The sequence below is a fragment of the Diplotaxodon limnothrissa genome, linkage group LG16 (genome assembly GCF_057381915.1).
Source record: "Diplotaxodon limnothrissa isolate DT_005_m linkage group LG16, D_limnothrissa_male_GT1.1, whole genome shotgun sequence".
NCBI lineage: Eukaryota > Metazoa > Chordata > Actinopteri > Cichliformes > Cichlidae > Diplotaxodon > Diplotaxodon limnothrissa.
Window position 1 is genome coordinate 37,934,531 of NC_140611.1, and position 113,905 is coordinate 38,048,435.

General features: G+C 44.2%; 3 protein-coding genes across 3 annotated transcripts; 2 read left to right on the top strand and 1 right to left on the bottom strand.

Annotated features, from left to right (window-relative positions):
- Nucleotides 1–364: 364 nt before the first annotated feature.
- On the bottom strand, nt 365–18,825 carry LOC146616655 (ras-related protein M-Ras). Its single transcript, XM_085375046.1, has 6 exons — nt 18,699–18,825; nt 6,442–6,709; nt 5,517–5,670; nt 3,991–4,090; nt 3,560–3,639; nt 365–1,976 (listed from the first exon to the last, which is right to left on the bottom strand). Exons 2-6 carry the CDS (start codon nt 6,632–6,634, stop codon nt 1,877–1,879), a joined length of 627 nt encoding a protein of 208 aa, XP_085231172.1. The 5' UTR covers nt 6,635–6,709; nt 18,699–18,825; the 3' UTR covers nt 365–1,876.
- A 16,560-nt stretch (nt 18,826–35,385) lies between these two features.
- Nucleotides 35,386–38,318, top strand: tmem177 (transmembrane protein 177). Its single transcript, XM_085374709.1, has 3 exons — nt 35,386–35,456; nt 36,878–37,145; nt 37,408–38,318. Exons 2-3 carry the CDS (start codon nt 36,945–36,947, stop codon nt 38,137–38,139), a joined length of 933 nt encoding a protein of 310 aa, XP_085230835.1. The 5' UTR covers nt 35,386–35,456; nt 36,878–36,944; the 3' UTR covers nt 38,140–38,318.
- Nucleotides 38,319–45,501: 7,183 nt separating this feature from the next.
- On the top strand, nt 45,502–112,924 carry ptpn4a (protein tyrosine phosphatase non-receptor type 4a). Its single transcript, XM_085374418.1, has 27 exons — nt 45,502–46,009; nt 72,536–72,690; nt 81,319–81,426; nt 82,485–82,527; nt 83,137–83,215; nt 84,682–84,726; nt 85,737–85,789; nt 89,091–89,211; nt 90,232–90,319; nt 91,254–91,342; nt 95,335–95,398; nt 97,189–97,361; nt 98,341–98,409; nt 98,491–98,625; nt 99,679–99,840; nt 102,920–103,079; nt 103,790–103,873; nt 104,116–104,172; nt 104,362–104,518; nt 106,241–106,407; nt 106,611–106,701; nt 106,925–106,986; nt 107,896–108,042; nt 108,469–108,597; nt 111,381–111,529; nt 111,956–112,091; nt 112,173–112,924. The coding sequence occupies exons 2-27, from the start codon at nt 72,553–72,555 to the stop codon at nt 112,554–112,556; spliced, it is 3,090 nt and encodes a 1,029-aa protein (XP_085230544.1). The 5' UTR covers nt 45,502–46,009; nt 72,536–72,552; the 3' UTR covers nt 112,557–112,924.
- Nucleotides 112,925–113,905: the final 981 nt, after the last annotated feature.

Consider the following 113,905-nt stretch of genomic DNA (forward strand, 5'->3'; position numbering starts at 1 on the left):
TCCTCCTTTAGCAGAGGGCGATTCCCACTTCCACGCTCAGGTGAATTTGTCATTTAATAAATGATTTTTCACGGGCAGCCTTCTTAAATTCAAAACTGAATACCGAACAACGTTTTTTTAAATACCTTTTGAATATTTTTAGTCCCATCCTAGTTTTACTCTGTTACAATCACCACAGAGGCAACAGGCACACAGCGTTACGACACCTATCAGCTCGCTTCGTTTTCCCTATTTTTACATTCAGACGTTGTTACCGTGCTCCTCGCTTCTATTACTGATTCAGAAAGAAAACAACATGCCGATAGGAAAGTGAGAAATCGTATTAAAAGTGCAAAAAGAAAAAAAAAAAAAAAAAGATGCACTCCTTCCTTCAAGAGTCCGTATTTATCCAGAGAGCAAAGTGTCAGCTGAAACTTTAGTGCGTTAACAGTACGAGCCATTTCGTATATTATTAAACTGTACATTCCTATCCACCGCACGACCACGAGCACCGAGTCACTGAGCGTGTTGTTGCTTCTAGTGTGCAGTTTCCCTACACCTAACCGTGGTCTGTGGCTAAGCTAACATGGCTTTCAGCCCTGGGAGCGCCGCGCCGCCGACACATTCCCAGGTTACCGTTTTTACCCCCCCACACAGATTTATCTTATGACGTAGTCCTGAATTCAGTGGTGCAGTCTGAACAGCCTGTAGACTGAAATAAAGTGACATCACATGGTTTTGGTTAGTGGCCAGCGCAAATCACGAAGCTCTCGTTATCCCTTATTCTATTTCATTAAGACTTTCCTGGAGAGCTTCTGTAAAACAGCACTGAATCTGTTTACATTGCCACAGTTTGTTTTTTTAATATCAAATATAATCATATTTTTCTGTAATATTTCAGCTATAAAAACATGGGAGGAAAAGAAAAGTATCAGGACAGCTGATCGTACAGTACTTAACAGATTGCACTCGTTACCGACGACGACTGAAGAGGCAACCGAACCAACCGTCAAACACTTCGAGACAAAGTGGCTCCTGGTGCCGTCTGTTTGCACGTGAGAAACTAGTCCCGCGTAAGAGTGTAAACAAGGCCTTTAACAGATCGCCACGCCAACCGGTCTCAGTATTCTCTTTAACAATAATCAAACACTTGCTGATCTGCTCGTAGCATTCACTGACACATGTGACACGTTTCTTTCACTTGCCCTCTCGCCGCCCTCCAAACTGACATTTCCAAACCACATCACCACAATGTTCACGCTCACTATACTCACTGGGCTCACCGTCCACGTATCGACGACACTGCACAACATCTATTGTCACCACTCTCGGCTTCGTCCGCTCTGCAGAAAGAGAACAGGGATCCAAAGCCGGCCTCGTCGGGCATCACGTCGGAGCTTTTCCCACCGGAATTGAAGGTGCGTGGGGACAGACTGCTGGGAGTCAAAACCACAAACACCGCTGCTTTTCCTTCCCTTGCTCAAGAGGACAAAAGGTTCCAAGTCCAAGGTGATTCTGACCCCTGTCTTTCCCGGACAGTTTGTTGTCTTGTGCCACGTTTCATAGTAAGTTCATAAATTAGATAACTATGCATTTCAGGGACGAGTACAGATGGGGAGAGGTTCTCAAAGAAAGAAGAAAAACCTTTGAAAAGGACCATATAGTGAGGGGGGCAGGCGTAGCGCTCAGTCCGAGGCATCGTGAGGGGCCGAGTCCAACATTTCAGATCAATTTCATCCTTCCTGGATCCATCGAGTCATTCCTCAACCAACCCCCAGTCCCTTTTGTGCTCCCGTAGTTTGACCACTGCTGGGGAGTTCCCTGACATCCAAAGGTTTGTTGGTGTGTGTGCGTGTGTGTGTGCGCGTGTGATAGATGATGGAGATGATGAGCTTGGTCACAATATGGCGCAGTGGAACCTGTGGGAGGCCGTGGAACGCTCCGCCCTCCACTTCATCTTCTTTTTCTTCTTCTGGTTTCTCTCTGGGACCTGTTGTCTGCAGGCAGCAAAAAAGAAGAAGAAAAGGCATAAACCTCTTTTTTAATCATTTGAAAGCAAAACTTTAACTTTGTACTTTAGAATTATCTCATATAAATGATCATTTTTCTCCAGCTCAGGAAATCGTCATTTTAATCTCCAAATTTTACCCACAAGGTCAATTTCCCAAGTTTTACTTTTGATTTCCATTTCTGACGCCGAGTAGTGGGAATCAAATTTAAAAACAGCAGATAATTGCAATGATCCCCCTGAACTAGTACATTACGCCCCTTTAATAAAACTCTTTTTATAACCTTTGCACTGTTTTTACTGAGCTCCAGGCTTGTGTGTCTAATGTTTTCCTGTGCTCATGTCTCCAGAATCGAGACAGAGCCGAGTCCACTGCTATAAAAGAACCCATAAATCCATAAATCAATGCACTGGCTGTTGCTGATTAAGTATAGCATTTCATGAGTGCTCAGGGCAGATCATTCAATATTCTGTGAACCTCCCTGGTGACTGGATGTCTAAAGTATGACCACAGGAGGGCAGTGTTGATTCATCGAGCTCCAAATGTGTTGCAAAGGAAGAGTTTTCTCATGAGTCAGCTACAAGCTGGCAAACGCACAATAAGAGCTTTCCACAAGTCTAGTAATCGTCTTTTTTTAATAACGTGTGAGAGAACGCACTGATCTGCTGCTGTGTAACGAGCACGAAGCCCCGACACCACGAGAGGGATTACTTGTCGCCCTTCGGAGTGTTCGGCCAGACTTATAAACAGGATGTGACCACATACAAAAACCAAATTCTTCTGAAATTACACGGGTCAAGACAGGAAGTGGCTTTGGTCTTGTTTCCCCCCCCCCCTTTTTTTTCCCCCCCATCCTTCCTAAAAACACTTTCACAGTCCAGCGTTGCGCTGCGTTGCATCACTTTAGCTTTATGGCCAGCTGATGCATTTTTACTGTTGCTTGATATGAGATTTCAGCTGCTCCAGAGTTTGAAGTTTTCTTTGCCATGCTGTTTGTTATAGGTGACTGCAGATCAGACTCCTTTAATTAGAGCTGCATAGTCATGTTTTGTGTTTTGGTATCATCTATGCCTCTTTGATCCAAAACCCTTTTACCAAGTTTATAATTAACAGCACCGTCACAGATGTGCATATTAGCCAATGGCATTTTTTTTTTTAATCCTTTATTTATCCAGGTAAAAAATCTCATTGAGATTAAAAATCTCATTTCCAAGAGAGACCTGGCATCATGGCAACAAAAGTCACATACCACATAGGTATATAGCATTCAAACTAATACCCCCTCCACACCATCTCACACGCCTTTAGGACAGAGCGCTGTTGTCGGGAGGATTTTGTAAAAGAATCCGAAATTCGTGTCTTGTAAAACAAACCTCACTTCATCTTTAATGAGACGGGAACACGTCGGCGTTCCTTTGCAGTTTTAACCTGCACTCACAGGCGGTACCACGATTTTTGTTCCATCTGTTTTAATGAAGTGCTGCCTTTCACGCAGTGGTGACCCATCTTTACATAAAGTGCATCCCTATCCCAGCGTATTTATTTCAAAGATCTGAAGGTCCTCAGGTTACCTTATAACACGAACCAGTTCATGAAAGGCTTTGTCCACGTTCATTGGGGGGTCCTTGGCACTGGTTTCAATATAAGTTATCTGAGGAAACAAATATGAAACATGAGCAGCTCAGTCAGGTGTTTAAGTTTACAGTAATGTGCAGTTCAAGTCTGTGATGGTTCTGAAAGACCAATAATGATTAAGCATTAATCGCATTCAGAACTGTTGCCTGTCTAAACAAGCTGAGAAGTAGCAGCTTGCAGGCCTATAAATGCCATTTGCTCATTTCCTTGAACGCTGGTCTTTTCTGCCCCCGTACACAGCCTGTGTTTATTACAGACTAACATGAAAACACTGAAACTTAAAGCTTTGCATAATTCAAAAACCCTGATGCTGTTTGTAGGCGGTAATAAGTCATCAGGGACACGTGCTTAAGGAAAGACTACTTACATTATGCTTTGCAGCCATCTCCTGCCCCTGGTCAGTTGTGACTTTTCTTAGGTGGACCAAGTCCACTTTGTTTGCGACCAGCACCATGGGGAAGGCCTCCCTGAGACGATAAGGACACAGAGTCGAGATGCAATGCATCGCTGTATTACTGAATATTTTATCGATGCGTACAGATGTTTCAAACAGCCTTGAATGCTTAGTCATAGGAGGATATGACTAATTCTCGCTTGCATTTGAAACGCTAACACACTAAAAAACAGGCCATGTTTAATTTGGGATAGATCAGCTGCTGATGAGCGCAAATTTTGACAGACTCCAACTCGTTCAGTTCCGTTTTTTTGTTTTTCCATTTCCTGCGTGTGACTCAGTTTTATTTGTCAGTCACGGTCGAGAACTGACGACGACAGATTTCAGCTTTGGAAATAACTGATGTTCCATCGGTGTGAGCAAGAGCGAGGAAAGGAGGAGACCTTCATCTTCAACCGCCCTTAAATCACATGATAACCATACCCCTCAGCGCGGCCCGAGTCAGCGAGGGCAAAGTTTGGTCTTTAATGAATATGATGAACTACTTCCTCTTTTGCTATATTTAACAGAGTGGTTCACACAGACTTTCAGTTGAAATGTTGGTGCTTTCCAGACTGCTCGTATAGCTTTTGCAAACAAACCTTTTGAACTGCGTACCCTTTGTGTTCATAAGGGCACACTAGGACAGAGACCAAGACTCTCTGGAAGATAACATGTGCCTTAAATGGAAAGGGGAACCTAATCGGATGCTATATATGACATCTAAGGCAAAATTTACTTCACAACATTTCAGTTCTTTGTCTCCCTTTGGACCAAACATGACACAGACAGCCCTGACTGCACATTTATGACACAGTCTGACACAGATCTGTCTGACGGTGTAATGAGACATTTATACTGAATGAGATTAACAGTATAAAGAAAAGGTTCAATAAAATAAACTACATACAACTTGCCTCCAACTTTCACACAGTGCAATCAACGTTCGTGGAACCAGTGATTTCAAGCGTTTCTCATGATTAAATACCGTCTCAGGTTGCTTGGCACCATGTTAGCAGTAACCATCCTCTGACTGAGGACTTCTGAAACCCCCCAGTGCAGCCAAAGCCAAGAAACAGGTTCAGTCACCAACACACTAAAAAGTGATTCTCTCCACCCAAAAAATACTATCCTCTGTGCTCTCATGTAACACACTGTAAAAAAAATGCCCACTTGGAAAAGTGTGGGAGTTTAAACTTGAAAAAGTTTAAACTGCCTATATATGGATAAACAAATGCTTATAATGCACTGATACAGTAAGCGCACCGTGCATTCATTTCTTTGTATAATCTTCAGCTGATAAGGCTCACTGCTATGACGTAGTCAGCTAGTTATTAAAGCCATGTTTTAATAACTAGCTGCAAAACTTGCTCCAAGAGAAACAAAGAAAAGAGGGGCTGCAAAAGACTTTGCAAGAATATTTTATTTTGTTGTCCAAGTGTTTATTTTTCTGCTCCTACCTGTCTTTGACCCGTAGTATGAGTTGATGGAATCGGTCAACGTGTTCAAAGCTGGCCTTGTCCGTCACCGAGAAGACGATCAGGAAGCCGTCTCCCGTCCTCATGTACTGCTCCCTCATTGCACTGAACTCCTCCTGACCGGCCGTGTCCAGTACTGTGTCCATGTCGGGACAAATGCATTAATACACTGAGAAGGGTCTCAGGGCTCTTCACTTAAATCACACAAGTACACGAAATACTCCCCGAGCATCATCTGATGCAAGGATCGCACTTTGAACATGCATACGTTCATTAAAAATACATCAGACTAAAACAAAACTGATCCACACACAAACATCAGTAGTATTTAAAATGTGATTTTTATCAGAGCCACTGTGGACGTCCTGTCACTACAACATGTGAGTTTTAGTTTCATGCCCCCCCCACGAGCACAATCGCTGCACACTGGGAGAAACACATTTGTACATCTACGTGGGTCTGTGGGCCACTGTCCTTATCTTGAGTGCATTCATGGCTTAGCTACACGCTTGCGTAACAGTTGCATCACAAAGTGACATTTTCTCTTTGCAAAGGTCAGAAGTTCACTTATAAAAGACTGAACATATTCAATGATAGAACAATTTAGAAATGATCTGTTTTTCAGGTGTTTTTGCATCCTTTAAATATAAATTGAGTAATTATAAAGGGAAAGGATAAAATTATGGAATTGTACACAGTTTCTCTCACATGGAAAAACCACAGCTGATGTTTTATATAAAGCTCAGTGTAGACAGCTGCCGCAGGATTGTAATTACGGGCAAAAGAAGAACAATAACAAATGTTAACTTGTGGCACGATGATGGATGTGTTGTGCTGACTGAAACAAAAGGAGGGAAAAATAAGAAGCATAGAAGATTTACAAGCTGTCTGGTTCTTTGGAACTCACCGTCCAGTATGGCCCACTGTCCGTCTATTTCTGTGTGTTTAAGATACGAGTCCTCAATCGTGGGATCGTAGTCTGGCACGAAGATCTTCTGGAAAAACTGGATGGTGAGGGCACTCTTCCCGACACCCCCATCCCCCACCACCACCAGCTTGTACGTTGGCAGGTTGTCACTTGGCACGGCGCTGGTTGCCATGGCTACCCTCTACAGTGGCGGTAAAGGTGGGAAGTAGGTAGGATAGCAGGTGGCTGACGAGACGCACCTGGCTGGCTGAAATGCAGAACCAAGTGAGGGAGACGAGGGATTGACAACAAAGGGAGGGAGGGAGAGAACAAGCCAGAGATGTGTTAAGATTTTTATTTCCCCCCCCCCCCCCAGGCTGGTTTTACATCACCATGGAGACAGAGCACAGCCAGGAGATGTAGATCAAAGCAGAAAGAGGAAAAACAAAGATGGGAAAACTAGAGCAAGAGAGGCCAAAAGGCAGAGTTCAGCTCGGCTCACGCTGGATTATTTTCATAGCTGAGTAACAGTAAGTTCGTCCCAGAGCTGCACCCACCAGAGGAACAAGCTCAGCGGCATGTGCTCACGGGCTGAAAGCCCAAAGCGGCGACAACACAAGGTGGATTTACACATCGGTGGGTTACAGCTAGGGCTGGGTATCGTCGCCGATTTTTATAATTGATTCAATTCTGATTCACAAGCTCCCGATTCAATTTTGACTCAAATGATCAGAATTAGAATATTTCTGTCTCAGTACATGTCTATATTTTTATATCCATGTATAGAAACAAAGCTGACACGTGTGAGCATCACAGCAGATGACTGTGTCAAAGTAACCAAGGATAAAAACATGAAGGCGATTTTCCTGGCCTGGCTTTTTATAGCAGATAACCCTATTAAAATATTCTGCAGTAGTTAAGAAAACCATGAATCAACATACGAACATTGAGTCACTTAAGCAGCATCAGGTAGAGCTCTCTCTCTCTCTCTCGACACATACACACAATCATAGGCGAGCGCTTCCTTTGCAAGCAGCTAAAACCACCACACAGGAAAATCCCTGCCAAGCAAAATACTTCGGTTTCAAATTAAGAGCTTTCCTCTAAAATACAAAAAAGAAAATGCTGTCATTCTGCTGCTGCGTGAAACAGACGACCATTAGAGCGTGCATATGGCATCTTTGTAAGCTGGCACATTTTAAATCTAAGTGGGAAGCTTTCCTGCATGTGCTTCACAAGTCAAAACTAAATGAATGACGACAACAAAGCCACAGAAATATGACGGCTCAAACACAGATGTACAGCTGGAGCTTCTAATTACTTTTTAAGAACAAAAATGAACTTCAACATTAAGGGGTTAAACTGAAGCTTTCTGTGGGAGAGGCGTCAGTGCTCAGTATATCAAATCATTCAGAGGCATTCTGCACTTAAACCACAGGAGAACAGCCTGTTTGCTACTCAGTCGTAAGATTATGTGCTTCGAATCAGGCATCGCCTTGTTGCTGAAGCTTTAATATCCACCGTGCTATCTCAGTCTGTCGTGGCAGAAAGTTCAGACCACAGCTGTCCTCGAAGCTCCCAAATCTACAAAGAATGAGTCACGAGAGGAGAGCGGGAAAGCGGGTGAGAGAAATCGGAAGCAGGAGTGAGGCGGAGGAAGTCGGGCCGTACGAGGACAAAGTTGACAGAAATGTTGTAGCGTGGTGTTGAGTCGCTGCACAGAGAGCCTGTCGCGGGGTCCTCTCCTAAACTTCTCCCGAACAAATACAGGCGTAGTCGGAAAGCATTCAGTGTGGATAATTTATTTATTTTGCCGGCCTCCCAGGTGCACAAAAAGTTATTTACAAAGAAAATAGAACTGACTTAAGTCAGCACAAACAAACATCTATATACAAAACACAGTCTGCATGTTACCCTCTCTGTAACAGCTCACTGGACAAAAGACTACAGGTGGGCCCTGACCGCCTTCTCTTATACCCCATAGCCCCTCCCACTAGGCGTAATAGTCATCTCTTTATTATTTCTTTTATCAAACCGTCTTTCCCCCTCAGCTTATTTCCTGCTGTAGTCCTACAATACATATATGTATATACAGACATTTATGGCCACTTCCCGGCAGCCTACAGTGTTTCACAATAACACCAAACAAACCAAAAGAATAATGCAGTTCACGTGACTCTTCAAGCGCGCGCGAACCCACTATTTAAACCCCGGAACCCCATACCATCGGCTTGCATAACCCCCGTATAATTCGGCGATCATAGCGAGTCTCCGCGACCGGCTTTATGGAAGGTAAGTGGGAAAATACGTTGGCCACCTTCTGCGCTGCTCAAACTATACCTCTCACCCCTTTTTGTTTATCTGCCCGGTCGCCGAAAAGCCGCGCAGCCCCGGTAATTGTAAAAACTAATGGTGGTGGTGCGGGTATGCGCCCAGATCAGCTGTCGGCGGCTCGGGACGGGGTGACTCCGTCACAGAGCCGCTTTAGTTCGCTTCCTGTTTTTGATGCGTGACACTGACTGCTCTTAACTCCAGGCATACAATTAAAACAGTTTTTTAAAAATAATCTGAGCAGACAAATAATCGCACAACACTTCCTTCATGGAATTAGATCTGCACAGGTTGGAACCAACTTTTCCTCATCATTCACAACACCCAAATTACAGCCACAGTCAGCCCAGACGCTGCCAACCTTCAGTCCAACCCAGAGCCATCGGAAGCTTGGAGATGTGTGTGATAAATCTGGGGTGACCAGAAACAAGTCGATCAGAGGGACCGCTTGGCTCGAGCAGTTTGAGGACAAAGTTAGAGGTTAGAGGAGGAAAAGATGAAGAGCACCGAGAAGCTTCATGGATGTAATGAAGGAGGACATGCACAGGGTTGGTGTGACAGAGGCAGATGCTCAGGACGGGTGAGCTTTAATAAATTTGCATTTTCCTCTGCGTGCCCTTCCTAATGCAACCCTCCCATTTACCTGTGCTTGGAACCATTACTAGGAGTGACCAACGCCCATGAGACCGGGTTTGTGTGTCATCCCCTCCCAAACCTAGAATCTTTCACATGTCAGACAAATAACCACCATGGAGCCCCAGAATTTCATCACAGGCTCTACAGGTCGCTCTTCCAACTGCTGCTTATAAAGAAAAAGCATCTGCAATCTTTTAAGAGTGTGCATGAAGATAACCTGCCAAAGAGGCCTTTCTGTCCAGAAAGAGCGTTGGAGTAAATCTGCAGTTTGATCTTGAGGGTACAAAGAGCAGGCCTTTTGAAACAGAACAATCTGAGAGAGTCGTTTTGCCAGTAACTGAAGCATGACGATAGGAAATCTTATTGTTCTGGATTGTTTTGCTGCCTCTGGACAGCTCTCAGTCGTTGACTCAACTATTCATTTTTTTTGTATTGGGAAGCATCTGAGGAAAATTTGAGGCCATGAGTATCAAAGCTGAAGTTGAACTCCAAGTAGACCTTGTAACAGGCTAATGATCCTAAGCACGCTGGCAAATCCACACTGGAATGGCTCAAAAGCAAAAAAAAGACCCAGATATGAATCTCATTAGAATGTTGAAACATGAGGCACGTGCAGGAAAATCCCCACACAGCTCCAAACTTAAAGGATTTTTCCACAGAAGAAAAAAAAAAAAGAAAAAAAAGTGTGTCTGCTGATGTTATAAAAGCTGATTTGATGATACCAGCACTGCTAATCTGTAGATACCAAATATTTTTAAAAATTAACAAATTTAAATAAGATGTACCCTTTTTAAAAACAAACAAACAAAAAACAAACATTAGTTTGGGGAGCTTTCCTCAACATAAATAAAATAAATTATCCAAATGGTTCTTATTATTTTGATATCATTCCAGACTCTTTGGCTAGAAATGAAACACCTCCAATGTTCATAAAGAGAAATTTGCTCCAAGGTCATTTTATTGGTAACATTAAGTATATGAAATTTTATTGCAAAGATATTAAAACATGCACCCAAAGCCATCCAAATACATATAACACATAAAATTAAAACCAGACTTTCACATTACAACGAAACCTGCAGATTTACAGTTTTAATTAAACTGCAGCAAGAGATAAAAGCATAAAAAAAAGAGAAACATTCACCCACTAGCATCAACACTCCTACCACCCACACACCCATTCCTCCTCCATCGTGCAGGAAACAGCTGTCAGCTGGCTAAAGTCCATCCTTTCCTGCAGCACAATGGAGGGAAGGAAGATGTTTCCTTCCTTTGCAATGCCAAGCCAGGTTAAGCAAAAAGATTGAGTCAAATTCCTGATGTTAAAACAAAAAAATAAAAATAAACTCTTCAGTCGTTTAGATGTCTGGATGGCTGTCAAAGCCACAAAATAGGTGTCTATTCCACTTTAAAAGCCATCTATGACTGAAGAAAAACAAATAACCTCATGAAGCACTCTGAAACCACAGCACACATTACAGCTGTGGTTTTTACACCAGTCATACATTTGGTGTTCTCGATGAAACCAACTCACATCTAAACCTTATCAGGTTCATCTTGATTTCACTCTTAGACTATTTGGTGGCATCTCCCTACAACTGCATCTGTGCCTTAGAAAAACAGAACGACAGGTGACATCAGAAACCACACAGAAGACTCTGTGGAGAATCTGTTTATTACAAACTAGCCAAACCACTTAACCCCAGCACAAAAGAGACAAATAACCCTTAACCTTCGCCTGACTTTTGGACAATAACATGCATCGAGAAAAAGAGAGCGATAACATGAGGACTAAAATGTTTGATGTGTTCAAGAGAAGTGTGTTAAATTTGTAAAATAAGGACAACGTGTTACAAACCACCCAAAACAGTATCTGCTGACACTTCTGAGGTATCACTTCACTTCACTTTAAACAGACTGTACTTGTGTTTTACTCAAACCTGGCATCAGCTGCAGGACAGAGATGCTAACTAGCCAACTGTAGCAAAATATAATATAATATATGGCCGGGAAGCATTAGCATCAAAGGGTTTGTTTGTTTTTTAAATATAGATTTGTCTGTCTGTGAGAACGTCATCTTCGACTGCTAAGTTAAGTGTTGACGTGTTTTCCAATCAGCTGTGCGAGGCCCTTCTACTCTCCATTCTTGTGTATTTGTGAGCAGCTCGCTCACTGGTCAGGTTGTTGTTGCGACAGTCCTTCATCATCTACCCTCAAAACCAGTTTTGTCCTTAAAGCTGCAGAGCAGGAGTTCAGGATGAGAGACTGTCTCAGTAAGGCAGCTGGTTTACTGCCTACTCGTATTAAGTGACAAAGAAGAAACATGAAAGTTGTGCTCAGATCACACATGCATTCCTCTGTGGAAAACCATCCCTGTTGTATTTATAACATTATGATTTTAGGGGAGGAATTATGCTAAGAAAGCAGTCATGGTTTATAATCCTAAAGAAATCCTAGAAGGCAGGTTTAAGGTTCAACAATCCAACTCTAACCCAAACTCATGTCAGTTTCCCACTGGGCTACACGAGAAAGTCGTTCACTCCTTTAATAGATTCTTTCAAAATAAGACACACCTTTGATTTCTCACTTGTTCTAAAAGCATTTCCTCCCACATTCATTCCAAGTTGTTAAAAGTACACCCAACTGCACGTTACAACTACAGTTTTCTACAGTGTGTCCCATTACACGAGTCCAAAAACCACAAAATTAAATCACAACAACTATGATTTCAGTAAATACCCTGTGGGACACAAACAGGAGCACTCGCTCATGTCTTCACCGAACTCGGCAGCCCCAGCTGACCATAAAATGCCGTTTCCCCCCCTCATCCCTCACACAGCCAGTAAATCTGCAGCACATCTGCTTACACTCTGCTGGTGTGTGCATTTACACAGAAAATGGATGAAGCTGGTGTGTTTTGAGCCTCATATTCTGCCCTCGCAGAAAGTCTCCCTGGGCTCGAGACGTGGCTAGTTGCTGTTGGGAAAGGATCAAGGGATTTCCCTCTTCACGTGGGAACAAAGCAGCTCCATAACTCACAGAAGGAACACAGCAGTGCACGCCCCGGTCTGCACTGTACTGCTGATATCAACACTCATCAATCAGATGAAGTGTTAAACCATAATTCACCAAGTTAAACATGCGATAAAGTCCACACAGATTCCACTTTAACGTTTTAACTTATCCATTTCGAAAATTTACATTTTGCTGAAGTTGATCAAGAATAATAATCGTTTATGTTGAAACTAACTTTTTGTTGAGAAACAGGGTTCAAAAAGCAGGAAAAGCAGTAATTCACCATAGAACTGCCCGCCACTGAATCCATCCACAGATAACTCCCCAACGGGGTGAAATCAGTGCCCGACCCATCAAAATCAAGACACAAGAAGTGGAATCCTTCACTGCGCACATTAACGCTGTGGATAAGAACATCAAGTTCACCAGGGAAGACACAAAGGACAACTGTTTGCCTTTCCTGGACTGCGCTGTGCACATTGAAGAGAACGGCAAACTCAACATCGAAGTTTACCGGAAGCCCACACACACAGACCAGTACCTCCTCTTTGACTCCCATCACCCTTTGGAACACAAACTTGGAGTAATCAGGACCCTACACCACCGGGCAGAACATGTTCCCTCTAAGCCTGAAGGAAAAAAGAAGGAACACACACATGTAAAGGAAGCACTCAAAACGTGCGGCTATCCTAAATGGGCGTTCTTAAAGTCAGCAAAGAGGCACAGAAAAGAAGACCAGACACCAGCGAGGGAGGACAGACGCAACAACATTGTCATCCCGTATGTAGCCGGTGTATCAGAGAAACTCAGGAGAGTTTTCTCCAAGCATGACATCCCAGTGTATTTCAGACCCAGCAACACGCTCAGACAGAAACTGGTTCACCCGAAAGACAAAACGCCAAAACACAAACTTAACAATGTGGTGTATGCTGTACAGTGCAGCGAGGAATGCTCAGACCTCTACATTGGAGAGACCAAACAGCCACTTCACAAGCGCATGGCACAACACAGAAGAGCCACCTCCACAGGACAAGACTCAGCAGTCCATCTGCATCTTAAGGATAAAGGACACTCTTTCGAGGATGCCAATGTTCACATTTTGGACAGAGAGGACAGATGGTTGTAAAGAGGAGTGAAAGAAGCCATCTATGTCCACTGTGAGTGACCATCTTTGAACAGAGGCGGGGGTTTACGACACCAACTCTCTGCCATCTATAATCCAGTTTTGAGATCCCTTCCCAGACGCCTTAACGCCCACTCACATCCTGGGCCATCTGACCTCAGGAATTCGCATGATAAGGTGGGGCCAGGTTTCACAATGAACACACCCGAAACTCTGGCTGATTGGGACCCACGCCCAGTTTCCCACCTTGGCTCAGGCGATTAGAGGATCATCAGGGGGTCCTTTGTCCCTCTGTGGGGGGAAACTCCCACTAGGTTTATATCTGGGACTCTCCACCATTTGACCTTAGAACTGAAGAAGCTTCTCGGATGAGAGGTGAAACGTCTTCAAGCAACTTAAAGAAGTCCAGACGCTTTTCTTTGCAAGCTCCTTTGACTACGATGACCTGGATGACTGAGAACCTTCACAGACAGACCCATATTAACCATGTAATGATCTAATCGCATCACAGTTTATAACAGCCAGTTATATAAAAACAAATAATTTATTTTTTTACTATAAGCTGGGAAAAACTTCCTTCAATCGTGCATGTTTAGAAAGCCATAAAGACGCCAACCAGCTGATCAGAGCAGCAGAGAATAAAGGAGTGCATAAATAACTGTGCGTTAAAGAAAGAAAACTGCTTATATATTTAAAAAAAAAAATTTTTTAAACCCTTAAAACTAACAGCTAATAGCTGAGAATGCCACTACCTCTAATTAGAAATTACAGTCTAATCAGTCGGCTTAAAATAACAGCAGTGTGGATCTCACCTGTTCAATCTGGGAGAGAAGGCACTGCACAGCTCCCACCATTTATAATGTGTGACAGTCCTGCCATCTAGCCAAAAATCTAAATACACAAACCTGCTCAGGGACAAAATAATAAACATCAGGCTGCAAAAAAAAAAAACAAGTGCAAACAGCCAGTGAGTCTCATGTTAACAGTGTTAATCCTCAAACAGGAAACGCTAACATTATTAAGGTAACGCCACAGTCCAAGGACAAGCATCACGCCAACTGGTTCAGGACATATCTGTGGCTCGAGCCTTTAATGGCCGAGCGAGCTGCTTGGTTGGTAAAATACACGGCGGTGTGTTACCTCACCACCGTGTATTTTACCAACCAAGCAGCTCGAAGCCAGAACGAACAGAGCAGAAATGAAGATGAGAGAAAAGTGAAGTTAAAGCCATATTATAGCTGGAGGAGAACAGCGATCTGAGGTCAGCTCACAGGTTACGTTCCCACCATCCTCGCCTCCCCCTGGGTGGGGGGCCAGGGGGAGGCGAGGAGCATTTAAGGGGGTGACTGTGGAATAATCACACAGCCAGTCATGTACACTGGGCACTTTAAAATGTTTGTGTGAGACAGACTGGGTGGGAGTAGTTGCAGTACAGGACTTTTCTGGAAAGGGTCATGTAAGGGGTGTGGGGATGCTGGGAAGGATATGTAGTGACTGACACCATCCAGCCAGGAAGCACATGAGTAATGGTTTTCAAAAGACTGTCTCTGCCCATCAACACTAAAAACAAGCTCTGTTTTCAAGCTAGAACTGGCTCAGCACCATTTCCAGAACCTTTTCCAAAACGCGGGACTCGTGCAGACGCAGCAAAAGCTGCACAGAAACCGAATGTGCAGCCTCCGTGTGGAGTAAGATGCTATCCCCAAGCCAGCGTCTTATTGCACAGCTGAGACTGCTTCAAAGTAATGATTATTTAAGCAGCAGCAGGCTTTGATAATTACACTTCACAGTCAGATGCTTTAAACTCATTCTGGCAGTCGGTGTTTTACTGTACGACTGCCTCCAACAGGAACACATCAATCAAAGTCTCCCGCCTTCGACGCATTTCCTCCAGTAACACGTTTCACGCTCAGATCTCAAACACCCCACAGCTGAGAGGACAAAGTGCGAACAGCTCGCTAAATGACTAATCACATGATTGCAGGTCACAACCACTTAGCAGCCTCTGGTCTCAGAGCATTGTTGGTGACCCTATTTAAACATAAACTGCACAAACAGATGATGTGCAGCCTGAAAAAACAAAATAATCCATAAATTTTCAACAATGTGTGTCAGTTTGATCCAGAGTCACTCCCAGTACAGAGACACGCTCCTGTCATAAATCAAAGCAGCTCCGGGGCGCGGCGGCTTGGTGTTACCATAACAGAGCATGCAAACTGCTGTCAGGGAGCAGCTTTAAATGTGATGTTTGCAGTGCGTCTTTGTACTAGAAGAAAGATGAAATGCTTTTAAAGTTTGTTTGGTTTTTTTTAATATTTGATTACGCAACAGTTTTAGTGGTCACTACACTGCATACAGCTCATGAAATAGAAGGGCGATCTCAGAAACACAAATATAACGTTGTCTGTGCTTTGTGATGAAATTTGTCAATTTGCTTGCTAGTCAATATAAAATGAGAGTATCTGTGACTAATGTCACCGCCCATCAGTTAGGAAAGTCCTGTTGTGCAGCCTCACGAGTGTTTTCAACATCACCTTCTTGAGGTTTTGAAATCATATGACAGAGCAGGGAAGTGTTTCAAACCGGGCAACCGTGGCCAAGGAGGTTGGGAAGCGCATCTGTAACTGGAAGGTCGCCGGTTCGATCCCCGGGATCGCTCTCTGTCCTGGTCGTTGTGTCCGTGGGCAAGACACTTTACCCTACCTGTTGGCCAGAGGGCTGCGATATGGCAGCCTCGCTTCTGTCAGTCTGCCCCTGGTGTGGCTACAACTGTAGCTGCCTCCACCAGTGTGTGAATGTGAGAGTGAATGAATAGTGGCATTGTAAAGCGCTTTAGGTGCCTTGAAAAGCGCTATATAAATCCAATCCATTATTAATTAAGACTGGGTAAGTGTGGCCCAGGTAGGAACTAAACTGGTTTGGGAAGAGTCATTACATCCCCCATTTACCAGTAATACCTTATTTGCATAACTCACATAGTAAAAATGATGGATAATCTGCAAATAATGCAGATTACAGCCTCAATAACCTGCATAAAATAGTGATTTTTATTTTAATTGTGCAATTCTTCCGTTAAATCATGAGCATAAAGAGAAACTCGGGCTTGTTTTTACACTCGTGTAGCTCCCGTTTCTTCTATCTCAATACGACTTAAAGTGTGTAGTTTATTGCTGGGCTTCAGTACAGTTGCATCCATAAATCAGCACATCTCCAGAGGCGTGCTTTTCCTGCAAGACTCGATATTGTGAAATAATAAAACATCCACGAGCAAAAATACAGGCAAAACAAGTTACTTTCCAAAGGTTTTGTTCACTTCCAAGTACTTTTTCATTCTTTGTCACTCAGTTTTATTAATTTTTTTAAATCCACTGACATGGAGTGCCCACCAGTATTTGGACTTGTCTTTAACACACACACACACACACACACACACGATTGTCTTTCATTTCAGGAATAAATCCTAGTTTGCTTTTTTTGTGGAAGCTACCGTTCTGCCTGTGATGGTGATACTGTACATGCACACCGCCTCCTCACTTTTACAGTCTCTCTCTCTGTGTTCTTTACAACTTGGTGGCCACACACAGAAAACAGCACTGTGTATTTTTATCCTTAGAGAAACTTGTAGCTTCTGTCTCAGATCTCCTTTAAACGGCTGCTTGGTTTGTGATAGACCAACGCATCCTAAACTTTGAATATGTTGCAGAAGCACCTGAACGCGCTTATTTCAAACACTGAATTTAAAGACAAAGGATCAGGCAGGAGGTAGCTGTTTGTCAGCTGATGTTATATTTATTGCATTTTCAGCATTTTCTTTTCATTTGAATTTAGGTAAAAGTAATTAAAATACAACCAACTGTTGAGCATAGTTCAACCTTCTGAATTCTGACCTAAGTGACTTTCAAACTTTATGCTGAAGAGACACCAAAAACAACTACAACGACATCCAAGACAATTTCGTCTCGTCGGCCGAGGGCACTTTTGTTGGGTCACAGGACACAAAGTTGCTCTCAGAGAGCTCTGGCTCTTTAGCTTGCATCAGTTCACTCAGCCCAGTAAATGAAACCCTCAAGCAGAAGTCTGACCTGACAGTTGTGTGTGTGTGTGTGGGTGATTTTGGTCTGAGTTTTCTCTACGGAGTCAAGTGACCAGCTTCATCCTCATTATGGCCTTTCATGTACTTTTTGTGCAGTTGCAATCATTTGGGAATCACTGCTGGACCTGCTGGACCTAATCAAGCATGAAGGATACCATCTCAGTACATGACGGGGACAGAGGATAAAGGCTGTGAAGTCCCACATAAAGCTGGACACCTGGTCAATCTAGTCTGCAGCCATCTGAATGTAATTTACCTGCATGAAACGTCACAAAACTGTTCAGAAAAAGTCAGAAAAGCATCCAGCACTGTGCCCACCACCATCATCCTCATGAGGAGCAGAGGGAGGTGGAGAAGGAGAGAGGAGAAGGGTTTGGCCTTTCTCTGAAGTTCTGATGAAAAGATAAAGAGGGATCTGTCTCCAGACAGCCTAATGAACTGATGATTTCACTTTGCTATTAATAGTGGTGTGTGTGTGTGTGTGTGTGTGTGTGTCTGCAGGCTGACTGGTGCTTCTGAATGATCTCATCCTATGATTTGATGTATGAAGAATCTCTCTGTTCTCTCTGTCCAGCGGTTAAATCTGCACACGATTTCTGCCTCACAGCCGGACACCAGTGTGTGTGTGTGTGTGTGTGTGTGTGTGTGTGTGTGTGTGTGTGTACACAGCTGCTGGAAATAAAGAAATAGAGTAAGAGAAAAGGCAAACACTGTGTTTATGACTCTTCCCTGCTGGAAACGTCTGACACACGGAGCCAGGGCCTGCCTGAGTGTGAGGACGCCGACAGTAACCGCCCCTGAATAACGGATTTCGGCTGCTTCATCCTTTTCTTCAAGTTTGCACTGAAAAAGGAAATTCCGCAAATGTGATGCGGTAGGTCGTACGCTCATTTACAGCGAGCTAATCCCCGCCGACCGCCTGCCGTGCTGTCATTACTCGAAGTAATCCTGTGGCTGTTAGCTAGGCTACAGTAAGTTGTTGGCTTTCGCGTTAACGGCAGATTTCACCCGCGGGAACACCGACGCCTGCATTCACGACCTCTAGAGTCTCACACTCACCTACAACGAGCTTCCCTCTGGCGCAACGGCGACGTGTCCTCACACCGACATGTTTCTCCTCATCCTCCAGCTCGACTTCAAACCACCGCCGCCCTTTCGCCTCAGACGAGAGTGAACTGCCCACATCTACGAAACAATACGCCGAGTAGCTAATCTTTGTATTGCAACAGCTGATGCTAAAAATAGATGCGCCCCCGAAGGGGTGGACAATGGTTTTACTGTTGAGACGCGAAAGGACTAAATGTTGTTTTTCAGTGTGATATTAAATGTGTGTTCATGATTATTACAAAAATATAAGCCCTCTGTCTTTTCCCAGGATGTGTTTCTGGTGTTAAAATGTATAAAAACCACGAGGCAGTGACGGAGTACCCCCTTTTTTACTGAAATGGACTGTTCCCTTCTTCAGCGGAATCGTTTAAAGGGCTAGTCCTGTCAAACTGACCGTTCCTAATTTAGGGGAAGTCAAACGGATTAATTAGAAGACTGAGTGTTGATGTTGAAGCTTGTTCGGGATTGTTGGGGGTCTAATTCGCTTATACGTCCACGTATGTGGGCCTATATAATATAGTTATATAGAGTATAATATAATTTCATGTATATATAAAGTATTAATAAGCATTAATCATGAAGCACAATTCTTTGGACAATGTGAATCACGATATAATTTTTGGACATCTAATTGTATTTTCGTAAGGTTTGCAGCTTTTCCTACTCATGAAGACCTCCCCCGTTCCCATTCATACTACATTAAAATAGAAATACACGACCAATGAAATGACAGAAAGTTCCCGTTTGTCACTATCTGCTGTAGAAAATTCTGATTTTCACAGCAGATTCACAATAACACTAACAAGGTTTCTTTACATTTTACAATTTGCATTTATTTCTTACAATTTAAGCCCAAAGAGTCATCCTCACAGACTTCTTTTATTTACTACAGCAGTATTTCTCTATTAAGCAAAAAGAACCGAGATGCACTATTGAAATTACACTTTTTTCTTATATTAAAATATATCAGGGTTTAAATGTGAAATTAAACTTCTTTACACTGACAGAAAGCTGAGTTTTAATTAGTTAAACACCGTGTAAAATGAGTTTGTCATCCCTGCCCTGTCGCTTTGAGCAAAGACACAACTCATCCCTTCTTGTTTACCCACTTTGTGTCGAAAATTATTTCATAATGTACAGAAAATATAACACACGATTATATTAAATACTTAAAAAACTTATAATATAATATAATATGCATACATATTATATGATGTCTTATACAATGCTGAAGGTAGTGTTCCATATGTGATACCATAGCAACGAGCCAAAACACCAAAACCCTAAAACTGAAGGTGTTACTGTTGCAGCGATGTGCAGGGCTTTGACTGCACGCTTTTTTCTTTTAGTTTCCGTATCCATGCCCACATACAGCCTTTTCAGATGTTAGTAATTGGCACTTGCAGTATGTTGTTGTTTCATTATATAATTCTCTCACATGTGAGAATCTCGTAGATTAACTCCTTTATTTTTTATTACCAAGTCTTAACCTCCAAACTAGGAGACAAACTGAAAACTGTGATAGAAAATATCAACATCATCCCTTTTTTTCATTTATTTTTATTTTTGTATCTATTGATTCATTTACTGAATATTTACTTTGGTAATAATAATTATTATTTTAATAATGACTTGAGGTTAACCATGAATTTCACCTGTGTCATTTACGTGTATCTGTAACAGTGTATCTGTTAACAGTTTTGTGTAAACATGCCCATGCAGGAAAACAGTGCACTGTTAGCTCGTTTTTGCAAGAGGTCAATAAAAGCAATCAAGAGAACGGGAGCAGGACTGTGCGTAAATGCACTGATAATGATTGAAGGTAAAGAATGTGTATCACTGAGAACAGATAACTGCACATGCTCTAAGGTTCATTTCTGGCACTTAGACGTAGTAACCACTGTTTGTTTTATAGATTTAAAAAAATGACTAGAAGTTACATTTGAGCCATCAGGTTCATTCACAACACTTTTTGAAAAGACACCGCATGTCGTCATAAAGTGTAACTCTGAAAGGCAAGGTCTACAGGGTTGTCTAATTTAAACAGAGGCTTCTCATTAGTCACACTAAGCAGTAGAGCTTAAAAGAGGAAACTTTATACCGTAAGCTTGTTTGGAGGAGGTGAGTGTATGCTCTCAATATCAACCTGGAGCCAACAAAGAGTAAAGCTAGTACTGTATCTCATGAGAGAGATCGAGGCTAACATTGTTCATGAGTGGGCACATAGACTGCATATTCAAATACAAGTGTGATTACTGATGGGTCTATATTTAGAATAAAGTAATAACTGACTTCCAGTAACCCTCAGAAATATGTGTGTGTGTGAGAGAGAAAGATGTAAATAATTCAATTGAAACGAGGAAGAAGGAGCCGATATGCATTTTACCTCTGAAAATAATCAGATGTTAGACATTTTACAACTCACATTACAGTGAGTAAGTGATGGGAAATGAAGTCGTCGCTCTCTGGCAGCATTTCCAGGAAAGCCCATTTTAAAAGCATGTACTCAGACACACACACACACAGCCAACATGCACACACAGTCATTCTTTCCATATGATTGATGTGGTGGTAAATGTGATATTGAATCGTTGTTGGTCTTGATAATATCTCATCAACACTTGTGGAAGGAAGAAAGTGAGGAAATGAATTTAATCTCATGTTTTCCTTGTTTTGATAAATGGGCTGGTAGTTAGTAGTTACTCAAGATACCTTTTTCTATACTTGTAAGCACTCTCTGTCACGGATGCATTAAAGTGTCACGAGCTAACAGAATGATCACCTAGGTGTGAAGCACTGTAAGAGTTCAACAGATTTATTGACAAGTTTTTTTTTGCACAGTGAAAAGGTAGTAACAAAGCTGATGGTGGGGCATTTGAGTTCCAGCAGTGGCAGTCAGGCAACACAGGCTTCCCAGGGCATGCGCACACACACAAAACAGGGCTCATGGGAGTGGGGCTTCATAGCAAGAAAGGTTACACAGAGAGGTTATCCAAGACATAAAACACACAAACCAAACAGAATCAAGGGCGTCTCTTGGCTGGTGCAACGTTGTGACAAGCTTGAAGTAGTTAGCCTAGTCATAGACGAGCAGAAAGTGAGTCAGTAGAGCTGATTGCAGGCAGGTGTGTGCCTGAAGGAAGGCGGAGAGGCAGGAGGAGCTGCACTGAGGCAAGGTGACCACAACACGCCAAAGAGACAAAATAAGAGAGGCAGGCCAGCGCGAGAGACTCGAGGAAGTTGGCACAAAGTTCAGTATTGTACCCAAGGATGCTTCATCATGCAGGCTTCTTCTTCTGCCTGCTTCCTCTAGGGGTCACCACAGTGGATCATCTGCCTCCATCTCACCCTGTCCCTAGCTTCCTCTTCTGGCACACAAACCCTCTGAACATCCTCCATCCTGTTCCTTTGTATTTGGCCGACAGCAGCGGAGGCAGTCACTGTTAACCTGCATGGAAATCTCATCTTTTATATTCATATATGATGCAGTTGCAGACACTCATTTTAAACATGGTCTGTGTTTGAAAACACGAGATAACTGTATGTGCATTTTAGTCCTATAACCTGTGTGCGCACTGTTTTTTTGTTCTACTCCAGCCTTTATGATGTCAGGCTGAGTACATATCATTAAGAGCAATCTTAAAGCTGTTACACAAAAGCTCCACCAAAGCTTTTATCTGTAAGAGAAACCCAGTTAGAACAAACTTGTCTTAAAAGGAGGATGGCCTTAAACAGACACCATGTAAAACAGCTTGTTTCAGACACAGGATGAATTGAGGAGCTGCATAAAGGCAGAGTAAAATTTAAATAAGGATTATTCTGAACTGTGAATCATGCAAAGCTACTCTGGAGCACAGGAATAAAATATCTGGAAATAAGCTAAACTTTAATTTAGCCTCTCAGATGCAAGGCTTACATATGTTTAGAAAGTAATGGTTGCCCTGCTCATTCTCGATGTGAAATATCTGAGCTCTCCAGGTTTTCTGTGACATATCAGGCATCGATTTGACAGTTTCGATATATCCTCACATGTTCACAAAGGTAAACACGGTGCTGTTCAGATCTACACAAGAGCAAGATCTCCGCTTTGGTCTTACCAGTGTGTTTATGAAGATGTGAGAGTCATGCCCTGTTGAAACCTAAAGATTTATTGATTAAGGCTATGGTCGACTTGTAGGACGCAATCAAGAGGTAGTAAATCGGTTGGCTGGAATACTGATTTAGTCATTAATTGAGAGGTCTCACTGCGAGCACAGGCAGCAGGCTGATGGGATGTTAATTTGATAAGCGATTGCTTTGCATCTACTAATTTGTCCTCGGATTCTGCAGGTTGAGCCTTTCTTGTGGCCACCCTACACCTCCAGTAACAGATTGCACTTAAACTGCAATGCCGATTTCCTCTGAAGGGGTATCAAAGGGTGTTCTTCATGTTCATCTTGCACAGTGCCATAAATACACCACTGACATCTGTGTGCATGTGTGAGCAGAGCAAGACCTTCACCACCACTTGATGGATAAACACGGATTTATTTCGGGGTCAGAAGGAATGCAGCTTGAAATTAGCTCTTGTTTATTTAATAAAGTGAAAGGAGTTGACAGTATAGGCTCCAAGCCGTCTTTAGCCTGTGTTTAGTCCTCTCATGCAGATCTTAAATGCCAATATCTGCCTGCCTAAATCTTTCCACAGTCATAGGGACGTAGCTTCTTCCAGCATGTAGTGTGCAGAAGACCTGAGGAACCACCACAGAAGGGCCGGGCATCAGTCAGAGGACTGACACGGTCCTGTGTGACGTGCATCACCATCAAGTAAAGCCTTATTTAGGGTTATAGCTCAGTAGAGGAGAATGTGTATCCCCCTTTAAACCCACATCAAACACACACACACACAAAGACACATACTTCTATTGCCTCCTGCCTGTTGCCATGGAGACACTAGTGAGCCCTTTCCTTATACCAGGAACAGACTGATTACATCACAATATGCAGACGCGAACAGTGCACACACGTGTACTGTAAAGTGATTTCATTTTACCATTCCAGTCTGTGAAACAGTTGCTGTGCCCTCAATGTGCACACAAGCTTATGTTGTCATCGCTCGACAACATCTATTTATCTCTGTGTGCGTGCGTATGTCATTTATAAATGTTTACCATGAATGGAGTCTTGTTTCCAGATCCTACAGATCCCTGCAGACAGTATGTTTATGTTTGATGACGTGCACTGGTTTCATATTTGTGTTTTCATAAGGAAACCATTACAATAGAGAAGGGGGTGAAATTAGCTCAAAGAACTGAGAGTGATGAGGGGAAATATGAGCTTACTGTTGGGTGATTAAACTAGATAGAATAGTAAACCTTATTAAGAATGAGAAAAGTAGACTGTGATTCTCTTTCAAGCTCCATGCAGATGCAGTGAAAGAGCCTGAAAATGTGCTCAAAGGATATTCTCTACCAAACTCATCGGAAGACTTCCAATAATGTTTTAACTTCTTCTCCAAACAGTTGTCACATTGGTGCTAGAGCCTCCAACAGGGTGGGCTACACTTTGAGCATCTGAATTAACAGGTGTCGCTTACAGCGCTGGTTTATGCTGAAGTCTGTTCATTCTGAAGTGGGAATAAGAGTAAGTAAGAATAGACTGTTGTCAAGAATAAACGTTGATGTTGTTGTGTTATTATGATGCACTCCTCAGATTCGGCATCAGTGTTTAATGTAATATTTGGCACTGAAGTTGTTTTAGCTCAAAGAAAAAACTTGGAGTGCCTTCTTTCCTCACAACAAGTATAGACACATTTACATAACGCTGCTTTGTATTTATTTAGTTGTTTAGTTTTGGGTTGGTTGCTTAGTGTCTCACCCTCCAAATGGCTCAGGTGTGGGGGGGTGATGGGTAGGGATGGGTATCGTTTAGGTTTTATCCGATACCGGTGCCAAACTGGTACTTTTGAAATGGTCCCGGTGCTTAAACGGTGCTCGAACCGCTGCTTAAAGAATGGAGATGTCACGGTCCGGGGCAGCGGCCGTGTGGAGAGTGGAAGGAGGACTCAAAGCGCAGCACTTATTCAGGTGTGAGGGTGATTTATTGATAATAACAAACATAAAGAGGAGATGGCAAAACAGAACTACGGATGAACTAAACTGGGTGAAACTACACAAAGGAGTGGCAAACCTGAACACGAAGGGAGAACAGCAGGGAGAGCACGCAGAGGATTTCACAGGGTAGATGCAGAGTACGCAGGGTAACACAGAGGATGAACACAGGTAGGAACACAGACGACGCGACGAGGAGCAGAGGAAATCACACGCTATAAATACACAAAGAGACACTGGGAAATCACACACAGATGGGGGAAACAGCTGGACCTGATTAACCTGACGAGACAGGGGAACACTAACACCAGGGACCAACAGAGGGAGCACAAACCCAGAACCCAGTGTCTAAAATCCCAAACACAAACCATCCCAAAACAGCCATGAATAATAATGAAAGTAATAACAATAAGTACATAAACATAAAGTCACTGAGTCATGGTCGCAGGACCATGACAGTACCCCCCCCCCCCTCAAGGGCTGGCCCCCGACAGCCACAGAAACACACCACCAGATCCGGGCGGGCGGCAGGGGGCCCAGGACGGAGGGACCGGACCACGACCACGGACGGAGGCCCCAGAGTCCCAAAACAAAGATGAACACAAAACCCACAGGGGAGCAGAGTCCAAAGCACAGTTCAGGAGGCCGTCCACGAAGAAGGCAGCGGCGGCGCGTAAAGAGTTCAGGAGGCCGGCCGTGCGGAAGGCAACGGCGGCGCGTAAAGAGTTCAGGAGGCCGGCCGTGCGGAAGGCAACGGCGGCGCGTAAAGAGTTCAGGAGGCCGGCCGTGCGGAAGGCAGCGGCGGCCACACAGGCGATGGCGGTCCGGGGGCCGGCCGTGCGGAAGGCAACGGCGGCCACTCAGGCGATGGCGGTCCGGGGGCCGGCCGTGCGGAAGGCAACGGCGGCCAGTCAGGTGACGGCGCTCGGCCAGTAGCCTAGCCAGCGGTCCAGAAAACGGCCGTTTAGCTCCAGACCCAAACGAGGCTGGGCCAGGCGAGGCTGAGGGCACGGAAGCCGGGACCGCAGCAGGCGGAGATGATGATGCAGACACAAAGGCTGGACCAGACGAGGATGCAGACACGGAGGCTGGACCAGGCGAGGGTGCAGACACGGAGGCTGGACCAGACGATGCTGATGATGGACCAGGCGAAGATGAAGCCGGGCCAGGCGAAGATGAAACCGGGCCAGGCGAAGATGAAACCGGGCCAGGCGATGAAGAAGCTGCAGCTGAAGCTGGGCCAGGCGAAGCTGACGCTGTAGCTGAAGCTGGGCCAGGTGAGGATGAAGCTGGACCAGAATCAGGCGAGGATGAAGCCGGGCCAGGCGAGGATGAAGCCGGGCCAGGCGTGGATGAAGCCGGGCCAGGCATGGATGAAGCTGTAGCTGAAGCTGGGCTAGGCGAAGCAGACGCTGAAGCTGGGCCAGGTGAGGATGAAGCTGGACCAGAACCAGGCGAGGCTGAAGCTTCAGGCTGAGGCGTGGCAGTAGCAGGTGGTAGCGCTGCAGGTGATGATACTGCAGGAGGCGGCGCTGCAGCCACAGGTGGAGAAGCAGCCACAGGTGGAGAAGCAGCCACAGGTGGAGAAGCAGCCACAGGTGGCCGGACGGGATCCTCGGGCCCCCCAGCAGGCGAAGCAGGAGGCTGGACGGGCTCCTCGGGCCCCCCAGCAGGCGAAGCGGGAGACTGGACGGGCTCCTCGGGCCCCCCAGCGAAAACAGCCGCAGAACCAGTGGGCACCGGGGCCCCCGGCACACATGAAACAAAGCCAGTAGGCACGTGGGCCTCTGGCACACATGAAACAAAACCAGCAGGCACGTGGGCCTCTGGCACACATGAAACAAAATCAGTAGGCACGTGGGCCTCTGGCACATGTGAAACAAAACCAGTAGGCACGTGGGCCTCTGGCACATGTGAAACAAAACCAGTAGGCACGTGGGCCTCTGGCACACATACGGAGGGCTGCAGCTGCGCAGAGCACTGACCCTGCTCAGGCAGTGACAGCCCGGTGCAGTTCACAGCTGGCATCTTGGCCACCAGGGGTCCAGAGTAAGCTGAGGGCAGCAACCCCGCCTCTGGGGAAGCCCCGGAGTGAGTAACAGTCACTAATGTTGCCAGCTGTTGAGGAACAGGTCCGTAATGTAACAGTTTGTCTCCCTGCTCAGAAACGGCGGTGGAAAAACAGTGTGAAAATTGTGGCTTAAGGGAGGCTAATGGTTGAGCTACAGACTGGGAAGCTTGTGGCTGGACACAGAACTGAGCCGGAGAATGGTGATAGAGTCCTGGCTCAGAAGGAGCGGCAGAGAAACAGTCTCTCGGTTTCACAGAGGGTCTGTACACGCCCACTTGCGAAGGGTCCGTTACCACGAAGGTGGGTAAGCGATCCGAACAGTCTCCCAACCCGCTCTGGATAGCCCCAGAAAACAGAGTCTCGGAATCTGGGGAAGCCAGAACATGTCGCTCGCTCACCGCCTCGGACTGCTCGGAAGTAAAAGCAGACGGGGGGTGAAGACCGAGGTCCAGAAGGAGGAACTCCCGCTCCCACGAACAAAGCGAGCCCAGAAGCCATGGGAGACCGGTCACCAGACGCTGTAGCCGCCTCTCTACAGCGCGCTGGGACGTGCCACCCGGGCTTTCCAGCCACAGGTCGATCAGCTCCTGTGTGGCATCGATGAGATTTTCCCGTAGTTCCCTGGATGGATTAAGCGCTGCTGGGTCCATGTTGTGGTCGCGTCGTACTGTCACGGTCCGGGGCAGCGGCCGTGTGGAGAGTGGAAGGAGGACTCAAAGCGCAGCACTTATTCAGGTGTGAGGGTGATTTATTGATAATAACAAACATAAAGAGGAGATGGCAAAACAGAACTACGGATGAACTAAACTGGGTGAAACTACACAAAGGAGTGGCAAACCTGAACACGAAGGGAGAACAGCAGGGAGAGCACGCAGAGGATTTCACAGGGTAGATGCAGAGTACGCAGGGTAACACAGAGGATGAACACAGGTAGGAACACAGACGACGCGACGAGGAGCAGAGGAAATCACACGCTATAAATACACAAAGAGACACTGGGAAATCACACACAGATGGGGGAAACAGCTGGACCTGATTAACCTGACGAGACAGGGGAACACTAACACCAGGGACCAACAGAGGGAGCACAAACCCAGAACCCAGTGTCTAAAATCCCAAACACAAACCATCCCAAAACAGCCATGAATAATAATGAAAGTAATAACAATAAGTACATAAACATAAAGTCACTGAGTCATGGTCGCAGGACCATGACAGGAGAACACAAACTTTGTCCAAAAACCTCTCATGTTTAACTGTTTTCCTCTTTTTCTTTGGTCATTTTAGCCTTTTTGGCCAGGGTGAAGGGAGTATCTGCCATCAAACAAGAAGACAGCCGCATGTAGCTATGATGATGTTTGCTAGTTCACCTTACATGCATTAATGTAGTAACGTGGTTAGTGTACTCAACGTAAATTACACACGAACAACATTAAGCTACTCACGCAGAGAAGAACGGCTGCTGCTGCATCATCATCCTCATCATTTCTTCTACACTGGCAGGGCTAGGGGCCAGGACTCTCCTCTTCGGGTTCTTGGGGGATGTTGCTAACTCCGGGTCCGATAACAGGCACCACACCCGCAGTAGATGTGCTCGGTGTGAGGTCTCGCAGCAAGCTATCAAGTACGGCGCATTTCTCTGCAATTTTAAAAAAAGCTATGCGTCGCCAGGTGTTTCATCAGATTCGTGGTGTTACCTCCTTTGCACTGTATCACAATATCACCTTAAAGCACGTGTTGCAGGCTGCTGAGTTTGCATCTTTTGCTGTGAAGTACAGCCAGACTTTGACCGCTTCGCCTTGGGCCTTTTTAATCTGTAGCTCTGCTCTAAAAGAACGTACGTACCTGGGCCCGCCTACTATCCTTGCAAAGGTAAAATGATTGGCTAGAATCCAAATGTGCGCTGCTTTTCGGTCTGGTTACTACCGTTTATGTCAGAACCGGTGCCATGATGGAACCAGATACTGGTACCCATCCCTAGTGATGGGTGGAGGAAGGTGACGGGGCGGAGGGCCCAGCTTTGGTCCCACAGGACCGAGGTGAAGGTTCGGCTTTCAGAGTTCATGTCTCGATGTGTTCCCTGTAACTTCTCAACAAGCAAAGTTAGGACGTGTTCGAGCTGACTGACACTTTGATGGGACACGACTGCTGAGTCTGCAGAGTCCAACCGGTGGCCAGAACATTCAGTCACATTAAACAAAGGATTGGACTCAATAAGCAGGACCCGGGTGCCAGCAGCACTTTTACAGATCTTATTACAAAGATTGAAGAGCTGGTAAGTGCAGGTAGGCCGGGGGTTCTCCCAGAGAGAAGAGAAAAACAACCAAGGTGAGTTTAAGATGATTTTGTTAAGTCTTGTAATTGGATTTAGTTTGGATTGGTTTCCAGAGAGGTGGAGAGGGATTCGATGGAGAGTGGAGCAGGGAGGTAAAAGGATTAACTCAGGCTCTTTAAAGCAGCAGGGATCCATGGAAGCTGAGGAGTAACTCTCTCTGGAAAACAGACGAGAGAAAAGGGTTAAAGGGCACAAAACATGAGGATGAACTAAAGACATGCGAGTCTTAAATACCACCGTGGGGGTGACAACGGCCTGGGCGAGAGCAGATTTTTCCTCTCCAGACTTTTGTGGATTACATTTCATCACCGCCCACTGTCACTTTAATTTGTTTTAAGGAGTTCAGCTCCAATCAAATGTCACATAATTCTCAGAAACCTAGATAATAATTTCCTCCCATCTGCTGAGTCCCCCCTACACTCCGACACCTCCCAGCCATAACCTTGACATGCCTATCCCCATCTCATCTCCTGCTTCACTTCACCTCCTACATGTAAACTTGTACCTTTTGGTTCATCATTCCAGTGCTCTTGCTATTGCTTCATTACTTCACGATAAACAAACCAGTTAAAGTCTATGTTTCCTTTACTGACGGATTTGTTTGCGAGTTTATCTGCTTTCTCATTTCCTGGAATTCCTACATGAATATTGTGTTTTTCCCTTGACTAATTAGCCATGAAGCGACTTACAGTACTCCATAAAAAACATGTGGTTATTGGTTACTCCTGTAAAAGCTGAATGTTGAAGCTGAATCACCACATGAGTATTTTGTTCTCTGTCACTTCCTCTGTCTGCTCCAGAGCTAAAACTACTGCACATCTTTACCTCACAGTCAGAGCACAAACCGCTCCTTAAGAACCAAAAGCTGATGACTGAATGTGCTGAATGTAGCACAGGTGTGAAGAACCGTGGCCATTTTATTAGGTTCAACTTTTTAACATAAATATATATTCAGCCAATCACTTGGTGCATTTAAGCATGCAAACGAGGTCAAAACAACCTACTGAAGTCCAAACCAATCATAAGAATGGAAAAGGAAGGTGATTTAAGTATTTTGAACAAGGCTGCTCAGAGTATTTCAGAAAATGCTGATCTTCTCAGATGTTCCTACAAAAACCATCTCTGGGGTTGAACCTTGAATCAGATGGGTTACAGCAGCAGAAGAGCACACTGCGTACCACCCAGTCAGCTGAGAACAGGAAGGCTACAATTCACACAGACTCACTAAAAGTGAACAGCAGAAAACTGAGAAAACATTGGCTGACCTGATGAGTCCTACTTCAGATGCTAGGGTCATAAACATCTTGAGAGTACGGATCCATCCCGCCTCGTATCAGCAGTTCAGGCTGCTGGCAATGACGTGGCACACATCTCAAACTGGTTTCCTGACCATTTCACTGTACTCACACGACCTCCACCGTCACAGATCTCCAACAGAGCATCTTTGGCAAATCTCCAGCATCTGTATGACACAGTCATGTCCATATGGACCAGAATCTCAGAGGAATGTTGAAAGCAGAATGAAGTGGACACTGAGTGTATGGGTGCAGTTATTTTTAAGCATTAAATAACTTTAATTTTGATGGTCACTGAGACAAACAGAACAGGATGTATAGATTCAGCAGTGAAATCTGAGGCACAGAGAGGATTTTCCACTTCAGCACAGAAAGGCCCGAACCAACAAACCTACAACCTTCCCTCTCTGTGGAAGAGTAAAAAGCTATTTTAAGGTAAATAAAGCTGTGCAAAATACTGGGTGCTGAACTTGAAACTAATTTTCTGGGTGAACTGAAAATTAGTGACCAATCGGCACACAATGTTCTCCCAGCTTTGATGAAATCTCCCTCAACACAGCATGTTTTCACTGTTTAACCAACAGCCCTTTGCTAGTAGTAATAGTAGTAGTTCTTTTTTAAACAATTATCATTAAAGTTCATCACTCTATCAATTCATCACATGAAACCGACTATTTTCGCACTTTTGGTTGCACAACTTTCACTTCCTCCTATACAGGGCAGCCCCTGGATGGGGAACAAGTAACAGTCTATGATTCAGCCTGTGCTGCTGTATATTACTGTAGAAGTACCTATCTAGACTACATTACTAACATCTGCCTGTTTGATGTTTTACGGGAATTTTCCACAGAGGGGGAACCAAATTTTTTTAATTTATAATATTTCATAAAATTATTGCCAAGCCTCATCAATCCCAGCTCTTCTCCTGTGCTCATCTCTGCATGTAAGCCTGTTAATATTAATCAGGTCAATATTATACCAGCAGCGTAACCGTGTTGGACTCTTCTGCTAAATATTTCATTACTTTGAATTATTAGATTCTACGGAGGGAAATGTGACCGCATACTGCAAGAGACATCTTTGAGGCTGCTTTCAGGCTGACACCAAATTCACACATGCAAAGTGTCAGCGACACATTTTTAGACGCATGGCTGAGCAAAGCCTTGAATAGCTGCTGCAACATCTCCTTCCTGCCCTTGATGTAAAGTGAGATTATCATTTAAAGCCGTCCTCCACTCCTTAACCTGTGATCCAGTTTGCAGCAGGCTATTTTATTTCTAGGAAGAGAACGGCTAAATAAAATCACGGCTGGACACAGTGAAGCAACGAGAAATCTGCTGACCCTGTGTGCGGTAGAGCCGCATCAGCTGGCTTAACACAGATATGGTAGCTGAAAAGTTTGTCGTGCACAGTGAGGTTTGGTGATAAAGCTGCAGAAACGTTGTGAGAGGCTTTTAGGCTCAAATGTGTACCATTAGCAAAGGACAGAAAATGCCTGTGAGGTGACCGGAGCTGTTTTCTGCTCTTTCAGCACAGTAACAAATTTGGAGCTTCAGGAAAACAACAGAGCTGGGTTTGGTGTTTAATGTGTGCACAGTGAAGGCTAATTAAGTAGAACTCGTGCACACTTAGGTGTAGAGCAACACTTGATTAATATGGAGTTTTAAAGCCAGAGATATTATTATTTAAATCACAGAGTCAGAGTTACTCGTGCTGAAATTAGTCTGCGTAGCAAGCAGTAGCGGTTTTTTGATGCGGGCGACACGGGCGGTTGCCCGGGGCGGCATCACGGGCATCGTGAAAAAAAAATGCTCGTACTCATGCTGCCCCGACATCACGCCAGCGCATATTGGGAATGGCAGAGGCACCGATCGGTTTTTTTATCGCCCATTTGCTGGGAGTAAGGGCGCCCTCCGTTTGCTAGGTGCGCCTGCTGCTTGCTGCACAGGGAGGAGAGGACGGAGCGGCATCTAATAACCAACTCGCAAAATAAAACAAAATAAAAACAAACCAACAAACACGAAAACACTGTCACAGGCTGGGTCTCCGACCCAGCACTCTGAGTTTTCTTTGTATTTTTTGATATGTTATTAGTTTGTGTTATTTCCTATTTGCCTTTAGTTTAGGCAGTTATTGTTCCTGGGTTTTCTATGTTTTGGGGTTTTCTATTTATTTCATCACGTATTAGGTCTGTTAAGTTGTGTTGTCATTTCCTGTTTTATTCTGACAATGTCATGTGTTCTTTGTTCATTGTATTTAGCTTTCCTCTCCTGGTCCTGTCATTAGGTTTATGTCTGTCAGCTGTTTTCCCCCATGTGTCGCCACTTCCCCTGATCACCTCATGTCTGTATTTAAGCCTTTTGTTTTCTTCATGCCATTGTCAGTTCGTCTGTTTATTCTCACCAGAGTCATAGTCATAGCCTGTTTATTTTTCCACCTCGGTCATAGTTATAGTTTTTGGTCTTAGTACCTTTAGTGTTTTGTTTCTTAGTGTTTTGTCAGTTCAGTGTTTTGTTTCTTAGTGTTTTGCCTGTTTGCTTTGGTCTCTTGGTTCATTTCCTGCCGTCATCGCAATAAAGGTTCACTTTTCTGTTAATCATTACTATTCCTCGTCATCATCTGCTTTTGGGTCCTGTTTCCGCACACATCGCACACACCGTGACAAACACCAGACATCATGATACAGACTTATAATTTGCAGACTTATAATATTTTTTTTCGACATTCTGTACGCGAAAAGTGAGCGCGAGAGCCCTCGGTGCGCCTGCTCGCTGCTGAAGTCAAAGTAAACTTTATTGTCATCTCCGCTACATACAGTGCAGTATATAGAGAGACGAGACGACGAGGCTCCAGTTACAGCAGTAAACAAACAATAAATATAAGAAGAGTAAGAAAATAAATATACACTTTAGGACTCGGGGTAAAGGATCAATAACAATTTAAATTTATAATTTACAGTTTGATGATTTAAAGTCTCACACACAACCCGTCGAAAGGGGGCCGGCTGCTTCCAAATAGAGCACATTTCATTCATAATGTTGTAAATCTAAGCCCATCATGTATTCATGATTTGAATCCTGGGTTGTGTGAAATCCCAGAAATAAACCTTAGACAAAGTGAATCTGTGAACTAAGGTGTAGGTCTGTTAGGTTATGTTGTGGTGATCCTCGGGTTGGGGGATGGGTGTTCATACTGGAGTGCAAAATGAAAACCAGTGGAAGATGGACAAGAAAAGTTCAAAGCCATCTGGTGCTCAGTTTAGAAAAAGAGAAAAGAAGAGGAGGAGAAACGAGCAAAAGATGCAGGTAAGCAGATGTGTGATTGGATAATGGCAGCTCATCCTGAAACAATCAGAATCAGAATACTTTATTAATCCCTGAGGAAATTATGTGGGTTACAGTTGCTCCAAGAAGAAATGGTAAAAATAGTAACAGTAACAGACTAAACTCCAAACAGTACATTATGTTACAGATTGGAATATTAATTAGACATTGTCAGTTGTTGATTTGTCCTGTTCTCATTGCATGACGAATTATGATGGCTGTTTGGTAGCTGTTTGCATACTATGCATACTCTCTCTCTTCGTGTGTGTGTGTGTGTGTGTGTGTGTGTGTGTGTGTGTGTGTGTGTGTGTGTGTGTGTGTGTGTGTGCGTGTGTGCATGTTTCTCTGGTGAAATTCAGTATGGTTCTGACAACAGTTTTATGTGGGGGGGCGCCAGAGACAGTGTTCGCCCACGGCGCCAAACAGGCTAGGACCGCCACTGGTAGCAAGGCTATAAATTGGTCAAGGGTTAGAGAGACAGTCTTCTGAAGTCTGTTCTATTAAACATGCAAAAGATTTCGACCTTTGTCTTAAACGTTTTCCCTGATGTCATGAAGAGCACCTTAAACTGGAACAGCAGAGAGGTCATATTTTTGGTTGTGTTGCTTTTTACCTCGCCGCTGTGCAACAGGAAGCAGCATTTCGGATGTAACCTAGTTGTCCAAGCGCAACTTAAAACCAAAAGAAGGGCACTGCCAGCCAACAATACCTCAGCTTTATTCATAGCAGTCAGTATTAACAGAAAACAAAGTGCAAACCCATACAAACCACATACGGTCAGTTTGTACAGCACTGTTTTACCATTTAGAGGAGTTGTTTTTTTATGAAACAAAACAAAACCGGATGATAAAATATATGTTGTTGAATTTTTCTTTTTTTTGTCCTTTGTATCATGTTTTTAATTTAATTTTAATTTCAGCTGAACTAGAAATTCAATAAAGGCTTTTTTAAAACAATTATTATTATTACTATTATTTATGCATTTATTTATTTGTTAGCCAGAAATGTTACTTATACCGTAATATGAGGTGTATAAGCTTGACCTGTTGGTGCTGTACACTCTTTTCTGTCACTGATATCTTTAGTTAGACTAAATGTATAATATATATGCAAACAGAGCTTTAGAAATGCATACTGATTAAATATGTTCTGCTCTTCTAATGCTTAAAAATCAATTCAGCTACATGAGCACAATGCATTAGATTTAATAATTAATGTTAAGGTTGAATAATAAATAGGAAATGATTTAAATTTAAGTTCATGCAGCTTATTTATTTATTTACTACCTTTGGTAAATGTATTCACAAAGGAACGTTTAGATGTTGTTAAATATATAATTTTTTAATTGTTTAACAAACGGAAATTTAAAAAAAATAATTAATTAGCAAGACCACTTCAGAAAAACAAGTAACTGAAGATAATAATAACAAAAATTCACGTCAAATCAATGAGCCTTCTAACTTTACCGTCGTGAAACTGTCGTGAAACGCCATGACGACAGCTAAATCGCTTTCCGGTCACTGTTATGTCTCCATGCCGTGCAGCTGTCCTTGGAAAGTGTCTCGTGTGCGGCTCGTGGGAAAGATGCGGAGAACAGGTGAGTGTCCACCGGAGCGGAAACTGAAGCAAGTGTTTCAGACGCGCTCGTGCTAAATGGAGAGAAGCGGACTCGTTTACGGCTCTGTGTGTAAGGGTTAAGGCTGCTGACGTCATGCGCAGTAAAAGCATCATTAACAGGCTCGTCGTTGTTGCCGTTTGCAGTGAAGTACTTCACGTTTCATCAGTGACAGCCTGCCTGTGTGTGCTTCAGAAGCTGTTGGTGTGTCTCCGACGACACGACCGCGGGCAGGTGTGAGGCAGGTTGTAGGGTTAGCTCGGTTTAATTCATCTGTTTGTTCACAGCGAGTCCTGAGTGAAGACAAGACTGACTATGATTAAGTTTGACCCCAAACTACAAAACAAGTTAGTCTGACTCGTCAGCGAGTTAAAAAAAAAAGTGCAGAACTGCTTCTTTAAAGTCCATGAATGATGACGTCATTATCACGGTTGCGGATTTGACTCGATCCTGAACACTAAGGTTGTTATTTGGGACTGTCACCACATCAGGTTGTCTCTGTGTGACTGTAAGTATTCATTTTAATGAGGTACTACAATACTGCATGTACTACTATACTACTACAGACCATAGAAGAAGAATTGTGCTGTCTCTCATCTTTCATTCAGGTAAACAACACTTATGATAGATACTTTATCGATCTCTCAAGGGAAACTACTACATTACAGCAGCATGTTACTCAATAAACATACTTTTAAAATGTAGAGATTTAAAACAATAAACTTATAAATAAAAATGATATTCAGTTAAAGAAGTGTAAATAATAAGACTAATAATAAGAGAGCAGGTGTGATGGGTTGTCCATGATGGAGAGCAGTTTGTTCGATGACCTCCAACCCTCGCTGACTCAGACGCCTCCAGATTCTGGCCAATGATGTTCCAGCCTGTGGATCAGTTTGTTGATCCTGCTGGCATCTCTTGCTCTGATGCGGCCCCCCTCCCAGCAGACAACAGCAAAGTAAATGTCCCGCGCCACCGCAGACTGGTAGATGGTCTCCAACATCCTGCTGCACACTTTAAAGGATCTGAGCTTCCTACAGTAACTCCACTAAGGTTTAAATGTTTCCATGTTACAAAATACAGAAGAGATGGAAGTGACCAGCCAATCACAGCCTGAGGCTTCAAGTTTAGTTGATTTTCAGCTTGTTGTGTGATTCTAAGGCAGCTCAAGTTCATTTAACTAACATGTTTTAGGTTGTAGTACACTGTGATAACCACGTCGTGTGCACTGATGTTGCGTTAGCCCGCATGATGAGCCCTAACCTCGAATGAGATCGTGCTATGTGACATGTTAATGACATGTTAAGTTCCTGGGGGAGGATGAGTCAGCACAGTGTCACAGTTTTTATATATCTGTGACATGCAGCTTGTTTTCATGGATGTATCGTCTGTCCTCTTCACAGATGTCACCAACTGAAGCTTGCTGCTGAAAACAACACGGGAGCCAAAAAAAGGAAGAAAATAAAAGCCATGGCGTCTCGTTTCCTGAAGTACTCCGTGCTTCTCCAGAAGTACCGCACTCCGCTGCTCATTGCGAGCTGCGGTGGAGTCTTCGCCGCCAACATGTTCTACCACGTTTTCCCTGACGTCTCCTACCGTCAGCTCTATCAGGCCTGGCACCGGGGGGAGCCGGTCGTGCTGTCGGAAAAGCTGGAAAATCTTTTTCAGCAGGTTTTAATTTATCTTATTTTTTCAAGATCACACTTCAGATATGTTTAAAAGACTTCAGCTGTAATATGCATGTGATTGTCGCTGGAATGATGCATAAATATTTTTAGTTGCTGATGAGAGGAAAATAGCAGTAAAGATAGACGCAGGCGTCTTAGATTAATAACCATCATTATACACAAATCGAAACAAATTGTTCACAAAACATGAAATTTGTTCTTTCATGAATTTCATAAAATTCACATTTCTGCTTTGTCATTTGTAGGTGCTGAAGGACTATGGCGTCAGCTCACCCAAGAATGTCTCGGCCTTTGCGTCCTTTGGCTTCCATCCGGTTGGCGCTGGCGTCCCGTGGCTTCCTGCGGGGGCCCAAATCGGCATCCCGGCTAACTTCAACAGCACCGCCGACGACCCGAGTGGAATTACCAATCGCAACATTTTCATCAACGGCAAAACGGTGGACTGGAGCAGTGAGTCCGGTTCGACTCTAAAGGAGGCGCTTGTGTTTTCCCTCGATGCGCAGAAGTTCGCCATAGCGCGCGAGGTGGCCCGCTTGCAGTCCGGGGGACCCGTCATGAGCGCTGCTGTCGCTCCGTTCTGCCTGGGAGGGGTTTGGGTGTACAGCGTGGTGCTGAAGCAGGTTTTCGGGCTGTACGGCGGGCCTGCGCTGCTACGCGGGGCTGTGAACATCGTTGCGCTTGGCATTGGTGCTGTTTCCTACTTCCTCACCTCGGACGCCGTCAGCCAGTGGCTTGACTATAGCTCGGACCGACGTGCGGCCAGAGTGTCCCGCGATTACGCCAAAGGAGGGGTGGAGTTTTACGATAAAATTCTGTCCAGAAACAAAACGCTGCGCTCGCTGATGGGGCAGAAGGGAGAGGATATGTACGCTCCCAGTGGGAACTTGTTTCCTGCTCACGTCTTTCAGCTGAAACACACGCCGTACACCTCCAGGAGGGAGCAGATCCTCGCTCTGCTGAAAGAGGAGAAAGTATGAGAGGAGGGCTAGCGATGGGAACTAAACTAGCAAGACTTTGCATGTTTTTTCTTAAAATTATGTCATCACGGATGTGCTGAATGTAATTTGTAATCAGCAAAGTCCTGAGGGGTCGTGTATTTGCTGACTTTATGCAACAACGATGGCGTGTAGGGCACAGTGTACCAATAAACTGTTTCCCTGCCTGTGTTTGTGGTCATATGTGTGATCAGTCGTATTAGTCAGATGCTGATAAGTGCTATTCCTGTTTCTCTCACCCAGGTGAGAGAAACAGGAATGTACATGCATGCATTTGTATTTTTGTTTCTATAATATGCTCTGGATAGATTTAGACTGTGGGCTGCTGACAGGTTATGCCTCTCTCTGTAAAACAGAACATTTTAAGCACATAATCAGTGCATGTGCAGATTAGTTTCTCCCATGTGCAATAAATGCCTCGACATAGCAACAGGTATTACAGGAAAAGCCATAAAGCCTTTGAATGAAAACAAACGCTGCTGTGACAGTGATGTACTGTCTTGTTGGTATATGTATGATTTCTATACATTTTACATCAGATAAAAACTTTGGTTGTAAGATTCAGATAATTATTTTTTAAAAGCGAGACATTTTAAATGAGAATAAGAAAGAAAAGTGCTTCTTTGTGCCCCCCTCTCCCTGTTAATGCCCTACCTGCCCCCCTGGCAAAACTTTGCAAGACCCGCACAGTTTATAGCTGATGTTTGCTGGAGCTGTGGCTCCAGCAAACATCAGCTGATACTAGAAATTAATAGCAAATAAATTCTAACAACAGCTGATCAAGCTTAAACGTGCTGCTGTTGTTTAGCAGCTGTAAAGCTGCTGGTCATGATGTCGGTTTGGATATGTGGTGAGAGGGAAACATGAAGATGAAACCAGGAGATGTCCTTACTGAATCATCAGAGCTGAACAGGTGATGGAGAAACAGGTTTACCTTTTAGGTGACATGAATGAGTTGAAGTTATGAAGTGTTTCTGAGAGACAAATAACACCAGGATCCTTTTCTAAGTAGATGACAGCTGGTAACTGTGCAGGGGCGGGTCTAGCAAAGTGTTGCCAGGGGGGCATGTAGGGCATTAACAGGGAAAAGGGGGGCACAAAGAAATACTTTTCTTTCTTATTCTCATTTAAAATGTCTAGCTTTTAAAAAATAATTATCTGAGTCTTACAACAAACGATTGATAGATTGATGCATATATACCATCAGAACAGTGTACATCACTGTCACAACAGTGTTTGTTTTCATTCAAAGGCTTTATGATTTTTCCTATAATGGTGGGCCGGTCTCTAGTCAAAATGCCCGGGACGATTTTCTGTCCCAGTCCAGCCCTGTATGCAGCTCATCTGCAGTCTGGTGTTACCTACATCTTCCTATTCAGAAGGCAGAATTTCCGAGTTCTGAGTACAATCAAAAGCACCACAACTGCAGTTTTTGTGTTGGATGTAAAAAGCGCACATGACGCTGTGACGTAGGCTAGAATCATGGCAGCAGTCAATGATGGTCCAGGCGTGGGATTTCTCTCGTGGAAATATGCACATTATCTTTTCCTTTCTATTGGTAGGTGGCACAGTGCACTGTGGCACGTAAGCAAGCTAGAAGACTGGCAAAGTTATGGAAACAACACATTAACAAGAGAAGTCCTGAGTAAAACCAAAGTTACTTTCCCTAGTAACTAGTTACTTTGAAAGTAACGAGTAACTTGAAGTAACTGAGTTACTTTTGATAGAAGTAACTAGTAATGTAACTAAGTAACTTACCCAACACTGCGTGCACAAATGGAACAAGGCAGTCCTACACATTTGTGTAATGTGTGCATTGAAGGACAAATCCTGGTCGAGAACGACTCCATGATTCCTCACAGTGTTACTGGAGGCCAGGGTAATGCCATCCATGTTCTGAGATGTTTAGCTAAGTACAATAACCTCAGTTTTATCTGAATTTAGAAGCAGAAAATTCAATCGTCCAGGTATTTGTCTTTATGATATGCCCACAGTTTAACCGCTCGATTCAGCATGGATAAACCAACATGGGTATCGTCTGCATAGCAGTGAAAATGTATGCAGGTTTTCTAATAATGTTACCAAAGGGAAGCGTGTACAATGTAAACATTATTGGTACAGCAGTTCCCTCTGTTGGCCAAATATGAACAAAGGACAACCCCACAATAAAGAAGTCCATGTGCAAGGCAAGGTCCACATTTCAGCAGCTTTGGGAAAGATTGTTATGCGGAGTTTCCAGCAGGGGTTAGGGGTGTTTTCCATGGGAGGACATCATGGCTGATAAAACCTCTGAGCAATCACTGCCGATTCTCTTGCTGTCTGCTCTCCTCTGGCCAGTGATTCCAATTTTAGGCAAAGCAGTTTTTTTCCTTAGAAATGCATGGAGTCTGTTTCAGATTAGAAGCTCACAGCATCTCACTGGAAAAGGGGATGTCATTAAAGTGTTGGCTCGCCACCTGCTTCTGTAGCGAGAGTACAGAGCAGGTGAAAGAGAGCCTGGAGAGGTGGAGGTTTGCCCTGGAGAGAAGGCGAGTGAGAGTCAGGAGAAGGAAGACAGAATACATGCGAGTGTGAATGAGAGGAAAACTGGTAACAATGTGAAAAAGTTGAAAATTGAAATTCTTGAAAATGTCTTAAAAGTAAAAAATATGTCAAGTGGGTGGAGACGAGCGTCAGAGGTGAACTGTGACAGGTGGAGAGCAGTGGGAGTGAAAGGGAAGGTTTACGAGGTGTTACTGAGACCTGCTGTGATGTGTGGCAGGGACAAAAAGACAGGAGGCCAAGCTGAAGATGCTGGACAAGATTAGAAAGACATCAATCAGATCAAGTTCAGTGTTTTGGAGACACAATTAGAGATGCAAGGTTGAGATGGTGCAGAGGAGGGAGAGTGGATACACCGGGCAAAGGATGCTGAAGATGGAGGCAGGAGAAAAAGAGCGAGACGATGCCAGAGGTTCATGCATAGGTATGATGGAGGAGGTTGCTGAGATAGGGTGATGGAGCAGCTGAAAGGAGAAGAAGAAGGGTCACCATCTGCTGCTGCCTTTGTGCCTTCAAATGGAATCTGAAAGTCTCAAACTCTATTTTAGGGATTCTTCCAAAAAGAAAACACCTGATTTAATGTCACGATGATAAAGATGGAGAGTCCAAAATCTGCCAAAGCTGACTGCAAAAGCCACATAATGCATAAAACCTGACATGAGTCATTCTCATCAAACCATTCAGTGACCTCTTAATCAACAGGAATGCTTCACCGCCACATAAAAGCATTGATTGTACACAGAGATCCTTAAACCTGTAAGGGGACAATTACACCTCCCAGTTCAGAATAAATAACTCCTAATGGCTTTAAAGAGAGGGCTACTGTAAGGATCCACAATTTGCGCAACTAAACTGTTTGGTGATAATAATCTTAACACAGCTTACGGTGACTCAGGACTCATCACATGCTCACTCAGATTCCCTCAGGTCATCTGTCTGCATATTAACAAGGTTCACATATAACGTTTTAATTACACTTCCAATCTTATGCCCCATGGACTGAGCTAAATATAGAAGCATGCAATTAATCGTGTTGTAGATAGATGTGCAGACAGATTTGTTGTTGTTTTTTAACATCGCTGTCCTTCAGTGACACAGAAGTCTGTTTCACCGTTGAGTGAATGGGATCGTGAGCAGGTGCATGCTCTGATAAAATCCAGACATAAGATGCGTGAAGATGGGAGAAGTGGTGAGGCAGAACGAAAGCGTGGCTGCATTCTTCTCAAAAACATCCACCATCCTCGGTGCATTAGTGCCCTTGAGCAACATGCTGAATTTGCTCCAGCTCTGTGGTTATGCAGCACATTGTGGGCGTTGACATGCCGCAGTATTTATTGGGAAATGTTCTAGCAAATACACATGATATAAATGTGTTTTTGTTTGTTCTCCATCAGTTCATACGATGCTGGAAAAATGATGAAGTTCAAAAGAAGGCAGGAGAGTACTGAAAACGAGACAAGAAGCTTTGACAATTCTGCTCCACTCCATCAACGACAAAGCAGCTTTTGAATTATGCAGATCAACAACACTGGGGTCATTGTCTTCTTCTTACTACTGCGCTTCATCAGCTTACCTCATTGTGTTCCCCACAGAATTATCCCAACAATGGTCCATTGTTTGCCACAGCGTGGCTTGTTTCTTTTGCTAACCACTTGAGGGCGGTATAACCCAGATTACCAACCTACTGTCTTTTAGAAACAAAGGATGGGAAACAGATTGATGAATTGATGAATGGGCAGCCTTGGATTTGAAATGAAAGAGAACATTTACTTTTATTCTGAAAAGCACAGCTTTTTGTCTCCAGCAGAGAGATACAGAGCTCCCTGCAGAGCAAACATGGAAGGTGGAAAAGCTTTGTTTGTGTTTGTTTGTGTGCAAGTTAAGGGGTCGGGCACTTACTCCTGGTGCAATTTATCAGTATGTATACAGAAAAATAGAGACATCAAATGCATTTCAGGTATGCAGAACCACCTATATATCCATCCATCCATCTTCATCCGCTTTATCCGAGGCCGGGTCACGGGGGCAGCAGCCTAAGCAAAGAGGCCCAGACCTCCCTCTCCCCAGCCACCTCCTCCAGCTTATCCGGGGGAATACCAAGGCGTTCCCAGGCCAGCCGAGATATATAATCTCTCCAGCGTGTCCTGGGTCTGCCCCGGGGCCTCCTCCCGGTGGGACATGCCTGGAACACCTCACCCAGGAGGCGCCCAGGGGGCATCCTTGTCAGATGCCCGAACCACCTCAGCTGGCTCATATATATATATACATATATATATATATATATATATATATAAAAACAAAACACCCAGCACGCCCCTGCGGGCGGTTTATCCTTCAAGCTCGGGTCCTCTACCAGAGGCCTGGGAGCTTGAGGGTCCTGCGCAGTATCTTAGCTGTTCCCAGGACTGCGCTCTTCTGGACAGAGATCTCCGATGTTATTCCCGGGATCTGCTGGAGCCACTCGCCTAGCTTGGGAGTCACCGCACCTAGTGCTCCGATTACCACGGGGACCACCATTACCTTCACCCTCCACATCCTCTCGAGCTCTTCTCTGAGCCCTTGGTATTTCTCCAGCTTCTCGTGTTCCTTCTTCCTGATATTGCTGTCATTCGGAACCGCTACATCGATCACTACGGCCATCTTCTTCTGTTTGTCTACCACCACTATGGTATATATATATATATATATATATATATATATATATATATATATATATATATATATATATATATCACCCTATCTCTCTCCCTTAGATATATATAATTTTTTTTTTTTATTTATTTATTTTAATGCAATATAAAACTCTGCATTTAAACATTGGTTATTATTAATTTCTGGCTCTCTTCCACAATGTGTCTTTTGTCCTGTCCCCCTCTCTGAGCCTGGTTCTGCCAGACATTTCTTCCTGATAAAGGTGAGCTTTTCCTTCCCACTGTCGCCAGCTGCCCAGTCATCTGACTGTTGGGCTTTTCTTTGTATTATTGTAGGGTCTTTACCTTACAATGTAAAGGGCCTTGAGGTGACTTTTAGTGTGATTTGCCGCTACGTAAAATGCTGATTGTTCTGTTATAGGGCCAAGCGTTCAGGAGTCGTCATTATAACAACTTATGCTGCAGTTACAATTAAGAAAAACTTAAACTTCAGAAACATATTTGACACATGTTACTTTATTCCCAACATTCTATGATAAACATTATTACGTGTCATCTCCTTATGTCAATGACAGTGGAGGTTTTTGCCCGACATTAGTTGGGCTGTATCACATTTGATATGTGAGTTTTTGTATGTTTTAAGATTTCTACATCATCTGTGTGATTTTTCCCCTCGGATAAACATAAATTAATTGCACTTTATGGTTTCAAGTAATAAACTGGAAAATAAAAGCTGGTAGCAGATATGATACATAATAAAACTCATTTATGGAAATTAATATTGATTTTTTTTTTTATTTGTCAGAAGGTTCAATAAACACTAAAAAAACCAGAGCTTTGTCCATTTTTACTGTGTCCATGGAAACCTCACAGCTGAAACTAATTGTAGAGAGTACACTTCTGTCAGTATTGTGTTTGGTAAAACGCGGTCAAACTTATTGTACTTTGAAACACATTAATATGAAGTAGATGAAAGAAAAATGGTTAAAGATAATATACAGGAAACATGTTTGAGATGCATAAAAGTTGACGTGTCTCACACCAATTTCCATCAATCTATTAACAGACATGGTAGACAGCTTCAGTTCTTCGCTGAAGCTGTCTACCATGAGGCCAACTTCTGGTTAACTGGCAAACAAGCTGACCCTTTAATGTTACACTAGCTGAAAAGAAACTGAGGACCATTCAAAGTCATTTTACTCTGTGAGCCACATAAAGCCTACTTTGATCTAAATGGGCTGGAACAGTGGAACTCCCCTTTCTGTAGCTATTTTAATATAGGAAAAAGAATTGTAATTTCAGCAGTATGTCTGAGTTTTTGTTCATGATAAAGAAATGATGCTGTAGTAAATGAAAGAAATCTGTCAGCATGGCTCTTTGGGCTTAACTTGTAAGAAATAAATGTGCAAAATTGCAGAAAAAGCTCTGGTATTTCATTGTCCAGACTGTCCTGTCATCATAATATAGAAAGTTTTTCTTAAATGACAGAAAACTTTTTTTTTTTAAAAATTTGAAATCACCAAAATAAAAAATAAACAACAAATCTTTATTAGTTTGCGAAAAACAAGACCTTTTCTGTAATTTAACTATCACTTTATTTACACTGGGTTAGTGTGAATAGGAATGGGGGAGATCTTTATCATTAGGAAAAGCTGCAAAACCTTTCAAAATACAGTTAGAAGTTCAAAATGTATCTCCTTCACGTTTTCCAAAGCAGTCCAACGGGCTGGAGTCCGATACTGGCCCCGGGCCTTATGTTTGACACCCCCGCTCTATGGCATGGTATTGCCTTCAACAAACGTTTTGGTTATTACGCCCTCCCTTAACCCCTTAGTGTATCATATCTGATAAGTCAGTTTTTGAGACTCTTTGATCACCAGCACGTTTTAAGCAACACGTTTAAAAAAATGCCGGATGTAGAAAATGCGATTCAAATTAAAAGTTGTTTACGCAAATTTATATTTCATTCATCAAAAAAAGTCGGAGGGTTCGAAGAACACTGAATTTTCTGGTAACTTTGTCACGGTTCAGACTTTAACGGGGTGAAAAGCGTCAGATTTTGCGGCACTGCTACCTGTGTGCGACGCGTGGCCCCGCCCCTGTGCGTTCGCTTTGCGCAATTACGTCGCCGCTGTGCTGCAGGGCAGACAGGCAAAGCAGCTGCGGAGACAGCGGGGAGTGCTGACAACAGCGCACAGGCTCGTGCTGGGAAACTCAGAAACGCAACATTTTCCTAATTTGCGGCTTTAATGTGCGGCTTTCTTCGCGCCTGAAACGTTCACTCTTTGTTTCGGTGCATGCGTGGGATTATTTTCTCATTCCGTCGGCCTGAAATGACTGCTGGTCCCCGCGTCTAGCCAATGGTTACCGCTGGGGGTCCTGTCCTGTGGATTATCCGTCGTCGCCGAGCCAGTCGCATGGTCGAGCCCGGAGGAGGCCCCTCTCTGCTGGATGGATGTGCGTGAATCAGCGCGGAACTCTGAGCCACTGATGAGCGCTGTGATAAAGATGTCGCCTGGATTTTATCGGCAGCGGCTGGACTGATCTTGGATGTTCGGGCTCTGTTGCCCCCCCACCCCCCCTGTATACACAGACCATTTCCTCACATAACAAAAATTGTATTCCTTAAAAACTGGACGCCCCTGGAGCAGTTTATGACGGTAAGAAAGACGCTCAGTCACAGCTTTTCCCCCCCTCTTGGAGCCAGCTGACGCGGGTTAGCTAGCTAGCTTAGCGCTGTCACTTTTATCCAAGTTGTTCCCGCACACACTAAATAGCCAGAATTGCGAAATAACAGCGGGAGAGCGCTGTTTCAAAAGGCACGTTTTGCAACTGCGCTTGTGTTTGTTCAGTGGAATCTCATAAAAAGCCCCAGCACATACACATTTTCTCCCACAGCCTTAATAGCCAGCGGTTGTGTAGCTTGCTAGCTGTTTCTTAGCTCATTCGATATCTCGCAGCTTACAAGCTGATCCAATGTGCGCAACATTAGTGCGCATTTAAAGGCTTATTTAATCAATGAAACTTTGTTAGCAGCCTCCCCGGATCCGTTTCATGTGTTAAGATAAACGGCTCGTTTATCTGCCAGTCACCGGACAGCGCACAATAAGCCCTTTAATGAGCAGTTAGAGCTCTCTGGAACCAGCGCGGCGTCATTTAATGTTGTGGCTTTAAATATGGCACACACCTCTTATCGAGCGATAGGCACCAGTGAGCGCTTATTACACGGTTCCTGCGTCCCGTGTGTTGTTTGACGGGCTCCGTGGATTTATTTTAACGTGTAGCTTGGTGCATTCAGCGACCACAGAGCTGGTTGTGTGTTTTTGGTCAATCGTTGCTAAATAATTGTTGGTGAAGCAGCGTTTGTGTACATGTCACATTCCTGAAATGTCACGGGAGGGGGGCCTGCGTGGACGAGCTGCTGAGACGCAGCCCGTGCATTCGTATTTATTCTTTTTTTTTATTTTTTAATGTGAATAAAATGATGGAGATGATGTGCTGATCGGTAAGGTTTTAATGTAATGGATGTAAGGGGGTTCGCTGGGATGAGGCGTCCTCATTTTTTCGATGACGTAATCCCCCACCATCCGTGCCACATCTTTGGGTCGCAGTCGGTTCCTCTGCTGCCTGCTGCTCCCCAGTCTGCTGCCGCTGCTGAGATCATATGTACCCTGCTCTGTGCTGTTTATCTGACCGTGTCTCCGTCTCCCTTCGCTCCCTGACTAAACTGTGACATGACTTTAGAGTGATGTCCTCTGAATGGGAACCAGGAGCTGGGCTCAGTGTTCTCCAAAACAAACCCAGGCATCCAACCTGCACGGCATACTGTGCATAAACAGCAGAGTCATATAGCAGTTCGTGAAACTGTCATTGCATTCAGTCTGTTTTGTGTTCCTGCACATGAAATTTTGTATGATGGTCGTATATGTACTGATTTGTGTCCATGTACGCAATGTGAATGTTTTCACTCTTTTAAAGAGTAACAAAGTGCATATTTGGGGGGTTTGGTGAGAGAGCCTCCTCTGCTCACACCAGACAGCACAACTACAATCCCATAATTCAATTAAGTTATATTTGCACAGCGCCAAATCACAACAACAGTCACCTCAAGGTGCTTTATATTGTAAGTTAAAGACCCTACAATAATACATACAGAGAAAAACCCCACAATCAGACAACTCCCTATGAGTTAACACTTGGTGACTGTGGGAAGGAAAAAATCCCTTTTAACAAGAAGAAACCTCCAGCAGAGCCAGGCTCAGGGACGGGCGGCCATCTGCCACGACTGCTTGGTGGGGATGGGAGAGAGATGGGACAAAAGACATGCTGTGGAAGAGAGCCAGAGATTAATAATAACTTGAGAGGTGTATAAGCACATAGTGAGTGAAGAAGAAAGACTCAGCGCATCATGGGAGTCCCCCAGCAGCCTACGCCTATTGCAGCATACCTAAGGGAGGATTCAGGGTCACCTGGTCCAGCCCTAACTATATGCTTTAGCAAAAAGGAAAGTTTGAAGCCTAATCTTGAAAGTAGAGATAGTGTCTGTCTCCTGAATCCAAACTGGAAGCTGGTTCCACAGAAGAGGGGCCTGAAAACTGAAGGCTCTGCCTCCCATTCTACTTTTAAATACTCGAGGAACAACAAGTAGGCCTGCAGAGCGAGAGCGAAGTGCTCTAATAGGGTGATATGGTACTACAAGGTCATTAAGATAAGACAGGGCCTGATTATTTAAGACCTTGTATGTGAGGAGCAGGATTTTGAATTCTGGATTTAACAGGAAGCCAAAACAGGAGAAATCTGCTCTCTTTCTAGTCCCTGTCAGGACTCTTGCTGCAGCATTTTTGGATTAGCTGAAGGCTTTTCAGGGAGTTTTTAGGACATCCTGATAATAATGAATTACAGTCGTCCAGCCTGGAAGTAATAAATGCATGAACTAGTTTTTCAGCGTCACTCTGAGACAGGATATTTCTAATTTTAGAGATATTGCACAAATGGAAGAAAGCAGTCTTACATATTTGTTTAATCTGCACAAATATGGACAGATTTTCAATTGTTATTTGAAGTACTTTATTAATCATCTTTAGGAAGTCCATTGTTGGGTTTTGGAATTAAAGGAATGGAGTTATACTTAGACAAGAAAAACTACTCCTGAGGTTTAGGCTTTAGAAGTACTAAAATTACTGGATTAGGATTAGCTAATGGGTTAGGTTTTAGGTTTCTTTCTTAGTTGCCAGGGAAACAGGACCCTCTAAATAAGCCGGCTGATACTAGACAACAGCTGTAGTTACAAAACATGCTTCCTATTGAAATACATGTCAAAGTCATGCTGACTGGCTTTGGGGGGGAAAAAGGAGAAGTCATGTCCATGAGCTCTTTTTTATGTATTTATTTTTTGGGACTATTTCATGTTTAGATTTAAGGGCAGGCTGGCATACAACACATGACTTACATGTATTAGACACAGAGCTGTTTCGACAGGAGCGTTTCTGTGTGTTTTTGTCCCCTCCAAAAAAAGGTAACAGATTGCTGTCCAGAAATGTATGCGAGCTGCTGTTTGGTGTTGGTCTTGACCTGAATCCATGTGGGAATCCCTGCTCAGGCTGCTAGTTTCTGGAGCTGAACTACTTATCCTGGGAATTAGGCCTGTCATGCATCACATTTTTATTTGGGACAGTATTCCAGGCTGTTGATTGCGACCATATCGTGTTAAGCCGTGGAAGCAAGGATTATTTGGCATTAGAGACTTGCTGGCTTGTGCAGTCATTAGTACTGCAACTGATGCTGGTTTTGTTATGAATTGCAGGTAGCAAGATTTAGTTTTAAATATGAAACGTAAATATGTGATACTGCTTTGAAAACAAGCCAAACCACGATGGGGTTTGAGCTGAAGATGCGAGTGTCCATCCGTTTACCGGACAATCCATAATCACGAAGCAGAATCCCACCCCGAACGCTGGTGCACACAGTGGGAGTGGGTGCTGTGCCGTGGCTGTGTTAGCATCTAAATACGACTAAGTACAGCAGAGCAAAGTTTGCTTCCATAAAATAAAAATGCACTCATCGTTTTTATTTTTATACACATTATAAATTCATGAGCGGTGTTCTGAGGAGAATCCTGCTTTGACCCCGTCTGCTCTGCCCGAATCTGAAGAGGTTTAAGCAGCGGATAGACACAGTTGGTGGAGCTTAGATCGCCTGCGGCAACAGCCCTGCTTTACTTGAGCGCCACACCTGAACCTGCCATCCCTGCGGTGTACATTAGGAGGGTGTGTGTGTGCGAGGAGGAGAAAGACATAAGGGGTACAGGTGTGGCAAGGGTAATTGGGATAAACTGCACCTGCTAGCAGAGGGCAGGGGGCTCCCGCGGGAGCACCTTTGGTGTCAGGAATGATCAGATCCCCAGGTAACCTGCTCAGATTTGTGAATGATTCAGTGAATGTGATGAGGAGGCAAACTATAATTTATGCATTTATGGGCGCCACAGACTGGAAGGCTTTGAAAAGACTTGGAGAAAACTTAAGCCTGAAGACGGTGTGTCAAAACTCAGAGGTTTAATCATAGATTGGAAGACTGGAGATGCTGCAGGGTCAATATTTGCAAGAGTACAACAAAAATTCCTCTCGGATTATTTCCCATCATCCTCCTGGTGGAAATTTACAAGATGTCGAACAATAGAGCAGAAACAGAACAAGCGCTTGGCCACAGCTGTGCGTGTGTGTGTGTGTGTGTGTGTGCGTGCATGCATGTGTGTGCACGCTCTATGGTTTGTTCTGCAAAAAAAGAAAGAAAAAGAGAAGACGCAGCAGAATGCGTGCACGACTCTGGCTGAGCGAACAGAGAGCGTGCCACCCTTCTGGCCGATGACAATATTTACATGGCTAAACTTCATGATTTACATGAGCCAAGATGAAAAAAACAGATATTAAACATATGTTATGATTATCATTAGAGTTTGCAACGCATTTATTTTGCTCATAATTTTCTATTGTTCAATAAGACTTTAAATATCTGATGGGCTTTTTACTGCAGTGAGTGCATAAGCGTATCCATGTGAGCATAAGGCTGTTTAATTTCACTCGGGAGCTTTATTGTCAACAAAATGACAACTACGTCAACCTCTCATGCTGTGTGACAATCAAAACAAGCCAGTGATATGGATGAGGATCACAAAATGCTTGTGCTGGTGATTGCCAGAGTAACCACCAGCACAAGTGTTGCACATAAGTCAGAAAAAAGTGACGCGCGGAGGTCGAAAGTGCAGCAGATTTGCATCTATTTCAGCTTGATTAGTCCTCTCATTGTCAATTTATCATCACACCATTTCTGTAACTACAGGGAAGGTGCATAAAGATGTCAGCCCCTCGGTTAAACATAGGTCATAAACCAGCCCACCTAGCAGTTTGGCCAAAGGTCAGCTGTTCTTGTTATGTGTACAGTCAGGGTTGGGCTGGGAGCAGCAGAGTGTTGGGGAAATGTGATTTTAAAGAGCCTAGAAAACTGAACAATTCTTGAGGACTTGATGCTGAGTTTCTGTACTGTCATAAAGTCATGTCTGTTCAGGGGAACGTCCGTCTGACTTTATCTTTCCAGCATTTCTTCCATCCTCGCCGTCTCCTTTTGTCCTTTCCTTATTTTCTTCTGCTTCCTTCCCTCCTCCTCTCCTCGTCCGGCTGCCTGCTCTTGTTAGTCTCAACGTTGGAAAGCACACCCTTTCTCTCAGCGTGGTGCTTCTCCACGCTGACAGCTTAGTGTTGCTGCTAACTGAGAGTATTGGTAAGAAGATTGCTGGCTGGGTGCTGCAGGCAAGATACGTTATCATGCTTTAAAGATGCTAGCATTTGCAAGCCTCAGATAAGTAGGCTTGGAAATGTTGCCAGAAACGCTGTGAAAAAGCCCGTCAGAAACTTTGTGTAAAACTCGAAACATTTTGAGGCCATATATGTAGTTATTGTCATTTTTGCCTTCTTTATTTGATTGACACCAGCTTCCTGTGACCTTTTGCTCACAGCCCTGTTCATGTTTAGCCAAGAGGACCAGCAACCTTTCGTTATGACCCTTTGGACAGCTCGCAGTCCTGTTTGCACACATGAAATGGAAGTTTAACCATTGATCCACAGAGTTTGGCCGTTTCACTTTGGAGTATCATGCCAGCTTTCTGCAGTTACCCGTACGCCGTCAGCATTATCGCGCTGGACTGAACTTCCTTTAGTCTGTCAGACTGGCTGTGCACAAGTGAACCAGCAGCCATTCATTCACACAAATATCCAGCCAGATATCTCTCAGAAAGGCAGCTAGTTAGTGGTCTGTTGCTTGGGCGGATATGGCACGACTTTTTAGCGAAAACCGTCTCCCGAGCTCCAAACACAGCTGTGTTTATTTGGCGCGAGATACCACAGCTACAGGACGCCAGGATGAAGGTGCCTCGGCAGATCCAAACTTCCAAAATGGAAAGCGGATAGCGGCACATTTACAATGACACAGATTTTTGTTTTTGATATGCTGCGACGAACGAGTTATCAAATGGTGGATGAGTGTGACTGGCTTTTAGACATCTTGTCTGAATATCAATGGAAAGTAAAGCGGGAGGTTGACATGCACGAGTTTTTCAAAATCGAAATCCCAGACTAAAAATAATAATTGTCTGCTTGTGAACAGCGGGACAAAAATAAAAGCTGCCTTGTGGATTGGGTGTAGCTGTTCTTGCACTGAATATTATTTGCAAATGAATGCTGTATGTTATGACTGGATGCAGGTGTTGTAGCGGTTCTTCATGATATATTTTGTTGGCCATGTTTGATTTACTTCTGAGAAATCTTATTCTTTGTCCAGCTTCGGTGTGCTTGAGTCACGCATAACTAATCAGGTGAAACTGCATATTATGATAATGGTGCTCTCACTTAGCGGGGGGGTCATAATGGTTTGATTAGCTGGAGCAGCATGCTGTCCAGGCGAAGGGGAGGTGGATGCAGACTCCCTACTGCTTAGGCAAACGCAATTAATGCCTCATAGAGCTGCATCGATTACTCCATTGCTTAGTTGAGGAGAATGAATTGAAAATTATGATGATTTTAATCTTTAATTAATCCATTTGAGTTATTTAAAAGACATCCAGATATATTCTAAATGTAACACTTACTTATCCTGCAGGCTAATGGACAAATAAAACAGGACATCACCGATGGACACATTTCGAAAGTATCTATTAGGTGATAAAATTATTGTTTGCAGAAATGCAGACAGGTTCATTTTTAGGGTTCAATCAGAGCAATCGCTGATATTTGAGTAAGTAGTAACTGTCTTTGAACTGAGGTTGGCATGCAAAAAATAACCATCACAAATCAAACGTTTACTTTTACAAAGGTGGTCAAAATGTTCCGTTATTCACAGCATGTAAGTTGAAGCAAAGTCTAAGCTTTGTCTTTGTTGGATGATCTGGAAGCTTTAAGTGGCTGTCGTGCTGTATCATCACATCAAGCCGGCCTGGATCATCCACAGTCCTTTTTTTCCCAGCGGAGGCCCTAGGATGAGACTTCAAGGGATAAAGATCTCATGAAAAGCCTCCCTTCACTGCATCCCTAAACTGTTCTTGGCATTAGTTGACGGAGAAGAACGCAAATGCCCGATACAGCCTTTAATCTGCCAGCGCCCTAATTAAAAGTCTGTGTGATGACTGGTCTTGTCTAATATAAGAATAGTGCAGGTAATACTCTGCAAGTATGTGGTCTTCTCGCTGCATCCTGCGTGCTCTACCCAGGCAGCATGTTCACTTATACCAAACTGAGCTTTTCCCAGAAGTGAAAACGCATCTAAACCAAACGTATGAGGATGATTTGTAACGGTTCTTCAGACTTGTTCCAAATTTTGTGTGTTTTAATGGCTTTAGGAGAGGATCCTGTTTTAAAAAAAGAAAAAGGTACTTGAGGATTTTGGACAGTAATGTGTTTGCGTACAGGTAGGACTGAGTTTTGGAATCATACCCGTTGTTATGGAGGACCACAGAATGAAAATATGGAAAAAAATAATGCGCTGGAAACACAAACTTTTCTGTCTTCTTACCGTCTTCAACGTGATTCACTGTGTTCTGACACCCACACTGCTGTAGACTTTGGAAACATTGTGACTCGAGGAGTCTATTGTAATTCAGCATCCTTTATTGGCCCTATTATGAGTCATCTGTGTGTTCTAATAGGGCTGTACAATTTATCAAAAATCCTATTCAATTAAAATTATGATTTCTAACAATTATGAAAACAAAGATGATGGAAATAAAGCAATGATGGGGCTGCCTTGCTTTGACAGTACAGCTGCTCTCATTTAGTCTTGTGTTAGAAACCCAGCTCACCTCTTTCCTTCGCAACGTTTGAACCTCTCCGAAAGGCCAGACTGACTCCCTGAAAGGCTGAGGCCAATTTAAACCAGCCTGAGACACGACGACTTTGGGCAACAAGACAGATAAACCAGTCGAACGGCCTGGAAACTGTTTCACAGGGAGCCCAATTAGAGGGTGAGATTATAGCTGTGAGACAGAATTACTTGGATACATGTAAATCTTCGTACAGCCACTGATCACTTGAGATGGATAAACAGGCATAAACAGAGAAATGACCGTTTGATAGGTGTGGAGACAGAAAGGAAAGAGGGTGACTTCCTGGCATGAGTGGGCGTGTCTAATGTGTGAATTGATGTTTGTTCTTATTGGTTACATTCATGAGTTTACCAATACCGGTAACCTTATAGCTCTGAAATACCAGGAACTTCCTGTGATCCTTTCCATAAATAAACTCAAAAAATGAACTGAACTCCTTCTAGAACAGTCCAAGTATTACCGGGGAGGTACTCATCTAATGCAGCTATTGGGTGTCTAGAACCAGTTGTAGATGATTGTGCTCGTTATTTATTTATCTGTCTACCTCTCTGCAGTCTTCTTGTTCAGACTGCTGTCGTTCAAATTATCGGGAGTGTTGGCAAACTTTGTCAAACCAGTTAGAAAATGCGATGTTAATCGTACTTGTGGGTAATAACGCCGCGATGCCCTCAATATGCTGCGTTTTGGGAACGTCTTTGTAAAACTGCTGCACCGGTGAGATAATCATATCTGACGTTTTGGGGAAGTTGTCTGTTGAATTTGGAGAGCGCTCTGGAGCGAGCAGAAGAAATGTAATTCAAGTTTGCCCTGGCAAAATGAAGTTTTATACCAGTTTATGAGTAAAACTGCTACATCCTAACATTATTATCAGGATTCCTCTTCAGTGCTGCCCCACCCCCGTGTTTACTATCCTCAGGTATGTGAGCACAGCTGACTCCCTGGTTATGTTCCAGTGCTTGTTCAGACTTGTGTTTTCCTTCACTCTCCTCCATCCCACATCCATTTAACCCAGCAGCAGGTAGACACGTGTGCGCTTACACATACAAGCCAATGAACATTTGAGTTGTAGATCGATTGCCACGTGCCCATTTTAACCTGCCACCTGTGCAACCTGAGCTCGGTGTGTGCGTGTCACCTTCAGATCCTCAGGTCTGCCTTTGAAACAGCTGCTTAAAGAGCCTTGAATACCTCGGGGGGTCAGAGGACACAGTTGCTTAAGAACAGTGGGTCAGAGCCAAAAATGGATTGCTCTTTTTCTGCTGTGCCCTCGATGTAAAAACTGCATTGAAGGGCTTCTGGGCTTTTGTACTTCCTCTGTAGACAAAGGGAATTTTGACGTGACTGAGTTGCAAAATCCCAAATTTAGCCCGTTGTAATGTTTATCCTGAATATAATGTTTTGAGCTATTTTAAAAGTAATGAGAACGGGTCATAGGAGATATTTAGCCTACCTTAGTGACAGTAAGAGTGCTGTTATTTTGGTGACATAGTTAACATCTCCAACTTTTCAGTCTTATGCCATCTTTTTTCAGACATGCAGCGTTATTTTTGTGCTGCACTTGACGGGCTTATTACTGGAACGTCAACGGTTTACATGGTAAAACCTGGTTTTATCCGCTGCTTGTTGTTGTTGGAGGTCTGTCGAGGAAGCCCGGAGTGATTCCGTATCCAACCTAAACACTCACTAAAAGAGGAGTTTGAAAACCTGGGACATTACTATTTTTACTTCGTGCTACTTATTTCCTCACCGTCAGGCCTGTTTTCTGTCCAAAAAAATCCTCGTTGGTCTTGAATCATATTCCACAGGACCAGCTTGTCCAAGACAAAGCTGTTTGTAAATTCTCTCTCTGTAATTTGGTCAGTTTTAGCCAGCAGATGGCTTGTGCCAAATGTAAATTTATAAATTTGTGCTGTGAAAATGTTTTCACTGTGTATATGAGTCGATGCAGGGACGACAGCGATGGGGATGTCAACATGCTTAAGTTGCTGCGCTCCTTTGTTTATTCCCGGGCCTCCGCAGCCTTTCTCAGCTGGACTCAAAGCCCGAGGATAGAAACGGTCCCTTCAAAGAGCCGACTTTGTCACAAACAAACAAAAAACAATAAACCCCGATTATAGCTGGCATACACTAAGTACACACATCAAAACTATTTACTCGTATGCCTTCACACACACATGAACTCGAGTGTCATCTCATTCTTAATCCACAGGGTTTAATATGATTGGCTGTAACAGCTTCAACTCTTCTAGGAAGGTTTGCCACAAGGTTTAGGAGTGTTTACAGGACTTTCTCCCAGAAGAGCATTTGTGAGGTCACACCTTGATGTTGGACAGCCTGGATCGGCGTTTCAGTTCATCCCAAAGGTCTTCTGTCAGGTTGAGGTCAGGACTTTGTGCAGGCCAGTCAAGTTCTTCCTCACCAGACTTGCTCATCCTTGTCTTTCAGGATCATGCTTTGTGCACTTTGTTCCTTTCACTGCACCTAATGGGCTGAGCCCCACTCCTGAAAAACACCATAAATCCCTCCTCCACCAGACTTTACACTTAGCAGCGCAGCCAGGCAAGTACCGTTGTCCTGGCATCCACCAATCCCAGACTCGTCCATCAGATTGCCAGAGGGAGAAGCGTGATTGGTCGCTCCAGAGAACACGTCTTTACTGCTCTAGAATCCAGTGGCTGCGTCTTTACACCGCTGTATATGACACCTTGCATTGCGCTCGGTGATGTAAGGCTTGTGTGCAGCTGGTCGCCATGGAAACCCATTCCACCAACACATCTATGCATGCGCTGTTCCTGACTCTGCAGAAAGCCGGTAACCTTTGTGCGGCTCAGCATCCGCTGACCCCGGTCTGAGATTTTATGTGGCCTACCACTTCACGGCTCAGTTGCTGCTGTTCCCACTCACTTTCACATTGTTATCGTACCGCTAACACCTGATTGAGGAATAATTTATATATAATTTCAGCAATTTAAGCCTACGAGGCAGCCTCTGGCCATCCACAGTCCAGTTTCATTGACCTAATGCTGTGTTTCTGTCATTTTGGCTTGAGCAGAGCTAAACTGTTAGTGAGCTGGGACTTTTAGAGAGGGCTGAAAGCACACCGCAGTAAAGGGATGTTATTGGTTAGAAAAATGAGGCACGAGAGCTTTTTAAAAGTAAAGGTTTTATCCCAGTTTTCTTGTTTTCAGGATCATAATTTAAATTTGATGAAACGCCTCCGTATAGATACTTTGCAAAGAGCTAATAAAAAGCTAAAGTTGTCAGATTATAACCAGTTTGGAAAGTACAGCTTCCCATATTTTATTTTATCTATTTAGTTATTTACATGGACTCTTGAGGAAAAATCCCTTGTCTCCCGATTCTGCACATTCATATGCAGAGATCTGTTTCTGCAAATTAAGCTTGGTAGTAAATCTATGAAAACAGATTGAGGCTATAGCGAGCGATTTCCATTTAATCCTAATTGTTTGCATTGGTGCAATTCTGTGCAACTGCCAAACAAGGCAACAGGTCAACACTCGTCACCGGAGAGTTTGAAGGGCTGCTGAGTCAGCCTCACGCTTTACATAAAGGCTGCTGAGTGTACGCGGCTCTGTGCGGCTTCATTTCAACAAAAGGAAGTCTCGTGTCTGCGACGGTCGAATGATGTTACTGTGAGCCGCTTTAGACAAAAGCACGTGTGCCGCATGTATGCAATTTATCGACTGCGCTCGTCATTTGTTAGCAGTGTTGCGACTCATCCTGCTAAAAGAGACCAATGTAACTGTGGTCAAACACTTTGCTGCTGTTTAAACCCTCCTCAGAATACCATTAAACCCAGATGGTGTTTAAATTTGGACGTATATCGGTTAAATTTTAAGTGTGTGTGTGTGTGTGTGTGGAGAGAAAGCTAAACAAAATGGACAGCCATAGCCTGAGAGAAAAAAGTGTGTGTCAGATTTGAGAATGAGAGGATCGAGAGAACATGAGAACAAGAGTGTGTGAGTGAGAGAGAAGCCAGCCTCGCTGCTATTTTCTGGGGCAGGCCATCAGGCTGCGAGGCAGCAGGGAGGGATAATAACAGAAGCTGTTACATTCTTGTGGTTTCTCTGATTTCAGCATGAGGCAGGGGGCTGGCTCCGGCTGACTCATGGCCGCTCTGCCCGCTCTTTCTCTTTCGGCCTCTCTGCCAGCACTGGAGCCTCTAGCCAGAGGACAATACATGACATTTCGTCACTTTAATCTCAGACATGTTAATTACAGGACCATAAATCTGAGCTTTTTTTGCAACTCCCCTGAGCAGAAACCTACCGACTGATTAAAACTGGCTAAGCTTCCACTTCCACGGTGAGCGGTGGCAGTAATTTCTCTTTATGGTTTGGTTGTTCAGGCTTGTTGCTCGGGCTGATTAAAGGCTGATTTTTAGTGGCTGCAGCTGAGGACAGGCCCCTTATTTAGATATTAGGTATCCTAGGATATGACTGTTCGTGTTTCGTTTGTATTGACCTTTAGAGGAGCTGGTAAATTGTTTTATGTACCCTTTATTGATCAACAGCACTAGATTGACACTGAGCTGTGTGTGGTTGTAGGATGTGAGTCAGAATCGTAGAGCTGAGGCTTTACTGAACAAGCTAGAAAAACAAAACCACAGTCATGTGTTCGTATGGATTAAAGCCAGTCCTTCTACATATTAAAAAAAACAGATGTGCATCCTTTTTGGGACATTACATTTCAGACGCTAAGACCTTAAATCATTAGCGGCCTTTAAAAACCCATCGGAAATGATATGATGCCTCTTTGAAGTCATGTGTTTTTAGATGCTTGGTTGCTTTCAGAACCGTTTTTTGTCATTTCTCTTGTGCAACAGCTTCGCTCTGAAGTTGAAGCTCATTTTTAGGATCCGACATCTAAGTATCAGGTTGCACTCTTTTTGTGAAATCAAATAAATGCGGGGCAGGTTAAATCGAGTGCTCTTTTACTCTTTTTCGTACGTCAGGCGTGCATCGCAATACTCGGATCAGTGACACGGCTGCAGCTTTATTGTCGCACAGTATTCCACATCAAACCCGAGCGAGTGCCGTCTGAAGGCTGTCCCTACTGCGTCAGGACATTTACAGTTCACTGGTTTGAGCGATGCTAGCAGAAATAAAAATTCAGGGGAAAAAACTCGCTGCTTGCAGATTTGGATCAGCTGTTTGAGTTTAGCACATAAGCATGCGTCACATTTTTTTCTGCAAAGCAGATTGTGGCCTGAAAGGCGGCTCATCCACACAAAAATTCAAACTAAAGCACCTCAGGAGATGCAAAAAAAGGCAACAAATTGCTGTCTCAGTATTTTTTCACCAGCAGCTAACCTTATTTTTTAAAGCGTGGCAACATTTTACAGGCTCTGAGGTGACTGTCAGGTAGGCCCACGCTTTCCTGTTTTGGCCCTGTTTACCAACCGCAATGTGTTCCACCCACCTCCATCTCTTCATCTTCACCTCTTCATACAAGCCGTGGTGGAGAGACATCCCCTAACACCTCTCCCACACACATGCTTCGTGTTATTTAAGCTATATAATACATTCAAACAAGCTGTTTAATCATCAACACTGCTTTTGAATCACATCTTCCGCTCGAATTGGCCGTATCGCAGCAGAGCCTTTGGCTGTTTTTCGGCGGATCGAAATAGTTTGAAGTTCTTTATGATCTCCCCCAAGCCCACTTATATTTAAATTACCTTTAAGGTTTTGTGTCTTCAGCGCTTACCGTACGACTAGCCACAGCCCGGCCTGTTGTCACCTGTCTTCACATTGAGTTCGAAAGCCTAAACCACAGCACTCGAAGGACAAAACCATTCTCATGTAAATGTAACGTAGCATGCAGAGGACATCCTGAATTTGTGCACGTGGATGTATACACACACACCAGAAACCACGAACAGAAGCTCAAGCTAAAGGTGTTTAGCTCAGAAGTGCACGTATGTGATAAAAAAAACCTCTGAGATGTTTTAAAGACTGCATGGAAGATCTTGCTTGCATGTCCCTCTGTTTCACACTGTTGGCCATCACTGCAACAAAGAGGCGAGTGGAAGTGTTTCACTTTACCTAATTTTTGTGCCCTTGTTTGATTTAAGCCTGTGTCTGCAGAGAAGCATAGACAGTAGATGCACAGCAGTAGTTGGTGCTGAGGACTGCGGCTGCACTCATCTTTCTTTGTAAATTCTAGCGAATGCAGAACAGGCTAAATGAAGCACCGTTTAACCCGAGTTTGTGAAACCCGGTTTGAGGTTGTTGTGCATTAGGCCAGGCCACAGCTGAGTGACACAAGGCATGCACATCTGCACTCACATCCCAATTTCAAGCTTTTTCCTTTGGTGCCATCGCTGCGTCGCGACAGGGTGACAGGCGAGATGGCAGAGTGTAGTTTGGAGCATTCGACTGGTGTCCTCAAGAAATAAAGAGTATTATTCATGTTATTTACATTATTTATATGCAGATGTTTAATTTGCATGCACATCATCAGGGTGGGCTCAGTATCAGCAGAGCCCCCATCGTAGCGCTTGTTTTTACAGCATGACCTAATGGTGTGGCTGGATTTTGTGCTTCTCACCTTTGTGTTTGTAAATGAAATGCATGCTGCGGGGGGTTAGGCCTGTATGTTTGGGTTTGAAATGCTAGTGCATGTTAGTGCAAGAGTCAGCCGTTCTGAAGGTTTTGCATTAAAGCAGCAGGTGTTTTGTTTTTAATGCGGTGTGCTTGGGAATAAGGAGAAAAAGGAGTGGTTGTGTGGATGCACATATATGGAGTGGCACTTACGCTACCTGGCTTGTTTTGCGTTAATATCCATTTTGGCTGTTTATGTGCTGATGTTTGTATGTTTGCTGCATTTGCATAATTTGGTGTGGTGAGAATCCTCTAGGTCCAGGTTTGCATAAATCTTTAGGGCCTTTTGTCTCTTTTGTAATAGGACCTTAATAACTCATTAACTGTGGGGGGGGAATGATCCTGCACACTGATAATATGATATTATGGTCACATTTCGGTAAAGCTGCCGTAATAGTTGCAGAAACGTCCAGTGTTGCATCTAAAGGCTGTGCTCAGTGCAAAAAGCCTTTTCCTGTTTTCTGAGCTGCCTTTGTGTCATTTTGAATGTCAGCCGCTGTTTAATTAAGTTCTCAGCAAGGAGCAAAAATAAAACATGCGCATCTTCTTGGAGAAAAGGCTGGAGTAGTGTAAGGGGACACCTCTAATAAAGAGGTGGTTTGAACTTTGATGAGATGAGTAGTGACTGGTTTGGTGTTTGACTGTTTTGACCTGAGCAGCTACAGCTTCTGAGAACAGAGTACAGGCTCGTCCCGAGGGTGACGGGGAGTAAGTGAATCATGTCGTTTTCCTGACTGTCACATGCCGTCCCGTCTGAGAGGCTGACACATTATGTTAGTTCCTAGCTGACAAAGAAAAATCCCGTGCCTCAGGCTGACTCCTCACATCTGCGTTTTCATTTACAAAGTGGTATTTGAAAACAAAACTATCGCCACCTACACGACCATTTTAACACCGTTTTAGGATTAATCCCAGCTCTGCAAAGCTTTGCAGACCCACATGTATGTGTTTTGGCTATCTGCTGTTACTGAGGGTCAGAAATATGTGGAGCGACCGGTAATATGGGCGACTCTCGTTCATGGTGTTTATGTTAGCTCTGCACGTGCTGCAGTCGCCATAGACCAACAATTAGTTTGTTTTTAACAGGTTTGACTGAACTGCAGCCATTTTTTCGTTTTATGCTGGCCTTCTTGTTAACGTCTACAGGAACATGTTTGTTTGTTTTTTAACTCTTTCAAGTCTATCATAGGCTTTATATTTTAGCATGGATCTATCTTTATATTTTACATGCTATAGTGCCATAGCTGGGAGCATTTTAAGTTGTTATACATCAGTACAACCGTTATATCCCAAATTTCAATAATACGCCTGCATAAAGTCCATAGTAACTGCATAGCTTGCAAAAAAGTGCAGTAAACTACAAAAAACGTTTTTGTTTTTTTACACTTATTTCTAGTAAGAGAAATTTCAGAGGTGTAACCCTTAAAATTGTAAATGCAAAAAAGTTGCCCAAAATAGTTTCCAACCACAGGAAATTCATTTTGAGTGTCTTCATAGTTTCGTTTTTGAGATACACCAATTTTTATAAAATGCAGGAAAAACAAAAACAAATATTATTGTACACAATTTGCAAAAAAACAGCATGTTCATCAAAATAAAACAAAATAAACTATTTGCAACAGTGAAATTAAGCCTCTCAGAAACTATACAGAAAGGCTTAAAGTCAAACGTGACTTTTACAAACACCAGTAAACCTTTGAAAGGTCACTTCCAGTTTTTGCAGATAATGGCAGACATGCGATAGTTCGCACTGACGTAGGAAGTACTATTAACAGCTGATCGAATTGCGTGTTTCAGGACGATTATGTTTTAGTTGTTGGCAGCGCTTTTTACGCGATTTTTGCAAAGCCACATGTGGGAGGAAACTGCGACCTGGGACAAGTTGAATGCATGATATGTAAGTGCAGCTCTGGTTTTATGTGCAAAAGAAATTATTGCGCTAGCTTATGTGGTTGCAGTTGTACCGGGATTTAAAAGTAGTTACACAAATTGGAGCGTGCCCGCTCCGATGGGCTTAGGATTTGAATATTTACCAAAAAAAGAGATTTTACCTGCCTCCAAATGAATATCTTGGAATATGTTTTTACTTCCATGACTTACTTTGAGGCAGTTTCCACTTTAATGAGTCAAAGATCTGCCCACTAACAGCTTCACACTACAGTATTTTGTGTTTTTGGACAAAAGCTGCTTTCGCACGATCAGAGCATCGGAGCACTTAATGCTGCATCTGTTCATGTTTTCAATGTATGCATGTTGTTGGAATTTGAGCTGAAGTTGTCATGTGAAGATATTTTCAGATGCAGCACAAACAAATATGTTCAGACGTGTGTCAGCTTAATTGTTGTGGCAGCAGAGTTTGGTGATGAGGCCACAGACGCACACGGTTCAGATAATCTCACACTGCTTATACATAAAGAGCCTGCTCCTGTCTACTGTAGTGTGCTTGGCTTCTAGCGGGGTTTCTGCACCTTAATGAAGAGAGGCTGATTAACTTACAGCTTATTGACTCCACAGACTGTTAAACACACACTCGCTTACAGGACCAGATTCAGGGAACGGGGTTCAGCTTGGCACAGAGACACGGTGAATGTCAGCGGTGGTTTTACTGATATCAACATTAGATGCTTGTAGTTTGCTTATTTACTCATTTATTTATATTTCAATGCTTTTGGGTGTGGAGATGTGTTGAGCTGTGTTTGCCACTTAAATCACTGGGATCTTTCGAAGGATCGTGCGAAGTGCTGCATTGTCACTGAGCTAATCTATCTGCCTTGCAGCAGGAGGGCGTGCGCTTGCTATAGAACACCTGGCCTCCCTGCTGGTGGGGCAGGAATGTGCAGGGTTGGGGTGGATGCGGGTGGAAATTTGCAGAGTGTTCAGAAACCGACCCCGGTTGCACGTAAAGGCGCCGGCGTCAGCAGGAAAGGAGAAATGTGCAGCTTTAATCAGACCTGCATCTCTCTCTCTCTCGTGTGTGTGAGAATATTACTGCACAGAGGGCCTGCTGTTGTATAAACAGGGGCCCTCCCCTCTCACATTCTCAGTCCAAACTTTCCGTGGTGTGTTTAAAACATCAGTGACCACTCTGACAAACCCTAAGTGGTATTTTATTGTTGTCCAGCTAATTCATTAGTGCCGGTGACAGACAAATGTGGTCTTTACATCACCCACTCCTGGCTTATCTCCATTGACTTCCTGTATGTGTTTACAATTGATTTTGTGGATCTGTTTTAAAGCGACGCCTGCGTCTGGCCCTGAGCCTCAGAGCACAAACGATGACCCGGCGTGATCCAGTCTGCAGCCGTACAGCCTGAGGTGCCCTTTTATGGCCCTTATATCTCCTTTTATTCTAGTTTCCTTCCATATTTTCCTGTTTTAATATTTTTATCTTTATCCATTTTTAATGCATTGTTTTGTTGTCTTTTCTTCCGCGCTGTTTTTTGGACCCGTCCTTCAACTTTTGCTCGTCTGTTGTTAAGATTGTTTGCTTTTCACCTGTTCATTTAGTAACACCTGTGCTAATGAAATCAGTTTTTAACCACGTGTAGGATATTTGTTGGCATTGTTTCAGTAATTTTCTCACACAGAAATGCTGCTGTGTATGTGATGAACATTATGAATAGATGAATGATTATTTGCACTGTTAGCTAAAAGCAGGAAACCTCAAACCTGAGATAGTCGCCACTGATACCATTGCAAAAATAACAAAATGCGACGTGTGTGTGCATGACAAGAAGAAGAGAACCCCAGGTGTGAATGTCTACTGTAATTCATTTATTTCTTTTACCGTACTCAGACTATGACATGTTTTATTTCTCCTCAATATTTTAAGAAAGTATTCAGTGTGCACTTTACAGATGCAGATGTGTTCACGGCTGTTGTGCAAACAACAAAGCGATTATTTGTCTCCAGGCCTTGAAGAGTGCCGTAGTTGAAGCTAAATGTTGTTTTGCAGACAAATCAAGTGGACAGGATGTGCTGCTTTTGTGCATTTGTGGTGGAACGACCACTGTTTTGCAACCTTTCTTTATTCCAGCGCAGCTGTTGAGATTAATCTGTCCTCAAATAACTCACAGTGATGCAACACAGAGAGTAGATGTTACTCGCTCACACAGTTAGCTCTTCTCTTAGCAGAAAATGCACGTTAGCGGCTTCTAAAGGGGAGACGGTGGCGCCAATAACTCGGGAAAAGAAGCAGAAGAGAAGCGAGAAGTGAAAGATGGAAGAGCCAATGGGAGAGGGGAGGTTGTGAAGACGATGACATTATAATAAATCTAATAGGACGATGAGATGTTACTCGAGATGCTTGGAGAGACGAGGACTGCAGCGGGAGAACGAGCTGAGAAGTCTCCTCTGTGTTATCTTTGATTCAGCAGGAATCTGTGACAGGTGTTGGCTTTTATCAATGGCTCTGTGTGTGTTTGTGTGCAGAAGTAAATGGCTGCTCTCTGGCACTGATGACTGTAATTTGCATAATGGACTCACGCTCCATACTGACACTTAAAGACAGGATGAAGAGGAGGCGAAGAAGAAGAAAAGTCAGGGATTTAGTATCAAAGATTATCGGAATGTTTCTGCATTGTTTGGAAAATCGGATTCACAAATTTAGGATTTATTCTTAAATTCATTAGAAGGAAGTTGCTCAGTTACTGCTCCGCCCTCATGCAGTAACTGGTGGACTTGCAATAATAACAGTAATGCTGTGATTTATACTATGAAGAGACTTGAATGCTTCAGTACTAACGAGGTAAATTACATGTATGTTAACAGTGCTCCTCATTAAACTGGTGCAGTTCTGGAGGATAACGTTTTATTCGCTTTTTCTACGTCAGTCTTGTTTCGATCACATTGCCCGTGCACACAGCTGGGACTGACTCTGCAATTTTTAAATAATGTCATATATAAAAACGCTCATGTGCAAATAAACGTGCGCCCACTGTGTGACGCTCTGGGGAGTCCTTCATCTGTTTGGACCCAAACTCCAGTCGGCGAGCGGTGATCCTTCTCCCGCTCCTCAGTGACCCCCTGAATGGACGGGCAGAGCAGGTTAGCAGCAGCTGGATCGAATGTTAAAGTGTAAAATATTCCTGGGGAGGTAAACCATTTAAAAAAAGTGAACAGACTCTGCTAGTTCGCCTTAATAATTACACGCAAATTACATCTGAATGTTTTTATATGAGAAGTATTGGGCATGACTTTCCCATTTTTGATAGTTCTAATTATTGTTGATTGCCTAACACTCGACCTTTAACACTCGGCTTTACTGACTGAATGACCTCGTTTTATCCTTTTGGCAAAAACCTATTAAAATATGTTTTTATTGTTATTAATTTAGTAGGTTTTCTGTAATCGCGTTGCCCCGGGGCTCGGTAGGAACGTTTAATTCAGCGGTTTCTCATTCCTGTCTCAGGAGCAGGTTATTTTCCTCTTTTTCTTTCTTGTAACTACAGGTGAAAGTGCACAACTGATGTGTGAATCTTCAAATGGAGCTCGTGATCTCAAAGGCATTTTGTGAGGTTTAAATGCGAAACGCTGAATCTCTGTTAGCTCGACTAAAATCACAAGTGCTTCCTTTTTCATCAGAAAGCTTTAGTGTTGCTGAAAGTCTGTGTCGTGTCAGGTTATTTAATATAATTCAGTGATGAAATATCGAGTGTGAAAGAAGTTAATAAGAACTGAAGCGGTCAGGAAGCTCCAAAATAGAAATAACTTTGGTTTTTGGTTTCTATGAGATGCTCTTTGCGCAGCAGATTTGTTTGCTCTAATTATATTTTTACGTTTTCATACAATCTGTAACGTGTGAATCCTTAAACGTGTGTCTGCTTTAACTGTGCTCCGTGCTCTATACGTAAAATGAAATTTCCCCCTCTCAGGCTGTTATTGCTCTTTGGTTTTGTAGCACACGTTGGTGCACTTGTGTTGAAATGCCCGATGAAGTGCTTCTGGAAAGCTGAGAACTAGAATGGACGGTGTCGTTTTTCTAATCAATGCAGTCGGGCCGGCTGAGTCAGGATTTTCATTCATGCTCTCCGAGAGGTTTATTCCACAAGGGCTCGGTAAGGTTCAAGCAGAGGTCTGCAGACGTTTGCAACTCTGCACGGCTGAATGATGATGGGTTTGAGACCAAAGGGGGCAGAAACGGAACCGGACATTTATAGTTTATAGTTTGCACAGTTGATTTGATTTACTGAATCTGTGGATTAGCAGTGTCTGTTACAGGCAAACTGAACGCGTGCAACACAAAGTCTGACTTGGCTCTGGTACTGCTCAGAGTTGCTGTTATAAATGATATTCTAGCTTCTTGTTGGGTCTTCATACATCTCTCTTCTCAAGGTTATTTGCTGCCTCAGCTTTCTCGCCTCGACTGGCCCGAGTTTTTGGACTCCCAGACTATCAGAGACGCGCAACAGCCCGATGCTGTTGCTGCCCTAAAATCACAAGTGGTTCCTACATAGAAGAAGTAAAATCAAAGGGTTCATAGTGGTGATCTGATGGGGGAGAAGGGAAAGGATGTAAGACCTGGTATAGGAAGTGTTTTTCTGTCTTAATGCCAAACAATAGTTTATTTCCTCATGTTTATTTGTATAGCACCAAATAAAAACAGCAGTTGCATGAAGGTGCAGGTGAAACCCTCCAGTGTTCAACCGAGTGCTGCGCCACTCGTTCTTATTCTGATTGAAATCGTCCACGAGGGCTTTAAAGTAGTTTTTCTAATCATTTATAATGAAAACGGAAATCGCAGGCTGTCTACAAACACGCACGCGCAGTGGCACACATCTGTAATTGACCACCTGTTTGTGTATGACCTAGTTTACGCTGTGCTGTGAAGCTGTTATGCACAATTCCTTTGGGATTCCTAACTGCAAGCCTCTTATTTCAACTGTTCCAAAGCAGCACAAAGGGACAGAAAAACCATATGTAGCAGTTCCTTTGAAGGAATCGGGATTATAAATAGAAATGTAAAAGGCAAGCAGAGTTCAGCTGTGAGCCCGTATTTGAGCTGGAGCAGACGGCGCCAGTTGTGAAGCTTTCGCTTTGAGGACTTCGGCGACACTAGTATAAATAAGAGGCACGGGGAAGGACGGTGCTTCAGCCCTGTTGGGATCTGCTTTATTATGTACACAAGTGGTGTGCATGCTAATAACAGCAGAGCCATGTATACAATGTGGAGCAAAGGTGATACTTTGGTCACTTTTGCCTGAATGTGGGTAAATGCTCAGTTGTTGGTGAGCCGACTCACTGAACAGAGACCTGGCGATTGTGTGGCAGCACTCAAAGCTCAAATTTATGCAGCTGCTATTAAAAAAAAATCATAATGAAGCTGGACAAACGAGGTAAAATTGGGACATTGGAGCCGGGTGTGCTTGCAGATGCAGAGAGGATGTTGGGAACTGCTCTGTGTGGAGAACGAGAGAGAAGAGAGACACAAACCTACAGAAGAAATCATGAAACGCAGCTTTAAACTAGAATGACCGAAATGCCCAGCCCGATCTTCGCATTAGATAAGTCTGTTTGTGTGTGCATGCTAATATCAGCATGTTTATATATGCGTTTACATTAAAGGCTCATTTTCCTGTGCATGGACAGGAAGGCTGCAGGAGCGTCTGTGTTTGCAATAAGCTGAGGGAGCCGCAGGAGCCCACCAGTGAGGGAAGCTTGAGGGTCAAGGGCCCTTGGTTAGACACACACACGCATTTCTGCCTGTTTGTAAGCTCCGCTGACTTCGGAAGCACGCTACAATAATTGCTTCCTGCAGTTCCGGAGGCTTCTCTCAGGGGAGAGTGGCTGTCCTGTCCAGCTCAGCAGAGCAAAGCTGGAAGGACCACAGCGGAGCAGAAAATTTCAGTACGGCGAGAACGGAAAGAGTGGAAGAGGAAACGGTGTAGTAGGACAGGAAAGAGATGAATAAGGAGGAAGAAACTTTTAAAAACCTAAAGAAAAACAAATGAGCTTAATCTATTATCCAGTTAGTCGACTCATTGATCCATACCACGAATACTACTCAGACAAATTACTTTATCTATGTGCAACACTTTTAACTGTTCCTTCTATACGCCAAGGGCTGCAACCCCGGCAGATGGCTTTCTGTCACTCTGTGACAGGAAGTTGTAAAGAAGCCAGGTAAAAGCAAGCTGCACCACCCTGCATGGTCCTGCAGCACTGTAAAGATGGAAAATGGACTGAACAGCAGACGAATGGAGCGACGTGTAGCCACATCCTGCACAGACATGGATGCTAAGGCTGATGCTTATGTCATAGCAACACTATGCAAACTAATCTAGTATGATATGTTTGAGATGCTGTGCACGAAGGCACCGATTAACCAGTTTAGACTGTTTAAGTGGGTTCCTACTTTTATACTAGTTGACCGGTTAACTAATGAGCACCTCCAGTTTAATCCATCCAGTCCTCAACTGTGTCCAGATTCTGTGTGTGGCTCAGGCTGAAAATAAGCCTGCTCGCTGTGGCGGCTCAGAAGACAAAATAAAAGCACTGTTGTGAAAGGAAGCAGGCACGATAATTGTTTTATCTCTTTTATCTCGTTTTCCTAATCCATGGAGGCCACAATTTTAATTGAATAGACATTTCGATTAATTGCGTCACTCTAGTAAAAGTTCATGAGAACAAATCGAATGAGATAAAACCTTGATGAAAATCATTCTTGACAAACTATTTTCATTTATATTTCAAACAATGGTTTTATGCCGGACTTTAAACTGATCATTAAAGCTCTCAGGCTCAGGTAGGTAACGTGAAAACGTGATTCAATGGTTGCAGACAGGATGGGATCATCCTGTCTGCAGTTTTGAAATTGTCTTCATGTGGATAAGCAGAGGAACGTTAAGACAGGAAAAGGGCAGGGCAAGGCGATACAGCCTGTGGAGTGTGTGTGTGTTTATCCCACAGCTCGTCCTCGGAGAGAGCCAGCGATAGGAGCACATTGCTCCGTCCCTCCCTTCCTTCTGCATGGCTTCATCCCTGCATCCGTCTCCCTGCTCTATTCGCTCTGTTTCCCAAGCTCGCAGCGCTGTGGCTGGCATCATCGCGCATGCTTGGCCACGTCCGCGTGCGTTTGCCCGCACTGAGGCCAGCGTGCTCGTTCCGCTGGCAGAATATACCGATCCCACCAGGAGCACCTACAGCACGACCAGCTCTGCATCTTGCAGCACTTTGTGCTCTGATGCTGTGGCAGTTCTTGCCCAGGAAATTGTGAGCGGACGTGGTAAACCGTGACCCACTGATGTGATTAAGACCGATACAGACTGATGTCTTTGTGTGATCAGTTTGGTTACTGTGACATCATAAACAATCAGCTTGCTGCACATTGTAGCTTCTTTTTCCTCGATAGGCTAATGCTTTGCTAGTTCTTCTGAGATTGTTACTGAACATCAGAGATAAATTTATGAATTTAAAAATTCTTTGTAATTAAGTAGCTGGAGGCATTACATACATGTTCCGGTTTAAGATGTCAGTAAACGGTAAGTAGGCACAAGAGATCGCGCTTCTGGGTTTGGTCAGATCTTCTGGGATGGCAGAGGCGGTTGTGCTTTTGAATCGTATAATTTTGAAATTGTTATCAAAGACATGCCTTTCTTTATCTTTGCATGGAGGAGGGGAGCAAAGGGCAATGAGTTAACTGAAACTAAAATTTTCACCAGCCTGTCATTGAACAGAGGAGTTTGACAGTGTGAGAAATGCTTAGCTGGAGTTTCTGAGGTTTCCCTGTTAGTTCAGTGAAGGCGAGATGCTTTTGAATCCACACTTTGCATATTTTATGTTTGTATTAAACACCTGCAGCGTCATGCTGTCTGCAAACACGATAGCTATAATTTGACTTATATCCACCAAGGTCTTCAAGTCAGCTTAATGATTAAAAAAATGACCAAAAGAAAAAACACCTCATAGCTTGAGCTTGTGTATTGAAGGTCAGTAGATTGATCTGATCATTTAAAACTGTGTGTCTTACTGCCAGTGTTTGGACTGATGAGATGTAGGCATATAGGGAAGGATAATGTTACAGTAACAGGTTGTAACTGTTTCAATCAAAAACATTTTTCACTTTATTACATTTACAGACATTTTACCAAAAAAGGATCCTATACATGCATGATATCCACATAAATTGTGTCAGGTATATTAAAATGAGTCTCAGCAGGGTACAATTACAAAGTTAAAGTCCATTTAAGGAGAGCCAAGAAAGCTAAATGAATATATAGAATAAACCATTGGCCCTGGTGGAGCACTTCTCATATTTTTATGCTTTCCTGAGTTGTTCTTAAGTCACTGGACATTCAGCACGATGAAGTAATATAATGTGACCACAGGGTGATAGATGCTTTCTTGAGATGTCTGTCACATGTCATTGTGTCTATTTTTGGTCTATTTTTGGATGAGGCGACTGTCAGAACTTCCTCTGTGCATATGACATATAGATTATTGTGTGTCTGTGTGTGTGAGAGGGAGAGTTTGTTAGCGGTGACCTGAAGTATAAATGTGCATTTATAGAGAGCGCACCATCTGTCAGTAGGTCATCCTGGTTTGTGCTCATGTGTAGTGATGAGCAGCTCGGAGAGCTCTCCCCATCCACAGATCCGTCGCTACAGACACAGCAGCCCGCGATGACAGCACCGTGACCCCTGTGGGTTTGTCACATCTGCAGTCATGCTAGATGACCTAAAAGTAAAAAAGCAGGATGTGGACAGGAAGGGCTTGGAGCTCATTGCAGCATCATATCATTCCTCTGTTTCATTGACCAGCCTCTGACAGACGGCTTTAACGACGACTCCAGACAGTCTGCGAGCCACCGACTTCTCATCAGAAGCTTCACAGAACTGAACTGTTACTCACTAATCGGATAATCGGACAGAAACACAGTTTATTGTAAAGGAAAAGTGAAACACTGTGGGGGAAACGGGGCCCGTCTGATTTCTCTGAAGCAGCTCAGAAAATTCAGAGTCGCTATTTCACTTGAAATTGACAAACAGGAAGCTCAGCAGCAGCAAAGGTGACGAGGTCTGCTTATCTCTTCCTGTGAAGCTCTCCAAGTTACATCGCAGGTCTCTTCTTTGTGTAAAGTGAACCAATCATCTTTTTTAAAACCCTCGGTTTGCATGGAGCATCCGTCCAGAACAAACGTGGCTTAAAGGAAAATAGAACAGCCCTGGTCTGAGATAATGAAGACTTACTCTGGATAAGAGCTGCTCTAGAATCTGAGAATATGCATCATAATGTATGAAAATCATGTGGAACAGGTGCCCGTGATCTTGTCTTTACTCTTTGAAAGAACTGTTCATCTACGGAGATTACAAACACATTTAGAGTCACGTGAAAGAGTCCTCAGCAGGGTGTAAAAGCAGAGAAATCCCACACCTTCATGTTTTACCTTCAGTCGACATCAGTGACTATAGGAGGTTTACTCATTCGTCGCTTTGTGTGAAGCAGGTCCGTCATTCGCTGCTCTAACTCTGCTGTAGCCTTCGTGTTTTTGTCTTCATGTTGGAAGTGAGAGCTGCGTCGTCCTCCTCATCAGCATCACCATCAGCAGTGTGTCTGCACAGATCACACAGTGAGAGCTGCACCTACTCAGCTGTGCTCTGCCGTCACAGGGCGCCTTTTTTGTTTTAGATAGCGGCGTGCTAACAGCGTGCTAACAGCGTGCTGCATTAATTCTCCCCACTAAGATTAAAACTGAATTGTTCTTTGTTTGGAAAGATACATCAGGTGTGCTGTGGTTTTTGAAGCTTGTAATAAACAGGGCAGCATGGCCCCGGTTGTTGCATTATTCTTCACTGACGAAGTCTAATTGCCTCTTAAAATAATAAAATGTGTCATCCTGGGTTGTCCCGTGAGTGTTTGAGGTGGCGGGCTGAGCCGCATCACCCTGGCAGGGAATCTGCCGCTTGCGTATTGACATTCTTTTCCCATGAAACACTCGCTCGCCGATGCTTCGACCTGCTTGCACGGGCTTGCGCGGCTGCCGTCGCTGCGTGCCGTATTGTGCATCTGTTTGTAGATGGATCGAGCCTTGAACAAAGAGGTTTTTGTCCCCTAAAGCGCACTTTAAGTTTCGTGGTGTTATGCATTCATTACAGGCAATCTTAGATCTTTGGCAGATCGGACCCTGATCGAGCCCCGTTTTGGTTTTGCTCTCACTCATCGTTTTCTCCTCTGTGCTGTGTCCTCTCTTGTTGCAGACCCTGGTAGGAGCGTGATGAGCGCGCGCTTCCGCTTGCCTGCTGGCAGATCCTACAATGTCCGGGCGACTGAGCTGGAGCGAGACAGGCAGCACACACAGGTTGTGTGCAACGTACTGCTGCTGGACAACACAGTCCAGGCCTTCAAAGTCAATGTAAGTAAACCCCCTTCAGTCCCAACCGCCTTGTTTCAATTGTGTGTGCGAGTTAAAAGCACATGGCAGAACATTACGTTTGTTTTTTGTTTGTTTTTCTTAGTGTTTTCTCAATAACACTGAAATTGTTCCCAGACAAAGACGTTAGGATGAAGACAGTGGTCTCGTCTGCTCTTTCTTTTTTTAGAATTGAAAACTTCCAGTATCAAACCCCTTCCCCTTTCTCTCAGACCAACTTTCCTACATACCTTTTTCCGTTACTGTGAATTTCCCCCCAAGCCCACCTCAGATTCATCTGAGAGTCGGTGGGGGAAAAAATCCCTTGTGTTTCGACACATCGGCAGACATTTAAAACGCAGCCCACTCTCTCTCTCTTTCTCTTGTGTTCTGATGATACTAATGGGTAGGGTTTCACTTGTCCCACTGGCTTCAGTTTGTTCCATTTCTGGCTTTGAGGTTTGATCTCAGCGGTTGATCAGTCGGTCTTTATCTCGCTTTACAAGCATTCGGTCTCACGCAGGCGAAGCTCGAGGGGAAAATAAAGCAGGGTGTCTGTAAGCGAGCGCGGTGCGTGCGCTTCAGACCAGGTGACGAGCCAGCTTGTGACTGATGTTACGGCCGTCTGTCTCGGCTCTCCGTCTGATCAAGCACCGTGACAGAGAGACACACAGTCAGTCGGGAAATTCCCTTTGAGTCACAGCGCAGTTCTTCTAATAACATCCTCTCAGACACATCACTTCCTGTTAGCGTTGAGATTTGTGTTTACTGAAAGAAAAGCACGAACGACAATATGAACATTATATCTGATGAGTGCTGATGTGATAATGAAGTCGTACTTTTTACTCTGTGCGTTAATCCACGCTACTTTGTAACTGCTCGTTCACTTCCTGTCAGTCTTGTCATGCAGATGAGTCTGAGCCACGTATGTAAAAGACCGTCTGTGTGTTCAAGCTTAGCCGAATGTGAGAACTTCAATGTAGTGTGAGCTCTGTCGGCCTCTCTGCCAGCTTCATTGATCAGGCCCCCGCAGCAGCAGTAACTTCCTGGAAGGACAAGCCATCCCGAGAGCAACAATACTTCTATTGATCCTCTCTGTGGCCGACTGGCCGTGACTCCGGCGGAGAGTGAAAATCCAGAAGCAGCCTCTTATTGTCATGGGAACCGTGGGGGCTGGTGGTGTGCGAGTGTGTGGGTTGGCTGTGGGAGGCACATGAGGGGCTTGTATTGATGATCGTATAGATGGAAAGCCGTAGGCTGAAATAATATCAGTGTAAAGTGTTATTCCAGATATTGTTGTAGCGCCGAGCGTAATTTAAATGTCATCTAAAGAAGGGTCGATGAAATTTCAAGCATCGAGCGCTTGGTTTCCATCATTTCTTGTCAGTTTTGTATTTGTTGCGCTTCAGTTTACGATGGAAAATTCAAGAAAAGCACCAACGATCAATGCGACGACTGTATTTTAGACAATAACTCAGCGAGGAGGTCAGGTATTCCGATTTACGTTCAGATATTTATTCTAACTTTTGTCTCTTAATTGCATTCATGCTGAGCCTTTTTTTTTTTTTTTAATGATTACGTTTTAATTTGTAATTTTGAGTAACTGTGGAATTGCCCTGTTTTCACATTTAGTTTGAGGAAGAAGCCTCGTTAAATGTCAATGTGTCACACTTTCATAAATTAATGAACAACAGCCCCTGGACTTACAGTTTCTGCACAGTCAGAACATTTCAGACATTATCTCTGTAGTTCTCACCTACGTAATTGAGACTCACTTAAAAACTGCCTAGCAACAACACTCAGCTTACTTAATTTTCAGGAAGAAAAATATCAGATCACCTCCTCCTTTTCCTTCCGGCTGTTCCATCCTGCACGCCTGCACGGTGCAGGTACCAAATTTCATATTCATAGTTTGCAACCCACTGCAGAAGTAGGAGAGACCTGCCAGAGGCATTCATCGCTGAGTAATAGCTACACCCATGTCGTCATCGGAAACACGATCACTAATAAAAGCAGTTTTATCTGCGTTCACCTTAAGTTCAGACTCGGTGTGGAAAATGAGGCAAAAACCCACAGCAACCATCAGTCACACCAGTCAGTCACCACTGCAGCGTTTAATAAAAAAGGAAAAATACAATGATATCACGCGTTATCCTCACATATGCGTGCTTGGAAAACCCACCTCCCCACATACAAAAGCAGGGTTAGCAGCATGGTCAATTCACAGGAAAGCAGAACCAAAGTAACCACAATACCCAACATGAATATTCAGCTGTCTGTAACAGCTATTTGGTAATCAGGCAGCTCTTAACAAAGACCCAAGTTACTGGGTTTTTTTCCCAGGCTCACAGTCAGTCTTTCGTTTGTCACACATGTATAGAAAGCACCACGTGTCCCAGTTTGCATCATTGAAATCACTACATTTGAGTATTTCATAAACAAAAATGTCTGTGATTAGGTAATATCCCTCTACTGCTGTACTACATACGGAGATCGATGAGTTGAAATGGCACTGGGATCATCTGCCCAGTAGAGAAAAGTACAATAACAAACTTAAAGTAGAAACCATCAAACTGCTTCTTTAAAAGAGCCAGCTGCTGCAAACAAGCTAATCAGAGCTACACGCTACTGTTGTTTTCTGTTTTTTATGTGTGTACCACAAGGGCAGTCCTGTGAACTAAATGTACTTAAACACACTAGTAAGCAGACCTGACTTCAATGTAACAGCAAAAGCTGAACTGGCGTTTGTCAATGAAGCGCCCGGCCCACTACAACTGATTTAAATGGCTTTAAATGGGGCTTATTGTGCTCACATTTCTCTTGGACATTCAGTATTAGCCCAACATTATTCCATACCATACCCACTTTATTTATAAAGCACTTTAAATGCAGGCACGACAGATACAAAGTGCTGTATGCACACAATAAAAACGATTATGAAATAAAAACGAGTAAGTGCTCACACTAGGTGGAATAATGGACAGGCTCCGCCCCCTCTGAGCTTGGATTTCTGTTTCTGTTGGTCAGAAACTTTGACATGGACTCTGCACATGCAGGCAGTGAAGCACCGCCACGACAGGTGTGCTTGTTCTTTTTATTTACGTGTTTCATTTTGAACCAGCTGCAGGCGTGACTGGAGTGTGCTTCTTTAACCCCAGACGTTCGTGTAGATCCATCGTTGAGCTCAGCTTGGTAACTGCGCTTTTCTTTTTTTTATTGGGATTTTAGAGGCCAAGCAGAGTTTTTGCCACCTCTCCCCTTTTTCAGTTATTGTATTTCTTTTTTCCTTTAATGGGACTCTATTGACTCAGTGTTTCTGTTTAAGAGATGCCCTTAAATTCCTTCTGAAGCGATTCCTGTTCTTTTATTAATGCGTCATTTTTGATTCCTGATCAGTTTTTCTCTGTGGAGCCAAAAAGATTCGATGAGCTTGGAGATTTTATTCTGATGGAGTGAACAACCACTCGTTCTCGACTTCTCACTTCCTCCGTGTGTTTTGGTTTTTGCAGCCAGCGACAGGACAGCAGAATTTGCATGTGTTGTTGTTGTAGTGCTGACAGTTTCATGGAGTTGGTTATGCTCGATGGTGAGAAAAATGAGAGCGTAACAGTAAACGGTTCGCTCCACCTCTGTGACTGGAAGAGCCAAAATAGTGAATGCAACCACGCTGCTTAGAAACCAGGGAGGTGTGAGGGAGGTGTCACACTGCATGTGTGGGCAGGATGTGCTATACGTGTGCGCTCTCGCATGTTTCTTGGCCTCAGCACGACGTCCTTTGTTTTAGGGCTGTTTAAAATCAATATTAGCAAAACAAGGCTGCCCACTAATTTTAAAATGAAGATCACTGTTTGCCCAGATGAGTTTTCACCTCCGTTGTAAGATAAGATAAGATAGAACTTTATTAATCCCTCGGGTGGGTTCCTCTGGGAAATTCGATTTCCAAAAAAAGCACAGCAACGACCGAAGTTACAGTTACAGAATTGTTATATATACACACACACACACACACACACACACACACATATATATATATATATATATATATATATATATATATATATATATATATATATATATATATATATATATATATATACACAGAAACAAATATAAATAAAATATACAAAGGGGATAAATAGGAATAAAAAATAAAAATACAAGTGAATTGCACATTTCAAGTATTGAGTCTGTTGACTATTTACAAAAGTATTGCACAAGGTATTGTACAGTGAGGTGCAGAGGCACTACAGCTTAGTTGTTCCCCCCTCCTTTGTCCTCCTGTTTCCCCTCCCTCTCCCCTCCAGAGAGGAGTTAAACAGTCTGATGGCGTGTGGGACAAAGGAGTTTTTAAGTCTGTTAGTTCTTGTCTTGGGGAGAAGCAACCTGTCACTGAACAGACTCTTCTGGTTGTTTATGGCCGTGTGCAGAGGATGCCCAGCATTGTTCATAATGTCCATCAGTTTCTTTAATGTCCTTTTCTCTGCCACTGTCACCAGAGTGTCCAGCTTCATGCCGACCACAGAGCTAGCCCTCCTGATCAGTTTCTCCAGCCTGGATGAGTCCTTCTTTGCTGTGCTGCTCCCCCAGCACACCACAGCATAGAAAAGTACTCCAGCAACCACATGTGCATCACATGCCGTCGTGCTTTTTGGCGTTGACTCGGTGTATTAAACGAGAGCTGGTGCTGCTCATTCAGCGAGGTGGACGGACGTGCAGAGATCACAGATCGGTCCCTCGGTTCTCATCCTGAAAGTCTGTGCTGAGTTTACTGGAAAAGGAAAACGGCTATAGATGTCAGCGCCTCCACCTTCACGTTGTTCCTTTCCTGCCTGGACAAGCTGCCTCATACTTCCTGAAATTCCGTCATTCTTTAACACACACACACACACACACACACACACACACACACACACACACACACACACACACACACACACACCCCCATCTTGTGGGGACATCTAATTGACATAATGCTTTCCCGAGCTTTTAGAATAGAATAGAATAATCCTTTAATTGTCCCAGAAGGGGAAATTTGGTTGTAACAGCAGCCAAAAAGACAGATATACAAACAAACAGTACACAGGAAGTGGTTACTATATACAGAGAGTATTGTACAGTTATTAAATTAAATAAAAATAGCTACAGATAAGAGGCAAAGCAGGTTGTAGTGCGAATCGGTTGATTAACTTATTGCAGTTACAGCGCAGATGTAAACATCTATGTTTGTTGGGAGCAGTTCTGATTGTACAGTCTGACAGCTGCAGGGAGGAAGGACCTGCGGAAACGCTCCTTCATGCATCTAGGATGCAGCAGTCTGTCACTGAAGCAGCTCTGCAGCTTTACCCTAACCATGAAAGATGAATGCCTAACCCAACTGTAACCCGTCACTAAAACCACATTTGGAGTCTTAAAAATGCCTTCAAGCTCGTGGGGACTGGGATTCTGGTCCCCATAAATATAATAAACTTCCTATTTTTGGTCCCCACAAAGATATGAATACACGCTCATGCACACACACACACACACACACACACACACACACACATTGACACACTCAGTTGTTTCCTGTGGAAGGACTTCAATAAAAATGTCACATTTTTTGTTAACCTGTCATAAAACAGTGGAATTTCCCCCCCGAGTGTTTGATGTTCGATGGTCCGCTCCCCTCCAACCCTGAAGATGAACCCCTCGGGGTGACAGACTTATCAGAGCATCTTTTTCCCCCCCTCTCTCTCGCGCTTTCTGCCCCTCCTCTGCTCTCAGCCAATCTCTTGTGCTCTGATTGCTCTCTATCACCATGTCTCCTTCCTCTCTCTTCATTCTCACGCACACACACTGTTTCAGTCCGCGGTGCGGGTGAAGGGCACAAAGAGGGTTTGTCTCACCCGCTCGCATCGTCAATCACTCCGTTTCTCTTCTTCCATGCTCCCTCTCTCTTTTCCTCTCAGTGACTTTCTCTCTTCTTACGTTTGCATTCTCTTTCTTTTCTTTGAAAGTCTTTCTGCATTTCTCTGCTCTTTCTGACTCGTCTATCCAGAATGTGGAGCTGCTGTTGCCATAGTCTGTGTAGCTTGTTGCGTAAAAGTCCAGAGGAAGCGTGTGTGTGTGTGTGTGTGTGTGTGTGTGTACACGCTGGTGCTAGTCTCTTCTGGTATTCTAAAAGCGTACGAGCCAAATGTGCGATTGCTGTGAGAGCAAACAGACATACATTGTTAAAAGTGAGCCAGGAATACACACAAAAGGCAAGCATGCCCGCTCACACACAGACACACACACAGGCGATGGGTTTCCTGGGATTGCAGTGTAAAAGTGCACAGAGGGCTCCCACATCGAGCTGAAAAGCTGCTTCGTACAAAGGAGAAGCGTACACACAGAGTTTCTCATGGAGGCAGCAGACACGTTTATCAAGAGTCTCCGAAGGAAAGTGTCACACGAGAGGCTAGCATCGCTAGCTTCCTCATTCTTTCGGTTAGCCGCTGTCAGCTGGCTGTAATCATCAGACTTTTCAGGCACTTGGGATTTCCACCAGATACTTTAAAGCAGCCAGAATTTAAAAACTGATTTTATATCATCCTAAAAAAATTAGTATATTTCAAAAGCCCTTCTAATGTATTTAAAGAGGCATTAATAGAGATTTAAAATGCCCCATTTTTCGAAATTTAAGGTGTGGTGATGATGGAAGGGAAATGTAAGAGCCTTGATGTTGATGAAGCGCTGCTCCCTTCATCTGTCGCCACAGCAGATCATCTGCATCCATCTCACCCCATCCCCAGCATCCTCTGTCCTCCTTCACTACGTCCATGAACCTCCTCTGAGCTCTTCCTCTTCTCTTCCTGTATTTTCTTCCCGTCTCCAAACCATGCATCACAGCCATCTTGTGCCTCCTGCTGCTCCCCAGACACTCGTCTCCTCCAGCTCCACTCTGCCTGTACTCTCTTGTTCACCACAGTTGCTTTGGATTGTTTCCTCCTCTCTCTAGTGCATACCTCCACCTCTTCAAGCTCCACCTGCTCCCGATGCACACTACAGATCAGTGTTGTCTGCACGCATCATAGTCCACAGAGACTCCTGCCCGACCTCATCTGTCAGCCTGTCCATCAACACTAAGAACACTTTGTTTGATTTTGAGGAAAACGTTTCATTTGTTGGTTAACACATGAATTCAGGAAGAGACAAAATATGGATGAAGGACAGCCCACTTGTCTTCCATGTTTAGCCCATATTTCATATTAAAATCACAGAAAGCAGGGATGAGGTCCGCTTCGGTGACTCGAGCAGCTATCGGCTAAAACCAGGATGCGTCTGCCTGTTAGCAGATGAGTGATGGCAAAAATGATCATCCCTGCAGACTTGCGATGAAGGGTAAATGCATTATTGGTAGCAAAGCTGTTTCTAGAAACGTGTTTATCGGTGATGTCAATCTGGGCTCTTTAATATGGGAGTCAGCCTCGGGTGCGCTTTAGAGGAACAGCAGCCACAAAAGGGCCGTTTGACGCAGTGAAATATGAATTTGCTACTAGAGTAAACAGTTGTTTACCAGGTTTTAATGCATTATTAAACTGCAGATAAATATTTTTTAATTAAACCGCTCATGCTCGTTTCCAGCTCATGCTGCCTGATAACACTTTCTTATTTTTCTGATTGGTGGGCTTCTTATTAGGGGATATCCCTAATGTGGTCATCCTCTCTTCACGTCCTTATTTTAAACTTCTTCTAATAAGCAATGAGCACGTAACTCGACAAAGACAAGGAAAGCCTAACCGATCACCTTCGACAATGTTCTGACCAAATTGGCTTTGTCCACAGGTTTTCCTCTCTGCAGCGCTCCTCTTTTAAATGTAGCCATGTTGAATTTTTCATGTTCACCTGAGTGTGACTGGAAAGGCCAAAAAGTCACCAGTTCTCTCAGTACACCAGCAACTCACACATAACAAGGCTTTGACATTAGTAGATTGCACACATGCAAGTTGTCCTAGAGGGCTGCCATGTCAACATGTCAACTGTCAGCTAACATTGTGTCTGTTTGCCCCACACACACACAAACAGTGCGTTGTAAAACTGTGTCAGCAGGGCAAAGGGGAGTGTGTGTGTGTGTGTTCTCCCATGGGAGCTCTGATGGAGCCACACATTTGTGCCCTGCCTCCTCCTCCTCCTCTTAAAGTTGCAGCAGATCAGGTGTGACTTTCTGCCCCACTTGTGATCCCGTGGCTTCTCCTCTCACCCTCGCTGTTTTCTCAGGAAATGATGTGATATTAATGATGCGTTTGATAAGTGATTTCTCACATTTTACAGCCTTTTAATTGGCTCTCTGTGGACTCTGTGTTTAGGGAGAAATCCCCCCTTTCCTCTTCCTTAATCCTGATCAGAAACCATCTGTAAACGAAACCTGCTCACCGCTTCGCTTGAAACTGATGTTTATCTTGACGTCTCGTGGAAGCTCGAGTGCAGATGGGCAGTTTCTGTTTCTTGTTTTGTTTTTTTTAAACCTGTCAACATCAGTGACTCTCACATGAAACCTGTTTCCAGGAAGGTGAATCAAGGAGATCGTGTATACAACTTTTGTCTATCATTATATGTTGGTAGTAAATAAAGCTCAGCGTGGATGACCGTGTTTTCCTTTGTTCTCTGCAGAAGTCGGATAATGGCCAGGTGCTGCTGGATGCTGTCTTCAAGCACCTGGAGCTGACCGAGAGGGACTATTTTGGCCTGCACCTGACTGACGACTCATCAGATGCACCAGTTAGTATGACAGCTGTGTGTGTGTGTGTGTGTGTGTGTGTGTGTGTGTGTGTGAACTGTTTTCACTCAGGGATCGGCACTTCTGTGGAGCACTGATGGGCACTGAAACTATGCAACGTGTTGCTGGGTAAAGATCAGCAGCAAATTAAACTTTATCAGCCTAAAGTTTGAGTCTCGCAGGCCAATAGACTGATCCTCTGTGATCCTCCGTGCGCTCTGAACACCTGTGGTGAGTGGTTCCTAGCTGTCACTGTGTAACATTGATTGCAAAGAGGGCGCTGCACCAAAATCCTCCTCGCGATTGCTTTGATCGATTGCAGATTGCTGTGGCTGACTAGTCTTTAAAGACTAGCACTACAGAAGGTTTGCCTTCAAAGTAAAAGTTCACCTGACTGCTGCAACCAACACGTTTAAAAAGGTGCAAATTTCACTTTAACATTCAAATAGTCATGCAAAGTACAGTAACAGTTGCCATGACAACCCGATGACGACCTGATAACAGCCACAGAAATCACAAAAGAGTTTTTAGTGCAGCATCTTATGTCTCTTAGCAACCAATTTCACCTAGCGACTGCTAGCAGCCAATGACGGAATGCTCACTTTACCTTAGCAACCAGTCGTTGCCAGGAGGTTGCCGACCGGTCTCTGTGAAGCACGCCTGAGAGAAACCAGTATCAGTTTAATGGTGCTGTGTTTTTAGGGGATTTAATAGAATTACATTTGATCTTTAAAACACGACAGACCCGCCTCCTGCCGCCTTACTCGGTTAGCTAGTTTCATTATAGTTTGACTTTTTGGTAAGTTAGGTCACATGTGTTTACTAAAGAAGTGATTCATGTAAAGCAAATTTAAACTGTGCTGATCCTGTATTTTGTTGGGAAAGTTGGGAGTTGATAAGAGCTTGTTTAAGGGCCAGTGTGATGAAATTAAATCATGTCTGCCTGCGAGTAATGATCAGTGTGTGCGTGCGTGCGTGTGCGTGGCCACTGGTAAATAATTGAAGTTGTGTGTTCACACTTCATGGTGTCTCTAAGTGTCTCTCTATCAATATTTTACAGCGCTGGCTGGATCCCAATAAGCCCGTCAGGAAACAGTTAAAAAGTATGTGAAATCCTCCGCACACACCAGCTCAGCTAATTCACTTCATCCTGCAGCCAAACACGTTCACTCAAGTCAAACTTCATTACACGATTTTTATTATTAATTTTCTTCCCAGCTGGTTGAGGCTGCAGCGTGCAGCGTGGTCCCAGCAATGGTTAAAAATCCACTCTCCACCTGAGGCTGATGTCTCTCGTCCACGCTGCCATTTAAAATTCTGCCTGTGCTTTGAGCCGTTATTAAACTTAATTTCAACTCCGCTCTTGTTTTTAGTAACGAGTAATATAATATGTGACGTGTGGAACAATTAAGCTTGAGTGGAATCTGCAGTCCTCCTCCAGCGATGTTTGAACTGCGCTTCAACTTTATTTCATGTCGATTGGCTCATTGACAAAAAACACTGCAGCTCTGTTTCTTAAGCAGCATGAGCGTACGTGTGTGTTTTACACTTATTATTAATTATCCCATTATCTGCATCACTAAACAAAAATACACATGCATAATGTTTCCTAAAGAAGCCCCTGAATAGAGAGCACATGTTCATTTATATCACAGACTGACACTCTCCAATGAACATTTCTCCCCTCTAACTGCTCGTCTCTGTTTCTGCAGGAGGGTCTCCCCATAACTTAAGCTTCAGAGTCAAATTCTTTGTCACAGACCCCAATAAACTTCAGGAAGAATACACACGGTAAGAGTTTCTAACAACACGACAGGCTAAGAACAGCAGCAACCACTCGGTTTGTTAAACGCTGACATTAAAGTTCACTAACAGAGGAATAAAGGCTCAGTTGTAAACGAGATCCGCTCCTCACAATGAATGAAGTGTTTTTGTCATTTGACTGAGCGTCACAGAAAGTGCTAATCAAAGCAGAGCAACTCGAACTCGCTGTATTGATGTCGTTTCATTCAGAAACGGAGCAGTGATCTCTGCGAGCAGGAGCTTTGCAATGGAAATGATGTTTCTGTAGATTTGTTAGTTCTGCGTTCAGGGTCAGTCGTCAGTAATGGCATCAGCATCAACAAAACACACACCATCAGTAGCTCTTGTAGTAGCAGGTGTTTAAACACGCTAATGCAAAAAAAGTCAACTTTGATGCTCTGAAGTGTTTCAGTCTGAGCAGCAAAGAAAGAGATTTTCTTGGTCCAGAAGATTTAGGGACAGGTTTACGTGTTGGGACATCCCAAACTGGGGTTTGGCATTTAAAAAAACAAAACAAATAAAACAGAGTACTGTCTGATTGCGTGTAAAAGGTGGGAACTCTTGATGCTTGATGCTGAAATGAAGCGATCTTTGAGCGCTGTTTTGTCCCGTTTAGTAAATCTGACCTGGCTGCAGACCATTAAAGGGAAACACTGTGTGCAGTTTTTAATAGGAGAAAGATACCTGTACTGGTTGAGATGCTTTTTTTGAGCCACACACAGCAGGAAACATCAGTACAGTCCCGGAGTTCCCCCCCAAAAATGTCATTCTGTTAAGTGAATCTGTACAAAATATGTGACGTATGCGTTTAATCTTAAGTGAAGGAAATAAACAGTTGAAGTTTTTTAAGGTCGCCCACATCGGTTTTTCTCTGATTCTTCAAAAATTCTGGCATGAAGAATAAAAAGATTTAAAAACAGTGACCCTAACCCCAAAAACAGCAAATTGATTCTCTGGATCTGAGCTGTATTTTCTCTCTTAATGCAGATCAAGAAATATTTTTAAAAAGCATCTTTTTCTAAGAGAAAATGTTCTGCAAATCCACTGTCTGCTTTGTGCACGTGCAGAGGAGCGATCGCAGTTCTGCAGAGATCGTTTCAGCCTCTCTGAGCCTTATCTCGGTTTTGCACAGAGCTTGTAAAAGTGAATAGAGAGCCTTGGATCTGACGTGCCCGTCTGATGCATTGTACATTCAAGTCACGTTTAACAAGCACTCCTGACAGCAGTGTAGTACACAGAAAAACCTTAACAGTGTTCACGCTCAGGTTTGAAACCTAAACTATATATAGATATATATATATATACACACTTCACATCCATCCCGCAGAAGTTGTAACTGTGATAATGTTCCCACCAGGCCAGTGCTGTGTGCTCGTCCTTACATGACAGTATCACTGTAGCTGTGCTGGTGTTTCACTGATGACTTGTCCTGATGCTCTGTTCCTCCCCCTCAGGTACCAGTATTTTCTGCAGATCAAACAGGATATATTAACTGGAAGGTGAGTGTGTTGTTCTTTGTGTACACAGTGTTGCTGACTCAACTAGGTGGAGCATTCTGCCTCAGGCCAAATGCACTCATACAGGTGTGTTTACGGCATGAGAACCATTTATGCAGATATTTTTAACAAGCCTACACTTTAAAGGGCATTTCCCATGTTTTATTTTTGACCAGGGTAACTTTGCATGACTTACAGTTAATCCGTATTTTTATGTTACTGGGCCTTGGTGCAGCAGCGTAGGTCATCTGAAACAAGCCGCTTTAATTTTCCCCTCCCCTGTAAGCCGGGGGTGTCAAACATGTGGGTCGCGGAACAGGTACGGCCTGCCAAAGAGAATAGTTCGGCCCTCTGAAAGTCGTGAATTCATTATTAAATATTTGTAGATCAACACAAGCTCTTTAAATCATGAAGGATGTAAAAGTCGTGCTGTAGTTTAATTCCAAAAACACACAGAGGTAAAAATAAAAGTCACCTTGCGTTCATTTCGGGGCGTTTTCTCATTAAACGCTCATTAACCGTGAGAAATCGGCACAGGTGAGCATCCTCTTCTTCGTGGAGGGAAAACGAGGGCATTATTATGCGATGGTTGCATTTGTTCGACCCCATAGATCAGATGGCGTTGTGCGTGAGTGAAATCGAGGTTGACACCTCAGCAGCCTTCTGATTGTTGCACAGTGGGTCCTGCTTTAAAGCCAAGATGTGGGTGACTGGAGGAAATATGAGTTAATGCAGCGCACGTAGGCTCATTGGGCAGTCGTACAAGCACTCACGACACGCTCATTATCCTTTTTGTCAGTGAATATAAGGCTCGCTGCTTCCTCTTACTTGGTTCTTCACACAAACTCGAATAGATTTTTCCCCCTCCACATATCTGTTGCTGTTATTGATGATAGCTAATCTCTGCTCTTTGAAATGAACTGTAATAACTTTTGTATTGATCCAAGGCTGAAACGTCTGTTTAATCTGTGTGAATGTGTGTGTGTGTGCGCGCGTCTTCCTTCGACTTCCAGATTGCCCTGTCCTCACAACACAGCCGCGCTGCTGGCTTCCTACGCCGTGCAATGTAAGTAGCGCTCCCTCGGTGCTCCAGTTCTACTTAACAATGGAAAGGCAATTCATTAGGACTGTCTTTAGCTGCACACGCTCTTAAATGTAATGACTGTGGTTGCCTGAGTGCATTTATAACTGCTGCTCTGAAGCCATTACATTTCAATTAAGCCACGTGCTGATATTTGATATTAACACCAGTGGTATAAATATTCGATGAGGTTGTGGCTTCTCTTTGCAAAAATGGCTGCTCATAAATAACATGCAGAGGTGAAAGTGGTGAGAAAGCCTGCTGCGACGGCGCTCCTCTGCAACGGCGCCAGCTCCGTCCGCTCTGAGACGCTGTGGGTGCATCAAATGGGGAGAATATATAAACTAGACTCTCAACATGAGATGTTTTACCTGAAGGTTTTTCTTTCTTCACCCTCTCCCATGATGTGCTGCCACAGTTCTAAAGCGTTTTTCTTTGTTATTGCGGTTCTGTGTCGTAGACTACTTTTAAGGAGATTTTCACTTTGCCGTGTGAGAGCATTTTAGGCTCTTTGAGCGTGTTTTTTGACGCCGTTGAGGCCCCATTTTAAAGAGGGCCTTAAATTAATTGAATTGTGACAAATACCAGATACTGGACAGGACACTGTGGCGATTTCATACCCGAGTTTCCTCATCTGAGAAACTGATGACCTTAAACCAGAAGCTGATGGTCGACGAGCTGCTGGAGACATGGAGGTTATATGGAAACCACAATGGAAACAGTCACCAGAGAAGCCGATGTCCATGTTTGTAACACTGCATGGCTCAGAGACACGGCCACTCAGTAAGAGCCTCAGAGCCCGGTTGGATGGATTTAACTCTGGAGCACCCAGAACAGTTCAGCAAGCCAACCAGGGAACACAGGAACGTCTGATATCTGCTTTGTGGTTTGGACATCTTCTACCTCTCGACCGTCCTACAAGGTGCTGCTGGATGGAAGCAACCGATGGATTCAACAGAACGTTGGCGTGGATCCTGTAGCTGCTCGGCCGTCACTCAGGAATGTCTTACGTGGAAACCTCTAGTGTCACGTGCCAATGTACTGTTGCAGCAGTTGTAACGGGTCAGCTTGGTGGTATTATATACAGCAAACACGTATTAGCACACTCCATTAAATAGAAGCATGCAGCTGTATAGCTTAGAATGCTGATGCAATAGTCAGTACACTACACGCCAGTGGGACCAGGCTATTTTCTGGTTTTCATTGCTCTGGTGATGCGTGCATAGACTCAGTCGCTTCACCCTTTCATGCATTTCAGTAGCTGTTGTTCAATATTTATTAGCTTCAGGCTCAACACAGTTAGCTCAGTTTCACTGGTGATGGCAGAGCAGTGCAGATGCTCTGCTGCCAACAGCAAAGCAGAGGTTCAGCACACAAGTGTAAATCAAGCTTTATGCAATAAAGCACATACGACTCGGTCACTAACAGCATTTCAAATCCAGCTGTTCTCAAGGGAATTTGATATAAAAAATTAAATAATAATCAAGTTTCTCTGTCTAATCAGATCTGTTAAATCCACTTCTGCACTTGGCTTGATGTGATCACCTTGTGCCTTACTTTAGCTGTTCTGGAGCCTCATTTAACCACTATAACTGTAAAACCCACTGACTGCAACCTGTTCATTACTATGCAGACCTGCAGACTAGGCCATTGCAGTCGATGTTCAGCCCCTCCTCCACCGATTTATGCGCTCATAAACCCCCTCTCTTACCTCGTTCCACTCTGCCTCCCTCTTCCTTTCAGCGCTCTTCCTCTATCACATGTTTTGCTGGGAATATCCTCAGCTTCAGTATGTAGGTCACAGAGCAGATTTGGCCTAGTCTAGCTGAATCACACTGCTACTGCTTTTACACACACGCGCGCACACACAGATACAGAGTGTAGCGAGGTCCGTGTCGTCACGTCGCTCAGTGCCAGCATAGATTATGAAGATACATGTTCATTTTTGGGGAAAAACTGTTCGTAGCAGCTGTTATGCTGCTAATTCAGTTAGCTCAGCCCAAATGCTGTACTCACAGCTCTAAATCCAACTCCAAAGCTCTGAAAGAAAAAAAGGCAGAAAATGACTGCCTGAAAACCAAAAAGTTCAAAAGAATTTGAATATCATCCTAATCTTACCGCAACTTGTACCATCACAAGTATCCACATTGACATATACACACTTCTATTAAATTACCTGCAACGTGAGTAAAATCATCAGTAGCATCATTATAAGACCCTTGAGCTCAAGCTAGTATCTCCCACTTTGAGCCAATCGGCAGCTGAGTATGGATTTCACATCAAGAGATGGATCCACAAAGAAAGATCAGGTTGACGAGTCTTTGAGGTTCATTGACCTTCGCGCTGAACCTTGGTAAAGAAAGAACTGCAGCTTAAAATAAAACTAACCTTAAACTACTGTTTCATACAGTAGTTTAAGTACACATCAATAAAAGGGAGAGCTAGAATTGATTGGTTGGTCAATATGCTCTGGCCACCAGGTTTGTAGGTTAGTCGAGAGACTGCTTGAGTGAATTGATGGTTTTAGCCTAGTGAGCTCGCTGGATTCACTTTGAGCTCTTCATCTTAGAGCGCTTTGAAAGCTATCAGAGATCTGACAGTTATCATTGCACTCATCTGTTACTAATGTTTTGTTTTTGAAGGATGCCAGCTATTCCCATTTCCAACTCTGTGATGTTTCACATTTGCTTTTTACTGGGGCTTATTGCAGTATTTTAGTTCGGCCTCTGTCTGAAACTAGCAGATTTAGCTCCTCTCCCTTTAATGACTCTCTCACTGCTCTTCTGATTGGCTGCCCCTCCTGACAGAATATTGAAACATCTGGTGGGCGGGGTTTCTGGGCTCAGAGGCAGAGCAAAAGTTCTTCACACACTTAGTTTAATGTGTTTAGTGTGAAACCCCAATTGTGACAGTGTATATAACAGAAAAGGTCGCTTTAAGATATTTTACGTGTCGAATGATGAGGTCATTTGATGTTATTTACAAACATCCTCCTGATGTGTTGTAAAACTAAGTGCACAGTTAGTACTTAGAGTTAGTGACTCCACCAAAGTAGCTTTGCATGATTAAGTGTTCAAAATAATCCTTATTCGTCTTAAAACAAACTCTTTTGCCAACTTGTTCCTGATTGGCTGCCCCTCTCAATCAAAAGGTTTGAACAGCAGTTGGGTGGGGCTAGTTGACAATAGACGTTTATATCCACTCCCACAGATGGATATGTCTGAGCCAAGAATGGGGAAAAACTGAACATCCTGAAGCCTAACGTGCGTCTCTCTTCTCTTTCTAGCTGAGTTGGGGGACTACAGTGAAGCAGAGCATAGTCCGGGCTATCTGTCTGAATACTCCTTTATCCCAAACCCCCCTCAAGACTTTCACAAAGAGGTCGCCAAACATCACCAGCAGCACAGGTACGCTGAGACACGCTACAACACACCTGTGATTTGGTACAGTTTCCTGCATGTGGAGGCGGAAAATCGAAAATTGGTTCTTTATGTTGATTTTCAGCACCTACACCATCATACTGTATATTACGGGCCACGACTAAGGGCGTGGTTCCCGTGTAATTAAATAAGATTTAATTGTTATTTATATTTACCTGCAAACACTTAAATGTAGGTACAGTCGAATGACTGAAACCAGCCCATTGTTTCCTCAGTGGGCTGGGCACTTGGATGAGTGACGAAACGTTTCTCCCACTGTAAACGCTTCGTCCAGATGAACAGAATCAACCTTTGGAGCTTAATTTATTTTTCTTTCATGATCGCTGCTCAAACTAAACTGACAAAAGGAGTGTACAGAAAGGAGTTTCTGCTTCCCTGTAATGTACCTGGAAGTTAGGCGAGGTTAAGCAAAGGTTAATCCATAACACTGAACCTTAGAATTCAGTCATGATGAAAGATGGGGAAATATTGTTTGTTCCTCTGCAACATTATCAAGAAATGATGCAATACTTAAAATCACTTGCATCATAATTGGTTTCTATAAAATACCTGCAGTTATGCAATGTTTAAAATTACTCATGCATCCCTCAGCAGACTTGCAGTATCATTATTTCTTTGTTTCCTGTCAAACCCTGACCGGTTACGACAACCTTTGAGCGTTTGCAGGTAAATTTAATTACTTGTAATTTGATTACAGGGGTGTTACACTGTTAGTTATGGACCCTTATTATAAGGTGTTACCAAATACAGTAGAAATATGAAAGACTGATTACTGTCCCTGTATAAAAGCACACATATGGCTCACATGCTGCAGGTTTAATGACCTTTTCCTTCTGCCTGGCTCGTTTGTTTGCTGCTTTTCTTTGTGTATTTTCCGCCTCCATATGTCTAACACACACCGCGTCGTCGTCGCTGCTCCGCACGGCCTCCCGACGGCTGCTTCACCCTCTCTCACTCTGTTTATTTTTTCCCCTCTCTCTCTCTCAGCGGTCTATCTCCGGCCGAGTCAGAGTTTAATTATCTGAACACAGCACGCACGCTGGAGCTCTATGGGGTAGAGCTGCACTATGCAAGGGTAAGTCTGTTAACGCCTGTGTGTTAAAGACTGTGTTACGAAGAGTTTGTCCTTGCTTCTGGAGCATTATGGTTCATCACCTGCAACATTTTTATTTCTTTTTTAATTCCACCAAAGCTCGGAGGCCTGTCAGACATGTCCAGCGTCTGCGATCTCACTCTAGCCGTCTTGCTTCCTTCCCCTCCCCCCCACAGCAACCGCGAGCAGTTAGGTGATAATCCAGAGTCCGGACCCACCCTCAGCCGTTGTGCTCAAAACTGATATCACAACGTTTTAATCTGTAAAAGGTTTCCCTCTTTCCCGCTGTCACAACGTGGTTCGTACACTGTTTTCACAGAGCCAATCACGTCTGTGCTGGGACTGAGATCAGGTCTGTGGAGCTGCAGCGTGTACAGCTGACGTTGTTGCCCACACCCTGCAGAAATGCCACACATTGGCATTCAGCTCTCATCATGACACCAACACATAGAAGCAGAGCAGGAAAACCAGCATTTGCGATGCAGTTCTTTTTATCCACGAGCTTCCTGACTAATTCATCTGCATTCTGTTAGATTCATGCAGTTTCACTTCACAGCAGCGAGCTAAAACACTCCCATGCTAACTTAAGAGCTGCTCTAGCCTGTTGTAATTTCTAGCTGAGGCAGTAGAGAGTGGCGCTCCAGCTGCTGAAGGAAATGAGAGCAGTGATTTTTCAGGTGTGTTATTATGGGATGTACAAACGGGACTCGAGCGTGGATTAAATGTGACGGGCAAAGTATGAAATGCGTATGAGAGCTATAATCATGAAGCTCAGTTTAAAACTGTGACTCTGTGTCAGATTTAGGAACACATACTTGGTTTACATCAGTGAGGAAGCCAGTTTTACTCTCCTCCCTCCCACCTGCCTCCACCTTTACCACGCCCTCCTTCACCTGTCCCACTCTCCTCTCCTCAGGACCAGAGTAACACAGAGATTCTCCTCGGGGTGATGTCTGCTGGAATTGTGATTTACAAGAACAGGGTACGGATCAACTATTTCCCATGGTGAGTGACCCACACGTCAAGAAGAGAGGATCACAGACATCACTGTGTATGTGGGCTCAGTTTCTGTACTTTCCTGTGTCCTTTAAAATACAACAACACAAAGTAAGAAACACGTGAAAAGCAGAAGTGACAGAGGTAGTGCTATGACTGGATTTACATGGTTTTTTTAAAGCGAGGTTTCAAAGGGAGCTCTGGGGAATCCCTGAGGATGACTGGGATGCTCCCCTGAGTTCTGCGTGACTTCCAGGGTGTTTGCCTTTCTGGTGGTAACAGGAATGCCAGTATGATGCTCTGTGAGCATAGCTTCCAGCTGGCAGCCAGACTACAACCACAACAAGTTGGAGGAAACAGAGTTCAGAGTTGAGTGGTGGTTGTGTGTCATGGGTTTTGTGATAACACTTGAAATGTGAGTTGTGTGGTTGGAAGAACCTGTTTTATCCTGTTTTAAGTCGTATAGCATAACATTACAAGTGACTTGTAAGTAGTAAGAATACAAGGAGCACTGAGCTTGGACGGAGCTTTTCCCATTGCTAGCAGATGTTGGTGTGATTTCTGAACTTGACTGGTTTATTTCTTACCCTTCACAAAGCCTTTAATGTTACTGGATCCAACTGGTTTTAGAGTGGGCACCAGCAAATACCCAGCCGATGAACCCTCTGTGCTCTCCTTACCAGACTATGCCAGTCTGTGGCAAAGGACAGCATCTGACACCTCTGAGCCGTTGTGGTTGAAATCGAGTTTCAGTGTGATTTTCGGTCTCGATAGCTTTACAAATTGAGAGAAAGTGCCGGGGAGGTTCCTCTGCGCAGGCAGATCAGATCCTTTGGGGCCAGCCTTTTGACGCCACTGGTCTAGACTGTTCCTCGTGGATTGGCGTCACTCAAAGATGCCTCTTTAGTACCTGTTTACCCGGTAGTATTGCTTAATATCACCCCCCACACAACAGGGAAATAAGAACTTTTAGTTTCCAGTTCTTTAATAATTCATGTGTAGACTTACATAAAAGGAGGACTTCCTCCATGATATGTTTAAAAATGTGACGAGGTTCCTCTGGTCAGAACGTGTCCAAATACGACTCTGAATCTGAGGCTGTGTGGACCTGTGGCATATGGGATTCACAGGTGACTCCTCTCCATCGTGTACTTTCAGTAAAGTGGTTGGTCAGGGTGGAATGACTTGCATTATCAGTGAATTTGATGATGAATGAGAATATACAAGATGAACAGGAGAGGACTAAAGGGTACTAAACCCCGAGGGACACCACAGGGGGGAGAATCTTTGCCTCGGCACACCCAGGAAATCGGATAGATTAAAAAACGTAGAAACTACATATGCTTTTCGAAACATGTATGTATTCCTGTAAACATCGTGTATTCCACTTATTATTTTCGGAGTATCAAAAAACCCAAAAGACGCTTATGATCTGAGGCTGCAGTTTCACCTGCTCGGAGCCAAAGATCAAGGTTGTTTGAAAGCAGCTCTGCAGCCAGCGGAGAACCTGGCACGTATCCGATGTGGATGAAAAACGGTGCACTGCTGGGGGAAAGAAAGAAAGCGTACTTCACTGATATTTTCATACTCTGTCATTTCCTCCTGCCAAATTTGCCCCGAACTGGGAAATCAAACGGTGGATGTTCTTGTCACAAATCCACCTCTGCGCCTGTCGGTCTGCAGTTCCTCTTGTACTGCTTCCAGGAACCCTTTTTGCTGAGAAACGAGCTGCATAATATTTTGGAAACCCCTCACATGGTGATTATTGACATGGCATATTAATGTTTAAGCCCCTGTTGAGCTTTTCTAGAATTATACAGATGATTTCACCAGATTTTTCTGGGAAGTGGGGGGAGGGGGTTTGTGTGAAACTAGGTTTCCTGAAAATATTACAGGCGTCAAATCTGCTCTCTGTCGTTCTCTCTTTGTCCTGCTTTTTGCTTCTCTCTCTCTTTCTGTGTCCAAGTCACTTAATCTCATCGCCTTTTGCTCTCGGTCTCTCTGTGAAGCATCAGTTCTTGGAAATCTCCCATTCTCTGCCGTAGCATTGTGGGTGGTTAAATGTTAATGGGTGCTGAGGGTGGGAGATGAACTACTCAAACCTCTGTAACGCTGGAAGATGTGTAGGCTTAATACATCCTGAACACACTCACACAGCGGCTAGTGTGTGTGTAGGTGCATCTTTGGGGGGTTTTCTAAGATGAGTTTGATTCGATGGAAGGATTTTGTATTACAGACATTGCGAGGCCTATATTCATAAATCTGAGGTCTTTCCATTTGGGCCACAGGAAAGCCAAACCATGAAATCGTAGGGTTAAGACTCTGTTTCCGGTTTGAGCGACTACGGATAAGTCTCCGTGGAATGAGCGCTTAAGCGAGAGAAGCTGATGCAAAGTCGTCCTGAGTGGAGGAAAAATAGGCTAAAGGAAGTGTGCGTGTGCATCCAGTCTGTTGAGCTAAATTTAGAGCCCAACAGCGGTGTCCCCAACAGCTGCTGACTACCATGTGTGAGAGAGGGAGGGAGCGGAGCAGAAACATTATAGTCAACAGCATCTCTCGGCCTACGCTCGCCAATTTTTCTTCCCGTTCCTCTTCTTTCTGCCCTCCTTTAACAGAAGCTCGCCGTTTCTGCGTCCGGTTCCCTCCCGTCACACCTCACGCCGCCTCCCCTTTTGCCTTATCGCAGATCGATCTGTCAGATGAGGAGGGGTCAAGAGAGACATTTAGATTTCTGCCTCTTTCTTATTTCTGTTCACAGCAGCCTGACAAATGAGCCACACTTAGATGGGGCATGACTCACGCTCTGGGTGTGTGTGTGTGTTCATGCACGTGTGTGTGCGAGCAAGTATGTAAAATATATTTAGCAAGCAGCGATGAGTCACAGCAGCAACAAAACTAGAGGAAGGGATTAGGTTACTCTGCTCCTGCCGCTCATCAGCAGACTTTCTTACTGTGGTCACGCGTGTGCGGTTTCTGAGTCATTTTTATAGCGTGTGCGTTTCAGGTAATGCACAGATTGATGAGGTAATATCGGCGTGGTTAAAGCCTCGGACTCTCTGGTGTTGGCACGGTCTTTTAGCCCACGCCTTCAAGCTCTGGCAGGAGGTCAGAGGTTAAATGAACAGTTGATAGGACACGTGAGTCAGCCAGCTGAGAAGAAATGAGAGATTTGCTTTTCAGAGCTCGGGTCAGACTTACAGAAGATTGTGGTGGAGAAGGAAGCAGGAGTACAAAAGCACTGTATGAGAACCAGAATCAGCTCCAAATTAATTTAATTAATTCAGTTTCTTCTTAAAATGTAAATATTCCACAACAGTTTAAAACTAAACTTGACTAAACCCTAAAAATCACCTGACTGTGGGACCAATCCCAAAGGATTTTATCTGTACACTCAGATCTCATCACGCAAGTCTACGAGCTGTGACTGCTGTCTGTTTAAAGATGCACTGATTGTAAATAAGCTTTCGCGGCTCACCTGCTTTGCTTTCATTGAGCGCTTGTAGCTGCCGTGTGGTCACGTATTGGTTTCTGGACTCGGTCATAATTTCAGTGTCTGCATACATCAGTAAAAGTAGGTTTTGTGGTACTTTTTCCTGCAGTGCTCTTAATTTTAAGCCTTAATGGTATCCTCTAAGACAGGGGTGTCAAACATAAGGCTGGGGGCCCAGAATTAGCCCGGCAAAGACTTGAATCTGTGGATGAGGGGATAAATTTTGGACTTTTAACTGCATTAGGAAGTTTTCCAGCTTTTCCTGCTGATAAAGATAAAGACCTCCCTCATGGCCAGTCATACAACACCAGACTAATTAAGTCAGAGATTTGGCTGGATGGGTGGAAATGAGAAGAGATGACGAGGCAGACGTGACAGCAGAGAGGAGGCTAAATGTTGTGCAGCGTGAAAATGTGTGACGAGTGGAAAAGAGGAGAGTGTGTCGCGTTGTTTGAAAGTGGAACGTCAGCGTCTCAGGACTGAAGATTTAACTCCGCTTTTCTGCTTCCAGGTTGAAAATAGTGAAAATCTCCTTCAAGTGCAAACAATTCTTCATCCAGCTGAGAAGAGAGGCAGTAAGTACACACACACACACACACACACACACACACACACACACACACACACACACACACCTGTTAACCTCTGTGTGTGTGTGTGTGACAGCATCAGATTAACCCCCTGCTGTCTGTGTCCTGGGCGTCTCTGTTGTAATCCCTCCCTTTTGTGTTGTTTCACCCTTGAATGTGTTTCTGCTTTCAACACAACAAACAGCATGTTTGTCTCCACCACAAATATTTACTCTCCTGTCCTCATTTAGCCCTCTTAAACCCGACATAATATCTTAAGCTCAGCGTTATTACAAAACAAACAATTACAGCCGCTGGCAACTCCCGTTCTCAAGCATCGTTCACAAGATTCGACGTTAAGCTTCCTCATTTTTCAGTGTGTTGTTGTTGCTGTATCAACACATTTCATTCCAGGTGTTTCAGATCATAGTTCAGGAGATTAGTTGTTATTATTGATGACAATACAAATTATAATACACAGGAAAGTTTGAGTGTTGATCATGTGAGAGCGCACACAGGACGAGTATTTGTATTTGCCAGCATGAGACCAGCGCAGGTCAGAGACACTGAGTCAGGTAGAAGGTGGAGCTCGGGTGTAGGTGAGTTGCTAAACAGCTTGGTTTCATGGCCCGTCTGAAGTTAAGCTCATGTTTCTGGTGTTGGTTGTGTGTGCATTATTCTGTCTGTAAACACAATAGTTTAAAAACTTAATTCTAATAAATCTTGTAGGGGTGTCGAGTGGGCTCATCTTAACGAGCCGTTTAAATTTGCCTTCCACCCACCAAGGTCTTCAAGATCAGCTTCATGAGTTATTATTGGAAGATGGACAAAAAGCCTTCGAGCTTAGAAACCGTGGTTCTAACACGCGAGCTGTGGATTCTCAACATAAGGACATGATCACATATCAGGTCAGATTTGACCTCTGACCTCTCCAACAAGTTCAGTCTGGTTGATCTGACTTTGAAAGTCATAGTAATGTTAGTTTAGTATGTTTGTATTTTTAATGAATGCACTATATCCACATCAATAATAATTATACTCAGCAGTGCAGATAACAAAAGCTCGCACTTTTACGTTTAAAAAGAAAACTAAATATAGACTGGGTCTAGACTGGGTCTAGAGAGTATTTTAAATTCAGGGAATTTAAAATAGAAAGTAGCTCGTCCACAGAAGGACTGGTAGCTCCCCTTACGATAAGGGTTCAGATCGCGCGAACAGGTGTGAAATGTGTGTGTTTAGTTAGTTAGTTTGTTTGCTTGTTTTAATCAATTTTAAATCATGCTTTTTATTTGTTTTTGTTTCTGATGTCTCTGTAAAGCACTTTGAATCACCTTGTTGTTGAATTGTGCTATACAAATAAATTTGCCTTGCCTTGCCTAGAAAATAAAAACAGTTTTCTTAAAAGCTGCCTTGGTGGAGTTTGTGCTCTCTGAGCGCTTCTTGTTTATTTATTTCTGTTTTTTGGCTCCGGACCAAAAGTGTTAAGAAGCTAAATGTTTGAAATAGACTCAGAGTACTAAAGACAAGCTTATCTCAAAGTAATGAAGTGTGACGGGGCTTTTCCTGGATTTTTGCTGCTCTCTGAGCCACACGATGTTTCTTTCTTGCACAGTTATCACCCCCTGAAGGCCCTTTGTGATTCAGGAGAAAAGAACCTGTCTGAAATCGCTCAAAGTAGAGAATAAAAAGTAATAGCAGGGCGGCAAACATGTGCAACAGTTTGTTACTGTAGCTAACAGTTATGGATGATCGGAGCAGGTCACGAACTAACCCCGTCCTCTCCTCGCTGCACACAGACCGAGTCTCGTGAGACGCTGCTCGGCTTCAACATGGTCAACTACCGGGCCTGTAAGAACCTGTGGAAAGCCTGCGTGGAGCACCACACCTTCTTCAGGCTGGAGCGGCCCATCCCGCCGCAGAAGAACTTCTTCGCCTACTACTTCACCCTGGGCTCCAAGTTCAGATACTGGTGAGAACCGCAGGCCACAAACACGAGCTGTCAGAGAAGCACCGGAGAGCCTCTGAGCATCCAGGGTCTCACATGTCCAGCACACACACAGATATGTGGGTGGATGCTTTGTCTGGCCCTCCTCCTTCGCGTCAGTTTGCGAGGCTGAAAGTGGCCGCCGTTTGCCTTTGAACCTTCTCGCACTACCTTGCCCCTGAAAAGCACGGCTTAATTATTCATGGTTTGCCTGAAACAAAGTAACCGAATTCGTGTTTGGCCTTCCGACCGTTGTCTTTCAAGTTTTGCGGGAAGTGTTTGTGTCCACGTGAGAGCCAGCCGTGCATTTCATTTCATTTTCCGTCACGCTGCCGCCGCCCTCCTCCTTTCAGACAGAGCATTCCTTCCCGTTTGGTTTGATAGTTTTTTGTTTTTTACTTCAAGTTGGAACCAGCACCGAAACATAAAATAAAATGAGGTTTTCTCCTCGCTGCTTTATGACATTGCACTGTGTCAACTTTGTTTCACTTCACTGGCGCCATGTTTTTCGTTTCCTTTTTCTATGAAATGTGAGCGAGAGCTGAACTGAGAGCTGGAGGTCTTGTGATGCATTATTGAGCAGCAGTGATGCAACGTGAGCTAGGCTCGTCTGATGTTTGGCTCCGCTGAGTGCGAGTGGTTGAGATATTGACTGACTTTTCAATAAGCACAGACCTGAATTGTGAATTTGTGCTGTTAAAAATCTTATTAACTTTGTTTCAGAAGATGAAATATGCTGTGCTTGTTACTGGTTGGCAGGCAGCTCATGGTGTTTAGATTTCTTAAAGATCGGAGGAGCTAATTCACTGAAGTGCCTCTCGTTATTAGAATAAGGCAGCACGGTCTTGTTGTGTTAAATAAAATCGATATGCATTTATGGATTTATCACATTTGTCACAGAAAACCTTCGATAGCTGCTTTTTGAAACTGTCCTAAACTTAAGAGTTGTTTGTGTCGTCTTCAGCGGGCGGACGGAGGTGCAGTCTGTGCAGTACGGGAAGGAGAAAGGCATCAAGGACAGAGTGTTTGCCAGGTAATTCTCGGGTTCTTGATGGTCAGCTGATGATTCATGTTGATTTTGTGCAACGCTGAGTTAGTGCGTCTGTCTGAGCAGGTCACCCAGCAAGCCGCTGGCCAGGAAGTTGGTGAGTGGAACCGACTGGGAGTCGGTCAGCAGGAACAGCCTATCGGACGAGAGATTGGAGACCCAGAGCCTGCCCACTCGCTCCCCGCCCGGCACGCCCAATCAGTGAGTTCTGAGTACACTTCAGCTGTCTCCGTAACTCTTCACCTATGTCCCGCAGACCTGGACTTATCTGGGATTCAGACAGCAGAGATGTGATAGCCCAAATGTTCACCTGCCAGCTGCTGGTGCAAAGTCCATGTCAGATTGTGCCGATGTGGGAAAAGAAAATAGTCTGGTGTGTTCATCCCAGCACATCTAAAACCTGCAGCTCCCCCACCCTTTCCCTAAACAATATTCAAGATCACTGCGTAGTTTCACCTGTAAAGAAAACTAAATGTTAAAGTGCACGTTCACTGATGAGGAGTTTCTCCTTCGTCAGGATATATCGGATATTTCCCGTCCACTCCTCTCTCACAGGGCTGAGGCTGTGTTTATTTTCAGGTCAGCTTGTGCTCTGTTATTATAGATTAACGAGAAGCTTATAAAGTAAATAAAACTGCTGTATTTCTGCAGGTAAAAGTCTGCTTCACTGTGGAGAGAACAGACCAGGCTCTGGTCCAACTTCTGCTTTCTTTCTCTCCTTTTGGACACCTGTTTGTGTTTTTATTGAACTTGTCAAGAATTAATTGGTGGGTGATAACGAGTTTTTCAAGAGTCGTTGCTGGTTCTGAGTGGCTCCGCCTCTTTTACCACAACGTTTGTTAACTCAGTATTCAGCCAGAGAAACATCGGCTTCAGTCTGAGCAGCACTGCTGGGATCTCCTCGACCATAATGGCCATTTATGGCTTTCAGCCTTACATGAGGAGAAATCGTAAGGCAGGCTTAAAGATGACAGAGAGCAGGTGAATAATCTTCCAGTTGTTCAGCATCTGTTATGAATCAGATGAAGGCAGAGCGTCATTAAAGTGTCAAATCTGGATGTTTTAATAAGCAATGCCTCCTTGCAGCCTTACAGCTGACATAAATCCAGACGCGAATGTAAAAAGAGTTAAATTGTAAAGATCACGAGCTTTAAATCTGAACGTCTTGCTGGTAAATAAACGAATGATGCGTTTGGGGTCACGTTTCCATCGCTGCCCTTGAACACTGTGTGTCTGCGTCTGTTTGTTTGTCAGGAACTCGCTGTTTGTCCAAGAAGGCACGCGACTACGGCCGTCGTCGGTCGGCCACCTGGTGGATCACGTGATCCACGCTTCACCCAGCCTGCCCGTCTTCTCCTCCAATCACAAGTCGGCGTCGTCCACGCAGGCTAACAGCATCAGCCTGGACTCCACACCGTAAGTCGTCTCCTTCTCCTTTAACGCACGTCCCACTCACGTTTCTTCAAGCTCTTTGTATTTGGGCAGCAAACATCAGCTTTGGACTCGGTGGCAGAGCGGTGGTTGGATCATAATTTGACTGCTTCGTAAATAGAGCGTCCCCCGAACACAGACACCCTTTAATTTACATTTTACTCATCAGATTTAGTCTGAGAGTACTGCTGAGTTGACAGCTTTTGTTTTTAGTCTGCCTGTCGGTGTCTGTGGCTTCTCCCGACAGTTCACACCCTCCCAGTGTCACTTAGCTGGCCCCAGTGGAAAGATGAACCCTTTGAAAAACAGCCCGTAAAATGTGTTTATAGCGCATAGCAGGGCGGAGCGCTTGTGCAACAGGGCTGAACTAGGAATTAGCACGCGCGTGTGTGTCTGTGTGCGCGTGTATCTGTGCTTTCTGGATCTCCTTAAAATGCTCTCACACTGTGAAATATTCGTCGAGTCGTTTAATAAAGTTCCACACGGCTGCTTCGGCGTCTGAAATCTTGCATCGAGCTGGTAGGAGAGATGGATGTCTCAGTTGGACGTCAGGATGGTTAAGTAACATTTAAGTGGTAGTTCCTCTGCCTACAAAGCTGCACACGCAGACGAACACGCCAAGTCAGTGGCTCATCGCTCTGTTACGGAGCCAGAACATGACATAATCACCTGCTCTCCCTTCCTCCCTCTCTGTTATTGTGTGCTTCGTCCATCGTGGTAGTGGAAATAAAAACAGGCCAAAACAGCGTTTTATGAGGTGAACCTCAGATGCTTTATTTTGGAGTTTGCATGTTTAACCCTTCAGACTTTAGTCTTTCCTGATGAAAACAAGTCTTCACATTTAGTGTCAAAGCACCTCAGGTCCGTGAGTAAGAGACATTCATGATCCATGTTACCTGTTCAGGTTAAAAGCAAAACACATCACGGTTTAGAGAATATATAAAAGCTATGAATTCACTGATAATATTAAACCTGGTGAATTATTTTGATTACACTTTATAATGCTGCCTGTGAAGTATTTGGAATTATTTGAATGCATTATTTAAATTTAGTTACAATGTAACATACACGAGGTTCTACTTAAATGAGCTTCCAGTACAATTCCTTTGTTTCCTGTAACGGTTGTTAGTGTTATTCTACCCAGCTTTGAGTCCATATAGGTAAATATCATTTCAAAAATTGCTGTGACGTTGCACGCTCAGTTGAAGGTCGAATTATTACAAAGCGTTAGCGTTGTTTTAAAATTTGTTCTATTTTCAGCTACAGTTGTTCAGAAGCACATCTATCAGTTTTAATCACAGCGCTATACTTAGTATTAGCCACGTTCCTTTTGCTGTGAATGTTTTCTGCAACTGTGCAGAAGAGAATTGGGACGCTAACCATTAGAAGAAATGTTTTTAAGTACGTCTTTCAGCTTCAGTGGTTATGAACCTCAACCATGAATCACTTTTTGATATCAGCCGCTGGTTGGAACCGCTGTGGTTTGGCTTTGATATAATTTATCAAATAAATTCTGCCTTTTCGAGTGAATATTTGCAGCATTGCTTGCGTGTTTTCAGGTGGATCACTCCTCGGCATTACGCGTTGGAGATTTTCCTCCAGTTAAACTAAAAGGAGAATCTGCTTTTTGTCACCACGCCCTTTAAAAAAAGCCCCAATGTTCTGTTTTCTAGTGGCGTGAAGTTGAAAATGATCTGTTTAGCTAACCACAGTACACTGGAGGGATCCTTATTTTTAATTGCAGTGTCTTTATTTCCTTGACAGCGTCAGGGAAAAAGCCTGGCGTGATTATGCCTTTGGCCGGAGCTGGGAGTTTATGACACGGTGGATTTTCTTTCGTTTGTTATTGTCGGATTAAACGTCGATTGGGTCATCCTCTTTACAACAGCGCGGCGCTGCACACGCAGACTTCTCGCTGCAGTGCCAGAAGGCGTGGCGTTGTTTTCGCGTGCACCCAAATTATGTGCTGGTGCATCTAAATGAAAGTTGTCATAATAAATTATTTTCTGTGCTGTAATCAAACTCTTTTCTCTGAATTCAAAGCAAAGGCAGGCTTTGGTGAATTATTTAGTTGGAAAATAAAAACTGGGTGTGCACTGAAACAGGTCTTAAATTTGTCTTTTTGTGGTTTCTAAAGCAACATTTTTCTTTATTGCAGCTCCTTTTAGCCCTCTCGTGTACCCGCATATGATTTTTCTGTCACTGCACACTCATTTGGTTCCCTCTTAAAATTTATCGAGCGATAAACATAGATCCAGTATGGAAGTATTTGATAGAAGGAAAGCTAAAAAGCAGGGCTTAGCCGTGTCCTCATCCCGGGGCTGGCCTAAGGTTGTGGCTGTCGCGCCGAGCAGATGCATAATGCAGGATGATGTGCAGCCTCGGCTCAGGCCTGCTGCGCGCTGCCCTCTCTCTCTCTGAAAGCCTGACCTGGTTTTGACCCATAATAAATGTTAGTTTGCATTCGTGTGTTTAAGAGACAAAGTGACAGTGATAGCAGAAGCCAAAACAAAGGCAATGCTCTTTGACTTGTGCTTCTGCCCCCGAGGAGCGCCCGTACGCAGCAGTGCACACGCGTGGATGCAGACATGCACTGAAATGCTTTTACGCAGCAGAGACCGAGCCCTGATGATGCTGAAAGCCTCACCTGGCTGCTGATTCGCCGTACACGCCGACTGCTTCTTTATTGTCGGGATGATGGAGGGGGGATGTTTTCCTTCCTCCAGCAGCCCTTTTATCGAGGTTAATGCATTGTGACTAACACAGTGCTATTAAGCCTCCCTGTCTCTCACGGTCTCCTCGCCTGCTTTTCTCCATTTGTCTTCACTCCACCTCTTTAACAAAGAGGAAGACCATTGTTGTGTAGTTATCATGAATGCATGTTTGCGGCTTTGCTGTCCGTCCTCGAGCGCTCACAGCAGCTTCACAAATCCTGTGTTACTAACGGTATCGTAACAAATGGCGACACAAAGGACTTTGAAACGTGTTTCTCGCTGTCATCTCGCCTTCATTTTTGCTTTATTGCTGCTTTCTTCTTCTTCCTCCCGCCGTTTGCCTCCCTCAGGTCTCCAGATGGGGTGGATGGCCAGCCTCCAGCTCTCCCGCCCAAGCAGCTGAGCAGGAAGACCCTGAGCCAGATCATCCAGGCCCACTCCCAGCAAAGCCTGCTGGACAATCACCTCAATGAGATGTATGACGTTCCCGTCAATGCCGACAAGACCACGGTCAGTACGAAGGCGTCATAAAAAGTAAATGGAAACTGTGTTAGCTTCAGAAGTCGTCTGATTCTAGATGTTTGAATATCTGAATAGATGAAGAGAAATCCCCGAGTATTTTATATTTGTGCCGTTTTTATATAATCTTTCTAAGCTGTTTAGAGTCTTTTAGCTCATTGTTTTGGCTGTTAAGCATCTACCGGCATCATATTAAAAAGGCGGGGTCGTTGCTGTCTTTGGTCCCAAGACTTATTTCTTCTATGAGTCTCTAAATCTGGCAAAATGAGGATGAAAGAAGGCGGCACGCTCTGCTTGGACGTATGTGTAAAAGGGACTAAACCTTAGAGGTGGTTTTAAATGATTTGGAAACGGTGACATATACCTGCAAATATTATGACACCTGTTGAAGTTTCTCATTCTGTTTCATTCTTTTTATGTGTTTCAGACTTGAATTTACTGGTTACATTTTTTAAAAAGTGACGTTTGTGCTAAAAATGCAAGAAAAGTTGGGCTGAAGTGAACCACTTTATTCTGGTGTACTGTGGTGCATTTATAGCCGTCTGTATTGTAATGTATTTGCAGTTGTACTCGTGTAACAGGAAAGAGAATGAATCTATTAAGCTTACAGGATCGGCCGCTGTTAAAGTCTGAGCGCTCGGAGCTGTTGTTTGACAATGTGCTGATCCGTGATGTTGACGTGATGACTTGTGTTCTTCCAGCTGAACGGAGTAGTCCCTCACGATAACTTGGTCCTGATCAAGATGAGACCGGATGAACACGGACGCTTCGGCTTCAATGTCAAGGTGAGAGCTGAGGAGACGGGAGTGAAAACTCCCCTCGCCACCTTTTATCTCTCCTGCAGCCGCTCAGTCTGACTTGTGTTTTTCTAGCTTATTTCTATGCCTGGTGTAAACCTTTGCCCGTGGGCACGTCATCTGTAAGCACGCGGACACATCCGCACTGCTTTCCCAAATGTTAACTCGACCCTAAATATAAAAAGGACGTTTGTGTAAGACGCTGTTAACGTGTGTGTGTGTGTCTGCAGGGTGGAGCTGACCAGAAAATGCCCATCATTGTGTCTAGAGTGGCTCCGGGAACCTCAGTAAGTCAACAAGAACCTCATTTGTCTCATTTGCACATTTTTTCCTCTCACTCATAAAAACACGTCTTCAGCCGCCAAACTCTCTGAGGTCTCCGTGGTGGAGTCAGATTGATGCTGACTTTAGTATAAAACGTCCAGAAACACAAAACTTCAGCTATCTTATTTGTTTCTTCTCTTTCTCCTCTTCAGGCTGACCTCTGTGTGCCTCGCCTTAACGAGGGCGACCAGGTAGTCCTGATTAATGGGCGGGACATCTCTGACCACACCCATGACCAGGTAGTCATGTTCATCAAGGCCAGTTGTGAGAACCACTCCGGGGAGCTCATCCTATTGGTCAGACCTAATGGTGAGTGGTTGTTAGAGTGCCCAGTGCATTAAACACTGATCAGGTGTAACATCCTGACCGCTGACAGCTGAGGTGAATAACACCTATCTCTTCATCATGCCATCTGCTAGTGGGCGGGATATATCAGGGAGGAAGTGAATATTTTGTCCTCAAAGTTGATGTTAGGAGGAAAAATGGTCGAGTGTAAGGATTTGACAAAAGGCCAAACTGGGTCAGAGCATCTCCAGAACCTCAGCTCCTGTGGGGTATTCCCAGGGTGTCCCCCAGGGGTCAGTGTGCATCAGCGACAGGGTCATGAGTGGCCAACGGTCACGGATGAGCAAAGGCTGACCCGTGTGGTTCGATCAAACAGCAGAAAAAGTTGATGCTGGTTCTGATAGAAAGGTGTTAGAATACACCGAGCATCAGAGTTTGCTGTGTGCTGAGCTCCAGACCAGTCGGGGTGCCCATGCTGACCCCTGTTCACCACCGGAAACGCCAGCAACGGACATGTGAGCGTCAGAAATGAACCACAGAGCAATGCAAGGAGGTGTCCTGGTCTGATGAATCCCACCTCACAGCTCACAGGCCTCACAGGTATCTGTTGCTAACATCTTGGTGCGGTTACCACAGCAAAATGGGAACCAGCACAATATCAGGCAGGTGGTCATGATGTCATGTCTGATCGTTTACACCGACAGGCAAACTTCTGGTACTTAGGCCTTTACAGAAAGTAATGAAAGATCAGATTTTTAGAGGATATTTGTACACGTATAAACTGTAAGTACTCTCGAACACTAGTACTGTAGGTATGTGAGTAGCTCATATATTTTCTTCAGGCTTTAACCTTCAGAGTGTCTTTGTATGCTAGTGAGCTTCTTCTGCCACTTCCTGGGTTTGAATATTTGCTCCTGATGAGACTTGCAGTTTGTGCGGTGCGGCCGGTTTTAATTTAAGGACCGTAAACATTCGAATGAAGTGTTTTACAGGCTGAGTTTAACGTATTAACACATGGTGCAGCACACTCCTGAAAATGAAATGTGGTCAGAAACTGGTGGAAACGAGATCTGCGAAGCCGCACGTGGTGGTATCCGTACGTCTCGGCCGTATGTGTGTTCACCACATAGAAGACTCATGCTGAAGCGTCTCCTTTAATCAGCGAAGCGGGGAGAAGTGCTCTTAAAGATGATGAAACAGAGAAACTGTTTGGTGTGTGGGTCAGAAACAGATCAAAGCAGATAGAAGAGTCCATCGAAGTCTTTACGTTATTCAGTTTTGCTGTTGAAATGTTGGACTGTAAGTATTTACACACAGAGGACACGTGTTCTCTTTGTGCTCGAGTTTTGTTGTATTTAAAAGTTTGTTGTTTAACTCCATGTTTTTATTCTTGGGCTCTACTAGTGTAGCTTTGCACGACTTACAGTTGAGCGTTAACGTGTCCTCTGTAAGTCCTTTATCTACTGTCTTAAACGAGCTGTTTGGACTCCTCTTCCTCCTCTTCCTCATTCCTGATTGGCTGCTTCCTGCAAAGGACAGATTTGAGCAGCTCGTGGTTTGAGCCGCATGCTCGACACAACCACTTTCATGCGGATCCAAGATTAGAGCCTTTGCCTTACAGGGATGTAAGCTGAGCTCATTATTGTGAACTTTGTTTAATCTTAGCAGCGGTGATCTGTATATGTGTCAGATGGAAAAGCTCATAGATTCCTGTCACAGTTTGTTTTCCTCTCCTCTCCTGCTCAGCCATCTATGACGTGGTGGAGGAGAAGGTGGATCCAGAGCCAGATTTTCAGTACATCCCTGAGAAATCCCCTCAGGACCCGGCCCAGCTAGACCAGCATGCTTTGAGAGACTCTATGGTCGCACTGAAGGAAGGCCTGGGCGGCGGAGCCATACTGGCACAGTTTGATGTAAGAAGGACACGAAAAAAGTTCACACGCTCACGCACACGTGAAACTGCAGGCTCGAGTCGGTGGTTTGTCATTTATTTTAAAATATTTTGTTGATTAATTCTTTCCTCCACGTTCCTGATTTATGCGCTTTTAAAATTTATAATACATAAAAACGCACAAAACAAAGACAAATGCTGATATTTGTGTTCCTTGTCTTGCAGCAACTGTACAGGAAGAGGCCGGGGATGACGATGCTGTGTGCCAAATTACCTCAGAACGTTTCCAAAAATCGCTACAGAGACATCTCTCCCTGTACGTGACCCCTCAAACTTTCTCCTTTTTCTCATCATTTCCCCTCGACTTCTATTTTCTGACTTTTTCCAACAACTTTTAACAGAAGTAACAAAGTAACGACCCGAGAACAAAAGATAAAATCCTCCTTAAATGCAAACATGCATTAAAGACACAGTTTGGACTTGTTGCTGTTTTTCTTTGCCTAATCTGACCCCCTTCTCTTGTTCGTCTCTCCCGACAGATGATGCCACCCGCGTCATTCTGAAAAGCACAGATGATTACATCAATGCAAATTACATCAATGTGAGTTATCTTTAATGTCTGCAGTTTTGCTTGCGTGATGCTCTGTTACACTGATGCTGAATCGCAGCCGGTGCATTTGAACAGGACTATCATATCACACGCTGCTCCAGTTTCGGAGCCGTGAGTTTGGGTCCTTGTGGCCATATTTGGACGAGGGGCTTGAGTGCTAGTTTGTCAGTGAATCCTGGAAAGCTGCACCCATCATCTGGTAGTTATGCTAAGTAACTGAAACTGGAGCGCAGACTTCTTGGGCTGGCTCTGCCACATGGCAGGCTGTGGTATCGGCCCGCCAGGCCTTTATTTTTCAAAGCTAACGGCAGCTTGCGTGTAGAAGAGGGTTACAAACAGAGAACAGGTGCTTCTTGGTAAGAATTTAATATAAGAGCGTAATATTTTAATGAATTGAATCTCCTTCCTGTGGGTGGCTCTGTCTGTTCATGTCATGCCTTCTCAGACCTACTGGAGGTTTGTTCCCTGCAGCAAACACGACAACCTTTGCAAACAGTGTTTCAGTGTGAAGGGCGGCATTTTAAAGCCTTGTTCACTCTGTGATCGGTAGTTGTTCGGCGTGAAGGACACAGGCCCTGCTTCCTCGCCGTCTAATCAGCATGAACAAATCCAGCTTCTCATCAGTGTCATTATTAATTCAGGGGCTGTAGGTAATCTGATAAAGACCTGGGATAATTTGACTGTTATTTGATTTGATAGAGTTGGGACGCTCATGGAAAATGACCATTCATTTATTCTCTGTTAGCTAGAAAGTGTAGTTAATGACATGTTGTATTGGGACAAGCGCTGATCCAAAAAAACAACAAAATAAGTTGGAGTAAGATGCAAATCTAATGCAGTCTCTGCTTCTTTAACCTGAACCTCTGATGTGTGTGTGTGTGTGTGTGTCGTCCTGTGTAGATGGAGATTCCTGCGTCCAGCCTGATAAACCGCTACATCGCGTGCCAGGGCCCGCTGCCCAACACCTGCCCCGACTTCTGGCAGATGACGTGGGAGCAGGGCTCATCCATGGTGGTCATGCTGACCACCCAGGTCGAGAGGGGGCGGGTATGTAAAAGATCTCTTCAAGGACGAGGGCAGGAAACTGAAAATGTACTGTTAGAAAGAGCCGTTTGAATTTAACGTTTCGCCGGTAAGCGGCACAGGTTACGACGCTGAGGCGTCTGGTCGAGCTGCGTCGTAATGCCTCAGTATATTTAATTATTTACAAAAGTCTGCAAAGTCTCACACGCTGCAGACTTCTCTGCAGCTCAAGCCGTTGTTAGTTTTGGAAAGAAGTAATCCTTAACACAACATTACGTAACAACGAAGCTTCCAGACACGGTGCAGATAAAAAATCTCTGGACTCGATCTACAGTTTACATCCAGGGATGAGAAATTGGAGAAACTGGACATGTTTAATGGTTTGAAATGTAACGGCGAGGACGCGATGGGTAGATGCTGAGAGTCATAAGGTGTTTGATGTGTTTACAGGTGAAGTGTCACCAGTACTGGCCCAACCCTGACAACAGCGCCACATACGGAGACTTTAAAATCACGTGCCACAATGAAGAGGGCAACTCTGCCTTCCTGGTCCGGGAGATGACCCTCACACACACACCGGTAAACTCACACACACACACACACACACACACACACACACACACACACACACACACACACAGCCAGATCACATCAGAAAGTAAAGCCGATGACCCGGGCGGGCGAGGGCGCCCCAGAGGAAGACTCCGGGTCCAATCTCAGAGAGGGAACCGCGTCTCAGGAAGGATGAGCTGTCGAAGGACCCCGAGGAGGTGTGTTGCCATAGTGACCAGTGTGGGCTGTTCTTTTTCTGGCTCCCGCTGCAGCACGCGGGCCACATATTGGGATCTGGTTGCCACGACAACCCAAACACTCCAGTCGGCCACATTGCAGAAAAGGAGAAAGACGGAGAGCAGAGGAACAGAGAGTGGGATGAGGATGGTTTGAAGAACGGGGACGTAAGTTCGGTTCGATCGTGGCGTCGAAGCCTTCGGCGTGCTGCGGCGTGCTGCGGCGTGCTGCGGCGCACTTTTAGTTCTTTCATGCTTTTAAACCACACACAGCCAGAGTACAGCACGGGCGCCAGAACGAGCCACGGCGGCCTGAGAGCAAAACAGAACCACCCCCTTTAACTAGATTCTTTGTTTGATACTTTCATTTATTATATTTTTTATGGTCATTTCAAAAAACAAATAAAACGAATACTAGAACAAATAAGTCTCGGTCGTTGTGTCCTTGGGCGAGACACTTCACCTGTGTCTGCTGGTGCTGGTCAGAGGGCCCGGTGGCGCCAGTGTCCGGCAGCCTCGCCTCTGGCAGGTTTGTGGGTTTGTTTTCATCACTCTGATGATGTCAGAGAGCATAGATATTCTTAATATGGTCATCCACACCCCGCTCTGGCTCCACCTACCCCTCTGTTCTTATCTTTTAATCTTAAGGAGGATGGTTTGAAAAGAATGAGGAACACGAACCAACGGATTTCTCCAAAGCTCCTCTGACTCCAAGTAAACAGATATCTTTCTGGAAATGAGCACAGCAGATCCCGCCTTGATCTCCCTGTGAGGAAGAGGAGGGGGAGGCCAGTTTGGGGTATTCAGTGCTACAAATCAGCTGACCCAGCTGTTCGTGTGCCTCTTTTTGAAGGAGGTGCCTCTGAATGTGCCAGAGATGCAGAGTGAAGCATGAGCCCAGGCTTTTTAAGTGCAGCGACACACACACATGGGAGGTGGGCGGGGCTTCTGCGCCTGGACGTCCACTCTCGGTGACGTCATACAGACCCAAGAACAGAAAAACCTGCAAGAAATGAAACTTTTGGCTCACAGGCATTATTTGTGTGACCTCACCGATTGTTTAATATGAGCATTCGCCATGGAAACGGTAAAAAAAGGATGATGGATCCCCTTTAGTAAACCACATGCTGCTGTATTGTCTCCTGTTAAATGGGCACTGTTCGGGGAGTTGATATATAAAGTTGGTATGAATAAGTAAACCGAAGGCTTTTGTTTGTTTGCTGCGTGTAACATGTGTGATGTGTAAACGTAGCGTCCAAACGGCGAGCTTTCGTGCCGGATCAGCTGTCTGTTTTTCCCGATCGCTTTCCTGCGTGCGGTCCGCGCAGCATGACCTTTAAAGTATACGGCTATAAGAGGAGCCAATTAGCATTCTCCTCTGCCTGTGATTGTTGCTATGGAGATAGATGTGTTACCATGGCGATACGGCGAGGCAGTATTAAAGAGGAACACAGCGGCTCTGATTCGCACAAGAAACGGTGGTCAGTGCTTGGTTTCTTCTGCAGGGTGTGTGTTTGTGTGTCACGGTGATCCCGTGGGGTTTAAATCCTGCCAACTTCGATTTTTCCATCATGGTTGGACCTTTTTTTGTATTTTTCTTGTCCCTGATGAATCGATAAAAGAGAGAAGATCTCTTGTGTTTATTCAGTGTCTAATAGAGACACTAAAAAATGTTTTCATAAGATGTGATTTACCAAATGTGTCCAGCAGAGTAAAAAGAATTAAACTGCTGTTACTTCTTCGCTCTACCCGTTTCATAACATAATTACACAAACAGGGTTCTGTGTTGTGTATCCCCAGGATGCAGAGCTCAGTGAAACATGCTTAGCGGTCTCCCACATAAAATACAATTCCTTGTTTTGGCGTGAGTGTGGTTGACATTTGAAAGTGAGGAATTCTTTGTGAGCTTTAGGTCTTCACTGAGGTCAGGGTGAATACCCTCAGTTGGTCTTCAGTGCCCTCCATCATGAAGAAGAAGTCTTTGTGTAAAAGATTACATAAAAACATAAAGGAGCATTTGTAGTCGGGCTAGTATCGGCTGGCTGTTGATGTATTGGTGTAAAGACGTTGCAGAAAAATGAGCCCCGGGGTAATCAGACGACTGTATCATCGGTGTTTGTTCAGCAGAGCAGATCTGATGTCGTCTGTAACGCTCGCGGTCTGCAGCACATGCAGCAGAGCAGCGTCACTGCTGCGGAGTCGAGCCGTGTCTAACTTCCCCTTTTAAACGTGTTGTATTTACACCGTTGCTCCAGCCAGCCGGAGAATCCTGGATGCAGGACCTTGGGAGTGTCCGGTGGCGTCTGGTGTTGGGAGGGTAGCCTCGGGTCCTGTAGGTCGAAAGGCTGAAGCTCTGTGGATCAGACTGACGTTACACCGTAGGTCTGAGTTTGCAGAGCGGGCCCACGGCACAATTTTCACTGCCTGTCAGGAATTCTGATCCCATTACTCATCAGCGTGTGCACATCTCAAACATCTTTACTGTATCTGCATCTCCAGAATCCAGCACTGCTCGTCCACTGATGATCTTTATTTTCTGTGTGTGCGTGTGTGTGCGTGTGTGTGTGTGTTCAGAGCGAGCAAAAGAGGGAAATCACTCAGATTCAGTACGTGGCTTGGCCCGACCACGGCGTTCCCGACGACTCCACTGATTTCCTGGACTTTGTGGCTCTCGTACGGACCAAACGGGCTGGACAGGACCAGCCAATGGTGGTGCACTGCAGGTACGGCCATTCTGTGTGAACCATGTGACCATGGCGAGCCAAAGATTACAGGATAAAAGTTAACCTGTCTGAGCTGGAAACGATGGATGTAGTGAAACGAGTGACTCTTCCAAACAGGTTTACTTCCAAGAAAAGTTCCAGTTTCCGTTACCAGAAAATGATTTCTCTCCTTTCCCAGGTCTCAAATGTTTGAACACCTCTCACCTGCTCCTCATTACTTCCTTCAGGGCAATTTGTTATACCTTAAGTCCCGCCTCCTTCACAGCGTGGGCAGTACCGTGACAATATAGCGCACAAATGATATCCATAAAGTCTCAGAATTGTTGGAATTTAGCTTATTTGCTCCTTACAGAGATTTTTGTTACTTCGTTAAATAATTAGTGTGTGTTATTAACAATCAAATGATCTTTCTTGATTTTTTTCCAGCGCTGGGATTGGTCGGACGGGCGTTCTGATCACCATGGAGACGGCGCTGTGTCTGATGGAGTGCGGTCAGCCGGTGTATCCTCTAGAAATTGTCAAGACCATGAGAGATCAGCGGGCCATGATGATACAGACACCTGTGCGTACGCAGCACCGTCCGCTTGCTCTCCGACGCTGTAAACTTTAAAAGCTTAAACTCTGCCTCCGCTTTTCTTTTCAGAGCCAGTACCGCTTCGTGTGCGAGGCCATCCTCAAGGTCTACGAGGAAGACCTGTTCAAGCCGCTGAAGACGGCCCTCTACCAGCAGAGAGAGAAGGCGGCTGACGAGAAGGAGGAGCGGAAAGAGCAGCAGAAAGCGGGAGAGGAGCGAGACGAGGCGGCGACGGCAGAGAAAGGGGAGGCGGCCAAGGTGGAGATGCTGGAAGAAGAGCTGGACGGAGAGGATGACGACGAAGTCGAGGTGCTGGATGTGGGAGAAGTGACAGAAGAGGGGGAGGAAGAGGAAGAAGAGGAGGAGGAGGAGGAAGTGGAGGAGCCGAGCGTCGCCAGTGCCACCAGCGTGACGAGCGAGACCAGCGCGAACCCCGATCCCGCTAACCCGTGACGTGGGTGGGCGGGGCTCACCGGGAGGAGGCCGGACGAGAGAACAAAAGCACTGTTGCACTTTAAGCTGACAAAAAATGAAACGAACAGACAAACTGACATGAAAACCTTTGGACGTGATGAGTTAAAAAACCCAGCTGTGTCGAACAGGTACCTTTAGGGGGAGTTAATGTTCAGGGTAACGAAAAGAAGAATCAAAGAATGAACGAGATGATAAAACGTGGATGGGGAGTTGCTGTAGTGCCATAAGTACGAAGGGGAAGGGCGGCCACTGTGGATGGAAAGCCTCCCCTCCGCTCTCTCTCTTATTATTTTAGTTTTTTTAAATCCCAAAGGGTTGCCCTGTCCCCTTCGGAGTGAGTCTGCCAGACGGACCTGCCTTTTTTTTTTTTTTTTTTTAGTGTCCTTTTAGCAGATAAAGAGAAAAACCTTATCTTTTGTTCCTCAGAGTATTTATTGTGTTTTAGTTTGTGTCAAACCCTGTCCACTGAACAAAAAAACGCTGTATGTTTTGTTTGTACAAGTCTAGAGCTTCATGCTTTCCTGATTAAATCTTAGGTAGTAAAGTAGTGTGATTCCTCTTCTTCGAACTACTTCATTATTTCTTTTGATTTTTGTGGTTTGGGGGGGCAAAAACAACAACAGTGATTTAATTTATTGTACTTGCTTTGATCTTTCTCGTCTCGCCTCTCGTTCGGCGCTGGGGGGAGTTTGGTACTCGATCCTTCTGTGAGCGGTGTGTTTGAGCCCACAGACGCACACGTGGACGTTGTTTGGCGGGGTTTTTGATCCTCGTCACCACAGCTCCCGTCCGCTTTCGCTCACTTTCACGCTCCTGCATCGATTCGCTTCTCGCTAAAAACCGCGGTGTCCTCGAGCCGGACAGCGTCCCTCCGACCAGAGGGGCGCACCGTGGATTAGGATTAATGTGGAGCCTGAAGTCTTCATCGTGGCAAAGATGGTTTCTTTTAACCGAGCTGGATCCCGCCGGGCGGTACCTTCTGCTGAACCCGGTCCGAGCAGGTCATGTCAGTGTTTTGGCTTAAAATCATCAGGAAGCGCCACATTTTCCTCACTGTCTACCTGAAAACGCCATTCATGTTTTATATATGCAACCTGTAGAGCCCAGTTACAGATGTGAAGCTACAGCAACATAAACTCTGCTGCAATGAATTTGAATGTGTTCATTTGGTGATTAAGGTTTTTTTTAATTACACTGCGGGAAGTGAAGACGATTAGAAAATTCTTCAGGAATGTTCGATTGGCCACGAAATGAAAGTGATTCCCACGTCTCCTGCAGTATCCTCTCACGTTTCACACCTCTAATCTCTGGCCACATCAAATTCTTAA

What these genes read in the sequence shown, in the direction of transcription:
- LOC146616655 (XM_085375046.1), bottom strand. Translation starts at nt 6,634, where the DNA reads ATGGCAACCAGCGCCGTGCCAAGTGACAACCTGCCAACGTACAAGCTG. An exon ending in ATACTACGGGTCAAAGACAG is followed by an intron (nt 4,091 to 5,516) that starts GTAGGAGCAGAA and finishes TTATCGTCTCAG; the next exon opens with GGAGGCCTTCCCCATGGTGC. An exon ending in GAACTGGTTCGTGTTATAAG is followed by an intron (nt 1,977 to 3,559) that starts GTAACCTGAGGA and finishes TGCTGCCTGCAG; the next exon opens with ACAACAGGTCCCAGAGAGAA.
- tmem177 (XM_085374709.1), top strand. Translation starts at nt 36,945, where the DNA reads ATGGCGTCTCGTTTCCTGAAGTACTCCGTGCTTCTCCAGAAGTACCGC. An exon ending in TGGAAAATCTTTTTCAGCAG is followed by an intron (nt 37,146 to 37,407) that starts GTTTTAATTTAT and finishes TGTCATTTGTAG; the next exon opens with GTGCTGAAGGACTATGGCGT.
- ptpn4a (XM_085374418.1), top strand. Translation starts at nt 72,553, where the DNA reads ATGAGCGCGCGCTTCCGCTTGCCTGCTGGCAGATCCTACAATGTCCGG. An exon ending in ACGACTCATCAGATGCACCA is followed by an intron (nt 81,427 to 82,484) that starts GTTAGTATGACA and finishes AATATTTTACAG; the next exon opens with CGCTGGCTGGATCCCAATAA. An exon ending in CGGATCAACTATTTCCCATG is followed by an intron (nt 91,343 to 95,334) that starts GTGAGTGACCCA and finishes TTCTGCTTCCAG; the next exon opens with GTTGAAAATAGTGAAAATCT.